This window comes from Lissotriton vulgaris, unplaced genomic scaffold (assembly GCF_964263255.1).
Source record: "Lissotriton vulgaris unplaced genomic scaffold, aLisVul1.2 SCAFFOLD_848, whole genome shotgun sequence".
Lineage (NCBI taxonomy): Eukaryota > Metazoa > Chordata > Amphibia > Caudata > Salamandridae > Lissotriton > Lissotriton vulgaris.
In genome coordinates, this window is record NW_028245995.1 from 754,721 (window position 1) to 887,029 (window position 132,309).

At 47.3% G+C, this 132,309-nt stretch overlaps 2 protein-coding genes across 2 annotated transcripts; one reads left to right on the forward strand and one right to left on the reverse strand.

The window, feature by feature from the left end:
* Positions 1–47,440: 47,440 nt before the first annotated feature.
* Positions 47,441–70,135, reverse strand: LOC147666180 (uncharacterized). Its single transcript, XM_086949246.1, has 2 exons — positions 67,148–70,135; positions 47,441–47,742 (listed from the first exon to the last, which is right to left on the reverse strand). The coding sequence occupies exons 1-2, from the start codon at positions 69,843–69,845 to the stop codon at positions 47,441–47,443; spliced, it is 3,000 nt and encodes a 999-aa protein (XP_086805372.1). The 5' UTR covers positions 69,846–70,135.
* A 5,467-nt stretch (positions 70,136–75,602) lies between these two features.
* On the forward strand, positions 75,603–120,596 carry LOC147666181 (trypsin-3-like; the record flags this gene model as incomplete). Its single annotated transcript, XM_086949247.1, has 4 exons — positions 75,603–75,645; positions 76,700–76,889; positions 90,109–90,368; positions 120,460–120,596. Coding segments are annotated over exons 1-4 (630 nt in total), but the record flags the coding sequence as incomplete, so codon positions are not given.
* Between the last annotated feature and the right edge of the window lie 11,713 nt (positions 120,597–132,309).

The window sequence follows — 132,309 nt, forward strand, 5'->3', positions numbered from 1 at the left end:
ACCACCACCACCAATACAACCACCACCACCAATGCCACCACCATCACCAATACCACCACCACCACCAATACCACCACCACCAATACCACCGCCACCCCCAATACCACCGCTACCACCATTACCACCACCACCAATCCAACACCACCACCAATCCAACACCACCACCACTACTACCACCAATACCAATACCACCACCACCAATGCCACCACCACCAATACTACCACCATCAATGCCACGACCAATACCACAACCAATACCACCACCACCAATACCACCAATGCCACCACCATCACCAATACCACTAAATTTGCCCCTTTGTATGCCAACCTCTTCATGGGGTGGGTAGAACACACACATGCATGGTCAGCAGCGGCCTCGGACTAGACTAGGCACATCCAGTTCTGGGGCTGTTACATAGACAACATCATCATCATCATTTGGGCAGGGACTGGGCCAGAACCACGGTAGTACTTGGGCTTTCTGAATGACAATACACCCAATGTCTCCTTGACACTTGAGATGTACGCAATCCACACACCACCACATTGGGCCTGAATACTGATAATGAGATTCTTTTTTGTGATTACCTTGTGCGATGCACCGTACGTCACCAGAATCCCTTCAGAGTAAAGGGCCCGTTGGACAGCTCAGATTCTTGTGCGACAGATTTGAGTAAACAACCGCCAATGATGCCGCACCCCTGGGGTACTGTAACCTCACTGCCCAGGTGTATACAACGTAAGGACCTATGTCACAATCTTAACCTGTTTTTCTGTAAGTTTACATTCAGGTTGGATGCATAGACGGGTGCATCATTGTCCTCTTACTCTTCCTTCTTCTTTACTTGTGACTTCTGCCACACGCTCCCTTTTTGACAGTAGTTGTCAACTGAAATTTTGTATAGAATAATTTTGTAACAATTGCTTTTTATGAAAAAATAATGTATATATTGCTCTAACCTCTCCACACTCTTGTTTTTGCGTCTTTGGATCAAACCGTATGTCGCATACTTTAGCGGCAACCCTCATCCGCCTCTCCTTACCTCACATCCCTCAATTGTGCAAAAATCAGACTGATACAGCATTAGGGATGTTTTACTCTGCTAACGCTCCGCAGCGTAATTTTTGTAACTTTTCACACAAATGCCACACTCTCTGGGGCATATTCTCAAGGATTTATTGCCGGATTATCTGCACTTTATCACAGCCAAAGTGGCGATAAATTTATCGCCCCATTCATAATCTGGTGCTAACAGCCCATATCACCAGTTTACCTGCGATAGCAGCCGCAAAAAACATCTCCACAGATGAACCGAGCAACTATCAGAAATGAGATGCAGAGTAGGCGTTCCCGTGCAAAAAGCTGCAACAACACCACTCTGCAACATTCTCAACAACCAGCCAGATCAGCGATACGACCACAAAACATGCGATAAGGTGCATTGGCAGCAGGGATTTAACACCGGCTTTTACCTGGTGTAAAGTCGGAGGACAACCTGCACCAGAAAAGGGAGCCCAGCCCAGAGCCACACCTGAAGAAAAACAGATACCATGGAGCCAACTATCATGCAGCTCGAAGCCCCAAGAGGGCCACAACACCCTCCCTCACCACCCCAAGAACCCCCCCCACCCCGGTCACCCTCCACCCCACCCCACCCCAGACAAAGATATGATACATCAACTTCACGAAATCATGGAAAAAACAATGCGCCTGATGTCGAACAATTACAACAAGTAACATGCATGTGTGTTCAGAAAAAGGAGAATCACTCATTCATCTTTGAATTACCAAACAAAGCATTTTATTCAAATAAACTAAAACAACTAATTTGAAGAGTCATGGCAGGTCTCCTCAGCGCAATATGTAGGTCACGACCAGCAAGACAAAATTCGAGATAAGAAGTTGCGTCATGCGCTCATCAAAGGACAGAGAGGCAGAGCGAAAGAGAGAGAAAGAGAGGGGGAGAGAGAGAAAGAGAGAAAGCAAGAGAGAGGTAGAGAGAGAGAAAGAAAGAGGGTAAGAGGGAGAGAGAGGGAGAGAGAGAAAGAGAGGGGGAGAGAGAGAAAGAGAGAAAGCAAGAGAGAGGTAGAGAGAGAGAAAGAAAGAGGGTAAGAGGGAGAGAGAGGGAGAGAGAGAACGAGAGGGAGAGAGAGAGAGAGAGAAAGAGGGAAAGCAAGAGAGAGAGAAAGAGAGGTAGAGAGAGAGAGAGAGAGAAAGAGAGAAAGAGAGGGAGAGAGAGCGAAAGAGGGAAAGCAATAGAGAGAGAAAGAGAGGGAGAGAGAAAGTAAGAAAGAGGGTAAGAGGGAGAGAGAGAGAGAGAGACAGAGAGAGAGAGAGAGAGGGAGAGAGAGAAAGAGGGAACGCGAGAGAGAGCAAAAGGGATGGAGAGAGAGGGAGGGAGAGAGAGAGAGAGAGAGACAGGGAGAGAGAGAGAGAGTGAAAAAGAGAGAGAGAAGAGAGAAAGAGAGGGGTAGAGAGTGAAAGAGGGAAATCAATAGAGAGAGAAAGAGAGGGAGAGAGAAAGTAAGAAAGAGGGTAAGAGGGAGAGAGAGAGAGAGAGAGACAGAGAGAGAGAGAGAGGGAGAGAGAGAAAGAGGGAACGCGAGAGAGCAAAAGGGATGGAGAGAGAGGGAGGGAGAGAGAGAGAGAGAGAGAGACAGGGAGAGAGAGAGAGAGCGAAAAAGAGAGAGAGAAGAGAGAAAGAGAGGGGTAGAGAGTGAAAGAGGGAAATCAATAGAGAGAGAAAGAGAGGGAGAGAGAAAGTAAGAAAGAGGGTAAGAGGGAGAGAGAGAGAGAGAGAGAGAGAGAGAGACAGGGAGAGAGAGAGAGAGAGAGACAGGGAGAGAGAGAGAGAGTGGGAGACAGAGCAACAGTGAAAAGGAGAGAGGAAAAGGGAGAGAGAGTGCCTCCACCTCGGACCCAGGCCTCACTGCTCACCTGCTGCCACCGGTGTGTCTCCAACCACGTGCCAGCATACACTGCAGTCCACCAAGTCCCTTATCTGAAACAGAGTCCAGATTTACGGATGGAAGAGTTTCTATCATTTCACACGCCATCATCGCTTGCCCGCCCCTGCGCACACATGTTGCTGCACCCCAGCCTCTCCCGCCGCCCAGCGGTGACTGCCCACCCCTGTGCACCCAGGCCTCACTGCTCACCTTCCGCCACCGGCGTGTCTCCAAGAGGGCTCACCACGTGCTGGTGCAAGCTTGGGGCACGCGAACACAGCACCCTATGAATCATGCTGCCCCGCACCGCGGGCCACCAGGTCGCACCCTTGACCCCAGGTCTTGATTTTGCCATGGCAGAGATCATATCAGTGCACACTGCATCATCCTCGGCTGCACACCCGCTCAGCCCTTTAGGTGCCATGTACTCTGTGACCCGTGAGGCCACGCCACGTGGCGGTAGGCCAGCACTACCCGCTGGCTCAGGCCTACACTGCAGTCCAGTGAGGCTCACAACAATCGTCACCTGTCCGGACTGCCAGGACGGGGCATCATCACAGACTGCACACCCGCTCAGCACTTAAGGTGCCCCTATCACAGTGAACCAAAAGTCACCGTCCCGTGGCGGTGTGCCTGTGCCAGACGCAGTGTATCTGGTGCCACCAAGTCTGTGCCCCGCAAGTCATGGACCCTCTATGATTGGGTATCGTGGTGTGGGCACCAGCATGTCACCTCCAGCCCTGGGGAATGTGATGTTGTGGGCCCTAGGTCCTCATGCATGACTCATAACCACGTGGATGCGCCCAGATAGAGAGTGGAAATGGCGTCCAGCACGTGCGCCTGGCCCTTTATATTGGCAGGGTCCCATGTACTGTGACACCTGTGCTGGATGGGTGTGGTGTGGGTGTAAACCAGCCGTGAGGGAGTGGCTGTGGCATGTTGACAACTAGACCCGTGATCAGCAGATCACAACAGGGAAGACCTGGGACATGTAGCCTTGTCGTCCCCCTGTGAACGTAAGCGGAGTGGGCTGGCCTGGTTTATACCAGTCCAGCGTAGGGGTGTGAACAATGACCATGGGGCTCTGGGCGCGGTATTGTCTTGGGCTGGACAAGGAAGTAACTAATGTGTGTGTCCCTGTTGTAGTGTCGGAGCCACCCGGACCGCAATCGGTAATGTTGCACCCTGTGACTCAAGTCCCACAACATGAGCAACATGGACGTAAGGGGGAATCACTGACCCTACATTCATCCATACTTCCACACATGAAAGACCATAGACTTGACACATCTGTGTGAATTTGAATGTTTAATGCACATTCAGTGGAGTGTTGTAGCTGGAGGAGTACAAGGCCATGCAAACCCCACTTCATATTGTTGGCCCGTGGAGGGCCAGCCAGAGTCCTTCTGGGAATGACAAGTTCATCGGAAGAGGAAGAGTTCAGTCCGCAGTCTGAATGCTGTGTCATTGGTGACCAAACAGAATATGGCAGCCATTGTTGAGGCCCAAGGTGAGTGTCGCAGAGTGTATTGGGGACAGTGGAAGGTGATGATGCAGAGGGCAGAACCAAGCGGAAACCGGCCATATGGCAGAGATGCATGCTATTGCGTCCTTTGTACAACGAAGGCAGATTCATCTGCATCTATGTCCTCTACTGTTTCATGTGCCTCACGTGTGGTTGGTGGTGTTCAGTTTCCAGCATGTGTGGCAGTGACACCTCAAGGGCCGAAGGTGGAATGTCTGCCTCACTCTGTGGCGCTGACACTTCAGTGGGCGGAGATGTGGATGGAGTGGTAGCAGCAGCATTCAGCAGTACCAGCCTTGTGGCAGCAATGCCATGAGGATGGTTTTGAGGTCATTGACCAACCCAGCTACCTCTCGCTAGTGTGCAACCATGGCAGCAACTCTTTCCGCCTGCGTCCGCTCCATGGTCTCCATTGACCTCCTCATGTGTCCCAACTCCGGGGGGACATCACTGAAGCCACTCTGACTAGACAGCGATGTCAGCCATGGTTCGTTGGAGAGCATGGAGTGGACTGTAGGTGTCCTTTAAGGACTGTGAGTGGTCCCTGATGGAATAAATAGAATATAAAGAATGTAAATAGCTGTATTGTATGACATATAAGACCTTTAGAGATTTATAAGGTAGCCCCCATGTGAAGATAACAGTTGATTGTGAATACTGAGGATTGTATACATGTAGAGTAATTAAAAATATTTTATTTACAGAACACTGCCCCTGAGGAAGGAACCAACGTTCCGAAATGCATTGGGCCTGAGATTTAATATGGTTCAGTAGTAACTATGGAATATAAATAATCTTGAAAAAATGTATGTATTGAGTTAGATTGATATGTTAAAGCGCCGAATAGGAATTATATGTGATGACATAACATATAAATCATTCATGAATATGTGTATGAATATGGAAGGTATATTTGAAACGATGACATAAGTAAATAATGAGAAGCAACATAAATATTGTGTGGTATAATAATTTTGTCTGATCACATTGAATATTGATATAAAATCTGTGAACGTTGAGTTCAATAGGCACAGTGCACACTAGAGGAGGGCCACCCTGTTCATGGTTAGACGTGTTGCGGTTTGTACCACATTGTTGTCATTGTTGATGTGCTCTGCATGTTATGTGTGTGTGCTGCATTTTGGGGGAGTGGCCCCTTCAACTCTGATTTTGAGGCCCCTTCTCCGTTTCATGCAGTGTGTCTTTGACTTCTGTGCTTGTACGGTGCTGAGATGTTGCATACTTAGGTACATTGGTCTCTTGGTGGGAGTTGGGGGTCTGGGGCATGGTTTGTCCGCAGGTGTGCTCTACTTGATTGTGCATGCGTGGCATTGTGCCCATCTCCCCCACCCCCCCATTCCCCGGTCGTTACTCACCCTGGTGCTGTTGTGTCCGGTCATGTTGAGCAGTGTCCGGTCCCCCAACTCCTGCCACCGTCTCCCCACTGATGACTGTGGACACCATTTCCTCCATCTCGTCCAGCTCCTCCCGTGGCCCTGGACTCCCACCTCCAGTCTGCATTGCTGCCTTCCAGTTGTTGGCGAGTTTCTGCTTGGTTTCGCGCTTCACATCATTCCAGCGCCTCTTGACCTCTTCCATTGTCCTCTTCAGCACTCTGACTGCATTCACCTTGTCCATGATGGTCTGCCATATTCCATTTTCTGTTGCCAATGGCACAGTGGAGGTGACGAACAGTAGTTGATGGTGTTCTACCACCTCTGTTATCAGGATCCTGTTTTCCTGCGGACTGAACCGCGTCTTCCTCTTCTTCTTGTCCTTTCCCTTCCCTGACCCCGAGGTCCCAGGCTGGTCCTCCGGAGGGCTTGTGGGTGTCTGGTTGTCCTCTGTACTTGCTCCGGCTACCTTCATTGTGCTTCGCTGTTGTTTGGCCCTTGTTTGTATGTTTTTTTTCTACAGTTATAGTGATTTTTCCCACCTAACGTGTGTGAAATGCAGGCCTGGGGAAGATTATCACTGATTTTTTTTAGAGCGGTTGGTCCCATCGCAACTTTTTTCGAATTGGGGTTTACTTTTTATTGCCATGCCAGTGACTTTATCGCGGACATTTGACGCGTTATAGTGTGACTATCGCATGGTACCGCCGTTTTGTGAATACAACATTAACACGCAGTTATTTTCCCACGATAGACTGCGATGTGCAGAGTTGCATTAAGCAATAATTATCACACATTCTTGAGAATATCCCCCTCTGTTTTCTACTTAGTGAGTTTACCACCACTCTCCTCTTAATTCCCAAATGATTTTATTGTGATGGGTAATGCATGGTGAGGGAGTCCCCTTTTACATTACTCAAAGTTTCCATGTCACCTGTATTTTGCATTTCTCTGCACCTTTCCGCGAATATATTTAACGCTATGACACCCCTCTTTCTGAACGTTTGTACGTAACTATACTCTGCCATTCAGATGCTTTAATTGTGATCTCTTTAGTGCCTGATTCTCACTTTATTGGAGTAAGTTTCATTAGCGAATAATACTGGTGACTTTTACACCGCTGGGGAGAGTTCTGTTAGTTTGTTATCTCCGCACTGCCTGAGAGGTCCTCTGAGCTGGGGCTCGCCCCCTGATTCGGCGGCTAGCCCCTCATCGCACTAGCTACCTTTAGGGAATTTAATTTGGCAAATTGACTCTACGGCATCGTTCAGAGATATTCTTTTCAAATCTATGAATTCTTCCCTACTGCACAGTCTGCATGGGATAATGGCTCTTGGCTGGGCAGGTCACTGCATATTTACCTGGTTTGAGCTTCTCTAAATGAAGACATAGAGGCGTTTCGGCTTCCATTAGGGCTCGCACGTTTCTTTTCCTACTGCATAGTTTGCCTGTGTTAATGGCATTTGACAAGTTAATACTCATATACTTTTTTTTGTAATGTAACGTGATGTAATGTAAACAGAATTTCTAAAACGCACCATCACCCCATGGGTATCCTGGCGCTGACTGACAGTGATTCCTCTACATGCACTTATTTACCGGCTGGCTGAAAAGAACCCACCCTACCTCCTAGGGAAAAGAAAAGTTTTAAGTTTGATCCTGAACTGAAGGTATTCTTCTACCTGTCTGATATCGGGCGGGGGATTATTCCAGAGGTGGGCAGCCGCCCAGCTGAAGGCTCTCCCCCCGAACCTGGAGGTTCTTATTCTGGTGGTACCAAGCAGGTGAGCCGTGGAAGAGCGAGGATTAAGTGATGGAGCGTGCCAGGAAAACTTTTCCGGCAATGGCAGAGGGCCTGATCCATGTAGGGCCTTAAAAACAATACACAGTGATTTAAACTGGACTCTCTGAGCTAGAGGGAGCCCGTGCAGATCGATACGGGCCGCAGAGGCAGAGTCGCCTCGGGTCCTCTTTAATGCCAGCTGGCAGCGATAGTCTGTATTCTTTGTAATTTCAGAATAAGGAAATAGGAAGTTGTCTGAACCGAGGAGCAGGGCGTTGCAGTAATCCAACGGCTTAAATAAAACTTCTGACAACAAGTCCTTAGCTGACAAAGGAACCTTTGCGATTTAGATTCCTTCTTCACTGATCTCAGCGGTCATACAATTAGTTTCACATTATCCTCCTTGGAACGAGTAATATTGCTTTCTTAGTCATATATTCCTTTTACTCTGCCTTTAAGTACTTGCCTGATTACACAGGAGGCTTAACGATTCCTTTAAGACCTCTCTCTTCGCCATCGTAGACGACGTCCATTCTTATTGGACTGAGCACACTTGGGTTCTCATCAGTGATTTTAGGTTTGCTCTACTTACTTTTCTCATCCACAATTTGGGTGACATTGGATATGGTTTATTACCCCTCTCAGCCTGTGCCACATACTTGATTCTTGGGACCACATTCTTTTTTAATGAGGTCAGCAGTGTGGATATTAGCTCTTGATAAACAACACTATCTTTTTGTATCTAGGCCTCGTGTGGACACAACGTCCACTAAACTGGGACATTCGCAATAACACCTACTGATGATTGTACAATCGGATACATGACTCTGGCCACCTTACCTTTGGTAAGCGGTTGTCCTTGAGTCTTCTCATTCCTCTTTTTTTCACTTAAGGTGTTTACACAAGTTTGGGGGTCCACGTTTACAGATTCTTTAGGCTCGGTCTTTCCTAATTCTCTCCGACGCGAAGGTCACTTATTGGTTTTTAACTTGCTCGCTTTTACTTCATGACCTTTTGTTGACTTTCCTGGAATCACAATCACAATGGTCGCTTTCTCCTCTGTCTTGACCTTTGCTCCCTGCTTTTGGATTTTGTCTGTCCAGACATACCATTCTTCTTCTTTTTTCTCAAAGGAATTTGTCTTTTTTACTAAACAGACTATCTTATTAGGTAGTGGTTCTAAATATTCCCTATATTGTATGATTTCACAGCCTTGAAGAAGCCCTTGTGTAGGGTGAAATGCGTTGGCTGTTTACTACATGTGTACAAAGGACTATCTGAAAATAAAGATTTACAACTAAACTCACAACGTCTGCGGAATGAACTTTGGTTTGGGTGCACTGTAACTTACTGATTGTATGTGTTGCCTCTCATTAATCCTTCTCACCACCATTAACCCTATCACCAATACCACAATCATTTCCACCACCAATACCACTGATACCACAATCATTTCCACCACCAATACCACCAATAACACAATCATTTCCACCACCAATACCACCAATACCACAATCATTTCCACCACCAATACCACTGATACCACAATCATTTCCACCACCAATACCACCAATAACACAATCATTTCCACCACCAATACCACCAATACCACAATCATTTCCACCACCAATACTACCAATACAACAATCATTTCCACCACCAATACAACCAATACCACAATCATTTCCACGACAAATACCACCAATATCACAATCATTTCCACTACCAATACCACAATCATTTCCACCACCAATACCACAATCATTTCCGCCACCAATACCACAACCATTTCCTCCACTAATACAACCCATACCACAATCATTTCCACCACCAATACTACCAATACAACAATCATTTCCACCACCAATACTACCAATACAACAAACATTTCCACCACCAATACAACCAATACCACAATCATTTCCACCACCAATACAACCAGTACCACAATCATTTCCACCACCAATACTGCCAATACCACAATCATTTCCACCACCAATACTACCAATACAACAATCATTTCCACCACCAATACAACCAATACCACAATCATTCCCACCACCAATACCACCACTACCACAATCATTTCCACCACCAATACTGCCAATACCACAATCATTTCCACCACAAATACCACCAATATCACAATCATTTCCACCACCAATACCACCAATAACACAATCATTTCCACCACCAATACCACAATCATTTCCGCCACCAATACCACAAACATTTCCACCACTAATACAACCAATACCACAATCATTTCCACCACCAATACTACCAATACAACAATCATTTCCACCACCAATACAACCAATACCACAATCATTTCCACCACCAATACCACCACTACCACAATCATTTCCACCACCAATACTGCCAATTCCACAATCATTTCCACCACAAATACCACCAATATCACAATAATTTCCACCACCTATACCACCAATACCACAATCATTTCTACCACCAATACCACAATCATTTCCACCACCAATACCACCATCACCAATACCACCAATACCACAATAATTTCCACCACCAATACCACCACCACCACCAATACCACCAATACCACAATAATTTCCACCACCAATACCACCCAACACCACAATCATTTCCACCACCAAATCCACCAATACCACAATCATTTCCACCACCAATACCACCACCATCACCAATACCACCACCACGAAACACCACCACCCCAATACCAATGTCACTACCGATGCCACTACCACCACCATTCCTAAATATATAATCATTTAAAGAGCATGTTGTTTTGACACTGTCAGTTACAGTTTCACTTTAACTAAGCAAAACCACTCTAGAAGGGCTACCTTATTACTTTATTTCGCTGAACACATTTGCCCACACAATGGTGCAGCAAAGTATGTAGAGCTGATATGCACCTAACGCTTTCTCTTGTATCACCACATAAAATAAGAACACCAATTAGGAGGTATAAATATGTATTTTCACTAAGTGGCACAGCATGGAAGTAGTGTGTTTTATGTGATTAATCATACAGGAGTGGTACCAAGGAACAAGTTTCACATCGTCCTGAAGAAGAGCCGTAGGGGTACAGCTCGAAACATGTTGACCTCTAGGACCGAAGACAAATTACCACCCTTGCTTTCCTAGACAACCCCTAAGTTTTTTAATCATAACGACTAGAGGTGGGAATAAAATAGCTGTACCTACTAGCCAGGTGTTTTTAAATTCTCCACTCCCTCCCCCTTTTCACCTATATACATCGGGCCCGATTCACAGAACTAACTTAAGAAAAATCCTAAACTTACTACCATTTTGGTATTCACAGAAGGCACTTACTTATTTTGGTATTCACAGAAGGCACTTACTCATTTCGGTATTCACAGAAGTTAGGAGTCCTAACTTTAGGACTCCTAAATGCCTTCTGTGAATACCGAAAGTCTTAAAGTTAGGATTTTTCTCAATTTAGTAGTAGTAAAGTTAGGACTCCTAACTTTAGGTCTCCTAAATGCCTTCTGTGAATACCGAAAATATTGAAATTAGGATTTTTCTCATTTTTACTACCACTAAACTGAGAAAAATCCTAATTTTAAGACTTTCGGTAATTACAGAAGGCATTTAGGAGTCCTAAAGTTAGGAGTCCCAACTTTCCTACTACTAAATTGAAAAAAATCCTAATTTTTAAGACTTTCTGTATTCACAGAAGGCATTTAGGAGTCCTAAAGTTAGGAGTCCTAACTTTACTACTCCTAAACTGAGAAAAAACCTAACTTTAGGACTTTCGGTATTCACAGAAGGCATTTAGGAGTCCTAAAGTTAGGAGTCCTAACTTCTGTGAATACCGAAATGAGTAAGTGTCTTCTGTGAATACCAAAATGGTAGTAAGTTTAGGATTTTGTCTTAAGTTATTTCTGTGAATCGGGCTCATCTTCTTTATATTTATATAAAGACCAACAAGAGCTCACACGTAGTTTGTTGGTCGCAGAACCTCCCGATCTGCAGCAGATCCGGATGGATCCGATGATGAAGCATCCCACCAAGGGGTAACTGGTGGGTGAGGATTTTAGAAGAAACACATTGTTTTTTCTGGCACAAGAGATTTATTGAGTATATATTTACTGGGTTCTCTGTTTTGATTTAATACTCTGTGCTAATGACCTCATGGCACAGGTATAACTCCCCCTGGGGTCTGCGGGTGTAAGAATGATCTCATGGAGAAGGTATAACTTCCCCCCGGGGTCTGTGAGTGGTCTAATGACCACATGATACAGGTATATCTGTGCTCCAGGGTCTGCTGGTGGAATAATGACCTCTAGGTACAGGTATAACCCTGCCCCAGAGTCTGTGGTTGTTAGAATGACCTCATGGCACAGGTATAACTCCCCCTGGGGTCTGCGGGTGTAAGAATGATCTCATGGAAAAGATATAACTTCCCCCGGGGTCTGTGAGTGGTCTAATGACCACATGATACAGGTATATCTGTGCTCCAGGGACGGCTGGTTGAATAATGACTTCAAAGTACAGGTATAAGTCTGCCCTAGAGTCTGTGGGTGTTAGAATGACCTTATGGTACAGGTATAACTCCACCCATGGTCTGAGGTTTTAATAATGACCTCATGGAAAACAAGTTTAACTCTGTCCCAGGTGCTGCGGATGGAATAAACATTTCAAGAGATAAGCGTAATTTCGCCCCAGGGTCGGTGGGTGTAATAATAACCTGATGGTACAAGTATACCTCCACCCTTGTTTCTGAGAATGTATCAATGACCTCATGTTATCGGTATAAATTGGCCCTAGGGTCTTCAGGTATAACAATGACCTCAAGGTACAGGTATAACTCCACCTCAGAGACTGCAGGAGTAGTAATACATTGAATGTGTAGGTTTACCTCTGCCCCTGGGCCTGCTGGTGTAATAGTGACCTCAAGGTAGATGAATAATTCCACACCAGGTGCTTCGGGTGCAATCATAAACTCCAGCTATAAGTGTAAGTTCACCCCTCGGTCTGTGGTTCTAATAATGGCCTCTTGGTACAGGAATAAATCCGCCCAAGGGTCTTCTGTTATAATAGTGACCTTATGGTACAGGTATAGCTCAGCTCAGGGGTATGTGGTTGTAATGATGACCCCAAGGTACAGGTGTAACTCATCCCAGGGGTCTGTGGGTGTGATAATGACCTCAAGGTATAATTCTGCCCCTAGGTCTATGGGTACAATAATTACTTCATGCAACAGGTATAACTCCGCCCCATGGTCTGTGGGTGTGATAATAACCTCAAAGTATACGTTTAACTTCACTCCAGGGTTAATGGGTGTAATAATGACCTCTAGGTACAGGTATATCTCTGCCCCAGGGAGATATAATGTCATTAGTGTACAGCTATATCATTCTCGACCGCAGGGTCTGCAGGTATAATAATGACCTCAAGGTATGAGAATAACTTTGCCCTAGGGTCTGAGGGTATAATAATGTTCATGGAACAGGTATAACTGTGCCCCAGGTTCTGTGGGTTAATGAAGGCCGCAGGCTACAGGCATGACTCCGCCTGGGTGATTCCTGGTCTAATAATGACCTCAAGGTATGAGTACATCTTTGCCCAAGGATCCGTGGGTGTAAGAATGACCTCATAGTGCACTTATAACTCAGTATCAGGGCCTGAAGCGTGATACTGACCTCATGCAACAGGTAGAACTCTGCCCCATGGTCTGTGGGTGTAATAATGACCTCTAAGTACAGGTATACCTTCGCCCCAGGGACTTCGGTGTAATAATGTCCTTAGTGTACAGCTATATCATTCTCGACCCCAGGGTGTGTTGGGGTAATGATGCCCTCTTAGTACAAGTATAAATCTGCCCTTGGGGCTCTGGGTGTAATAATGACCTCATGGTACAGGTATACGCCACACCCAGGACTATGGCTGTTATAATTACATTATGGTACAAGTATACTGCAGGTGTAATAATGACCTCAAGTTACGAGTATAAGTCTGCCCATGAGGACTGCAGGTGTAATAATTGTAGGAAGGTGGAATTTGACTGCATGGTTACCCCCACTTTTTTCCTGGTGTTTTGCTGGTTTTCGACTTAGTCTGACTGGGATCCTGCTAATCAGGACCCCAGCGTACCTGCTTTCTCCCTAAATTGGTTGTCTATGTACTTTAGGTACACTTCAGATTGGATTGTGGGGTACCCTTATAAGTCCCTAGTATATGGTACACTAGGTACCCAGGGCATAGGTACCCTTGGGGCCTCCCAGGGGCTGCAGCATGTATTATGCCACCCCTGGGAGACCACTCATACTGACACCACAGGTCTGCTACTGCAGCCCGTGTAAGGAGGTGCATGCACCCCTTACTTAGATATAGGTTCACTATATCTATCCATATCACTGCACATATAAACCTATCAGTCACCCCTATGGCAGGCCTTATCAATCCTGAAGGCAGGGTGCTGGGTTTTGTGTGAGAGGGTGCCCATGCATGAGTAGAGCCCCTCTGCAGCTTTCAGAACCTATATTCCAGGGTTGTTTGTGATGCAGCCAAACATATATACTTAAGTGCAATATAACCTTGTGGTAAATGCTAACTTTAAAACGGCTGCATTTAAACATGTCGTGTTTGGTATCAAACACCTTGGAATCATACCCTCCACCAGTAACTGGTGGGGGGAGGTATGATTCCACCCTCCTAGAGGGAGAAATATGACTACACCGGTACTCCCGGTACCAGCTTTACAGAACCATGGCATTACAAAATGGATGCTGCTAGCCACAGACACGAGTCTGCCCTCCTGATTCTGTACAAAACTCCAGCAGGGGAGGCCTGGACAACAAGTTTCCTGTCACAGGGAGGTGTGTCCACCTCCCAGACAGGCTTTAGTGTATTTGGGCTGGGTGGTTGCACTCCAAGAGTACTTTGAAGTCTGCACTGGGGGCACATTTGGTTTCCCTGTGCATAGCCCGGTTCAAACCGGTTGCAGGAGGTTTCTGCTCCTGCTCTGGTGCGAAAGTGGACAAAGGATATGGGTGTAGCCACCCCGCTGTGCTGAGCGTCCCATAGGTGGGTCCACAGAGTTTGTCCCAGCCCTTCCTTGGGTATAAGATAGGAACCCCTGGCTACAGGACTTAAGATATACCTGGATAAAACTCTGTTACCGAAACCAAGTACCTTCGATGATCTGCACTGCGTTAGATGACTGAAGAATCTCCCTTGGAATAAAGGAGTTACTCCCCTGCAAGGAGGCACCTAAACGCATCTGACCGGTTTACAACTCCCGAGCTCCTGAGGACTCGGAAGATTTCTGCAACACAGGAGGTGGGTTTCCATGTTCCCCCGAGGTCGACTGGTGCTCTTAGCAAACCGGAGACCTGTGTCTCTCGTGGGGACTGTGCAACCAGTATCCCTGTGCACTATGTCCATTTGCAGAAGCATGTGCTTTTTGGCGATCTCTAAGGCTATGCTTTGGGCTACTCCCGAGCAGTATTCCACCAAAGATTTTCCGGCCTACACTCCACAAGTGTTCCGTGGGCTGGTATTTTGTGATTCAGCTCTAAGTCCCTTTGGGATCCCTGATCCGTTGGCCTGTGGGTCCCTGTGAAGGGAACTTTAACTTTCCGTGGGCTGCACTGTTTGCTCCAGACATGCCCTGACTCTCCATTGCTTGGAGAGACCCCAGGACCTTGCTGGTCCTCACCAAAGCATCTTTCCTCTGCCTGCATGGGTTGCAGTTGCCAAGGCTTATTGGTGTTCAATCCGGACACTGACCCCCCCAGCACTCGACATCCTTCGTGAGACAGCTCAGATCTAGACTTTGGTTGTCGCTGACGTCTCCTGGTCCCCGTGGCTGCAGAAACAAGCATCACCTCTTCTCACCTGAATCACCCGATATTGGTGGGCATTTGTCTATCGTGTCCCTGGACACTGGCAAGTGACCCAGACTCTCTCCCCTCTGCTTTGAGGTTCTTCTCAGCTCTGATCCAGGCTTGGATTCCACTGGACACTTTTCATCTTCCCGGCAGCAGCACTTCTTTGCATCATGCCATTGAAATCAACGAGTGTTTCTGACACCACTTGACCCCTATGCACCCGGCTCCTCTGGGATAGGTAACACGGGTACCTCGGTACTCACAAGGGTGCTGGCCTTAGAACCTTCTATGTTCCGAAGGGTTTTCTTGAAATCCTCCCCGAAGTGTCCTTAATCTTTAAAATTCCAACTGTGACTTTCCAGTAGGATTGTACGGAGCTCGCGTCTGTGTTCTCACACTGCACGCATCTCCCATGGGTCCTCTGTGTCACTACCTTAGGTGGTTTCTAGTGGCCCCAGCGGTTCTACGTGCTCTAGACACTGTGTCTAGTCAAGTTGTGGGTGTTATACCACTTTCCTAGTATATGCTTTGGTCTCCCCCTGGAGCCCGCTGTGTATTGTGCTATTTACTGTCGTTCTAGGGATTTAATATTGTGTATCTTGTGCTCTAAACTCATAAAGAGATTAGTAGAGAGTGTTAAGTAATAAATACATATTTTTATAATAACACTGGTGTGGTTCTCCTTTCATTTGGTCATTCACGAGATTATAGACTGGTAAAACAAGCTGCTTTTCATTCCCTCGAGATTTAGCCTGAAGGCTGCTCTCCACAGCTACCACTAGGATAGCTTTCAAATAAAGGTTGTCTTTAAACTAATCATCAATAACGTCATTTGGACTGGTGCAAGGCGCCCCCTTAATTAGTGGACAGCATATACCAGGCCAACTTCTCACAATAATGACCTCATGTTAGGAGTCAAAGTCAGTCAAAAATCTTTATTTCGGCCACTAGGACCATAAAAGCACATAAAAAGAATGATACAATATATACAGTTTCTGGTAACATGCTTTAGGATAGCTAAAAAAATAATCAACACAATTTAATTTACTGGCCTAACAAAGATCGGAAGGTGGAAAGGTGCATCTCTTCAAAGAAATCCCAAACTTGATCCTAATTTATATGTGTATTCCTAAAGATGCTACTTGTCCCACTTTTGCGGAGCAATAAAAACCACGTGTGGGATCGAGGGGTCACTTTTAACAATAATATTGTTTCAATCAAATAAAAAATATATCTTAAAAGAGGCACATACATAGTGCACATAAATAAGAAAAGGTCGCCAAGAACAGTATTGATTTCCACTCTTGCTGGAAAATAAAGTGCCTGTGCTGTGTCAGGCAGTTAATTTTTGCCAGCAATTAATTAATTCAAAGAGGGTATCTTACAGGGACACAAGCATAGTACACTTAGTTAGCAGGGAGATTACCAGGTGCAATCTTTTGTGGGCAAACATATATTGCACCGGATAGCTGACAGGTGACAGACAATAGTATCAGATAAAACATGGGGTTCATACTAGGATGATCCTATAAAAGCTAATTATGTAAATAAAAAAAAAGGAATCAAGGCGGCCTTAACGGGCAAACGCGCCTGACCTCAAAAATCATTGGTAACTAGTAAAGGGCATTAGAATAGCCTATAACCTCATTAACTCATTTTTCGTGATAGACTACAAATATGCCATATAAAGTACAGAAAACGTGAGATGGAAAACACGATGAGCATTTGGGTATCGTACTTTAATATTCTAAGTCTCAGAACAATGTCTGAGGCCCATGTTCCTACACAGATGGACCAGCCAGCGGGACCTTGGCCTCCTATAAGCATGGCAAAAGAAAAGTACATGCACTTCGGTCTCCTCCACGTTCAGACACACGGGACAATCCCGACTGCGGTCGCCCAACCAGTTAGTGGTGAACGATCGGAGTGGAAGTGTCCTGTGTCTGAACTGGATGTATAACTTCTTTGCGAGTAGTGGTTGGATATTATCTAGTGCCAATTGAAGGCGATATTCCAGTTTTGTTTCCATAAACCTTTGTGATGGGTGCCCTGGGGAACTCCTCCATAGCTGGGTCTGTTTTAACTCTCTATAATTCTCAGTTAGTGCCTTTCTGGGAGTCACAGTGCGAAAATCTTCGGCCGAACGCCACAGATTTGTCCTCCCCAAGGCCTGGCATGCGTTCCTTATGTACACCAGCCAGGGAAATTTCCCCTCACCGTGCAAACTCATAACCTCCCTTAGTTAGTCTCTGTAAGGGGCAAGCTCTGGGGTGCTCCATAGACGTCGCCAGAATAAAAGTGGTCTTAAAGCTGTTTCATCTGCTATGGGGCTAATCCCAAGATCTAGCCTAAGGGGGATTAGAGGGGAGCTAACAGGAAGTCGCAAGAGCTGCCTGGTGAAAGATTTCTCTGTTGACGATAAAAGGGTGCTGGGGCAGTGACCCCATAATTCTGCCCCATAAAGAGTAGCTCCCCTAGCCTGAACCTTATAAAGTTCAACCGCAGGACCTATTACTTTTTGGGGACATTTATTGTAGACCTTTAGAAATGCCCCCCAATGCCTGGGCCAGTTTTAGGTTCGCTTTTTTCATTTGGGCCCCATAGTCCATTTTTTCACTTAGAGTGATCCCGAGATATTCGAAGATCGACACCCTCTCTAGGGCCATTCCGTCTAAACAGGGGTCCGGGCGAGTGTGTTTTTTCGGATTGAAAACCATGTTTTTGGTTTTCTGTAAGTCGATCTCCAAACCCCTGTTTTTACAGAAGGCGCTAAATGCATCAAGGACCCTTTGCATACCCTTGGGGGATTTTGAGAGTAAGAGGGTGTCGTCTGCGAACATCAGGGCAGGTATCTTACGGTTTGCTAGCCGGGGTGCATCAATATCTTTTCCTGCCAAAGGGGGGAAGAGAGTTGGGGCCAGGACGCAACCTTGGTGTATGCCTTTTTCGACTGGGAAAGGGGCTGAGCGCTCTCCCCTTTTGTCATATCTTATTCGAGCATAGTTGCCTTGATGGAAGCGTTTCATCTCGTGGCAAAGTTAATCTGAAGCACCTAATTCCATTCATATCTCCCACAATGTATCCCTCAGAACTAAATCAAAAGCGGATTTAAGGTCCACAAAAACGAGATAGAGGCTGCCACCCTCTATGGTCACACTTTTCCAAAACAAGAGCTGTAGTCTAAAAATGTGATCGATGGTGGAGATCTTGACCCTAAACCCAGCTTGGAGGGGTGTGAGTACATTATGTTCTTGTATCCAGGCCTGTAATCGGCCCAGGAGGGCACGTGCATAGATTTTCTGGCTTACGTCAATTAGGCTAATGGGACGGTCATTTGCTGGGCTCAGCGGGAGCCCTTTTTGTAAATGGAAATGATTTCTGCCCCGGCCCAGGTTGAGAGAATCGCCATACCCTAAAGGATGGCGTTAAACAAAGTCCACAAGTAAGGGGTCCAGACGGAGGATTCAGATCAAAAGGGGTCGCTGGGGATCTTGTCCAACCCTGGCACTTTAGCTGGAAGGATCTTCCCCAGAGCTTCCGCAATCTCCATAAGTTTAAACAGGTGGTACTCCCTTCTTAGTCATTTCATATAGGGATGTCTTGTGGGCTACCCAAACCTCCTCCCCTATGTTTGCTGATATCGCTGGTTTACCCTCAGTCGTTCCAGTGTTAATCAGGTTTCAAACTGCCCGCATATCATGGCCTTCCAGCGCGGTTCTTAGATTGACCCATTTTTCACACTCTCAGTTGCTTCTGGCTTTGGCCATAGGTAATTTTTTAATTGCCCTGGATTTCTTGATTTGTAATCTATTAATTGCCTTAACGGCAGCTAGAAGCTCTGACTTAGCCGTTCTACAGTGATTGTTGTACCATCGATGCTGTGAATTCATGTTTGACCTGGCCTTTCTACTAGTAGCAAAGAATGGAGCCATAGTAGATAGCATGTCTTGATTGTTATTGGAAACTATAGTCCGGGAGGTTGTAATACCAGTGGTTTCTGAGTGGAGGTGTGCTGCAGTGAGTAGGGGGATGATTTTTTGGTATAAAGAAGCAAGCTTAGTCTGTGATTGCAAATGTTCCTCTCAGCAAATCCTCCTGCTTCCATTAGCTTGTGTAGGTCCAAGGTTGGATTGTGTACTTCCGCCTAGAGTGCTTCTGTCACATGGAGGAGTTACATCTAGTTTGAGGGCGTTGTGGTCGCTGTCATGACGGGGTGTGATCTTAAAATCTAGACCCTATGCCACGATTTAATGTCCCCTAGGATGTAGTCTATGATTGATTCATGCCCTGGTCTGTTATATGTGGGCTTCCCTGGGCTATCCGATGTTAGATGGCCATTGCACGCCCTCAGTAAGGGACTTAGGCCCCGATGTAGGTAAAATTGATTTACCGATTTTAAATTACCGAATTTTACCGATTCGGTAATTTAAAATCGGTAAATCAATGGGTCCGATATGTAGGTATTCCAGATGTGCTGGAATACCGAATCGGATGAATTCGGTATTTACCGATTCGGTAAATACCGAATCGGTAATGTCCATTCATTCCTATGGGCTTTGAAGCCCATAGGAATGAATGGACATTACCGATTCGGTATTTACCGAATCGGTAAATACCGAATTTCTCAAGGGTGCAGGGGGTGTCACTTTGACACCCTCTGGCACCCCCAAAACAGGCACGGGTGCCATGTGGCAGGCATACCTGCCCTAAGGGCAGGTCTGCCTGTCACATGGCATAGGTGTGCATGCACACATGTGCATGCACACCGGAATCGTTATTTTACCATCAAATAGGATTTGATGGTAAAATACCGATTCGTTAAGGCTCCTGGGACTCTGAAGAGTCCCACCTACATATGGGTGGCTCCGAATCGGTAAAATTACCGAATCGGTATTTTACCGAATCGGTAACTTTACCGAATCGGTAAAGTTACCGATTCTGTATTTTACAGAATCGGTAACTTTACCGATTCGGTAAAGTTACCGATTCGGTAAAATAGTGCACCTACATGTCAAATCATGTATACCGATCGGTAACGGCCGAAAATACCGATTTTCGGCCGTTACCGACCGACCTACATCGGGCCCTTAATGTAAGTGCGTGCATCTGTAAAGACCACGGGGTCCAAGCCCGTATGGGCGGGATATTGGACTCTGGAATAGCCCAAACTGAATCCTCCTCACTTGAGATACTGTTGGGGAGACTGTTCAAGGGTTCGAATTGACAATTGAAGTCCCCTCCTATGCTTATCCAATAGCTGTCCGCTATTTTTTTAAGGAAAGTGGACAGTATGTCAAGAGTGTTTGAGGTTTGGCCATAGCTGACCGGGCGTGAATTGACATTAATCAGAGCAATTTTGATTTTTGAGGTGAAAGTTAGAGAAATACAGGGGATATCACGAGATGAGGTTTCTATCTGTTTGACCTCACAGCCAAGGTACCCACCAACCCAGATGGTTAGACCCCGAAGGGCCAACCCCTCTCCCCCTATCAGCTAGGATGCTATAGGACGCATATCCCGCTCTATGTGTTGCCGCTCTAGCCCAGGTTTCCTGGAACTTGCATAACCCATGTTTGTCAATGAACACCCCCCAATCTGGTAGATCCAGTATGAGGTGAGTCCTGCTATGGCCATAGTACAGAGGGTGCCCTCCTTGCGATGACTGAACATCTGCGTGCCGTGCTCGACTTCGGTCAAACGGCGGCACTGGTTCTTCTTGATCTCAGTGCCGCGTTTGACACGGTTTCGCACACGGTTCTTCTTCGTCCCTTGGAAGAGGCAAGGATCACCGGCCGGGCCCTAGAGTGGCTTAGATCATTTCTTACTGGTCGATCATTCCGGGTAGCCACCCCTCCGTTTCAATCCCAAGTCCATCCGATTGAGCAGGGAGTGCCTCAGGGGTCCTCACTGAGCCCCACGCTATTCAATCTTTACGTGCAGCCGCTAGCTGCCGTCGCTAAGCAGTGGGGCATGGTTATGGTATCCTATGCCGACGACACGCAGCTGGCGGTGGCACTCCCCAGGGACTCAGTCTCTGAGGCCTCCAGGTTCAGGGAGGGGCTGGCCGCAGTGGCTGGCTGGATGACAGCTAACTGCCTCCAGTTGAATGCCAGTAAAACGGAGGTGAGAATGACGAGCTGTGGGGCGATCAATGGTGGCCTACAGTTCTGGGCAAGACTCCCATCCCGGTGACAGAGGTAAAAAATCTAGGAGTCTGGCTAGATCCCACCCTCAGCTTCTCCAGCCACACCAAAAAAGTGGCAGCCACGTGCTTTGGCATTTTACGTGCAATCAGACCTATTCTGAAATTCTTCGATGCACCTGCCAGGCAACTCATAATCCAGGCTTCCATTGGGTCTCGGCTGGATTACGCCAGCTCCCTCTTATTAGGGGCAAATCATGCAGAAATCACCCAGATGCAGCGCATACAGAATGCTGCTGCCAGAGCTTTGGTTGGCCTACCTAGGTTTTGCTCAGTAAAGGAAACCATCCGGAAGCTCCACTGGCTTCCAATGGCCCAAAGGATACAGTTCAAGACATTATGCCTTTCCTTTAAAATTCTTAAACAGTCCACTCCCAAAATTCTGGAGAATTTGCTGACCCCTTATGTCCCTCTACGTTCCTTGAGGTCCAAAGGTCAAGGTCTGGGCTCGGTCCCACACTTTAAACGCTGCAGAGCCGGAGGGCGCTCCTTCCACTACTTAGCAGCGAAGCTCTGGAACTCTTTACCAGTCCACATCCGGGCTATTGACGACCTCCTTTTGTTCAGAAGTGTGCTTAAGTCGCACCCTTTTCCACCTAGGATCTAATATCTGCCCTAATCTCTGCTCTGTACCTGCCACTGCTACCCTCCACTCCACCTAGTAGCCGGCTTATTGGCTGTCTTAGCGCCGGGACGCCCCTTTGCTGGGGCAGCTGCGCGCGGTATAAATTATATTAACATAACATAACTATGTTCTAGGATAATAGTTGCAAACCAGCCAAATCCGTCTTGTTTGCTACATGGGTTGGGGCCGGTGAACTGGGACTTAAATGCGCCCGTTGTAGATTGTTTGTCCCCATCTTGTCCCGCACCCCCTGATCATAGCCTGAGTCGCTAATACTTGTTGCTGTCAAGGGATGCTTTGCAATGGGGAGTACTGTAGGATTGTTTGTCTTCAGGTTGTATTGGGGTCGGTCGGGGTTGGGTGACCCATGTGAATTCATTTCAGAGTTGGACTTGTTGCGTCCCTCGCTTCCCCCCACGTCCCTTCTCTAGTTCTCCCATGTGCTTCCTAGATCCTTCCTGGTGTAATAAAGCATCTACGTGCAATTTTTTTAGTTTATACTCTACTTGGCAGCTAGAACTTTGGAATAGGGGCCCAGTAAGAGCGAGTCGATCAATTGAGTCTAGGGGGATAAATCTGTTTGCAACAGGAATGTTATACAGGGGCGGTCAGTTAAGATCCCAATTCTGATTAAGCGGTGGCCTATCTTCAGTCCTTGCGGCCCTGTCATTAGCATTCTTTCTCATAATGTGAGGGTTTAATCCTGGGGGGTAAAAATATCTTAGGGGAGGGAGGCTATGCTCCCTGTCTCTGTCCGATGTCCCCACTCTCGAATAGATTGCACAGTCTGCGGGTTTCTAAAAGGTATCACTGTGCAGTCCCTAGGGACATCTTTTGGTCTCTAACCCACCCAACTGACCCTGCGGGTGAAAATTAATTAATTTGCGTCTTGATATGAGAATTGTCCATGTTTAACCAGCCAAAAGATACATTTGTTTTTAAGTTCATGATAGGACTCCCTACATCCCTTTCTCAGGTCTTGTAGTCCTACTAAAATAATAACATATGGAGGTGTGGCGCCGCGGCTAGGGCGACTGACTCCGGAATTTGGGGATCACGGTTCCATCCCCGACGTCGGTGGCAGGGGTCTGCCCAGCACCATGTGACTCTGGGTAATAGCTTGCTTAATCTTCCCGACGGCCCCCAGCAGTAATAATGATCTCAAGGTACAGGTATACTCGATGTCCGGGAATGTAGGTGCAATGATGACCTCATGGTACAGGAGCAAGACCTCTGACCTCACGGCCACAGACCTGCCCCCTCCCTCTGCAGCTCTGCTGCTCTGCCACTGCCATGTGCAGGACTGTATTGTGCCAGTTGTTTTGTTAAATTCTGTTGCCTTACTGTGCCCCTTAATTTTGACTGTTGCCTTATTGTGCCATTCTTGTTGTTATTGTACCTCTCTGTTTCTGCCTTGTTGGGCCATTCTTGGTGTTTATATCCTCTCTGCCTGTTTTTTGCTGCTTCTCTCTCCTGCTGCTGCTGCCCTCACTTACCCTCCCCGCTGCCACTTCTGCCTCCCAGCTGTGCCTCCCCCCCCCCCATTTAATGATGGCCGGGCGCAGCACGCACACCGCAGGCGTGCCTAAGGCAAACCCGTCTGCGACCCGACCGCAACCAGCACCAGATCCCCTGAATCTCCGACCATGCACCTCTACAACCCTGCTGCCCTCCTCGCACTCCACCCGGGGAGGAACAACAACTGCCAGCCGTCCACTCCCAACACCAGTTCTCCTGCTGCTGCTGCCACCAGACCTTTGCCTCCGACTATGCCCCCCACGGTCACCACCCGCATCGAACGCCAACACCTCATTAGCCCTAAACTGCAACCTCCTCAATTTGTGCTCCCTGCACAGGCACGCGTAGAGATCTGGAACCTCCTTGACGCCCTCTCACCAGATGTCGCCTTATTGACAGAAACCTGGACCAACATCTACTCCGCCCCCGACATCACGCCGCCATCCGTGACGGACACAAGATCCAGAGGAAGGACCGTGCCAACCGCCAAGGATTAGGACTCACCATCAAACACAAGAACTTCCTCTGACTCTCCGTCTCCACAACAAGCAACTCCTTCTCCACGACCAAACACCTTCACTTCCAGGTCGAGACCAGCCCTAGAACCACACTTCGTGGCACCTTTGCCTACTGACCCCCGGGACACCGCGCTTCGTTCGCCAGCACCATCGCCGACCTCATCGCACCCCACGCCATCACCTCCATGCACTACATACCCATCGGAGACCTGAACTTCCACCTCGACAACCCAAACTACACCAACTCCATCACCCTCCTAGATAACCCCACCAACATCGGAGTGAAACAACTCGTCACCACACCTACCCACAAGGCAGGACACACCCTCAACCCCATCTTCGCAGGAGGTAACAACATCCATTTCAGCCACACCACGCAACCCCCTTGGATGAACCACCTATGCGTACACTTCCACATCGACAAACCCAGGCCACCCAAACCTGTGCAACACTCTCCATGAAGGAACTGGAGCAAATTCACTGAGGAGCACTCAACTCCACCCTCAACCACGACACCCCCACCACCTGGACCGACTCCAGCCTCGCAACCAAAGAACGGCACAGATTGATCTCCAACTGCTCAGACAAGCTCGCACCCCTAGGCAACCCCGACAAACAATGCCCCAGGAAGGTCTCCTGGTTCACCGCCGACCTCCAAGAATCCAGATGCACCTGCAGCCATCTCGAGAAGAACTGGAGAAACAGCAAAACGTCAAAAGACTGCACCAACTACAAGAACGGCATGATAGAATACCACCAGGGCATCAGATCCACCAAAAGGGCCTTCATCCAAAATAAGATCCTTGCCAACTCTAGCAGCTCCAAGGAACTCTTCAGCATCATTCAGGAATTCACCAAGCCCCCCAGCGAAACCAAAGACATCACCCCATCCCAGGACTGCACATGAAAATCGAAGACCTTTATGACAACTTCAATGGCCAGACACCTGAATCTGAAACCATCTTTCCCTCCAGCAACGCCAGCCACCCCACCATCTCCTCCTGGACCCCACTCACCACCGAAGACACCACGTCAACCATGAAAGGCATCCACTTAAGGGCCCCCATGGACCCCTGCCCATCACACATTTTCCACAGAGCCATCACCACCATTTCCCCAGAAGTACGATGCGCAATCAAAACCGGCATCTTCCGGATGACTGGAAATGCACAGAAGTCAGACCCCTACCCAAGAAGCCCACATCAGATCCCTCCTATCTCAAGAACTACCGTCCCATCTCCCTCCTCCCCTTCGCGGCTAAAGTCACAGAGAAGACCGTAAATGCACAACTAAGAAAATTAATTGAAAAAAAACTCACCCTCAACCCCTCTCAATCCAGATTCCTCAGCAACCTCAGCACCGAGTCTGTGCTACTCGCTGCCACAAACGACAACTGCACCCTCGGCGACCAACGACACACCGCAGCCCTGATCCTACTTGACCTCTCCGCGACCTTCGTCACCATCTCCCACTGCACACTCACTGCCAGACTCCACGACGCCGGCATACAAGGGACCACCTTCTACTGGATCTGCTTATTCCTCACCGGCGAACCCAAAGATGGCCCCCATTTCTGAATACCAAGTTTTTGTTTTATTCATTGATTTCAAAGAATATAAGCTAGATTCCAAATAAAAAATATTGTAAAATGTTGCCGGCCACATTTCAAAAGAAGGAGCTTCCTGTTGCAACCACAGCGATGCTACACACAACCTGGCTGGCACCACTGCTACAAATATCAGGTATCTAAAAGGATAACACTCTTGCCCCAGTTTGAGGGATTCCCCAATTCCTGTCAGCATTATGTCCATCGTTATCTGTATATTAACCCCGTAATCTCTGATAGAAACCCCTCAATGTGTTTCTTCCATATATTTCGTTGCCCACACCCAAAACTTATATGGATAATATAAGCCCTCTCCATCGCACACCGAAAACATCTCCCATCATTTGTGGCTCCCCGTTTCATCAATTTTAAAGATGTGTGAAACAGATTAAATAGTGTCTTAAAGTGTTGAGCTTTCAAATTAGCTGACAGTAAAATTTTCCCTGCAACATCTATTGATTCCTGCATATAGAATCCATCTTGATGTAACCGGGAGCCCCAATACCTATTGTGCGTTTCCATATCATCTTGATGTTCATCCATCAATATTTGATACAGTGCCCCTATTCTAGCCGTCCTCTAATTGCCTCGACAAGTGGCAGCTTTTCATCCCTATCTGCTCTTTCGGCTTAAAAAAATTATCTCTTATTTGCAAATATTTGAAGAACTCATTTTTTGTAACGCAAATCTATCTGATACCATTTTAAATTTTACAAATACCTCATCCTCAAAAAAGTCACCTAGTTGCCTAATCCCATTTGCTCTCCATTTCTCCATTGTAAAATCCCAAAATACAGGGGGCGGCATTGTAGTGGTGCTTGTAGGAGAATTATAATAAATCCCTCTTACCCCTATTCTCTTTCTAAATAGCTTCCAAGCTTTATATGCCGCTATTACCATCTTGAATTGCGTTCTCTTGTAATAACGTAACTCCAAAAATGTAAACAAACAATAATTTCTTGCCTCTGATCCCTTCAGCAACTGATATATTGACAGTATTTCTGCCAATGTTCCCACTTCCTCCCCTGTCAACATAACCCTCATATTTTGAAAGAGACAAACATAATAATAAAAAGCGATGTTGGGTACAGCCCAGCCCAGCCACCTCGATCTCGTGCTAGCATCATATGTTTAAAAGCCCTCCTGGCTTTTCTTTTCCCCACAAAAACCTACCAGCAAAGCTTGTACTTTTCGAAGTTGTGAGCGAGTCAGCTCTAATGGCCCTGCTCTAAAATAATACATGAGCTTGGGTCATATCCACATCTTGAGGACATTGCATCTTCCCACTAATGTCAAATGAAGGCATTCCAACTGGTCCAACATCTGCTGAACCCCTGCAACTATACTTCCCCAATTAACATCTATTAGCTGCTGTAAATCCATCCTAATTTTTATACCCGAAATGTAGCCTCCATCAACACCCGGGGATGCCCCGGACTCCACCCTCTCTGTAGAGAGAATCTGAGTCTTTGCCAGATTTAATTTATATCCGGACAGTTCCTCAAATCCTTCGGCAAACTTTTCTATGTCCTCAATCGCCTGAAGTGGATCCGATGTTGCCACCGCAATATCATCTGCGTAGGCTAATACTCGAAATGAATATTGTCCACAGGTCAGAGATCTGATCCTATTGCTATTCTCAAGCATACATAAGAATGGGTTGATATATAATGCAAATAACAACGGGGAGCAGGGGCATCCCTGCCTTGTTCCCCTTGTTATAAACACCGGCTCCAATTCTTTACCCATTACACATATCCTAGCGTTAGGTGATACATTCATAATTACCCTCACCAACCTTGTTGCCAAAATGTGCGCATATATTTTGCCATCCGAGTTTAGCAGAGAAATGGGCCTGAGAGACCCAGGCAATTTCTTTGTAAATACCACTATGTTGGCCTCGTATCATGATGACGGCGATTTCCCAACCTCTGCTTCTTGCATGAGAGCCGACATATCCTCCTTTAACACCTGAAACAGCACTTGATACAACTTGAGTGGTAATTTATCTGGCCTGCTCCTTTTCCTCAGGCCAGCGAGCCCACTGCCTCCTCTAGCTCTTCCATTGTTTTCAAAGTGTCGAGTATTTTCTGCTCCTCTAATCCTAATTTTAATAGATCTACTTTCTGCAAGAAAGCCACAATAGCCTGCTCACTCCTTTCCTCATGAGAATATAGTTCTTTATAAAAAGCATGAACAATTCCCAATATAACCTCCATACTCTCTACCATATTCCCAGCTGAGTCCATCAATGCGCTTATTTTCGGCTGAGAGTGCTTGGACTGCAATCTCTGCGCCAGATACCGACCGGTGGCTTCCCCAAATTCATATCTCTCCGCTTTATATATGCCTTATTTTTATTTATTTTCATTTTAAAGGTTTTATATAGCGCTGGCTAGACCCGGAGGTATCAGAGCGCTTTACATGAGTATCGACCATAGTTGCAGGTTACATCGTTATAAAGGTTACACAGTTGTTAGAGCATGGCAAACATAGTTACATGTAAGGTCGAGATAGACAATAAGGACATATACGTAAGGGAAGAAGCAGGTAAGGGGAGAGATTCAGGGGAGGGGGTAGGAGCAGGGGAAGTAGACAGAGTGAAGCAGGGAAAGGGGAGGGGGAGAGACATAGCATGGAAAGAGGGGGAGGGTGACAGGGGCACAAACCGGTAGAGGAGTCAAAGCTGCGTCCAAGGTCCAGTAAGCTGTGATCCCAGGGGAAGTGGTATCGTTTCTCCATCTCTGTTGCGAGAGGCTCCCTTTAAGCAGTGGACTCTCTCAGAGGGATCTCTGAGACTCCAAGGCCTACAAACTGGATCCTTCCCCAAGAAGGGGAGAGGAAGTGCTTTGGCAAGCGGTGCCATACAGAGATAAAGGGAAGTATCCCAGACCTCCGCGAAGTGAAGAATCCCTTAACACTGTGGACTCTCTGAGGCGTATCTGAGATTCCAGGACAGGAATGCTAGGATCCTTCCCCAACAAGGGCAGAGGGAGTGCTTTGGAAGGGGCACAATCATGGAGGCCGATAATGGACAATTGGGCGGTGGGGGGGGGGGCTGTAAAGCGGACAGGGGGGTGGAGTGCTATACATAAGGTTCAACATGAATAACAACATTACATCAGTTACACGATTACATCAAATACTAGGAGAACATTTCAAGAGAATAGAAGATGAAATGAAAGGATGGAGAAGGGTAAGAGAGTATAGATAAACATATGCGACACATTGAAGAATGAGAAGGGGAGAGAAATAGAGCGGATAGGGGCAAAGGGGGATTGAGAAGGGAGAGGAAGAGAGGGTAGACGGTATGAAGAGATGAAGGGAAAATCTGATCACTGGTCGACTGGGTAGGTGACGGTCGCGGAGGGAATCACAGCCAGTCTCCCCTTTAGCTCACAGGGTAGCTCCATCAGGCATCAGTCAGATGGCTAGGACTCTAGGTTAAATCATGTATGGGTTACATTTATTTATAAAGTTTTATATAGCGCAAACTTGATCCCGAAGGATATCAGAGCGCTTTGCAAATTGAGGGAATGAGATAACATCAGTACGAGAGTCAAATAGGGAATATACATAGAAAATACAAAAATTGTGCACAGGAAAGGACCAATATAGGCCTTGGCTAGGCATATAATGTGCTAGGCACTGACCATCGCTCTTCTTATGAAGGTAGGAATTTGTTCATGAGGAATCTTTTTGCTTCCAGTTTGAAAGCAACCTTGGAGGAGATTCTCTAGATTTCCGGTGGAAGAGAGTTCCAAATTTTTCCCGAGAACGCTAGTTGACAAGTTCTCTTTTTGCAGAAGATCTGGGGTTTCAGGAGGAAGGAATTAGCACTCCTTGATGGTCTCCCCCCTCTGGATAGTTTTAACTTTTGCACCAGGTAATTGGGGGTTTTGAAGTGGAGGGCTTTATGCGATAAGCATGCAATCTTTAGTTGAATTCTAGGTTGTTTGACACATTTAACTAGCAAATAAGACATGATTAATGGTGCGAGGGAGAGTAAGGGTAAAAGGGGAACGAGGAGTGAGATACGGCGGGAGGCCGAAGGAAATTGACTGTCTAATGTCCAAGGGGTTAGGTGACGGTTGAGGGGGAGGTCCATAGTCCATCTCCTCTGCATCAATTGAGGTACCTCCATCCACCAAAGTGCTTGGTCTCCACTATCAGTGGCAAGTTCACATATGAAGTGGGGGCCCGAGCACAGCCTTGGTGTCAGGGTTTGTGATGAACAGCGCACGGTAGGGGCAGGCGGAGCGCTGAGAGGATTCGGGTCAAGGGGTCCAGATGTAGGATTATCCTCTCGGAGGTAGAGGCTCGATTGCCAAGCGTTCCAGAGTGGTTTATCGGGGGCCCGCTCCAGAGCTCGCCCTCTCAGTCACCAAGCACCATCTTGAGGCGCGATCACCTGGGGATAACAAAGCCGATAACATGGCAATGCAGAAGCCGGGTGCTATGGCGGCCACAGGGGCAGACGCGGCAGGATACATTTGTTTCCTGTAAAACATACAATACCAGGATTCATTACCCGCAGATCAGCTGCAATCTGTAATCTTTTACTTTTGTTGTTGAGACCACGAACAGACCCAGAATCTCTCATTTTATCCACCATCTCCTATACAGTATCCTAACAGTATATACATCATAAATTTAACCTCAATAGAGCTACTCACAAATGTCATGTTTTTATCATCATGGAATGGATTTTTCTCCCCCATACCCTCCCCACATTCCTTGTGTCCCAATCCTGACCCCCCCCACTCAATACCACCCCGTGTACCAAAGATCACCCTCCCTCCACCCTCTCCCCAAAAAAATAGGCAACAGGGCCAATGGCCCTTTGTGATGGAAATTGAGTTTGCGACCCTGTGTTCCCCTACCCTTCTAACATATTCCTGGCTAAACTATAATCTAAACCAAACATTTGCAACATCACAAGAAGACATCAAATACTTTCTTAACATATGTTACAGCAATCTAATAAAATATTCATATGTCCGCATTGGTCATTGCTTCAAAGCCAGAAAAAAACTCATTACATAGCCCACAGTCCCCTTAAATAGACATCAGATACTCTTTGGCATGCACCTCTGAGGTGAAGAAACTGGTTTGACACTTAAAAATTACTTAAAGTGCTGCAGGTTGTAACTGAAAAGCATGTACCCCCCTTTCCCTGAAAGGTAGTGATTAACTGAAGCAGCTGCCACCTTTTCTCCACCGTATGATGACAATAATCGGGTCTTACAAAAAATTGCATCCCCTTCCCCTCCCTCTTTCTATCAAGCCGTGAAAAATCATAGATGACCTGGGTGCCAAAAAATTGTTCAAGCAGATCAGAATCATCCGTGGTCTTAAAACAGATTGCCCAGCTTTCACTGCCTGCTATTTAAATGGGAATCGATATGCCCTCTGCACTTGATCAGCCGAGTTCCAACCTGTCAGTTCAAGAAAAGCCTCTACAAATAATTCTACCACAAACTTAAGGACATCCTGCCCCTCAGTCCCCTCAGGCACCCCTAAAATCCTAAGAATATTCATCTTAAGTCTGTTCTCCAAATCCACAAGCTTATTTTGTATGTCATTTCGGTGTAGCCTTATATCTCCTATAGCCGCCTTCGGTACCACCATTTCATTCTCCAGTGTAGAGATTCTTGCCTCTGCCTCGTTCATTCTCTCTGTAAAATTATTGCACATTTTGGCAATCCTTCTGACTGTATTTTGATGTTTGCGACATGCGTTATGAGTATTTGCATTCTCAGTGCGAGACTCCACTTTGTGTTCTGAAATGCATTGATAGATTGATTCCAGGGATATCTCTGCTGACCCAGCGGCTGTTAGGAAAGCAGATTTAACAGCTTGCGGGGTCATTTCTCCTAAGGAGGATAAATCCCAAAGTAGATTCTTAGTTGCTTCAGACCAATCCCCCTTCTCCTTATTTAAAACTCGCCTGAGCACCATGGTTGCCTCCAAATTTTCATCTTCCAGATTTGAGCCAATGCTCATTACTGATCCCTCCAATGATCCGGATTTGAGCCCAACTTCACCATCGTCGTTCAACAAATCCTAAGGGTCTAATAGGGGAAAAAAACTTTTCCCATGAATCACTCTCTCTACTCGTGGCTTCAGCAGTTAGTCCAGCCTCAACTTCCAAAGGCCTGCCATACATTTGCAGCCCCATTGTCGCTAGGTTTAATTCAGTCACTGCCCCTGGCATTTCCAGAACTGATCCAGTATCAGTGACACTTTGTTCAGACTCAATTTGTAGCTCTAGGCTCTCCTTTTCCATCAATTCCATTTGTTCTGAATCTGTTGCAGCCTTAGACACATGCGGGGTTAGTTGTTTTTTCTTGTTTTCTGCTAAGAATATCTGGGGGACTTTTTTGCTTGCTTCCTCTCGTTCACTTCCTTGCAGCAAATTCTCCATAACCCCTTCTGTTATCACCAGTGCCCCCGTAGCTTTGCGACCTGCAAATGCTGCTCTTATGCCTGTCATTGCCTCAGTAATACCGGTGATTTTCCACCCACGGGCCATTTTGGGAGGGATTTTTAGCGCACATTCAAATATTTATTTAAGACTGGACCCCCCACAGCCAAATTGCTAGCTTCCTCTTTTATTAAAGCCCGAGGTAAGCCCCCACTCAGCCGCTCTCACCGATTTTCACCTTCACTGGTCCGTCCGTTTTCAGACTCCAATGCCGGTTTTAGTGCCTTCTCTGCTCCACAAGCATATACAGCGTTTTCCCCCAAACAGCCCAGATGCCACCGCCGTTTACACCAAACCAGCCAGACCCCCAGCCTTACAACTTAGTGCTTACTGTTTCCAGATTCCAGATCCTCGCTGCCTCTTCTGCACATCTGCACTACCGTCCAACAGCCCAGCTCCCGCCGCTGGCTCTCCCAGTTTCCACAGGTGTGTACAGCAGCTGATCATGCCCTGGCGGGGAAAGCCTTCACAGGGCATTTCTGCTTAATTACTTTTGCCGCTTTCAATGCCTTGATTTGCTTTAGCAATAACTTCCTAATTTTTTTTTTTGGGCTACTTGTGTGTGCGCCTTTTATGTATTTTTATCCTCCGTTTATTCTGCACCGTTCACACCATTTTTCCTTGACCTCAAAAATCGAAGGTGGGGGAAAACGACTGGGAGCTCCTCAACCACACGCCCATCCAGTGGACACCATATTGCGCCACCAATGTGGGATTTAATGAAAAATGCACACAAAGGGAATCTTCGAGATGCCCCTGAAAAATAACCCACCACTAGTGTCAAGGCTGAGTGGCTGCATTCAGCTGCCACCACCAGACATGTTTCTGGATCACTGGGTCAAGAGACTGCTGCTCTCTGGGGCCTGAACAAAACACATCCCGGGACGAGGTGCCAAGCCTCTTCCCTCAGGATGGGCAGGGTACGCAAAGGGGAAGCTTCAAAAGCTTGCCGCCTTTGTGAGCCTCCCCAGGCCAATTGCTGCTCTCAGCAAATAGTCCTCACTGGTTCTGACCCCCACTTTGGGCGGGAGAACCAATGGGAAAAACAAGCATTGGAAATGCAATAGGTCTCGCACCATTAGAGTCAGTGCTTTTAGAATTGTTTATGGGTTTTTTTGTAAATGTTTAGCATTTTTGTTTCCTGTAGCCTATGCTAAAGAATTACAAATAAAAAAAGCCATAAACATTTCTAAAAGCTCTAACTGAAATGGTCTGAGACCTATTGCACTGTGTGAGGGTGAGGGGTTGAGGGTGAGTGAGGGTGAGGGTGAGGGTGGGTGAGGGTGAGTGAGGGTGAGGGGTTGAGGGTGAGTGAGGGTGAGGGGTTGAGGGTGAGTGAGAGTGAGGGTGGGTGAGGGTGAGTGTGGGTGAGTGAGGGTGAGGGTGAGTGAGGGTGAGGGGTTGAGGTTGAGGGTGAGGTGTTGAGGGTGAGGGTGAGTGAGGGTGAGGGTGAGTGAGGGGTTGAGGGTGAGTGAGGGTGAGGGTGAGTTAGGGTGAGGCGTTCAGGGTGAGTGAGGGTGAGGTGTTGAGGGTGAGTGAGGATGAGTGAGGGTGAGGGTGAGTGAGGGGTTGAGGTTGAGTGAGGGTGAGGGTGAGTGAGGGTTGAGGGTGAGGGGTTGAGGGTGAGTGAGGGGTTGAGGGTGAGTGAGGGTGAGGGTGAGTGAGGTGTTGAGGTTGAGTGAGGGTGAGGGTGAGTTAGGGTGAGGGGTTGAGGGTGAGTGAGGGTGAGGGTGAGTGAGGTGTTGAGGTTGAGTGAGGGCGAGGGTGAGTGAGGGTGAGGGTGAGTGAGGGTGAGTGAGGGTGAGGGTGAGTGAGGGTGAGGGTGAGGGGTTGAGGGTGGTGAGGGTGAGTGAGGGTGAGTGAGGGTGAGGGGTTGAGGGTGAGGTGTTGAGGGTGAGTGAGGGTGAGGGTGAGTGAGGGGTTGAGGGTGAGTGAGGGTGAGTTAGGGTGAGGCGTTGAGGGTGAGTGAGGGTGAGGTGTTTATAAATAAGTATATTTAAGACTTAACTTGCTATGATGGCCCATTCATTATTATAATCCGTTGTTGAAGTGTTGTAAACGTTTGCACTCGCCCTGCCATTGGAAATGCAATAGGTCTCGCACCATTAGAGTTAGTGCTTTTAGAATTGTTTATGGTTTTTTTTTGTAAATGTTTAGCATTTTTGTTTCCTGTAGCCTATGCTAAAGAATTACAAATAAAAAAAGCCATAAACATTTCTAAAAGCTCTAACTGAAATGGTCTGAGACCTATTGCACTGTGTGAGGGTGAGGGGTTGAGGGTGAGTGAGGGTGAGGGTGAGGGTGGGTGAGGGTGAGTGAGGGTGAGGGGTTGAGGGTGAGTGAGGGTGAGGGGTTGAGGGTGAGTGAGAGTGAGGGTGGGTGAGGGTGAGTGTGGGTGGGTGAGGGTGAGTGAGGGTGAGGGGTTGAGGTTGAGGGTGAGGTGTTGAGGGTGAGGGTGAGTGAGGGTGAGGGTGAGTGAGGGGTTGAGGGTGAGTGAGGGTGAGGGTGAGTTAGGGTGAGGCGTTCAGGGTGAGTGAGGGTGAGGTGTTGAGGGTGAGTGAGGATGAGTGAGGGTGAGGGTGAGTGAGGGGTTGAGGTTGAGTGAGGGTGAGGGTGAGTGAGGGTTGAGGGTGAGGGGTTGAGGGTGAGTGAGGGGTTGAGGGTGAGTGAGGGTGAGGGTGAGTGAGGTGTTGAGGTTGAGTGAGGGTGAGGGTGAGTTAGGGTGAGGGGTTGAGGGTGAGTGAGGGTGAGGGTGAGTGAGGTGTTGAGGTTGAGTGAGGGTGAGGGTGAGTGAGGGTGAGGGTGAGTGAGGGTGAGTGAGGGTGAGGGTGAGTGAGGGTGAGGGTGAGGGGTTGAGGGTGGTGAGGGTGAGGGTGAGTGAGGGTGAGTGAGGGTGAGGGGTTGAGGGTGAGGTGTTGAGGGTGAGTGAGGGTGAGGGTGAGTGAGGGGTTGAGGGTGAGTGAGGGTGAGGGTGAGTTAGGGTGAGGCGTTGAGGGTGAGTGAGGGTGAGGTGTTTATAAATAAGTATATTTAAGACTTAACTTGCTATGATGGCCCATTCATTATTATAATCCGTTGTTGAAGTGTTGTAAACGTTTGCACTCGCCCTGCCTCGTCCGGTTTATATGCAAGTCAGAATCCTTAGATATAGCTTGCATACGTAGGAAAGAAGCGTGTTTTAAAATAGCAAGCTGTTTGATGCGCTCTTAAACCCTGTGAGTTAGCTATTTACCCCAGGGGATAGAAACAACTACAAAATCGGCAACGGAACGTAAGGAGTACGGGTAATAGATTTAACATGGCCAAGTTAAAGCGCTATGAAGCATACTCACATACCCTGACGTGCTTCATGGTAAAGCAGCAGGAAGTGTGTGCAGATGGAGCGTGGTAAACAAAGATAGCAGGAATGGAATGTATGGAGTGCGGATAATAGATTTAACAGGCTAAGTTAAAACGCTATGAAGCATACTCGCATACATGGACACGCTTCACGGTAAAGCAGCAGGGAGTGTGCGCCATCATGTTGCCTTCCTTATCACGCTGCCCAGGAGTCAGAAGGTGGACAACATGGACAGCGAGAGGGGAGCATGGAATTTACAACTTGAACGGCTTGAGGAGGTGAGGGAAGGGCTAAAGGCAACAATGTCACCAGGTGAAAAAAAAGCGAAAGAGAAAGCAGGGTAACCTGACCCAGGAGGGGGGAGGAGGGAGGAGAAATGCATCTCGGCCGGAGCAGGGGGCGGAGCAGGGAGAGTGGGCTTTGAAATGCACTTCACACGGCCGGCCGGTCGTGAAACTGAAAGCATGGCCGGCCGGCCGTGAAAGCCTTTGATGCCGCAGGGGGTGGAGCGGCACCAGCTGGGAGAGTAGGCAAGGCAGGCGGCTGGGGGCATGTGCACGCGCTTTTAAGCTCAATGCGCATGCGCATTGAGCTTAAAAGTCACGGGCACTGCAAGGAATCGCCACGATTCCTTGCAAGTTGGACAAAGAGTGGATAAGCCCCCATAGTCTCGCTTGCTCGATGCGCATGCGCATCGACAGGCGAGACCTAACAAGTGAGGAAAGGAGGTGTTTACACCTCTGCCAACTCCACCCATCAGGTGGAGGGAGACGAGGTGAAGCACTAGTCTCAGTCCACACCATCTTGAAGATGGGGGAACTCAGCCAAACAGGGACAGGCACATGCCCCCCTCCCTCTGCAGGGTGGCATAATAGGGGGTGTACCCACCCCAGGGAAGGGATCCATTGGTCTCTGCCTTTTACCTACCTGTAACTCCCCTAAATCTAGTTTTTAGGGACATATCCCAGAATATTGCTTTCACAGATCCAGACAAGAAACAAGAAGAAAAGAAGAAGAAGGACCGAAAAGCTGTGCAGTTAGCTAACAAGAGGAAAATGCCCACTGACTTCGCCCCAGCCCCACCGGCCTGTCTCCCCCTCGAATCTGCTCCTGCGAAATCCTGGTGTGTCCTGCAGCCAGCAACCTCAAAACTCTGGAGAGTTTTACAAGAGGTCCTCATCCTCAGACCCACCCCCTCTGCATGGGACAACACCAGGTGGCCCTCCGCCCTCGGCAGCCCCCCCCACCCACGTACCACACCCGGAACCTCAGCATCATACTCGACTCCTCCCTCTCCATGACCCGACAGATCAACGCCGTCGCCTCAGAAAGACCTTCAAATGGATCCCCCCCAAATGAAGAAAGACCACCACCAACCTGCTCATAACCAGCAGACTCGACTACGGAAACGCTCTCTATGCCGGGATCAACAAATCTCTGCCCCTAAGCTTCAGACCATAAAGAACCCTTCAGCCAGGCTCGTACTCGGCATCACCTGACAAGAACACATCACCCAACACCTGCATCACCCATCACCCAACCTCCACTGGCTCCCCGAGAGTTACTTTCAAGATACTCCTCCATGCCTACAAATGCATCCACAACACTGGACCCCAATACCTCAGCGAAAAAATCTCCTTCCACCTACCCAAGAGAAACCTCTGATCCACCGACCTCGCCCTGGCCGAAACCCCATGCATCCGCAGAGCCAGAACAGGTGGAAGAACCTTCTCCTACATTGCAATCAAGACCTGGAAACAATCTCCCGATCGCAATCGGATGTGCCCCCTCCCAGAACATCTTCAGGAAGTGAAGGAAATGACCCGATTAGGGCCACCCGGGCCAATCCCGACCTCCTCTAGCCTTGCAAGAATGAAGAGTCAATAACACAGGAGAGAACATAAACAATCTAGGGGCATATTATCAAGGCAGGCGCAATTAAATTATCGCCGCTTTTGTGGCAGTTTTCGGCCGCTAGGTGGCGATAATTTCAACGCCCTATTAGCAAGCTGTCGCTAACATCAGTTAGCGACAGCTTTCAGGTGATAGCGAGCGGTTTGGGGCCCGCTTTGCATGTCAGCAATATTTATCGCTAATGACATGCAAAGTGGGTGGACCCAACCAGTTAGCGACTGAAAGCAGTCGCTAACATCGATATCGCCTATTAGCAAGTCAGGCGTAGCGATAAAAAAATTCGCACTAAGCGTGAATATCGCTGAAAACTAACACCTGCTCAGACCAGTTCTTAACCTGTATATCCAATGGGAGGTGGATATTCAGGTTAAGACCCTATTGCCGTTAATGCGTGAATATCGCTGGTTTTCCAGTGATGTTCACAAATTTCGCTGCTATCGCCGGATATTTTATTGCATTGGAGATAAACGTTGCTAATAGCACGTTATCTCTGCGAAAAAATCCGGCGATACGCGGCGATAAAAAAAATGTCGCTAAGCTTCTTTAGCTATAAATATCGTTAGTTGTTGATAATATGCCCCCTAGTTTATTCACTGTAGTGGAGTCCACTCAGCCAAACCTCCTTTAATGGCTGACGAGGGGACTGACTGTCACAAGCATAAGGTTACATTATGTATGCTGCAAAGCCTACAAAGACCCGCCTACCACGGGAAAATACTGGTAGGTGTTGTAATAAAATGGGGGTACAGAACTCTTGATCCTGCAGCCTGTTACAAGCTATCTACATTTCAAGGGTGTCGGGCCGATCCTCCCCTCTAGATAGGTGGGGGAAGGCACGCGCTAACGAGCTAACATGGGCATTGAAGAATCCAAACTTACCAAGAACCATTTCTCATAAACGAGCAAACTACAGTTTTCAGTACGCAAGTAACAGTTTTGATTACAGCAGAACATGGCGTACATCTAAAAAAAATGGCGGCACAGATGTCAACATTTACTGGGGCAACATTTGTATCAACTCATTATATCTTACACACAACACGGAAATATCATGTATTTAGCGACATAAATGGAACATAATATGGAGTAAAATACGAGTAAGAGATAAAACTGTTTCAGTTCGATGAGAAGAGCCTCAAGACCTGGCGCTTGGATTGAAAGGAGCTGCTTACCCTCCCCCCAGTGCCTTGAGACCCTCACGGGTGAGGAGTGTGCTTGCAATCCCCCTGATAGATTGATTGATTGATTGATTGATTGATACTCCACCCCGGGGGCTGCGGCTGTAATAATATTTATCATGAGGACATTTGAGCACATTTCAGGTTTGCAGGGAGACCCTCCTGGTTTAGGCAGAAGATTCACACTTTTGTAAGTTACACATAAAACAGTGTTGCCTTTTGTCAGAGTGAAGCTTCCTCGACCCATAGAGCTTTAGAAGAAAAAAAAGTGATATTACAATTATTACAGCGCCTCCTGGGCGGGCGGGGGGAGAAGCGCTGATATAAATGGTATTTGCTTTGTAACACCAACACATCTGATATTCTTAGAGCTGCATATCTTGTTAACAGGGACTGAACAAGTGGAAAGCTGCCTCTCTTAAGTGTGTGTGAAGTGCTAACAAGGTGTGAGCCTTTGCTTCCCCTCTGCTGCATTTGCTTCCGGGTGTGAGGCTCCGGACTGCTCCCAGCCACGAGGAGGCCTGAGGGCCCCTCAGGCTCGGCCTGTGTGAAGAGGCAGCTGGAGTTAGAAAGAAGAGAGCCCGTCCCCGCTGCACGTTTGTTGACGATGGAAAGCAAATAACAACGCGCAGGCGCTGCTTAAAGTGTCCCGGTGTTTGCGAATGACACCGGGACGAGTTCAGCATCTTCATCAGCGGGGCCCGACTTCATGGCAGGGTCATCCTGTGAAAGAAGTGGGGGGACGCCGTCCACTCGCGTGTACCCCCGACTCGTGCCGTGTATATTAAGGATTAAGGGAAAAGCCCCGAACAAGGTGCAAATAGAAATGGGGGATCTTAAGGGCTCCAGGGGCAGGGGCGAGCCAAGGCAGGGAGTCCTTCAGCGGTTTCACCATGGAGAGGGGCGGAGCTTGTTACGTCATCTGGAGGTACCTCCATGCTGCATGGTAACTATAAGGCACCCCGAGGACAAGGGTCACCCTCTTTTCTCTCCACCTCGCACCCTGTCCATGTGCCTCAGCGACCACCCACTCATCGCTGAATCCATCACTGCCACCCACCCACCCACCCATCGCTGACACCCATCCATCGCTGCCAAATTGCTGACACCCACCCATCCATCCATCACTGCCACCCACCCATCGCTGCCACCCACCCACCCATCCATTGCTGCCAAATCGCTGCCACCCATCCATCACTGCCACCCACCCACCCATCCATCACTGCCACCCACCCACCCAACGCTGCCAATCACTGCCACCCACCCTTGGCTTCCACCCATCACTGCCATCCAGACACCCACTGCTGGAGGAGGGAAGGAGGCATGGACGTGATTTCTTGAGGCAGAAAAGGGGGATCACCCGACACAAGGACTGACTAACTGAACTTGGGGCGGGCACTGGCATACATGCCAACATTTTAGCACAGGGACGTGGGAGTTTTAAAGTAAAAAGTCGGGAGAATAAAAATTCCCCATTGACTTTTATTGTAGAAAATGCAATTTCAGGCGGGAGACAGCTGAAAGAAAGCCATTTTTGACTTGAAAATCGGCAGTCTCCCGCCTGAATCGGGTCTATTGGCATGTATGCCCTGGGCAGGCCGGAGGGGGCTGACCCGCGGGGGGTCCTGGAGATGAACGTGTTGGGGGGGTTCACCTGGTAGCAGGTACCCCAGCAGGGCGGGGCCCTGGGGTGTGTGGAGCTGGGCATTGCCCCTCCCTCGGAGGTGTGATGACCAGGACAGATGAGGGGACAGGACACTAGGACCCTGTGGGTCACAGGGTGGTGACCAGGTCACCGGACACCACTTCCTGTCCAGGACAGGAAAGGACAGTATGCTGCAGGACGAGGACGAGGACAACGTGCCAGGACTGACTGATGGGCAATGATAATAAAGGAAGATACTTGCACCTACCTGGCCTGTGTCCCGAGTGATCATTACTACAACGATACGACATCTGGCGACGAAGACGAAGGATCGTGTCCCTGCGTGCAGGAGAAGAGGAGAAATAGCGATTTAAACCAGGAGCCCACCCTGGATCGCGCTGCAGCCAAGAAGAAGAGGGAAGAGTGAAGCGCCGTCCAGACATCATCGGCGACGTGGGAGCCCACCCCAACCGCCGCAAAAGAAAAGAACAGCTGAGCCGGTAAGCGCCAGCGCGACGAAGAGCGCGAAGTTTAAAGAACTAGAGGCCAACGCGAGATCTCGCGAGAGTCTCGGCGGCCATATTGGGATCAGGCGGGAGAGCCAATCAGGAGACGAATAAGCGCGGCGGCCATTTTGAAGTCAGGCGGCGCCCGGATTGGCCAGGAAGTCTCGCGAGAGTCTCGGCGGCCATCTTAAAGTCAGGCGCGAGGGCCAATAAGGAGGCAGGAAAGTCGGGCGGCCATTTTGAAGTCAGGAAGAGATCGAAAAACGAAAAAAAAAGCGCCGATCTCAAAGAAAACAGGGAAATAAAAGCACAAGCAAAGGCAAATAACAGAACTGAAGTGTACATTAAGAGAAAACACAAAAGAAAGGCTGAAAGAAACAAAATAAGGGGAGAAAGTGTCACAACAAAAGAAGGAAATAAAAGGGTCCAAAGAAATGGCAGACGCAAAATCGCAGAGTGCACAGTTCCGCAGACCGGTGCCTTTTGTCGTATCGGAGCCACAAGTGGGCATCCGGTGGGAAAAGTGGATCATAAAGTTTGAACGCTATCTAAAGGCAACTGACGTGGTAGCTGAGAAGAAACTGGATCTACTATTAAACCTAGTGGGGGATGAGGTGGAGGACCTCCTCATAACACTACCACAAAGTGAATTAGAAACATATGACAATTTAAAAAAGTGTCTGACAGCCAAGTTTGACCCGCAAAGAAACGTCGACTTTGAGAGATACTCGTTCCACATGGCATATCAGCAGCCAGAAGAGTCAATGGATGACTTTGCAACGAGGCTGAGGAAACTAGTAGCATATTGCGAATTTGAAAAGTATGACAACGAACAGGCCCTTCGTCTCAAACTAATAGAAGGCTGTCGAGAGACGGAATTTCGCACAAGACTACTAAAAGAACCGATCACCCTGGAGAAAATTCTTGACCTCGCGAGGGCAGAGGCAAGAGCGACGGTACAAGCGAAACAGATGGATCGAAAGGGAGAACAAATAAATAGAATGACAGACAGCGGCAAGAAAGGAAACTGGAAAGGAGGACACAAGGAACAAGCGACGAAAAAAGGAAAAACACAATGCTACAGATGCGGCCTAGATTTCCCTCACAGAGGACCATGCCCAGCATTCGGCCAAACATGCAGAAAATGCAACAGAAGCAACCATTTTGCCACTATGTGTCAAGGTGGACAATTGAAAGGCGAATATGGCAGGTCAGGAACAAGAAGAACAACGACAACAAAACATGTAAGGCACATGGAAGCGACAGAGAGGAGCTCGTCGGGGGAATCAGAAGAAGAAGAGGAAGATACAACAAGAAAAGTAGAACGCCTATATCTCATGACCACGGATGAAGGGCCGGAAGAAGAACACATCAGGTTAATAGACAGGAAGTCAATAAAGAAGACAGATTGGGTGACGATCGAAGTAGGGTCACACCAAACAAAATTCGTACTGGACAGCGGAGCGACGTGCAACATCATGTGTGCCAGTGAATACGACAAGATGAAAAAGAAGCCGCCGTTGCAACCATCCAGTGTAAGAGTATTTACATGGGGGGCACAAAATCCGGTAACTAACATGGGAAAATTCACGGACACCATGACGCACAATGGCAAAACTGTCGTAGAAGAAATACATGTGCTACGAGGAGACATTCCAGCACCATGTCTAATAAGTAACGTGACAGCAAAAGTAATGGGACTACTGAAAATGATGTATCACATGTCAGAAAAAGAAAGCATACTACAAGAATTCCCGAAGCTAACAGAAGGACTAGGAAAACTCAAAGGAAGACAAATAACACTACACATAAACGAGGCTGTCAGGCCAGTTGCACAGCATCACCGAAGGGTGCCAATACATCTGCAACCTCAAGTAGAGGAAGAAATAAAGGCGTTGCTGGCCCAGGACATCATTGAGCCTGCAGAAGGACCAACACCATGGGTGTCCCCAATAGTGGCCGTACCAAAAAAAGACACTACGCAGATAAGGATCTGTGTAGACATGAGAGTACCGAACACAGCCATTGAGAGAGAAAGACACCCAGGGCCACATCTGGACGACATGATAAGCTGCCTGACAGGAATGAGAAAATTCTCCAAATTAGACCTGTGCAAGGGATATCATCAACTGGAGCTAGATGAACAATCGAGATACATAACGACCTTCTCAACGCACCTTGGGCTATTTCGTTACAAAAGGCTGAGTTTTGGAATATCCTCAGCAGCAGAAATATTCCAAGAAACGATCAGGCAGATAATAAGGCCGATAACAAACAGCCTAAACTACAGCGATGACATCCTGGTTTTTGGAAAATCGGACGGGGAGCATGACACGGCACTGAGAGAAGTATGTTCACGACTAGTAGAGGTGGGCCTCACAGTAAACGAAAAGAAATGCGAGCTGGGGAGAGAAGAACTAGTGTTTTTTGGACACATATTCTCACGAAAAGGAATGAGGCCTGATAAGAGCAAGATAGACACGCTCGAAAAAGCGAGTGAGCCAAAAGACGTCGCAGACGTTCGCTCATTTCTCGGACTCGCCAGCTACTGTGCAAGGTACATAAAAGACTTCGCAACAGTGAGCACACCCTTGAGAGAACTAACAAAACAAGGGCAACCGTTTGAATGGACCACAGAGTGCACAAAGGCATTTGAAGAAATAAGAACCTCAGTGACCGCAGTAGACCACCTAGCATATTTTGACCCGAACCTATGCACAGAACTAACAGTAGACGCCAGCCCGGTAGGCCTGGGCGCAATACTAGCACAACACAAACCTGGGAAAGACTCACCTCGACAAATAGTAGCCTACGGAAGCAAAAGCCTATCAGATGTTGAGAGAGCCTACTCTCAACCAGAAAAGGAGAGCCTGGCGGTGGTATGGGCATGTGAGCACTACCACATGTTCATTTATGGAAAACCTTTCACAATAGTGACAGACCACCAAGCGCTAGTGACCATCTATGGCAACCCAAAGGCAAAAATACCACCGAGGATAGAAAGGTGGGGAATAAGGCTGATGGACTACAATTTCAAGATAATACACAAGCCAGGCAAAGATCAAAATCCAGCTGACTACATGTCGCGACACCCGCTCCCGCATCGGAGTAATAGTACCACAATGGCAGAAGAATATCTCAATTTCATTGTGAAACAAAACACTCCAGCGTCAATAACGAATGAAGAACTGGAGCAAGAGACAAAAAGTGACCCGACAATGAAGGCAGTAGGAACGATAGTGCGATTACAGAGATGGAGACACATCAATAACAACACTATCACAGAAGAAGGAGTTAACAAAGAAGAACTGTTGGCATTCAAAAAGATAGGCGAAGAATTGTCGGAGACAGAGCACTGAGTACTGATGAGAGGGTCAAGGATTGTGATACCACTTCGACTGCGGAAAAGAACCGTTAAGATAGCACATGAGTCGCACAGAGGGATAGTAGCGACGAAAAAGATGCTGAGAGAAAGAGTGTGGTTCCCAGGACTAGACAGCATGGTAGAGGAAGAAGTATCACAATGTCACACCTGTCAAGTAACTGGATCCTCCAGTAAGCCCGCACCGCTGAGGATGTCAGAACTGCCAGTGGCAGTATGGACTGAACTAGCGGCGGACTTCTACGGACCACTGGAGACTGGAAAAAATACCTGCTGGTAGTAATTGATGAATTCTCGAGATTCCCAGTAGTGAGAGAAGTGGCATCGACATCGGCGAACGCCACCTTGCCGGTGCTGGACGACATATTTGCTGCCTGGGGCTCACCACAGACACTGAAAACGGACAATGGCCCTCCCTTTTCAGGAGAAGAGTTCCGCAGGTTTATGGACTACCTGGGGATCAAACACAGAAAAATAACGCCACTATGGCCACAAGCAAACGGAATGGCAGAAAGGTTTATGGGGACCATCAAAAGGGCCATCCAGCGAGCAAAATTGACACAGATCTCCATTGGACAAGCGCTGTGTCAAGTACTACGAGACTACAGGAACACTCCTCACAGCACCACAGGCAAATGCCCAGCAGAACTGGTGTTAGGAAGAACAAGTAAGACGAGGCTACCACAGAGAGAAGCCACAGCAGAACCAAACAGACCAGAGATCGCAGAAAGAGACACCAAAGAGAAAAAGAAAATGAAAGAATATGCTGACAAAAAGAGACATGCGGCTGAACACCAATTAAAGGAAGGAGACATAGTAATAGTGAAGCAAACACAGCAAAGAAAGTCAGACAGCCCTTTCTCAAAGGAGCCACTGGTAATAACTGATGTAAAAGGGTCGATGGTAACCGCGGTCTCAGAGCATCGGAAGATAACAAGAAAAAGTTCACATTTCAAGGAGCTCAAAAGAGAAGAAGAAGAAAGAATGATAACAACAGCGGAAGCGGAGGAAAGAGAACAAGGAGCAAACGGAGAAGTGACAACACACAAAGAAGAAAATAGAGAACCAGAGCAGAGCGGAGAACAAAGACCAAGAAGAGAATGCAAAAAGACAAAGAGACTGCTAGAAGAAATGTAGAGACTATCTTTCTCTCTCTCTCTCTCTCTCTCTCTCTCTCTCTCTCTCTCTCTCTCTCTCTCTCTCTCTCTCTCTCTCTCTCTCTCTCTCTTTCTAAGGATTTGTGCATGGGGAAAGCATTTGTTGTAACAAAGGGGGAGATGTGATGACCAGGACAGATGAGGGGACAGGACACTAGGACCATGTGGGTCACAGGGTGGTGACCAGGTCACCGGACACCACTTCCTGTCCAGGACAGGAAAGGACAGTATGCTGCAGGACGAGGACGAGGACAGACGTGCCAGGACTGACTGATGGGCAATGATAATAAAGGAAGATACTTGCACCTACCTGGCCTGTGTCCCGAGTGATCATTACTACAACGATACGACAGGAGGGAGGGAGGGGACGGGGCCACTAACTCATGCCCCGGATGCCCGTGGTTGAGGGCGTGGGTGTTGGATGTGGAAGAGGGGCCTGCTGGCCCCTTTGCATTGTAAGTGTTGTGCTGTGGCGTGTGGAGACAGCCCTGGTGCCCCTACACACTCTGAGCTGGTTTGCTGATCTTACGTCCTGTGTTTCCATATCAGTGTCTCTGGCTGAGCTGGGCTTGTGGGCTCAGCCCAGTGATGTCCACCTAACCCTGGCTCCCCTTCCCCGCTGATGCGCCGGGTGAGCGTGAGCAAGAGGCTGCGCTCTTGGTTAGACCGCGCTCGTTGCATTTCTCTGTCTCTTGAGTCTTTTCAATGGGGGGGAGGGGGGCAGCGAGCTGCACGTGAGAGCGCACTATTCACAGGGGGCTTATTTATGAGGCCTTGCGTCAGTTTTGCGCTTCTGATGCTTCTCTTTTTGTGTCGTAAAACATGCCTCCTGTTGCGCACTATTTACAAAGTGATGCATCTAAGCAGATGCGTCACTTTGTAAACCCCTGCGCTACATTATACCTGCGCCAGGTATAAGGTATGTAGGGGGGCTTTCCCCCCGCAAGAAAGGGTCATAGGAGTGGCGCAGCGTAATCTATCACACTTTGCTGCGCCACTTCTAGGACGCCAATGCTTCAAAACCTTACGCAGGCCTCCTGGCAGGCGTGAGGGTCACGCAGGTCCTTTCACATGGGGCTTGCCCATGTGAAAGGACACATTACGGGAGTTGCGTCAGGCTTCCGACACAACTCCAGCAATGCGTCACTTTTTGCGCCTACAGATACTTCAGAATTACTGACGTATCTGTCCTTCCTTGCGACATGATGCGTCATACTGTAAATATGACGCATCATTGGTTTCGCAAGGAGTGCGCACTGAGAAGTGGCGCATCGCGGCTTTCACGCAGCGATGCGCCACTTCTCGAAAATGAGGCCAAGGGTGCGCTCTGGTGACAACCCATAGGGTTAAGCCTTAAGGTCACAGGTCACTTGGTATCCAGCGAGTGGAAGCCAAAGCTCCGCCTCTCGCGGGACTGCTTCTGTCGCGACAGAGGTGTCGGCCTGGGACAGGCTGCCCTGATCTTCAAACTTTGTTTGTTTGAAAAGTTTTATAGAGCGCGAGCAAGACCCAAAAGGGTACCGAGCGCTGTACATGGTTAGCACCAGCAGGTATACGAAACCTAAACCAGGGGAGGGAAGTTACAATCTGTGGGAAGCCTTCAGAATGAAAGAGTGCAGTGTTTCGGGGGTGCCACAGAGCGCTCCCTGTAAAGCATCACACAATAGAAATGACCAAGATGTGCCGCAAAGAGTTGAAGCAAAATAATGGACTAACAGAATCAAAAGTCCAAAGCAGCTAAAGAATCTATCTAGGACTTGGAAGAGAAGAGGGAAACACATGGAATGGAATATCAGTGAAAATAATTCAAAGTTTTTTGTACTTGACAAAACACACGAGCGCGATCAATGTGTCAACATTCGTTCATTAGTGGCCTTTTGACCAGTTTTTTGACGGAGGGCGTGGATGGATCTGATCTCGGGTGGCAGGGAGTTCCAGATTCTTGGAGCAGACCGATGAAAGCACGGTTGCATGATTTTTTCTTCTTGAATCGTGGAGGTTTCAAAAGAAGAGTGGACAGACTTCTGAGGCTCCGGCTGGTGCCCGGTAGCTCAAGTTTATTTGCAAGGTAGTATGGGGTATTGTGGTGAATGGCTTTATGCGTCAGACAAGCTACCTGGAGTCGCATTCTCTCTGAATGGATAACCAATTTAGCTGCAGCAAGTCAGGTGAAAAGCATCACCTTTAGAAGAAGGCAAGTGGTGACCTCACTGCGCCTAGAGGCGTCCCTTCCAAGGCACTACCTGCGGATTTTGAATTGTAAATTGATATTTGTATAGCGCACTACTCACCCGCAAGGGTCTCAAGGCGCTTGTACGAATACCGCTGTGGAACCCATCTTGGCTTTCCCTGTGAGGCCAGGCATCCTTAGCGTTGTGGGGACGTTGTGGAGATTAAGCAAGCTATTGCCCAGAGTTGCAGAGTGGGACTCCATGGTTGGAATAGGAACCAAGGCGAGAATTATCAGGTCCGTGGAATTTTGAGCCCAAGACCCGCCGAGGCGGGGAATTGAACCCTGGTCCCGAGCTAGACCTCTGCATCAGGGTCTGCCGCTCTAACCATTGAGCCACACTTCTCCACTTGTATGTTTGCTTCACGCTCGGCCTCTTCACGGCCTTGTTCCACCAGCTGTGGGCCCCGCCCCAGACTCCCAGGGGCCACAATCTGGGACTTCCTAAAATACTGCCCTTGGGTGGGAAGCGGGCAGCTGGCCAAGCCGGGGGGCCGGTCCTCCGGGTGGGAAGCGGGCAGCTGGCCAAGCCAGTGGGGGCGGGGCGGGGGCTATCAGCCAGACCACCGGCCCCAGATAAGCTCCGGAGATGGGGGTGTATATAAAGGGGTGCAGGGAGGCGGACTCCATCCCCTCTCCTCTCAGCAAGATGGAGCTGCTCCTGGTTCTCCTCTCGCTCTTGGGAGCTGCAGGTGAGACCTGAGCTGTAGCTTGGTTCTCAGACATGCTGAGCTGTAGCTTGGTTCTCAGTCATGCTGAGCTGTAGCTTGGTTCTCAGACACCCCGAGCTGTAGCTTGGTTCTCAGACACCCCGAGCTAGCTTGGTTCTCAGACATGCTGAGCTGTAGCTTGGTTCTCAGTCATGCTGAGCTGTTGCTTGGTTCTCAGTCATGCTGAGCTGTAGCTTGGTTCTCAGACACCCCGAGCTGTAGCTTGGTTCTCAGACATGCTGAGCTGTAGCTTGGTTCTCAGACACCCCGAGCTGTAGCTTGGTTCTCAGACACCCCGAGCTGTAGCTTGGTTCTCAGTCATGCTGAGCTGTAGCTTGGTTCTCAGACATGCTGAGCTGTAGCTTGGTTCTCAGACATACTGAGCTGTAGCTTGGTTCTCAGGCATGCTGAGCTGTAGCTTTGTTCTCAGACATACTGAGCTGTAGCTTGGCTCTCAGACATGCTGAGCTGTAGCTTTGTTCTCAGACATACTGAGCTGTAGCTTGGTTCTCAGACATACTGAGCTGTAGCTTGGTTCTCAGACATGCTGAGCTGTAGCTTGGTTCTCAGACATACTGAGCTGTAGCTTGGTTCTCAGACATGCTGAGCTGTAGCTTGGTTCTCAGACATACTGAGCTGTAGCTTGGTTCTCAGACACCCCGAGCTGTAGCTTGGTTCTCAGACATACTGAGCTGTAGCTTGGTTCTCAGACACCCCAAGCTAGCTTGGTTCTCAGACATGCTGAGCTGTAGCTTGGTTCTCAGTCATACTGAGCTGTAGCTGGGTTCTCAGTCATGCTGAGCTGTAGCTTGGTTCTCAGACACCCCGAGCTGTAGCTTGGTTCTCAGACACCCCGAGCTGTAGCTTGGTTCTCAGTCATGCTGAGCTGTAGCTTGGTTCTCAGACACCCCGAGCTGTAGCTTGGTTCTCAGACATGCTGAGCTGTAGCTTGGTTCTCAGACATCCCGAGCTGTAGCTTGGTTCTCAGACACCCCGAGCTGTAGCTTGGTTCTCAGTCATGCTGAGCTGTAGCTTGGTTCTCAGACATGCTGAGCTGTAGCTTGGTTCTCAGACATACTGAGCTGTAGCTTGGTTCTCAGGCATGCTGAGCTGTAGCTTTGTTCTCAGACATACTGAGCTGTAGCTTGGTTCTCAGACATGCTGAGCTGTAGCTTTGTTCTCAGACATACTGAGCTGTAGCTTGGTTCTCAGACATACTGAGCTGTAGCTTGGTTCTCAGACATGCTGAGCTGTAGCTTGGTTCTCAGACATACTGAGCTGTAGCTTGGTTCTCAGACATGCTGAGCTGTAGCTTGGTTCTCAGACATACTGAGCTGTAGCTTGGTTCTCAGACACCCCGAGCTGTAGCTTGGTTCTCAGACATACTGAGCTGTAGCTTGGTTCTCAGACACCCCAAGCTAGCTTGGTTCTCAGACATGCTGAGCTGTAGCTTGGTTCTCAGTCATACTGAGCTGTAGCTGGGTTCTCAGTCATGCTGAGCTGTAGCTTGGTTCTCAGACACCCCGAGCTGTAGCTTGGTTCTCAGACATGCTGAGCTGTAGCTTGGTTCTCAGACACCCCGAGCTGTAGCTTGGTTCTCAGACACCCCGAGCTGTAGCTTGGTTCTCAGTCATGCTGAGCTGTAGCTTGGTTCTCAGACACCCCGAGCTGTAGCTTGGTTCTCAGACACCCCGAGCTGTAGCTTGGTTCTCAGACACCCCGAGCTGTAGCTTGGTTCTCAGACATGCTGAGCTGTAGCTTGGTTCTCAGACATGCTGAGCTGTGGGTGGGTATCGAGACATACTGAGGTGTAGGTGGCTTTTCAGACACCCGGAGGTATAGGGGGGTAGATTGGTTATTAGATAGTGGGGGGAATAGTGAAAAATTGAAATCAACAACCACCCAGACGCTGCCAAAACAAGTCATGTAGAGTCACGGGTGGTGGTGTCGAGTCATGGGTGGGGGTGTCGAGTCACTGGGTGGTGGTGTAGAGTCACTGGGTGGTGGTGTCCAGTCATGGGTGGGGGTGTCGAGTCACTGGGTGGTGGTGTAGAGTCATGGGTGGTGGTGTAGAGTCATGGGTGGGGGTGTCGAGTCACTGGGTGGTGGTGTAGAGTCACTGGGTGGTGGTGTCGAGTCACTGGGTGGTGGTGTAGAGTCACTGGGTGGTGGTGTCGAGTCATGGGTGGTGGTGTCGAGTCACTGGGTGGTGGTGTAGAGTCATTGGATGGTGGTGTAGAGTCACTGGGTGGTGGTGTACAGTCATGAGTGGTGGTGTAGAGTCACAAGTGGTGGTGTAGAGTCACTGGGTGTTGATGTAGAGTCACTGGGGCGTGGTGTAGAGTCATGGGTGGTGGTGTAGAGTCACTGGGTGGTGGTGTAGAGTCATTGGATGGTAGTGTAGAGTCATGGGTGGTGGTGTAGAGTCATGAGTGGTGGTGTAGAGTCACGGGTGGTGGTGTAGAGTCATTGGGTGTTGATGTAGAGTCACTGGGTGTTGTTGTAGAGTCATTGGGTGGTGGTGTAGAGTCACTGGGTGGTGGTGTAGAGTCACTGGGTGTTGTTATAGAGTCACAGGTGGTGGTGTAGAGTCACGGGTGGTGGTGTAGAGTCATGGGTGGTGGTGTAGAGTCACTGGGTGGTGGCGTAGAGTCACTGGGTGGTGGTGTAGAGTCACTGGGTGTTGTTATAGAGTCACGGGTGGTGGTATAGAGTCACTGGGTGTTGTTATAGAGTCACGGGTGGTTGTGTGGAGACACTGGGTGTTGTTATAGAGTCACTGGGTGGTGGTGTAGAGTCATGGGTGGTGGTGTAGTCACTGGGTGGTGGTGTAGAGTCACTGGGTGGTGGTGTAGAGTCATGGGTGGTGGTGTAGTCACTGGGTGGTGGTGTAGAGTCACTGGGTGGTGGTGTAGAGTCATGAGTGGTGGTGTAGTCACTTGTGGTGGTGTAGAGTCACTGGGTGGTGGTGTAGAAACACTGGGTGTTGATGTAGAGTCCCTGTGTGGTGGTGTAGCGTCATGAGTGGTGGTCTAGAGTCGTGGTTCTTATACCACTTTATTGATATATGTTTGGTTCGCCCCTCGGGCCTTACATATATTGTGCTAATTTACTGTGTGTTATTAAGTGCAACCTATGTGCTTTGACCTCGAGCCTCATAAAGAGTCCAGTAGGGTGTGTTTAGAATAAATACATTACTTACTGGCCGTTGCCTGTAGGTAGTTACAGTTAGGTCCTAGTTTCCATCGGAAAGCGTTTTTTCTTTTCCCAATAACTTTGGCGTCGACTGACGAATCTTCGCGAAAATTTCAAAACTCATCGGGCGCACCAGTCAGCCCCTATCCTGAAAGTTACAGGTGATTCAGCAAGCGGGGGTCGAGTAAAAAGGGGTCATCCCAAAAGGTGTTTTCTCCATGCTAATTTCCATGGGAAACTTTAGACACAGCTGCAGCCCGAACTGCTGAACGGAATTACACCAAATTTGACAAAAAGGTAGCCCTTGGTTCAGAAAGAGACTTTTTTCTTAAATCGTTTAAATCTGTTTAGTAGTCGCTGAGAAAATCAAAAAATAAAAGTTTTGATATATAGAGGCGCTGTGGATCCGCGAACCCTCCCGACCACAAGCTTTATTCTAATTGGCTGTCAACACTCCAAACCAGGAAGTGTTAGCAGCCATCTTGTGACTCGGTAGAACCGAGTCACAAGAAAACAGAAAAAGAAACGTGAAAAAAAAAGAAAACGGGGCAGGGTAGAAACACCCTGACCCCCTAGGCCTTCTCAGGGGGTCCCAAAAGGAGCCCCAGGGCCCAAAAAAGCATTAAAAAAAATACAAATCGGTCTAATTTGCACTGGGTGTGCAAATCCGGCCAAGAAATTTTTAAAAAACAAAGCCCGCGCTTTGTTATTATGTAGCCCCTGGGTGGGCCAAGTCCCGGGGGCATGGTGAAATGCAAGCCCCGGGGGACAGCCACCCCCAGGGCTTTTCTTAAAAATGTGTGGGGACACACTGCCCCCCCCGCAGCCCTGGGGACCGCCACCCCCCGGGGCTTGTTTTTTAATGTTTGGGGGTCTCTTGGTTTGGATTTTGGAAGAGAGAGCAGGGAAACTTGCTCTCTCTTCCAAATACGAAAGCAGATTCCTTTTCCACATGGGGAGCTGCATGTCAGCAGCTCCCTGTGTGGAAAAGCGTTTCCAGCTCCCGCAGGAGGCGGGGAGCCGGTTGGGACCATGGGGGCATTGGGCCTCCCCCATGGTCCTCACTGAGTGGCCAGGCCCTGGGGGATGGGATCCTCGGGGCAAGGAGTGGCCCGGGAGGGGGACCACGCGGCCCCCCTTCCCCATAATATATGTTTTTAATTTAAAAAAAAGACAAAGTGGCTGGCCCCGGGAGATGGGGTCCCCAGGGGCCGAATATGGCCTGAGAAGGGGGCCACGCAGCCCCCTCCAAATATATATTAAAAAATAAACACTGGCCATGCCCCGGGGGGGGGGGGTGGCTGGGGTCCCTGGGGCCGAATATGGCTTCAGGAAGGGGGCCACGTGGCCCCCTTCCATTTAAAAATGTTTTTAAAAATAGGGGTCAGGCCCTGGGGGATTGGGTCTCCAGGGCCCATAAAATAGGAAAGGAAGTGGGGCCAGACAGTTCCCCCTCTTAAAAATAGAAATTTAAAAAAACAGCATCGCCGAGGCCTCGCCCCCTCCCAGCAACACTCTGCAAACGCGCCCTGTGGCGTGTTTTAAGTTGAAGAATTAAATCCTCTTCAATCCTGAGGGTCCCTGTGTGCCAACTAGCCCACCAGGTACCTCCAGTAAGCGCCACAGGGCTGCGTTGCAGAGAGGTGGTCCAGGCCACGCTCCTTTTTAATCCTCTGCAGCGCAGCTCTGTGGCGCTTACTGGAGGTACCTAGTGGGCAAGTTGGACCCAGGGACCCTCAGGATGCAAGGGGACTTTATCCCCCAACTTACAGCACACCAGGGGGCGCGTTTGTAAAGTGGTGGAGAAATGGGGCGTGGCCTTAGTCTACCTCTAACCAATTCCACTGTGTGGGGCTTACTGGAGGTAAAAGGTAGTCTAGTTGGCCCCTAAAGGACCCCCAGCAGTGAAGGGAACTTCAATCCCCATCCAAGAGCGTGCCAGGGAGTTCGTTTGTAGAGTGGTGGGCAAAGTGGGAATTGCCTGGTACGAGTACTTACCAATGCTTCTGTGTGGGACTGACTGGAGGTAATAGTTCGGGAAGTTGGCCCCCAAGGATGTCCTTGGGGGCCACCTGCCCCTCTTGTTACCTCCAGTAAGTCCCACACAGTGGGATTGCTAAGACGTCTTCGGAGGCCATGGCCCCCTTTCTCTACCACTCTGCAAATGTGCCTCATGGCAGACTACAGTATGGGGATGAAGTCCAATTTATTCCCAAGGGAGTTTGGGGGCCAAGAATCCCTCCTGGTACCTCCTGTAAGTCCTACGCAGTGGAATTCCTGAGCCTTGGTTGGACGCCCAGCACCTTTTATCCACCATTCTGCGAACGCGACTACTAGTTAAAGTAGCATATTTCTGCTCCTCTGGCTTAGAGGTAGTTTTAATCCCCTGCCCTATTATGTACTAGGGCCTTACAGAGGAGGTCATGCTAATCACAGGGGGACCCAACGCATTGTGTTCCCTAGTGTATGTAGGTGTTTTCACTGTATTCTAACAGCTAGATTCATCAAAGAGCCGTTTTGCGAGTCCTTAATAGCGATTATTAAGGAATCGCTATTAAGGACTTGCAAAACGGGATTCATGTAGGAATCGCTAAATAAATTGCGATTCCTACACATTCCTTATTTGCGATTAGCAAATTGCTAATCGCAAATAAGGAATAACTCCCCATTCATTCCTATGGGATAAAGGCCCATAGGAATGAATGGGGAGTAAGCATGAGCGAATTTTGCGGATCTCGCGTTCGCGAATTTGCGGATTTTTGAACTCGCAATCCGCAAAATCCGCGAATTCTTGCGAATTTGCGGATTTTTTTTTTTTTTTGTGTTCGCAAGGATTTCTGCCAGTTCGCGAGGGTTTCGTACCAGTTCGCAATTGCGAACTTACATTTCGTCGCGCAACGGTCGCGAATTATGTTGTTTCTACGTCTGGTTCATCATCACAGGTTCCCAGCACCCTCTGTTTCACCACTGCAACCCTCTGTTACATCAATGCCACCCTCTGGTTCATCATTACTGTAGATTATGGGGGGGAAAAGCAAGCACACCATCCCTGCTTCAACTCAGATGAATTAATTTGGGGTTAGTTTATTAATGTGTCACTGTTTTAAAATTCCAGTCTGGCACCTGCTTCCTTATCTGTAATTTTGCTTTCTGTTGCAGTGCATTTTTTTTCCCCAGGACCTTCTTTGTGGCCTACTTGTAGCTATTGTATGAGCCTGCTGTGAGGGTCAGAGCAGGGTCATACAATTGTTGCAACTAGCAACTGAATTCTGGAGGGGCCCCAGTCAGGAAGCACTACCGGGAATTGTTACTAATGATGAGTTTGAACTCTTGCCCCTGCCGAGTGCTTTCACTTTTGAAAAACTCGTTTTTCTGCAATTTCGCGGGGTTCGCGGGGTGCGAACACGCGCAAGATCGGATTCGGAAGCCGCAAATTCGTGCGAATATGCAATTTGTTTTTTTTGCAGCGTGTTAGTTGGCAAGGTTTTGTGCGTTTTTGCGAGCCGCTCGTAGCGCAAGACGCGAAGTTACCCTCGCGGTCGTGCAAGGGCGCAGCCATCTTGTTTGCCTGACGTATTTCCGTTTCCGGGCGCGAAGTGTAATCTCGCAAAGTCCGCGGTTTGCCAGTACAGTCTCGCGCGTGTTCGCAAGGAAAATCTCGCGCGAACTTACCCGCGCGGTCGTGAACGGGCGCGGCCATCTTGTTTCTCATTCATTGCTATGGTTCTGGGCATGGTCTTTGTATCCTCTGTCAATCTCTGCCATCCTTTGCTTGTTTGAAGTTTTTTTTTATCTATTTTACTTATTATCTATCCCTCTATTTTTCTAGCCCTATATTTTTGTGTTTACTGCTACTTTTGGTTAATTTTAAACTACTTTTGTAAACTCTTTTCTTTTCTTCTCTTCCCTATTCTATTTTCTTTATTCCTTTCCGCCCAGACCATGGTGAAGGGAGCCGGGAAGCATCCCGAGAAGGGGAAGGGTCCCGCACCCCGTGTCCGGCTCCCGTGCGGGCGTTTGAGGGGGGAGCTAGTGATGCCACGGGAGATCTTTACCCCGGAGGAGGTGGGCCAGCTCATTTTTTATGTTCAGCGCCGCCTCCCCAGGACCATCATGGGAGGCGGCAAGATCAGTGCCGGGTACGGGGCCTGGGAGCGCCGGAAGCGGTGGGAGAAGGTGTGCCAGGCCATTTACCACCACTCTCGGGTCTGGCGCACCTACAACCAGGCCACCCACCGCTGGACGGATGTCCTGACCCGTGAGCGAGATCTGCTCGACCTCCTTGGCCTTGAGATCCCCGGGCTTGGTGAGTAGTAGTAGCTATGTCTTTACTACTATGTTTTCTCCTGCTGTGTTATTATATTGCAAATTTTTGTTTTTTTTACAAGAGCAATAATGCTGCTCATTACATTGTAGGTACATTTTATTTCAAAATCTTCTGTGCATTTCAGGTACACTGCTCTCCTTCTCAGTAGTGTTGCTACTATGCTTATTTGTTTTAGATTTTGTGTTCATTTCATTGGCCTGTGAAATTATGTATGAGTGTAGTTGAAAGAACTGCGCAATGCTACACACTAAGGTTCAGATTTTTAATTACCGGCGCATCCCTGCAAAGTTGCAGGGATGCGCCAGTAATTGTGCGTCACGCCACCATCACCCATGGTGCGCCGTATTACAATGCGGCGCGCCATGGGCCCAAAACGTCACCAAAGCGTTACGCATCTGTGCCGTAAAGGTGGCGCATTGCTGGAGTTGCGTCGCAACGATGGTGCAGCTCCATCAATTCTCTGGGGTGCCCTATCTCCCCAATGCTGCGTCAAGCCGTACGTCTGCTTCAAGCAGGCGCAGGGTTTGAGTCACGCATCATTGTCCTCAAAGTGACTGATTGAAATCTTGTAGATTTCCCTCAGCCACTTTTAGGATGCGTTCCTGCGCAGGAACGCCCTCCCTTGTGCCGGAACACCCCTATTGGCGCAGGGCTTTACAACGTGATGCATCTCCCAGATGCGTCACGTTGTTAATATACGCCGCACCATTGCGCCTCTTATGTGCTGTCGCTGCGTCACAAAAGTCACGCAACAATGGAGCAAAAGAGCCGCAAGGGCCTTATAAATCAGCCCCTACAGACTCAAGTCCAGTCCTTCCTTTGTACACATGGCGATAAGAAGAAATAGTGGTGGTGGATTAATAGTTTGAGTATTTTAATGACTGGTGAATGTAGTAGGAAACTTTAGTGTTGTCGCTGATCTTCAATCACAATGGACTTTGGCTGTCACTTTGCGTGCTGCGGACTGCTGCCTGCCAATCCTAGGCAAACCTTTTTAGTACTTTGTTTAGTGAGTTACATAGGGTAGTTTCCAATTCGACGGTCCGCAAATCAAGCAATACTAAAGTAATGGCGTAGTCGACCACATGAGATTGGTCAATAATATATCCCGTGGAGTCGTTCCCTATTTGCTATTTCGCAAAAATATTTTGTTACTTTGTTAGTTCTTTTTTAAATGTTTGATTTGGTTGAGAAATAAATATCATCCATGTTTTCTGTTTTTCTTTCTTTCATGTTGTACATCAGCTTCCCCCAGGGGCAAGAGGAGGACACAGGAGGAGGAGGAGGAGGGTGCTGTTGTCGATGCAGGCCAGGACCGGGCAGTCGAGGGCTCCTTTGCTGGCCCCAGTAAGTTTTAATTTTAATATAGAGTACTTATTTTTTCCTAGCGTTCCTCATTCGATTTTTTCTAAATCGTCTTTGATCTTCTTGTAGACAGGATCTAAATTCTTATCCCTATGACTCCGTGTGGTATTACTAGATTATTCTTATTAGTCTGTCTGTGTAGCTAACTAAGATTGCACATTTGGCATTTCCATTGGACTCCCATTCTAGTCAGCAATAGCTCTATGCACTGAGTGTAGTCCTCTGGGATTGTCCATATTGTCTTTTCAAGTATTCTAAATGTTTATGCTTTGACCATTGCCAACAATAAAAAGGTGAATGACCACCACCAAGAAATAATAAGATACTACTTTACTTTTGGTTTGGATAGGACAATCCATTCTACTACTGTTGCAGGGACAAATCTGCACAAACAGAACTATGGACACTAAATAATGCATCGCTTAGCTTATCAATTATAATAGGTGCTGTAACTGTTAGACTTTCCACATACCTCAGTGATAACAGACTTTGTAGTTGAACCCCGGCCCCAATCTCCTTACTGACTAGATAGTGTGGCAGAGTCATTTAGCTCCCAAAGTCACCGATGGCAGAGGCACGGACTCATGCTTGCAAAAATTCGAAAACCTTTAGCTCATCCACTCTAGTCTGGAGGACCAAAAACCACAGACTCTATTTAAGTTTAAAAGCTTTATTAAAAGTAAACACATTTATTAAATTCAAGTTTGTCATAAAAGTGAACGTGTAACTGAAAATGGAAAAGTGCTTAGTGCTGACGATTAATTGGACACATTTCTTGTGGTCGAGCCGAGCTCTCACCTGGTTTGAACTTGATCCTGCTCGTGTTCTTAGAAGTCAAGGTTCTGTCTGTTAGGAGAAAAAGTGGTGCGTGTTAAAAAGTAAAAAGCAAACATTCATCAGTTGTGCCAAAAAGTGCAGCAAGACAACAGCCTTCCCTGGAAAAAGGGACCTTTTTACTCTAGAGTAGACAGTCAAAAATTATTAAATTGTACACTTTTTTTCACATTTCTTTCTTCCTCCTAGACCAAATATTATATAGTAGTGAGTGGTGTATTCTAACATTATTAAATGTACTTTGTAGGTGGAACATCTGGAGACGGGGCCAGCGCGGAGGTGGTGGCATTGGACGAGGAGGACAACTCTGGGGAGGAGGCGGTGCAAGTGCCGGAAAAGGACATGCCTGTGAGGGTTCACACGGTGGTGGCGGGCAGAGGTAAGCTATACATTCCTTAGTCATTGAGATTGAAGACTGCAGAGTGTGCTTTCTGCACGGGTGTATTATAAAAAAAGCAGGTAGTAGCCTCCTCTAAATGTACTTCGACTTAGCTGTGAAGTTTTTGGCGAGAAGAATCCCAATCAGATCTGAGGTGAACTTGATGGATGGGATGAACGAAAAGCGAAAGAAGGGTGTAAGTAAGTGTGGAAGCACGAGAAATGTAATGATGACTGGCAAAGAAGAATGATATGTGTTTGCTTGGTCCCCGAGGTGGCTGGGAAGGTAAGAAAATGGTATGGTGCATGGCTGGGTGAATGATGAAGCAAGGATGGGTGGAAGGAGAACAGCCTGGGTGGGTGAGACAGAAACTGTATGTGTGCAATATACTTTGAATGGATGGATGCCTGGTTCATTCATGGTACTATCTGACTCTTAGATAGCATATGTGAATCTAGAGAGAGTAGACGGTCACTGGATGAACTAAGTGTTACTTTGAAGAGCATGTAACACCGCACCCGCACGTCCGTTCCAGTGTAGGAAAGGCAAGGAAAAGAAGTTGTAACGTTGTCCAAAGACTACCATGAATAGTAGCAGTAGTTTGTATTGCAACTGCAAGCACAGCATATATCCAGTTATTACGGTGGGCACTCCCTACCTCCCTTAATAACTTTAGTTTAGTAGTAGTACGTCATTCATGTGTGGGGGTATCACTGTTCACTCAATAATAAGCAAAGCACCTAAAGTCATCCCATATGTCATCAAATACATCCCATGTGAAGTGATAGATAATCAGATAATTTAGCTTCTTCATTTTCCTTTTCTAATACTCATTTGCACTGTAGGGTGAAAGCTAAATTAATTAAGCAGTAGCCCTTTTAACAGAGTATTCTCAGTGCCACCCGTAATAGAAAAGTAAGAGCTTCACCACCTGCATGTACTGGACCGGTACAGTAACGCAAGTCTGTCTCACTCACCATGGTGTGCGTCTGTTTTTCTCGGGTGCAAGTTCACTGCGCTGGCATTATGCCGGCTTGCATAAGATAACGTACCAATTGTCCTAAACAAGAGAGAAGAAGAAGAATAAGAGTGGTGTACTGTCATAGTCGACTGTAATAGAAGTCCATAGTGCTCGTAGAATTTGTTCCTTAAACTCCCACTAATGTTAGAGCAAGGATGAAGAAGTCGGAGGTTACATAGATACTGTCCTCAATAGTTATGCACTGTGCTTTCAATTTGCTACTTGTACTGTGACAACTTTCTGCTCAATCATTTTGTGTTAATCTTAAGGAGCATTGGTTACAGACTATGTCTTTCTTTTTTCATGTAGTTGCTCCTTCCAAATCCAAGACACCATCAAGGAGGAAGGAGCAGGCTCGAATGGCCCGGCAACGGAGGCTGGATGCCACTGTTGCTGAATATCGGCGGCTGGTGGCCCTGGAGGAGGAGGAGACGCAGTCTGGAACAACAACAACGTCCACTGGGACAGCTGCCTCCTCCTCCGTGCGGGCTGCCAGCCAGCGCAGTGCTCCAGCGGTACGGAGCCGGGCTACCAAAGCCAAACGCCACCGCCCAGCAGCAAAGAAAGCAGCTGCCCCTCACAGGAATTGCAAGGCACACCGGCGCCGCTTATCCCTCAGACTGTCCTACCTGGAGCAGGAGGTCCATAATTATAAGAACGTGGTGGAGGGCCTCCGCTTCGAACTTGCCACCCTCCGCAAGGAGCATGATGCCCTGGCTGCTAATTCCAACAGCACCCTGCCATAGTGTCCCTTGCCCCTTTTTTAGAGACTTTTGGGGGGTGGGAATTGGGAGTTGTGATTTTTGGGGACTTTTGAAGGACAATCGTTGGGGTTAGGGAGGGTCTTGCGGGAGATTCTTTTGTTAGGGCTATAAAAATATACTTTTTGAAACTTTATCTGACCATACCTGTTTTTTACTGCTTTTGAGTCTGGTGGGTGGGGGTTTAACATAACAGTAAGTTTGTTTTCCTGAATAGTCCTAGGACTTTAGTAGTACTACCGTCAATCAAATCTCTCGTCTCTCCTAATACTCCATTATACTACCTCCAACCAAACGCCTATCTTACCTGTAATTTCTGTTTGCAAGTAGGGCTAGGCCCAGGGCTGGCTCCACGGGAAACAGCAAATAAGGTTGGCAATCCTGGGCGGATAAAATTTCCTCATAGCGGTGGTACTAGTGGTGTGACACAGTGGCAGTTGCTTGCCTATGAAAAAAAGAAAATGAAATCTGGTTTGTGCTCCTGAGCAATACAAAGGTACAATACAGAATATAGCAGGTGACAGAAGTACACTAGAACAGTGCCACGTTGTAGCCTAACAAATGTTAAAGTATAACTAATTCGGTTGAAGTTCTTTGACATTAGCCATGGGTCTTTGTCAAGCAGAGTAAGAATATATCATCGGATTTCTTCACCAGCCTGTTGCTATCACCTTATCCTCCCCAGCAAGTGTGTGGATTTATTGCTGTAATTTAGTCACACATCAATCAAAACCACACAGCCCGGGGGAAGAGGGTTAGGGTTTGAAAAATGGATGGGTACGGGGGTTTTTGGGAAAGGTTTTGGGAGACAAGAAAAAGTAGCACAGCATGGACGAACAATTGTGAACATAAACAAATCTTTGGGTACAAACCTATCCATCAATCTTTGAAAGTGCATACACTACTGTAACTGCATGCATGTCAGTTAAAAGTAATTAGTACTTTCGACAACTGTGGAAGAAAGAATGCGACAGTACAGGGCGTGGGTGGAAATATTGATAACTATATTCAACATAAGGTCTCTGTAGCCAGATACCTGAGAGCCTTGCTGGTCACTATAAATCCATTCACAACAACACTCAATGGGGTTGGTCTGGAAGGTGTCAGGTTTACTCCCCGTGATCCAGTCGATGCAAATATGGTTCCACTTCCAAATGTCACCAACACCCAGAAGTGTAAACACAGGGTGTTCGAGGCATTAGGCGGGGGAGAAAAATAACAAACTAAAATAAAAAATGTGGGATGGGTAAAGGTAGGGTCAGCAGGGAAAGGATACCTGTAACAGAAGACAAGACAGGCATCAGTGAAGTGCTGTCCTAACATACAAGGGTACTCTCATATAGTCTCACTAAATAGTCTGCAAGTCTCCCGCCTACTCATGGGAAATGTAGTTTCATAGTACGGTAGGCGCTTAGGGGCTGCGTAACCTGACAGAAGGTATAGTAGATAGAAAAGGAGAAATTGCTTTTTTTCTAGGTGTCCCCTCACTCACCAGGGTTGCCCCTTGGTGACATGCTTCATCATTGGGGCCATCCCAGTCCTCTACGGCCTGGGGCGTGCTGCGACTTGCAAATTACGTAGGAGCACTTACAAATGACTATGTGTGGTGCAGATGTGATAGTGGAGTGGACTAAGTGATGTGTTAAGGGATCAATGTAGAAGCAGAGAGAGAGCCAAGAAATGCAGTCACAGTCAGAGAAAAAGGCAAGGGATACTGTATCTATGTGGTTGTAGTGGTCCTGTTGGAAGTGGTAAGTAAGTTGCCCGCAGAAAAAAAATCCTCCTATTAGCGGCACTCCTCCATTGCAGCCGACGCTTCGTCCATCGATGTTGGTCACCAGAAGACACCCTGTCCACTGCCTGCCTGATGCTGAATTGTGGCTCGCTACTGTGAAGCCTGACTCCATCCTTTTTTCCCCATTGCAGAGACTGAAACCCGGCCTGTAATTATTCAACGAAAAACAGGAAGTGATATAATATTACAACACCACTGATAAATAAATATAAGGCATGTAGGCTGTGGAGTGCAAAAAGTCACAATTTGTTTTTCCTAGTAGACAGTACAATGTTTTTGAAAGTGCGTACTCTGAGTCACCTTTTGAAGGATGTATGGGCAAATTAATGTATCGGATCTTGCCCCTCAAGCTAGGTGTACTGTAAACTGTGTTTTAGAACAAAATTAGATCTTCCTAGCAGTGCTCCCACCCAGACCCTTACTAAAGCCAGTCGCAAAAATGTAGAAGACCCCCAATCAAATCTCAAAAAACGAGGCCTAGCAGAAAACTGGTGACAAAACTTACTTTGAAAGTAAAAGTAGGCCGAAGTACCCTAATTACCCATTACCCACCGTGGATTGCATTCAAACCACTTGCAAGCAACCAAGCAAAAGTAGCCATAGCCAGCATCGCTCCAAGACTCGAAATCCCCCCCACTCAAACACATGCAATAGAAATACTGCTAACCCTAACGAACCCTAAGTTAAGAATAGTGGCAAAGGCTTTCTTTAACTATGCCAAATCCCCCCTTTCCCACCATGGATTTTCTTCAAATGACTTGCAACCAAAATTACACATTCTCACGAGTGCTCTAAGACCCCAGAACTCAGTTTGAAAAATCTAGAACACCCCGAAACACATGCAATCCTGCTGCTAGGGCTAACCCTAACGAACCCTAAGTTACAAAAAGTGCCAAAACTAAAGGCTTTTCCGCGCGGATTTTGTCCCAACCACTTCTACCCGGTATTAGACCTTCCCAGGAATGCCCCAAGACCCGGCAACCCACCCGCCAAGAAGCGTAACACCCCCAAACAGGCCAAAAGCAAAATCTCATACTTGCAATATTTCTGGGCCTTCGGTCCAAACGCGCTGCGTAGCTAGGCCATAAGTCGGGGTTGGCACGACGGATTTCCTGAAAAGCAAATGCAATCAAGATTAGAGTGTCCCAGCAGTGCTCCCAGACCACGAAACTCACCCGCAAACAGACGGAACCCCCCCTAAGAGCACCTCAAAGGCAAGCAAGTCATCAAAAACACAAAAAAAATTCCGCCTGGGATTTGGTCCAAAACACTTTTATCCGGTATTAGAGCTTCCCAGCAATGGCCCCAGAGCCGTCAACCCAGGAGAAAACGAGTAGAAGACCCCCAAACAGCCAAAGAGCAAAAGTACAAAAATGGGGACTTAGTCACTTTTTCACAAATTTCCCAAATCACTCCGCGCGCGCTCTGCAGCTAGGCCCTAAGTCCCCTCAGCCACCATGGATTTGCTTCAAACCTCTTGCAAAGTAAAGTATATATAGCCAGCAGTGCTCCCACACCACGAAACTCACCCGCAAACACCAGGAAGCCCCCCAAACAGGCCCCCGAAAACGCTACATAGAGCAAAATGTCAGAAATAGCCCAAAAAAAAATCGGCCTGGATTTTGTCCCAACCACTTCTACCCGGTATTAGACCTTCCCAGGAATGCCCCAAGACCCGGCAACCCACCCGCCAAGAAGCATAACACCCCCAAACAGGCCAAAAGCAAAATCTCATACTTGCAATATTTCTGGGCCTTCGGTCCAAACGCGCTGCGTAGCTAGGCCATAAGTCGGGGTTGGCACGACGGATTTCCTGAAAAGCAAATGCAATCAAGATTAGAGTGTCCCAGCAGTGCTCCCAGACCACGAAACTCACCCGCAAACACCAGGAAGCCCCCCAAACAGGCCCCCGAAAACGCTACATAGAGCAAAATGTCAGAAATAGCCCAAAAAAAAATCGGCCTGGATTTAGTCCCAACCACTTCTACCCGGTATTAGACCTTCCCAGGAATGCCCCAAGACCCGGCAACCCACCCGCCAAGAAGCATAACACCCCCAAACAGGCCAAAAGCAAAATCTCATACTTGCAATATTTCTGGGCCTTCGGTCCAAACGCGCTGCGTAGCTAGGCCATAAGTCGGGGTTGGCACGACGGATTTCCTGAAAAGCAAATGCAATCAAGATTAGAGTGTCCCAGCAGTGCTCCCAGACCACGAAACTCACCCGCAAACACCAGGAAGCCCCCCAAACAGGCCCCCGAAAACGCTACATAGAGCAAAATGTCTGAAATAGCCCAAAAAAAATCGGCCTGGATTTTGTCCCAACCACTTCTACCCGGTATTAGACCTTCCCAGGAATGCCCCAAGACCCGGCAACCCACCCGCCAAGAAGCATAACACCCCCAAACAGGCCAAAAGCAAAATCTCATACTTGCAATATTTCTGGGCCTTCGGTCCAAACGCGCTGCGTAGCTAGGCCATAAGTCGGGGTTGGCACGACGGATTTCCTGAAAAGCAAATGCAATCAAGATTAGAGTGTCCCAGCAGTGCTCCCAGACCACGAAACTCACCCGCAAACACCAGGAAGCCCCCCAAACAGGCCCCCGAAAACGCTACATAGAGCAAAATGTCAGAAATAGCCCAAAAAAAAATCGGCCTGGATTTTGTCCCAACCACTTCTACCCGGTATTAGACCTTCCCAGGAATGCCCCAAGACCCGGCAACCCACCCGCCAAGAAGTATAACACCCCCAAACAGGCCAAAAGCAAACTCTCATACTTGCAATATTTCTGGGCCTTCGGTCCAAACGCGCTGCGTAGCTGGGCCATAAGTCGGGGTTGGCACGACGGATTTCCTGAAAAGCAAATGCAATCAAGATTAGAGTGTCCCAGCAGTGCTCCCAGACCACGAAACTCACCCGCAAACACCAGGAAGCCCCCCAAACAGGCCCCCGAAAACGCTACATAGAGCAAAATGTCAGAAATAGCCCAAAAAAAAATCGGCCTGGATTTAGTCCCAACCACTTCTACCCGGTATTAGACCTTCCCAGGAATGCCCCAAGACCTGGCAACCCACCCGCCAAGAAGTATAACACCCCCAAACAGGCCAAAAGCAAACTCTCATACTTGCAATATTTCTGGGCCTTCGGTCCAAACGCGCTGCGTAGCTGGGCCATAAGTCGGGGTTGGCACGACGGATTTCCTGAAAAGCAAATGCAATCAAGATTAGAGTGTCCCAGCAGTGCTCCCAGACCACGAAACTCACCCGCAAACACCAGGAAGCCCCCCAAACAGGCCCCCGAAAACGCTACATAGAGCAAAATGTCAGAAATAGCCCAAAAAAAAATCGGCCTGGATTTAGTCCCAACCACTTCTACCCGGTATTAGACCTTCCCAGGAATGCCCCAAGACCCGGCAACCCACCCGCCAAGAAGTATAACACCCCCAAACAGGCCAAAAGCAAACTCTCATACTTGCAATATTTCTGGGCCTTCGGTCCAAACGCGCTGCGTAGCTGGGCCATAAGTCGGGGTTGGCACGACGGATTTCCTGAAAAGCAAATGCAATCAAGATTAGAGTGTCCCAGCAATGCTCTCAGACCATGAAACTCACCCACAAACAGACGGAACCCCCCCTAAGAGCACCTCAAAGGCAAGCAAGTCATCAAAAACACAAAAAAATTTCCGCCTCGGATTTGGCACAAACCACTTTTAGTGCTTCCCAGCAATGGCCCCAGACCCGTCAACTCACCTGCAAAGAGGTAGAACAACACCCCCACAAGTGCTGAGTCTTTCTTCATTGGGCGTAAACCAGCCCTCTGCTTTGATGGAAATAGGAGTCTGGAGGAGGAGGATAGAGGAGCATGTTCTTCTGAACTTGTGAACCTGAGGAATGCAGACTGCGGCACCTTCAAATAAATTAGCAAACAAGTGAAGACAGTTCTGCTGATGGGCTTGTCTTTGTGATTATCTGATTAAAGTTTGAATTATATTAACTGTGCACAACAAAGAAAGACAGACACACAGGAATAAAAGTGAATAAGGATGAAAAAGAAAGTTATTGATTCGTTGTCTCATTTTCAGGGCTCGAAGTCGGAATCACGGTCCAGGAATAAGAATAAGGCTTCGTCATCATACTCTGCGAATTCAGCCCGGGTGAGGTCAGTGCCACCTGACAGAGTAGAAATTCCCTCATCTATGGTGCTGGCCACCTCCTCTTCATCCGGCACGCTCTCTCGTACTCTTATATCTGGTGGTATGAGGTGCTGATTCATCTTGATCATTGTTAACCTCTCCACATTTTTGGGCGAGAGGCGGCTCCGTTTGGGAGTTACAATCCCACCAGCCGCACTGAAAACCCGTTCAGAAGACACACTTGCGAGTGGGCAAGACAAGTAGTTTAAAGCCAGGTTGGTGAGCTGTGGCCACAATTCTTTTTTCCCATGCCAATACGCCAATGGGTCAGAATTAACATAGACCTCTGTGGAGTCATTCAGATAGTCCTTCACCATCGACTCAAGGTCCTCCTCCAAGGTTCCTCCACTTTGCGTAGCTCTTGCTGTGCCTCTGGCCTTTTGAGAACCAAACCCACGCAGAGCTAGCCAATCCTCTTCAGCCTCCAATGTTTCTGCTGCCTTTCGTGCAGATGATGCGGTTGCCGGTGTCTTTAACGGCTGAGAGGTCACTTGTGCCACAGCCACAGGTGCAGAAGTGGATTGTTTTGACTGGGGATGGCCTGCTGATGTACTGCCATTTCCTTCAATTTCCAGCCGTTCTGTTTCAAACTTCTTGGCTGACAAGGCTAGCCAACGTTTGTACTTTGTAACATCTTCATCAGCAAAAGGAAAGAATGCTCTGCCTGCCAGCGCCTTTTTGTAGCGTGGATCCAGAATAGTAGCACAAATGTAATGCTGTTCTGAGTGGATCTTTTGAAGACGTTCATCACCTTGTAGGAGCTCTAATAATGTCTCAGCCAGAAGCAAAGAGTCTTTCTTTTTGTCATCTTTTCGAAACACAGAACACACCTCCTTCAGTTGGTCCTCCAGCATGTACAACAATGGGATAGCTTTTCCCAAATTAGAGTCCTCCTTGCTGACTGCACGTGTGAAGACCTCAAAAGGACGAAGCATGCGTGTTAGGCTTTCAACTATGTTCCATTGCGGCCCACCCATCCTCAGCTCCTCTATACCCTCTTTCAAGAAAAATTGATCGAGTTGCGTATACTGCTCATACAGACGCTCAAGCATGTAGAAGGTTGAGTTCCAACGTGTTACCACCTCCTGGATGAGTGCTTTCACTGGCATTTGACTTTGATATAGCATGCTCCTCAGCTGCTTGCGGGCCTTAAAAGAATGCCTGAAATGCTTGCAAATTTTTCGGCAGTTCTCCAATACACTGTACGCTGCACTGCGTTTATTACCCAAGAATTTTTGGACAACCAGGTTTATACAGTGCGCCAAACACGGCACTCTGAAATAGTAACCGTCCCTCATGGCCTTAACTATATTGGAGCCATTGTCTGTGGAAACATAACCAACCTTGCGTTTTAGTGGGGACAGACAGTTAAGGACCTTTGTGTTAAAGACATCCAAAATGTTTTCTGCTGTGTGACGTTTCTCCAAACCAAACATGGCTAGTGTTGCATGTTTCCGAGCACCTTTAAAAACAATGTTAGTGTCAACACCTGAGTTTAGCTTTGCTTTAGCCCCTGAAAAAGAGACCCAGTGTGCAGTGATGCACATGTAATCAGCGCCTGCGCCACTGGTCCACATGTCTGTTGTCAGATGTATAGTGTGAACAGCACTCTTCTGCAAAGCTGCCCCAATCACCTTCAGAACATCTTCATGTAGTGCTGGAACCGCAACTCGGGCAAAATAGAACCGGCTAGGAACCTTCCATTTAGGGCAGAGCACTGTCACTAATTCTAGAAAACCAACCCCTTCTACAAAAGAAAAAGGGAGAAGGTCCAGAGCTAGCATTTTAGCCAGCTTAGTGTTATACAGACGGGTCATTGGGTGGTTGCGTTCATATTGCGCTTCTGTAAACAACATCTTTTTAATGTTGCCCTGGACCAATGATTTACGGGATGATGATGATCTCTTCGACCCAGTTACGCTCGCTGATGAACTTTTCCGCATTGATGTCTCACTCTCTCCCACACTCTTAGTGTGGCTCCCATGGGGTGTGCTGCTGACATGGGAACTGGGTGTAAGTGAAGTGTTTGAATCGTCTTCTACCTCCTCGTCATCAGCAGATGACAAATCAACGTTTTCATTACGTGCAATTCCGGCTTTCTTGACCGCCTCTAGGTGCGGAAACCATTCGACAGGGTGCCTTCTCTCAAGATGACCTCTCTGGCCTCCGGTACCATAGTTAGAACCAAGCTTACCACGACTAAATCGAAGCTTACAAAGGCTACAAATGGCTACGTTTTCCTTTTTTGGGCAAACACTAAAGAAGTCCCAAACTGGAGACTTGAAATGTCTTCGGGGGCCGGAGGAGGCGGCGATACTGGTGGTGGTGGTCCTGCTGCTAATGACAGATGAAGTGGAGGATGTGGATTGCCGAACTTCAGTACGTTTTGCACTTTCACCACCACGAATTGAGGTCGAGGACGAGGTGGGTACCTTCTTGCGAGGAAGAAATATGGAAGCGGTAGGTTTTGGTGTACTACTTAACTCCAAATCTAATGATTCCATTTCCATTGCCTCCTCGCCGACATCATCATCACGCTCAGCAGCTTCTCGGGATAGGGTCAAAATGTCTCTTTGCTGCATGCCCGGTGGGGCTGCAGTGACCTTTGTGATGACTGCCTCGTCGTCATCGTGAGAGGCTTCATCACCAGCAGTATCTGTCACTTCTTGTTGAGCCTCATCACACTCCATAGGTTTGAGTTTTTGGACGACCTTCCTTTTACGCTTAGGTACCGGTGGCAGATCATGGTGTGCCTCTGCCTCACTGTCAGACCGCAGTTGTCGTGGTTCCCAAGACAGATCACTTGCACCAGAACGAGGTGGGCTTGAAGAAGATGTAGACACCCCCCTTGATCTTTTCCTTGCTAGGGATGTGGAAGACAATGAATGATCATCAGGAGGAGTGGCTTCCAATGATACCTCAGCTTCATTGTCGATTTCCAAATGTGCCCCTACTTCGGGAGGAACAACTATTGTGGGCACTTGTGAACGTCCATGCACCTTTGCTTGCGCATCTCCTTTTGCTGCCTCTCCTTCCACATGTACTTGGGCGTGTACTTGCACATGGTGTTGTTGTTGCGGCTGTGGTTGTTCAACACTTGTCAGATGAGTTACAACAACCTGTGTTGATTCAGGGACATTGCTGCTACTTTCTTGCGATGAGCCAACATCACTGGTCGATGGTGATTGGAGAAGTACACTGACTGCCTCTGAAGCACTCAAGGGCTTTGACTTAAGTTGGCGTGGTGGTGGAGGCACTGAACCCAATGGAGCAGGGGTGCTGCTCTCAGGTTGGTCCCCAGCAGATCCTGCTGCTGCAGGCGTACTTTTTTTTTTGCTCCCAAAAAAAGTGGCGGGTGGCACACCAGCCTCCTTGGTAACTTGCTTCTTCTGCTCCTTACTAGCAACTTTCTTGCTAGAGGAGCTACGGAGAACTTTCTTTGGGGCCATCTTCTTCAGAGCAGGTCAGACAGCAGGCCGCAGTTGCACGAATTGTAGAGTTGTCTGAGGCCAGACGTGACGTCGCGTGACGTTATGCTGCACACACACACCGCTGCAGGACTTCTTCCTGGCACTGGTGGTTCTCTTGAGTCTTGTGCACCTAAAAAAAATGGAAGACAGAGGAACATCAGTTCAGTTATAGAGCACAAAAAAATCGAAAAACACTGCAAAATCAGCACAATCCCAATCCATCCATGCCCTCCATAATGTTTAAATTCAAGACAACCCACAGAAAGACTAGGCCCATGCAAGACTCACTACCCCTGGGCATAAATAAAGGTTGAAAAGTAGGCAAAATGGTTGGAGGCCTAACAACAAAGCCTGCATTCAAAATGGCCACTTGCCTGCCAAGCACATGGCCAGTGCCTGTAGCTGCACTCAAAATGGCCACCAGCCACATGGCATGTCCCTCCCCATGAACACCCCCAAAAATCGAAAAACACTGCAAAATCAGCACAATCCCATTCCATCCATGATGTTTAAATTCAAGACAGCCCACAGAAAGACTAGGCCCCATGCACCACTCACTACCCCTGGTCAAGGCCCCAACAACAGGTCAAAAATCGAAAAACACAAAATTTTACAAAAAAAAAAAATCGAAAAACACAGAAAAATCAGCACAATCCCAATTCATCTATGGCCTCCATGATGTTTAAATTCAAGACAACCCACAGAAATACTAGGCCCATGCAAGACTCACTACCCCTGGCATAAATAAAGGTTGAAAAGTAGGCAAAATGGTTGGAGGCCTAACAACAAAGCCTGCATTCAAAATGGCCACTTGCCTGCCAGCACATGGCCAGTGCCTGTAGCTGCACTCAAAATGGCCACCAGCCACATGGCATGTCCCTCCCCATGAACACCCCCAAAAATCGAAAAACACTGCAAAATCAGCACAATCCCATTCCATCCATGATGTTTAAATTCAAGACAGCCCACAGAAAGACTAGGCCCCATGCACCACTCACTACCCCTGGTCAAGGCCCCAACAACAGGTCAAAAATCGAAAAACACAAAATTTTACAAAAAAAAAAAATCGAAAAACACAGAAAAATCAGCACAATCCCAATTCATCTATGGCCTCCATGATGTTTAAATTCAAGACAACCCACAGAAATACTAGGCCCATGCAAGACTCACTACCCCTGGCATAAATAAAGGTTGAAAAGTAGGCAAAATGGTTGGAGGCCTAACAACAAAGCCTGCATTCAAAATGGCCACTTGCCTGCCAGCACATGGCAAGTGCCTGTAGCTGCACTCAAAATGGCCACCAGCCACATGGCATGTCCCTCCCCATGAACACCCCCAAAAATCGAAAAACACTGCAAAATCAGCACAATCCCATTCCATCCATGATGTTTAAATTCAAGACAGCCCACAGAAAGACTAGGCCCCATGCACCACTCACTACCCCTGGTCAAGGCCCCAACAACAGGTCAAAAATCGAAAAACACAAAATTTTACAAAAAAAAAAAATCGAAAAACACAGAAAAATCAGCACAATCCCATTCCATCCATGGCCTCCATGATGTTTAAATTCAAGACAACCCACAGAAATACTAGGCCCATGCAAGACTCACTACCCCTGGCATAAATAAAGGTTGAAAAGTAGGCAAAATGGTTGGAGGCCTAACAACAAAGCCTGCATTCAAAATGGCCACTTGCCTGCCAGCACATGGCAAGTGCCTGTAGCTGCACTCAAAATGGCCACCAGCCACATGGCATGTCCCTCCCCATGAACACCCCCAAAAATCGAAAAACACTGCAAAATCAGCACAATCCCATTCCATCCATGGCCTCCATGATGTTTAAATTCAAGACAACCCACAGAAATACTAGGCCCATGCAAGACTCACTACCCCTGGCATAAATAAAGGTTGAAAAGTAGGCAAAATGGTTGGAGGCCTAACAACAAAGCCTGCATTCAAAATGGCCACTTGCCTGCCAGCACATGGCCAGTGCCTGTAGCTGCACTCAAAATGGCCACCAGCCACATGGCATGTCCCTCCCCATGAACACCCCCAAAAATCGAAAAACACTGCAAAATCAGCACAATCCCATTCCATCCATGATGTTTAAATTCAAGACAGCCCACAGAAAGACTAGGCCCCATGCACCACTCACTACCCCTGGTCAAGGCCCCAACAACAGGTCAAAAATCGAAAAACACAAAATTTTACAAAAAAAAAAAATCGAAAAACACAGAAAAATCAGCACAATCCCAATTCATCTATGGCCTCCATGATGTTTAAATTCAAGACAACCCACAGAAAGAATCAGTCCACCCACCACTGAGTACCCCTGGGAAAAGGCCCCAAAACAGCCCAAAAATCGAAAATCCCAAAATTTTAGTTGCAGCAACTGTAATGCCCCAAACAAACTTACTTGTAAAATTTCTAATCCAACAGTGATCCAAAGAAAGTCAAAAAGGCCTCAAATCCAAAGATCCAGCAGCATCCACAAAAGGTAATCCTTCCAGGTCCACATCCGAATGAAAAGTGACCAGGAGATGGACAAAGCACTGGGAGGAGCCTGCTGAACAGGAACAGGAAGTTGAAGACTATGGGGCACTTCCTTCCTCCCACCCCCCTGCCCCCTCCCCAAAATGGACTCCTCGCTAAAAAAGTGCAGGCAAATGTCAAACTAAGGAGTTATTCACATAAAAATCATCATTTCTAGAAGGTTTATGCTGCTTGCTGGTGGATTTCTTGTGCAGAATTGCAAATTTATATTTTCGCTCGCCGCATCTCAAATCTCGCAAATTGCGAAGTACCGCGAGACGTGATCTCGCCGTACTCGCGTTGACAAACTATCGCTGGCAAGCCGCGATGACGTAATCGCGCTCGCCAATTCCCGCGGGATCACGCAGCAAGATCCAAAATGGCGCAGCACTCGCAAACTATCGAAAAAAACAACTCGGCAAACGATGATAAACGCCGCGCGCCGCAAAAATTGTATCACCAACGCCGCGCGCCGCCAAAAAAATCCGCTGCGTGCGAATTTGCGGATTTTGCGGGAAATCCGCAAATCTCGCGGATTGCGGATTTCCCGAAAATCCGCAAAATCCGCGAGCGGAACGGATTTTCCGCCCACGCTTAATGGGGAGTATTCCTTATTTGCGATTAGCAATTTGCTAATCGCAAATAAGATAGCGATTTCAAGGGTGCCAGGGGTGTCCAAAGGACACCCTGTAGCACCCCTGAAATGCAAATTTACACAGGTGTTGCGCACACACATGTCCAAAGGACATGTGTGTGTGTAACATGCAACAGAGAAAAATGCACTAAAGTGCATTTTTCAATTTTTTCACTATTTACCACAAAGTCAGACTTCGTGGTAAATAGCGGCCAAATATTGCGAATTCGCAATTTAAAATTGGTCAATGAATTGCATTTAAGGAATCTCTAATAGAGATTCCTTAAATGCAATTCCTCGCAAATAGCGATTTTTGCATTTGGGATGATGAATCCCAAATGCAATAATTGCGCCCGCAAAGGGCCAGATTCTCAGAATCTGGCCCTTTGCGAGCGCAATTTCCTTTCATGAATCTAGCTGTAAGTGTCTTTTAGCATAGCACTGGCTCTAGGCCTGGTTAGTCAGAGTCAGTTACCACCAGTACCCGTCTGAAAAAGTTGAGGGCACAGGATGATTTTGCAGCAAGGCCTCTTTCTGCTCCTCTGTTGGTTTTTTCTGCACATGTCTTGCTTCTTCCTACACGTTTCTTTGTCTTTGTGGACTTCTGTTGCTTCTTTCTGCATTTCTTTTGCTTCTTTATGTGCTTTCTTTCTTCTTTCTTCACATGTCCTACCTCTGTAGGCGTAGTTAGAAACTAGCATTTAAAAAACCTTAGAAATTCACTGAAAAAAACCATAGGTTTCAGGCATGTTATAGTTAGAAATTAGCATTTAGAAGACCTTAGAAATTCACTGAAAAAAAGTGAAAGTTATAGTTAGTTGGACATTTCACTGATACAAAACCAGTGAAATTCCCCCGTTATAGTTAACTCAGCTAACTTCAACTCGCGCTCCTGCAATGCTCTGCTGATGACATTATATATTACATCACTCAAGACATGGTCAGTGACATCACTGATGACATCTCAAATGACATCACTGATGACATCATCCATGTGATATTTTGATGCATCTTCTCACACCCTAATATAACCTTTGATACTCCCACTCTAAATCACAGACTGCCATTCTCAAAACCATAGACACTCCAACACCAATAACTACATACACACTCACTGATCCTTAGGTCTACACACACATCCACTCACTCACCCGTACAATCACTCATACTTACGGTCACTCAGTACAGGACTATCATATGCACTCATACACGTATGTAGACACTCTCACACCGTCACTCATACATAGAGGTACTCACACACCTAGTCAGTCATGCAAATAATTATTCACACTCCCATTTACTCACCTATACAGTTATACACACACCAGCCCAATCACTCATACAAATACTAGCACATTCTTATGCTCATATCCAATCACTGATACAAGCACACACTCATCCTTACAGCCACTCTCACAATCACACACTCTCACTTATAGCCATATATACTCCAACACACATATATACTGCCTTTCACATATGTAGTTACTCACACATGTACTACTGAGATATACATTTACTCACTAACACACCCATACACAGACTCACCCACCCATACAGCCCATCACAGATGCACTCTTGAAACCATGCACCCAGTGAATCACCCACTCACACATCTATGTTCCGAGTCACACACCTCCCACCCACAAGGACACTCAGGCACCCATACAGATACTCACTCATGTAGCTATTCGCAAACCCATGCAGCTATTTACACACCAACATCCAGACGGATACAGACATTCACACAGTTTACTCACTAACCCATGCATTCATTAAGATACGTTTCATCACTCACTTATAGAGTCAGTCACACACCTACTAAATCATCCATTCAGACACTTATACACCAACTCATTCTTCAATACATCTTTTCCTAGATATATTAAACAGATTTAAACTTTACAAAAACGCAGTCACTGGATGATGTCATCAGTGATATTATTTGAGATGACATCACTGATGTCATCAGTGATGTCACTGACCATGTCATGAGTGATGTCATATGTGATGTCATCAGCAGAGCATTGCTGGGGCGCGAGTTATAGTTAGCTGAACTAACTATAAAGGGGGAATTTCTCTGGTTTTGTACGAGTGAAATGTCCAACTAACTAGAACTTTCCCTAAAACCTATGTTTTTTTCTGTGAATTTCTAAGGTTTGTTAAATGCTAATTTCTAACTATAACGTGCCTGAAACCTGTGTTTTTTTCAGTGACTATATTTTCTATATATACCTGGTGTGGTTTTCCTTTCATTTAGACATTCACGAGGTTATAGACTGGTAAAACAAGCTGCTTTACAGTCCTCCAAGACTTAGCTTCAAGGCTGCTCTCCACAGCTACCACTAGGATAGCTTTCAAATAAGGTTGTCTTTAACCTATCACCTCTAAGGCGTTGTTTGGACCTGTGCAAGGTGCCCACTATCACTAGTGGACAGAATATACCAGGCCAACATCTCACAGACACCCTGAGCTGTAGGTGATTATTCACACACCTGAGGTACAGATGGTTTCTCAGAAACCTTGAACTGTATTTGGGTTTTCAGACGCGCAGAGCTGTAAGTAGGTTACATGACTCCCCAAGCTGTAAGTGGGGTTCATACACTCCTGAGCTGTAGGTGGGTTGTCCGACACCCCGAGCTGCAGGTGTGTTCTCAGACACCCCGAGCTCTAGGTGGGTTTTCAGACACCTCAAGCTGCAGGTGTGTTCTCAGACAACCCGAGCTGCAGGTGTGTTCTCAGGCACCCCGAGCTGTATATAGGTTTTTGGACACCTCGAGTTGTAGGTGGGTTCTCATACACACCGAGCTGTAGCTGGGTTCTCAGACACCCTGGAATGCATGTGGGTTCTCAAACACACTGAGCAGTAGGTGGGTTCTCAGACACACTAAGCTCTAGACGGGTTCTCAGACACCCAAAGCTGTAGGTGGGTTGTAAGACACCCCAAGCTGAATGTGGGTTCTCAGACACCCGAGCTGTAAGTGTGTTGCCAGACACCGTGAGCTGTAGGTGGGTTCTCAAACACTTCAAGCTGTAGGTGGATTCTCAGAAACAGAGAGCTGTAAGTGAGGTTTCAGACACGTCTAGCTATAGGTGAGTTCTCAGAACCACAGAACTATACATGGGTTCTCATGCACACAGAGATGTATGTGGGTTCTCAGACAACCTGAGCTGTAGCTAGGTTCTCCGATATCATTGGCTGCAGTGGGGTTCTCAGGCACCCCAAGCTGTAGGTGGGTTCTCAGACACACAGAAGTGTAGGTGGTTTTTCACACACCTGAGGTACACTTGGGTTCTCAGAAACCTCAACTTGCATTCAGGTTCTCAGACACCTTGACCTGTATTTGGATACCCAGACATCCCAAGCTATAGGGGTCTTCTCATACACCCTGAGAAGTATGTAGGTTCTCAGACACCTTGAGCTGTAGGTGGGTTCCCAGACTCCCCAAGCTGTAGGGGGGGGGGTTCTCTGGCACCCCAAGCTGTAGAGGGGGTTCTCAGACACCGAGCGCTAAAGGTGGGTTCTCAGACACCCGAGCTGTAATTAGATTCTCAGGTACCCCAAGCTGTCAAGGGGGTTCTTAGACAGCTGAAGGTGGGCTCTCGGACTGCAGGTTCCCAGACACCCTGTGCCTCTCTACCCTGTGATACTCATCCTGTTATCTCAGACACTAACCAGTGCTTTCTTCTTGCAGCGGCCGCACCATTGGAAGACGATGATAAGATTATTGGGGGCTACGAATGCAAACCACACTCCCAGCCCTGGCAGGTCTACTTCACTACCAGTGGGAACCGCTGGTGCGGGGGGTCTCTCATCAGCGAGTACTGGATCATATCTGCAGCTCATTGCTACGCACCGTAAGTAAATCCCTCCCTAGTTTAATCCAAGAGGGGTGAAGACATAAAGATAAGAAGGGCCTGAGGACATAAAGACAAGAGGGGGCTGAGGACATACAGCCAGAAGGGGGCTGAGGGCATAAAGTCAAGCAGGAGCGAGGACATAAAGTCAACAGGGGCTGAGGACATAACGTCAAGTGGGGGCTGAGGACATAAAGTCAAGTGGGGCCTGAGGACATAAAGTCAAGAGGGGCTGAGGGCATAAAGTCAAGTGGGGGCTGAGGACATAAAGACAAGAGGGGGCTGAGGACATAAAGCCAAGAGGGGGCTGAGGACATAAAGGCAAGAGGGGGCTGGGGACATAAAGCCAAGAGGTGGCTGAGGCCATAAAGTCAAGTGGGGGCTGAGGACATAAAGGCAAGAGGGGGCTGAGGACATAAAGCCAAGCGTGAGTTAAGGACATAAAGTCAAGACGGGGCTGAGAACATAAAGGCAAGAGGGGGCTGAGGACATAAAAGCAAGAGGGTTCTGAGGACATAAAGCCCAGAGGGGGCTGAGGACATAAAGCCAAGTAGGAGCTGAGGACATAAAGTCAAGTGGGGGCTGAGGACATAAAGTCAAGAAGGACTGAGGACATAAAGACAAGAGAGACTGAGGACATAAAGACAAGAGAGACTGAGGACATAAAGACAAGAGAGACTGAGGACATAGACAAGAGATACTGAGGACATAAAGACAAGAGGGTAGCTGACGACATAACACCAAGAGGGGGCTGAGAACATAAAGCCAAGAGAGAGAAAGAACATAAAGCCAAGAGGGAGCTGAGGACATAAAGCCAAGAGGGAGCTGAGGACATAAAGCCAAGAGGAAGCTGAGCACATAAAGACAAGAGGGAGCAAAGACATAAAGCCAAGAGGGAGCGAGCACATAACGCCAGGAGGGGTCTGAGGACATAAAGACAAGAGGGGGCTGAGGACATAAAGACAAGCGGGTTCTGAGGACATAAAGCCAAGAGGGGGCTGAGGACATAAAGTCAAGCGGGGGCTGAGGACATAAAGCCAAGAGGGGGCTGAAGACATAAAGTCAAGCGGGGACTGAAGACATAAAGCCAAGAGGTGGCTGAGGACATAAAGCCAAGTGGGTGCTGAGGACATAAAGTCAAGTGGAAGCTGAGGACATACAGTCAAGTGGGGGCTGAGGACATAAAGTCAAGTGGGGGCTGAGGACATAAAGCCAAGCGGGGGCTGAGGACATAAATCCAGGTGGGGTCTGAGGACATAAAGACAAGAGAGACTAAGGACATAAAGCTAAGAGGCGATGGTGATCTCTGTAGGTTCAGGCACCCGAAGATGTTGTCAGGAACGCTCACTGCAGAACAGAACCCTTGTTGTGAGATGCACAATGAATTTAGGAAGGATGTGAGTTGTACCAGACCTTCTCTTTGCCCCCACACCAGTGGTTAGATTCGGAATGGTGGACTTCAGGTGAGTAATGTGTTGTTTCTGAAAAACTTTCTGGAAAACTTCCATCCATGACGTACTCATCTTGTTTGTCAAGACATGTGATCTCTGCCTTGTAAAGGCGAGTAACAGTAAAAAATTTCTTACCCGTTCCTTTTGAGAAGGGTATCGGTTTACCCTCTCTTGTAACTGAAGGCTTGATCAAATTACGAGTGTGTAGCATGGTATTCGGTCAAAATATTGAGTTTTTAATATCGGAAAACAGATTGTGATATAAAAATTGTCTTGATGCAGAAATGTTGTTGTCAAGAGTATCTTTTCGTTAGAGAAGTAATATTGTTGTCAAGCATATTGTTATTTTTAATATTTTTATTAATAATCAAGTTGTTAGAAATATAGTTTTTTAAAATTATTTTAATGTGTTTTATGATATATTAATTTTATGTGTTGTTTGTATAATTGTTTACATTTTTTTAAATTAAGTTTGTAATTTTAATGATTTAGATTTTTTAATTTAATTGATAAAAGTCATTTATAGTGTTGTAGCAGGTTATTGGGCCTGTAGGGGGAATAAGGTGGGAATTTAACTAAGTAATAATTAATTATGAATTCATTGATAACTTACGTTTGTGATTCAGTCAATCAATCAGGACATTTATAGAGCGCGCTACTCACCCGCAAGGGTCTCAAGGCGATATCAATTGATATAAATTTTGTACATTATGTCATATTGATAGGTTTGTAAGGGTATAGAGTGAAAAGTTTAATAAGAAATAATTAACTACCAATTAATAATCAGTTAATTATTTCATTTAATATTCATAATGTAATTATGTAAATTGTGTTAATATGGATGTGTTTTAGTAATATTTTAGGTGTGTGCTGCTGGGTTTGTCGTGGTATAGGGTATGAACTTAATTAATAATTAAATGATAATTATTTTGTTGTTAAATATTTATGTAATTTGTTTAATTATTTTTCATTTTTTAATATATATATATATATATATATATATATATATATATATATATATTATTTTTTGTAAACAGGCTGACGAGGCAAAAGTACATAAAACATAAATACCTAAGTTTAACATATATGAATCATGTAAAGCATATAATAAAGCAGGTAAGTCAGAAGTTATTATGAAAAGGAAAAAAGGAGAGAAGAAGAAAAAGGGAGGCTAAGCCACCTGAAAGAATAAAAAAAAGTTATAACAATTTCTTTTTAGCAGTGATACAAAGTTTTATCCAACATCAATTCATAGTAATGTTTCCACTAAATCCAGAGAAAAATCAAAATATATCATTATCGCTCTATAAACGTTCCCCAATTTTTTAAATATTTTTTCAAAGAACGAATACCTCTAATATTTGCTAAAGCTAATTCCATAGAATGTATCTCGGTTACCAATGCCCACCAGTCCCAAACCTTAGGTGTTTCTGAGCTGGTCCAAGCTCTAGCCAGAGTTAGCTTGGCACAAGACATAAGTATCGTGGCCAGAGCAGCCTGTGGAAAGGAGACAGGGTAAGTGTCTAATAAAACCAAAGTGGCCGTTAACGTGGGTAACTGAGTCTGTTTTATTTTCAGGACATTTTCAATTTCACACCAAAAGGTCCTGAGATTGGGGCACGAGAATAACATATGAACCAAGTCAGCTGCTTCTGTAAGACATTTAGGACATTTTGTGCGGTCACTGTGGGTGTTGTTAGATGACCATTTAGAAATTCTTTCCGGGGTATAATATAGCATACAGGTTGTTCTAAACTGTTGAAGTCTTAAGCTAGATGATCGTACTCGTTTGTTGATGTTTGTCAGAGAACTCTCTATCTGTTTAGATGTTATGTTTGTGCCCAGTATTCTTCCCCATTTGCCGGCCAGTGTGATACAGTCGTTTGATTTATAGTTGTTGAGAGATCTATATGCTTCGCTTATTACAGATTTATTTTTTAGTGAATATAGACAAGTCCATATGTCACATTCAGTAGCCTCCAAAATGTGTTTTTTATTAATCAAATAATCTGGAATTTGTATATATTTGTACCTCATGTTTTCAGGCAGATCGTATAGTATTTTCAGAGTGTTATATTCCAGAAATCCTTGTGTGCCATATAGGTCCCCTAAAACAACTACACCTGATCTAAGCCAGCCGCGTGTAGTATTATCGTTAAATATGCTTGGAAGTCCTGGGTTGCCCCATAGTGGAAGTTTCGAGTGAAAAAAGCTAGTATTGCAGAATAAAAGTATATTGCCCCAGATCTTTATTATGTCTCTTGCGGTCTTAAATTTGACCCTTTTATAGTAATTAGGGTCGTTAGTTCTAAACAGAAACATATTCGATTCAGATTTTAACATAAAAGAGTGGAAGAACAAAGTCCTTTCTTCATTAAGTAGAGAGCCTCTCTGGTTTTCGCCAGTTGTTTTGCCCTAAATTTGTGCTTGTTTCTTTTGTGCCGTCTGATCGTCTATTTAGCTGTTTTTTTCCCTTGTTTTGCCCGTCATTTGTGCCTGTACTTTTTTGTGCCGTAACATCGTTTTCCTTCCTGTGTTGCCTTTTATTTTGCCCTCCATTTGTGCCTGTTTAACTTAATTCACCCTCTGTGCCGTGTTCAGTTTCCTTCCTGTTTGCCCGCCTACCTCGCCGCCCTCCGCTCTCCCTCCCCGCTTCCCGCCACAGCCATTTTCCCCGCCCCTTTTCTCTTCTGTTCCCTCCCCGCTCCCGCCTCCCAGCTGCTCTGCCCACCCGCGCACTTCGCCTTAAATGGCGACCGTGCGAACGCGCAGCGGGCGCGCCGATTGTGCGCCGAAGGCGCGCCAAAGGTAAGCCCGTCTGCGCCCGTCCGCGACCGGATCGCGACCAGCGCCAGGACCCCTGGCCCCCGAGGACCCCAACCGACCCGCCTGACGTACTCCGCCACCACCCTCATCGCACTCAACACCGGCCGACTCCCAGATTGCCATCAAGCCACTCCATGACGCACCCACGGACCTTTCAGCTGCCACGCCTGCAAATTCACCTGCATCCGGACCTGCCTCGCACCCGCCAAGTCGAACGCCAGCAGCACCCACCTCAAGTGCATTCTACTCAACACCCGCTCCGTCCACAGACACGCCATCGAACTCTGGAACCTTCTAGACGCCACAGCCCCTGACGTTGCCTTCCTCACGGAGACCTGGATGAACGCCTCTTCAGCTCCCGACATCGCCATAGCTATCCCAGAGGGCTACAAGATCGTCCGGAGGGACCGCAACGCCAACCAGATGGGAGGAGGCATCGCCATCATCCACAGGAACACCATCCGTCTCACGACCAGCACCGACAACACCTTGACCACCGCCGAACACCTGCATTTCCAGATCCACACCAACCCGAACACCACCCTCAGAGGCACCCTGATCTACCGACCCCCTGGACCACGCACACAATTCAGCGAGGACATCGCCGACTTCGTCAGCCCGCATGCCCTCCCCTCCGCTGACTACATCCTCCTGGGGGACCTCAACTTCCATCTGGAGAACAACAACGACCGCAACACCAGCACCCTGCTCGACAACCTCGCCAATCTTGGACTCAAGCAACTGGTGTCCACCCCCACCCACCTCGCCGGACAAACACTGGACGCAGTCTTCTCCTCCAGCACAGACATCGACTTCAGCCACGCCACAGAGCTTCAATGGACGGACCACAGCTGCGTCCACTTCACCTTCAAGAGAACGACGACCCACCACCACCAGCAACAGGCCGCCCGCAGAAGCTGGAACAAGATCACAGCAGACCAGCTCACCACCTCCCTGAGCCAGCACCCTCCTGCCAGCTCAGCGAACCCCAGCCAGGTCGCCATCAACCTCACGAAGTGGATCAGCATCTGCGCGGACGAGCTCGCCCCGCTGAGGACCCCGCCCAGCAGACCCGGCAGCAAGAAAGCCCCGTGGTTCACCGACGAACTCAAGAGCTCCAAGAAGAACTGCCGAGCCCTCAAGAAAATCTGGAGAAGGGAACCTACACCGGACAACAGGACCTCCCTCAAGCTTGCCACCCGGGAGCACCACCAGCTGATCCGCGCCGCCAAGAAAACAGCATTCAAGGACCGGTTGGACAACAACGCACACAACTGCAAGGAGCTCTTCAACATCGTGAAAGAGCTTTCCAACCCCAGCGCAGGAAACAACGACATCACCCCATCGCAAGACCTCTGCAACTCCCTCGCTTCATACTTCCACAACAAGATCGCGGACATACACAACAGCTTCAACAACCAACCAACGCACACCATGACCGAACAACCACCCCCCACCACCACCCTCCACGCCTGGACCCCGATCAGCACCGAAGACACCATCCGCACAATGAACTCCATCCACTCCAGATCACCGACCGACCCCTGCCCTCACCACGTCTTCAACAAGGCCGATGCTGTCATCGCACCCCACCTGCGGGACATCATCAACACCTCCTTCGACACCGCCACCTTCCCTGAGAGCTGGAAACACGCCGAACTCAGCGCTCTACTCAAGAAACCAACAGCGGACCCCACCGAACTCAAGAACTACCGCCCCATCTCGCTCCTCCCGTTTCCAGCCAAAGTCATCGAGAAGACCGTCAACAAACAGATGGCCGCCTTCCTCAAGACGAACAGATCCCTCGACCCCTCACAGTCCGGCTTCCGAGCCAATCACAGCACCGAGACCGCCCTCATCGCCGCCACCGATGACATCCGAGCCCTGATGGACAATGGAGAAACAGCGGCCCTCATCCTCCTAGACCTCTCCGCGGCATTCGACACTGTCTGCCACCGCACCCTAGTACAGCGCCTCAGCAACATCGGAATCCAGGACAAGGCGCTGGAATGGATCATCTCCTTCCTCGACGGAAGAACACAGAGAGTCCGCCTACCACCGTACAAGTCAGAGGCCACCGAAGTCATCTGCGGCGTCCCTCAAGGGTCATCTCTGAGCCCCACCCTCTTCAACGTCTACATGAGCCCCCTCGCGGCCATCGTACGCAAACACAACCTCAGCATAATCTCCTACGCCGACGACACCCAGCTGATCCTCTCCCTGACCAACGACCCCGCCTCCGCCAGAGCCAACCTGCACGAAGGGATGAAAGAGGTAGCCGAGTGGATGACGACCAGCCGCCTGAAACTGAACTCTGACAAGACGGAGGTCCTCATCCTGGGCTCTTCACCCTCTGCCTGGGACGACTCCTGGTGGCCTCCCGCCCTGGGCACCGCACCCAAACCGACAGACCATGCACGCAACCTGGGCTTCATCCTGGACTCCTCCCTCTCCATGACCAGGCAAGTCAACAACGTCTCCTCGGCGTGCTTCAACATCCTACGCATGCTACGGAAGATCTTCCGGTGGATCCCCACCGAGACCAGGAAGACCGTCACCCAGGCCCTCGTCACCAGCCGACTGGACTACGGCAACGCCCTCTACGCCGGTACCACCGCCAAGCTCCAGAAGAGACTCCAGCGGATCCAGAACGCCTCAGCCAGACTCATCCTCGACATCCCACGAACCAGCCACATCACCGGACATCTGAGAGACCTTCACTGGCTCCCCGTAAACAAAAGAATCACCTTCCGCCTCCTCACCCACGCACACAAAGCCCTACACGACCAAGGCCCGAGCTACCTCAACAGCCGAATCAACTACTACGCTCCCAAACGCCACCTCCGATCAGCCAACCACGCCCTCGCCGCCGTCCCCCGCATCCGAAGAGCGACTACGGGAGGAAGGTCCTTCTCCTACCTGGCCGCCAAGACCTGGAACTCCCTCCCGACCGACCTACGCCTGACCCAAGACCACCTCTCCTTCAGGAAGAAGCTGAAGACCTGGCTGTTCGAGCAGTAGCGCCCCCCCCCCCCCCCCCAGCGCCTTGAGACCCTACGGGTATGTAGCGCGCTATATAAGTGTCACTGATTGATTGATTGATTGAATAAAAAAAGCGGACCAAAAATATAGTTTAAAGTCTGGAAAATTGAGCCCTCCTTCATTCGTATTATTTTTCATATATTTCAATGATCTTCTTGCTTTTTTGTACCCCCAAATAAAGCTACTCAATATGCCATCAAGTTTCTTAAAAAATTGATTATTTAGCGCGAGTGGTATAGATCTTAAAAGATACACATATTTGGGCAATACCTTCATCTTGATCAGATTAATTCTACCGATCAAGTTTAAAGGTAGTCTATGCCATTTTTTTAGTAGTAGGCTGGTAGATTTAGTTAATTCGTTATAGTTTATATTATTAATTTCTTGTAGTTTAGCCGTTATTTTAACCCCAAGATATGTAGCAGTATGGCAAATCTCAGGTACAATCACAGTCGGAGTATAATTGGCTATTATCTGTGTTTTTTGTAGATTTAGTTTATATCCCGCCACTTTCCCATATTTCTCGGCCTCTGATACTATTCCCTTTAATGCCTCCACTATGTCTTCTGTATGGACCGCAATATCGTCTGCATATGCAGTTATTTTTAGTTCTTGTAGTCCTGATCTAAATGGTGTAATCTGAGTTTGTGATTGAAGGGCAAACAAAAAAGGTTCTAGTGAGAGAGCAAATAAAAGAGGAGTTAAAAGGGCAGCCCTGGCGGGTTCCTCGCTGGATCAAAAAATCTGAGGATGCCAACCCCCCAATGCTTGTATGCACCTCAAAAATTGTCCCCCGAACCCGATTTTGGACAGTATATATTTGTATGTAAATTAATATTGTTTATATTAAGATTTTTTAAAATAAATTATTAGGGTTATTCAACTATCTCATGTGTTTAACACAGACTGGAGTGGGAAGAGTAACTCTTAACCCTCTAAAGTCAAACACTTTCCATACTGTTGCACAGACTAAAGGGGGAATAGTAGCTTTTACCTCCACACAGTCCTTAGTTAAGATCCCATTAAGTCATTAGTGCGCCAATATTTTTGAGGCGCTGGTGGCGCAATGGCCGTGTCCATATTTACGCCCTGCGTGAGTTTCCATGGCATTGTAACTATGAGTCCCTTTCACACATTAACCATTGCTTTTGTGCAGGAAGCTCTCCCTTCCTGCACAATAACAATCATACCTGCAGTGCAGGCCCCCTTGTAAAATGACGCAAGGCTGCCTGTGCTGGCACACAGCAGCCATGGTGCGCCAGTGTCGGGGAAAGCACAGGAATGCGTTGTATATTAATCTTAATACAACTCACCCTATGCTTTGAAAATGATGCAGCACGGCGCTGCAAAACAGCTTGCAGTGACACGCTGCATTATTTTCTTGCAGATAAGGCACCAACTCTTTTCTTACTGACGCATAGACTCGAGTAGGAATAGTAAATTTAAATCCTCTAAAATCCAACAATTTCCCTGCTGTTGCACAGACTGGAGTGACAATAGTAAATGTAATCTTTTCGAAGTCCAGCACTTTCTCTTCTCTTTATAGTATTTTTAGTAAATGTGCTTTTTGGGGATTTAAAATAATAATCTTAAATTTATTGTCTCAGTTATATATCTTATTTATTTGTTTATATTATTATATATATATATTTATATATATATATATATTACCTACTGGCGGTCGCCAGTAGGTAGTTATAGTGTAGACCTAGTTTCCATAGGAAAAGCATTTTTTGTTTTCCCAATAACTTTCGGGCCGGTAGACGAATCTTCGTGAAATTTTCACACCTTGTGGGGACTCTGATCAGCTCCTGTCTTGAACGTTTTGGGGTGGTTCGTCAAGCAGGGGCTCAGAAAAAAAGCGTTTTCCCCATGTTATTTTCCATATCAAACTTTAGACACGGCTACAGCCTGAACTGCTGAACAGAATTACTCCAAATTTGGCAAAAAGGTAGCCCTTGGTTCATAAAGAGTCCTTATTGTTAAATGGTGTAAATGCGTTCAGTAGTTCCTGAAATATTTGAAAAATAAAAGTTTCAACATCTATGGCAGAGGTGGGTTTGCGAACCCTCCCGAGCACGAGCTTCACTGTGATTGGCTGCAACACTTCAAACCAGGAAGCATTGGCAGCCATCTTGTGACTCGGTAGAACTGAGTCACAAGAAAACAGTGCAAAAAATGTTTAAAAACAAGAAAAGGGAGCAGGGTAGAAACACACTGACCCCCTAGGCCCGCCCAGGGGGTCCCACAAGGACCACCAGGACCCCAAAAATCTTTTTTTTAAATAAATTCGGCAGAAATCGTGTTGGGGTCACGAATCCTACCGAAATTATAAAAAATAAAGTGCGGGATCCCGCGCTGCATTTATATTAGGCCCCCGGGTGGGCCAGGTCCTGGAGGCATTGCCAAATCAATAATAGCAGGGGCTGATGGGGTCCCCTGCAGCTCCGGGGAATGCCACCTCTGTGATAAAATGGGTGGGGGGGCCCTGTGGCACGTTTTAAGTTGAGGGATTAAGTCCCCTTGAATCCTGAGGGTCCCTGGGGGCCAACTAGCCTACCTGGTACCTCCAGTTAGCGCCACAGAGTTGCTTTGCAGGGAGGTGTAAAAAGGGGCTTGGCCTCAGACACCTCTCTGCAATGAGGCCCTGTGGCGCTTACTAAAGGTTCCTGGTGGGCTAGTTGGCCCCCAGGGACCCTCAGGATTCAAGGGGACTTAATCCCTAAACTTAAAACGTGCCACAGGCCGCGTTTGCACACTTATCACATCAGGCCCTACTCCCTCCCTTCACCACTGTGCAAACGGGCCCTCTGGCATGATGTAAGTTGGCGATTAAGTCCCCTTGAAACCTGAGGGTCCCTTGGGTCCAACTAGCCCACCAGGTACCTCCAGTAAGCACCCATGAGCTGCGTTGCGTAGAGGTGTAAAAAGGGTCTTGGCCTTGGACCACCTCTCTGCAAAGCAGCTCCGTGCCGCTTCTTGGAGGTACCTGGAGGGCTAGTTGGCCCCCAGGGACCCTCTGGGTTCAAGGGGACTTAATCGCCCAACTTACAACGTGCTAGGGGGCACCTTTGCACAGTGGGGCAGGGAGTGGGCTGGGCCTGATATAAGAAGTTAGCAATCCTGCTGTGTGGGACTTACTGGTGATAATAAAAGGGATAGTTGGCCACCTAGGTTGACGTTGGGGCTAACTACTCCTCCTGTTACCTCCAGTAAATATCACACAGTGGGATTGCTAAGAGGTGTTTCGGAGGCCACGCTCACCTTTCTCCACCACTCTGGAAACGCAACTGGTATGTTATAGTTAACAATTAGCATGTAAAAAACCTTTGAAATTCACTGAAAAAACCATAGCTTTCAGGGACGTTATAGTTAGAAATTACCATTTAAAAAACATTTGACATTCACTGAAAAAAACATAGGTTTCAGGCATGTTATAGTTAGAAAACAGCATTTTAAAAACATTAGAAATTCACTGAAAAAACATAGGTTTTAGGGACGTTATAGTTAGTTGGACATTTCTCTTGAAAAAACCCATAGAAAATTCCTCGTTATAGTTAGTTCAGCTAACTATAACTTGTGCACCCGCAATGCACTGCTGATGACGTCACCTATTACAACAATCATGACATGGTCAGTGACACATATATATATATATATAAATATTCACTGAATAAAGCAATTGTCACAGGGATGTTATAGATAGGAATCAGAATTTAAAAAATATGAAAATTCATTAAAAAACCATAGGTTACAGGGATGGTAAAGTTAGGCTGAGATTTCACTTATATAAAACCTTCAAATTTTAGCCGTTATAGTTAGGTTAGACTAATTACAACTGAAGCCCCCGCAATGCGCTGCTTATGACCTCACATATTACATCACTCATTACATCACTCATGACAAGGTCAGTGACATCATTGATGACATCACTGATGACATCTCAAAATACATCACTGATTACATCATATAGTGAGTATTTCCTAAATGTTTCTGAGTGTTAAAGGTATGTACTAAGATACTACAAAAATTAAATAAGTATGATTTGTGTACTACTAATGAGTGAAACTATTTTTAACACGTAATATGTAAGCGGCTGTGTGACTGAGGGTCCAATTCACAGAACTAACTTAAGACAAAATCCTAAACTTACTACTTTTGGTATTCACAGAAGGCATTTAGTAGTAATAAAGCTAGGATTTTGTCTTAAGTTTGACTTAAGACAAACTTAAGACAGACTTAAGACTCAACTAAGACAGACTTAAGACAGACTTAAGACAAACTTAAGACAGACTTAAGACAGACTTAAGACGGACTTAAGACGGACTTAAGACAAACTTAAGACAAAATCTTAACTTAAGTCTGTCTTAAGTCTGTCTTAGGTCTGTCTTAGGTCTGTCTTAAGTTTGTCTTAAGTTTGACTTAAGTCCAACTTAAGACACAATCCTAACTTTACTACTACTAAATGCCTTCTGTGAATACCAAAAGTAGTAAGTTTAGGATTTTGTCTTAAATTAGTTCTGTGAATCAGGCCCTATGTGTATCTATGTGTGAGTGTCTAAGTGGCTCTCTCGTGTGTGAGTGGTTGTATGGGAGAGTGAGTGGCTCTATTGGTGTACGAGTAGCTGTATGGGTGAGTGAGTACTGTTTGTGTGGCTGTGAGGGATGAGTGAGTGTGTCGGTGGTGCATGGGTGAGTGGGTATGTGAGATGCTATATATGTGAGTGATTGGGTATGTGAGTGGCTTTATGGGTGAGTGGGTACATAAGTGGTTTATGGGTGAATGAGTGGGTGTGTGAGTGGTTGTATGGGCGTGTGTGTGTGCCAGTGACTGTGTAGGTGAGTGAGTACATGTAAATGTGTTTCGATTTATATAGCGCACTTTAACCCAGGGGTCCCAAGGCGCTTGCTTAGGGAACCTGTCCTGGTATTCCCCTGTGAGATATCCCGGCCGGGTATCCACAAGGTGAAAGCCAGGCATCCCGCCGCGAGGGGCCGTAGTGGAGATTAAGCAAGCTATTGCCCAGAGTCGCAGAGTGTGACCCCGTGAGTCGAGTAGGCACCAGAGCGAGAATTGTCGACTCCGTGGAATTTTTGAGGCCGAGGCGGGGAATCGAACCCTGGTCCACGGCCGATCTCAGCTTCCGGGTCTGCCGCCTCTAACCACTGAGCCACACTTCTCCACATGTGTCAGTATCTGTTTGAGTAAGTGAGTGGGTATGTGAGTAACTGTATGGGTGAGTGAGTGACTCTCTGAGTGAATGTATAGGTGAGCGAGTAGCTGTATGGGTGACTGACTCAGTGTGTGAGTGGCTACATGACTGTATGAGTGGGTGTGTAAGTGTATGTATGCTAAGCCTTGAGACGTCAGTCCTTCATCGGACTTTCCTAGGTGTTTGGTGTAAGAGGCTTAAATGAGCGCCTCTTCCTGTGCCAAAAATTTCTAAATCTCATTGGGTTCACTCTTGGGAGTTCAGTCCTTTACTGGACTGTGAGTTGAGTCTTTTATCTGGTTCACTCTTGGGAGTTCAGTCCTTCACTGGACTGTGTGTTGATTCCTTCATTGGGTTGACTCTTAAAAGTGCAGGCCTTAATCGGACTGTGAGTTGACTCCTTCATCTGGTTCAGTCTTGGGAGTTCAGTCCTTCATCGGACTGTGAGTTGACTCCTTCATCGGGTTTAGTCTTGGGAATTCAGTCCTTCATTGGACTGTGAGTTGAGTCCTTCAATGGGTTGACTCTTGGGAGTTCAGTCCTTCATCGAACTGTGAGTTGATTCCTTCATTGGGTTCAGTCTTGAGGGTTCAATCCTACGGTGTACTATCTAAGGTGTTTGATGTAAGAGGCTGAACTGACTGCCTTATCCTGTGCCTCAAGTTTCCATACCTTTCTCTTCTTCAGAGCAGAGACGCTGGTGGCCCACCTGGGTGAACACGACACCGCATACGCAGAAGGTACCGAGCAGCACCTCCAGGTAGCCAAGGTCATCATGCACCCCAACTACAACAAAGTCAAAACCGACAACGACTTCATGCTGGTCAAACTAGCAACCCGTGCAAAGTTCAACTCATACGTGAAGCCCATCACGATGGCAACCAGCTGCCCCACTGCGGGAAGCCGATGCCTGGTCTCAGGCTGGGGCAACGTTCTCACCTCTGGAGGTAAGACACAAGCCAGTCCCTGAGCAGCGGCAGAGGTGGCTAGAAACACTCTCTTACAAAGGGCAAAAATAATCCTAAATGAGGAAACATACCGAAGGTGCCAGAACTGTAACAACATGTACAAGTGACCAGGCCAGGTGACATCCCCATTAAACCTCGTGATCCCCACACCTTGCTCTGGGGTCCAGAAAAGGATGGTCAGTTTGCATCAGTAGTTGCAGACAATTCTCAAGTGCATCTTCATGTGCAATACATCTGACTCACTGGTTGGAGTGCTGGGGGACGGGGGTAGGGTGCTCGTACGATGTATTTGGGGTGGTTGTATGATAGAAGTGGGGTGCTGGTGTGATGGGGTTAGGGCGCTCATGCAATGGGGTTAGGGTGCTCCTGTGATGTGTTTAGGGTGCTGTAGTGATGTGTTAAGGCACTTGTGTGATGGGGTTAGGGTGCACGTACAATGGTATTGGGGTGCTGACGTGTTGGGGATAGTCTGCTGGTGGGGTGCGGTTAGGGTTATGGTGTGATGGGGTTAGGATGCTGAAGTGATGGGGTTATAGGGATGGTGAGATGAGGTTTAGGTGCGGGAGGAATGAGGTTAGGATGCTGCTGTGATGGTGTTAGTCTGCTGGTGGGATGATGTTAGGGTGCTGCTGTGATGGTGTTAGTCTTCTGGAGGGATGGATTGCTGATGTGATGGGGTTAGGGTGCTTGCGCAATGGGGTTAGGGTGCTGGTGGGATGATGTTAGGGTGCTGCTGTGATGATGTTAGTCTGCTGGTGGGATAATGTTAGGGTGCTGCTGTGATGGGGTTAGTCTTCTGAAGCGATGGATTTTAGATGTGATGGGGTAAGGGTGCTTGCGCAATGGGGTTAGGGTGCTTGTGGGATAGGATTAGGTTAGTATCCTCATGAGATGGGTTTACTCTGGTAGTTGGATGGGCTTGGGGTGCTGATGTGATGGGATCAGGATGCTTGTTGGGAGAAGGTGGGTTGGTATACGCTGTCCACTATTTAAAGTGGGCACCTTGTACAAGTTCACACGACCCTTATGATGTCTGAGGTCAAAGATAACCTTATTGAAAGCTATCCTAGTGGTAGCTATGGAGAGCAGCCTTCAGGCTTAATCTTGAAGGAATCTGTTTTACCAGATTATCACCTCCTAAATGATTAAATGAAAGGAGAACCACACTGTGTTTATATAAATATATGTATTTATTAATAAAACGCTCTCTAGTAGTCTCCATGTGAGACTATGGCCCAAAGCACACAATATTTAATCAATAGAACATTCGTAATTGCGAAATACACAGCGGGCTCCAGAGGGAAACCGAACCATATAGTAACAAAATGGTATAACAACAACGGCTTCAATAGACACAGTGCCTAGAGCACGTAGAATTGCTGGGATCCCAAGGAACCACCCAGATGAGTGACACAGGGAGCCCACGGAGGACGGGTGCAGTGTGGTAACACAGACTCGTGCTCCGTACAACTCTATGGGAAAGTCGCGGTCGGAAATTTACAAGTTAAGGACACTTCTAAGAGGACTTCAAGCAAACCCTTAGGAACTTAGGAGGTTCTAAGGCCAATCCACCAGTGAGTACTGAAGTACCCGTGTTACCTATCCCAGAGGATAGGTAACACGGGTGCATTGGGGTCAAGTGGTGTCGGAAACCTTTGTGGTTTTCAATGGAGAACTGCAAAGAAGTCCTGCTCCAGGAGGGCAAAGAATGGCTGGTGGAATCCAAGCCTGGATTCGAGGTGAGAAGTGCATGCAAGCAGAGGGGACGGAGTCTGGGTCACTTCAGATGACCAGGGGCTCGGTAGACGAATGCCCACCGATGTCATGTGCTTCAGGTGAGTTGACACAATGCTTGACTCTGCATCCACGGAGACGTCGACAATGACCAAAGTCTGGAGGTGAGCTGTCCCATGAAGGTTGTCGAGAGCTGAGGGGTTGATGGCCGGCTGGAGCACCAACAAGCCTTGGCAACTGCAACCCTCTTTGTCAGAGGAAACAGGTTAAGGTGTGGACCAGCAAGGTCCAGGGGGACTCTCCAAGCAATGGAGAGTCAGGTCACATCTGGAGCAACCAGGTAAGCCCAAGAACTAACAAGGTGACCCTCACCAGGACCCACAGGCCAACGGACCAGGGATCGCAAGGAGACCTCAAGCAAGCTTGCAAAGGACCAGCCCACAGGACACTCGTGGAGTGGAGGCCGAAAATTTTCTATGCAAATACTGCTCGGGGTTGGGACTACACGGAGTCCAAAGCACAGGCTCAGGAATCGTCACTAAGCATATGCAACTGCAAAAGTACGCGGTGCACAGGGGTTCGGGTTGCACGGTCGCCACAAGGGATACTGGTCTCCGAATAGCTCAGAGGGCAGATCGACCTCAGAGACGCCTCCTGTGTTGCTGAAATCTTTTGAGTCCTCAGTCGCTTGGGAGAAGCAAACCGGTCAGATGCGTTTAGGTGCCTGTTGTGAGAAGTTAGCCTGGCATATGATGTCCACTAGTTCTAATGGGCACCTTGCACCAGTCTAATCGACCCTTATTGATGGTGGTTGTAAAGTCAACCTTATAGAAACTATCCTAGTGGTAGCATGGGCCAGCAGTCAATAGGCTAAGACTTCAGAGAGCATGTGAAACAAGCTATTTTACCAATTATAATCCCTTGAATACCAAATGAAAGGACACCACACAAGGTATATCTCAAATATATATGTATTTATTCTAAACACAGCCCCTCTGCACTCTTTATGAGGTCAGAGGTAAAAGCACAATACAAGTTACTTAATTAGCATACGATAAGTTGCACAAATACAGTTATGCACTAGGGGCCGCACAAACCATATACTAAAATAGTGGTATAAGAACCAAGACAGAAATAGAAAGTAGGCCTAGGGCCTAGGGAATCGCTGGGGCTACTCTGAACAACCAAAGGTTAGGAAGCAGGAGGCCCACGGGAGATGCGTGCAGTTTCTAAACACAGTCGTGAGTTACCATTGACTTTCTATGGGAAACGTAAAAGTTACAACGTTAATGTTTAAGGGGACTTCCGGATGGACTACGACAAAACCACTTTAGACTAGGACACTTCGAGAGTCAAAACCCACGGGAGCACCGGAGTACTCGTGTTACCTCACCCAGGGAAGCCGGGTGCATAGGTGCCTTCTGGTGTTGGGTTTCGTCGATGTTTTCTATGGAGATCTTCAAAGAAGTGCTGCAGGCGACCAGAGGACAAGTGTCCGGGTGGATCCAATGGTGGATCGAAGTTCTGAAGAACCTGAAAGCAGAAGGGACAGAGTCTGGGTCACTAGCCAGCAACCAGGAAGGAACCAGGAAGGAACCAGGCGATGTTGCGATGATCTCAGGTGAAGAGGTGAAGCTTGTCTCTGCAGCCACGAGGTCCAGGAGGTGTTGATGACAACCAAGAGCAGGATTCATGCTGACCCACAAAGGATCTAGTTGACTGCGGTGTCGGTATCTGGATTGGATGCAACAAGCCTTGGCAAATGCAATCCACGCAGGAAGTGAAGATTGGCTTTGGTGCAGACCAGCAAGGTCTGTGGCACTTCTCCTTTACAGGGAAGCTGGAGCAAGACTGGGGCAACTAGGAAAGCAGTTTAAGTTCAAAGGAAAGTCTTCAGGGGGCTCACTAGCCAATGGACTAGGAACTGGGAAGACACATCAGGCTGAAATGCAAGAGCAGGTCCCACGCAGCACTCGTGGAGTGTGGAGAGCTGAGCTTTGGTGCAAATGGTGGTCGGGTCTGGGGCTTCTTATACCCCAATGCACAACTGCGAGTTACCTCAGGAGTCGATGCAGTTAGCAAAATGCAGGATGTCTAGGAGTTCCGGTCCCACATCTCTCGTGTCCACCACGGGTCTCAGCTTTGCTGTGGGTGTGGGTTGGTGTCAGAGATGTCTGGAAGTTCATGTCCTGAGTTGCTGAGTCTTCGGGTTCTGGCAGGAGCATTGACAAAGCAGACTGGCAAGTTACTGGTGGTGCCTGTTTGCACAGGGTGGTCATTCCTTGACCACAAGGGCGATGTCTTCCATCTTCTAGTCAGGATGGAATGTTGAAGGTCCAAGAGTTCTGTATCAAAGTTTTGTTCCAGGATAATCTAAAGTCCTAGGGACACAGCTCCTATACTTATACTAAGTTAAGGGGTTGGATTACCTGCTAGGTCCCTCCTATGGGTGGACCTGGTAAGGGGGTGGTTACACACCTTTCCCTTCGTCCAGTTTCATGCCAGAGTGGGGCTGAAGTGCCCCAGCAACTGGTTTGAACCGGGCTATGCATGGAGCACCTTGTGTGCCCCAGGCCGTGTCTGGAAAAGCATCTGCTGATGCAGCCCTCTCTGCCCCAATACACATCAGCCTGTCTGGGGAGGTGCTGGCACCTCCCCGGACAGGAAACCTATTGTCCAGGCCTCCCCTGCCGGAGTTTTGTCCAGCAGCAGGTGGTCAGACTTGTGTCTGTGGCAGCAGCATCCATTTTGTGATGCTGAGGCTCTGTTTTACTTTAACCAGGGTTAGCAGTAACTACATGTCTTCTCCCTCTAGAAGGGTGGAATGCTACCCCCACCACCAGAACTGGTGGGGGGGGGGTGGTATTCCGAAGTGTTTGACACCCTACACAACATGTTTTGATAAAGCCAAACCAAAGTTAGCATTAACCGCAAGGATTATAATGCACTTAAGAGTATATGGTGTGGCTATATCATAGAACAGCTATAAGGAGATGGTTCCGAAAGCTGAAGGGGGACTCAGCTCATGATAGGGCACCCTCTCACATAAAAGCAAGCACTCTGCCTCCAGGATTGATAAGAGAACAGGAAGCAACCGGGTTGCACTCGATAAGCTCAATAATCAGAAATTCATTACAATATATGGTAATTCAAATATTATATACAGTTGTGTGCAACAGGAAAATGCCCTGCAAGCCTATGTTAATACTATATAGAAATTAGCCAGATGATTATCTGGAAGACCTGATGCACTGCTCAGTGCATCAGGTCTTCCAGATAATCATCTGGCTAATTTCTTGTCAGGATTGATAAGACCTGCCATAGGAGTGACTTATAGGTAACTATGTGTCTATATATAAGGTAGATATAGGTATACTATATCTAAGTGGGGTGAATGCACCACCTTACCCAGGCTGGGTGAAAAGCCTGTGGTGTCAGTTTGGAGGGCTAGCCAGGGGGGGTGCTGCAGCCCCTGGTAGGCCTTGGATGCACCTATGCCCTGGGTACCTATGATACACTATACAGGGGCTCACAGAGGTGACCCAATACCCAATCTGGTATGTACCTAAAGTACATGGAGTCCATTTTATAGAGAGAGAGCAGATAGCCTGGGGCCCTGAATAGCAGGATCCCAGGCCAACTAATTCGAAAACCAGCAAAACACTAGGAAAAAAGTTGGGGTAACCATACAGTCAAATATCCACCTTCCTACACCTGTTGCTGCAGGGGAGTAACTCCTTTACTCCAAGGGAGGAGATTCTTCAGTTGTCCAGCATCGTGCAGGCGGATGTATGACGTTACAACGCGTTATTTTACAACGCAGACCGTTACATCGCAATTTTTACAACGCAGGATCCATTACAATGCATGTCTTTACAACGCATGTCATTACATAGCAGATACTATTACAACGCATGCCATTACAACGTAAGTATAGGTAAGTATATCTTTTAAAAAAAATGTAATTAATTTAATTTAATTAATTTAATTTAATTAATTTAATTTAATTAATTTTAAAATAGTAATTAATTTAATTTAATAAATTTAATTCTATTAATTTAATTTAATTAATTTAAAAATTGTAATTAATTTAATTTAATTATTTTAATTTAATTAATGTAATTTAATTAATTTTAAAATTGTAATAAAATTAATTAAATTATTTAAATTAATTTAATTTAATTTAATTAAAAAATGGAATTAATATAATTTAATTAATTTAATTTAATTAAATTAATTTAATGTAATTAATTTTAAAATTTTAATTAATTTAATTTAATTAATGTAATTTAATTAATTTATAAATTGTAGATTATATGATTTAATTAATTTAATTTAATTTAATTTATTTAATTATTTAATTTATTTAAAGTCGTTTTTTTAAAAACACTGAACCCTAAAAATACCCCTGTACCCCAAAACCCAAACCCAGCCATAAAACCTAAAAATACCCCTGTACCCCAAAACCCAAACCCAGCCCTGAAACCTAAAAATACCCCTGTACCCCAAAACTCAAACCCAGCCCTAAAACCTAAAAATACCCCTGTACCCCAAAACCCAAACCCAGGCCTAAAACCTAAAAATATCCCTGTACCCCAAACCCCAAACCCAGCCCTGAAACCTAAAAATACCCCTGTACCCCAAAACCCTAACCCAGCCCTGAAACCTAAAAATACCCCTGTACCCCAAAACCCAAACCGAGCCCATAAACCTAAAAATACCCCTGTACCCCAAAACCCAAACCCAGCCCTAAAACCTAAAAATACCCCTGTACCCCAAAACCCAAACCCAGCCCTGAAACCTAAAAATACCCCTGTACCCCAAAACCCAAACCCAGCCCTAAAACCTAAAAATACCCCTGTACCCCAAAACACAAACCCAGCCCTGAAACCTAAAAATACCCCTTTACCCCAAAACACTAACCCAGCCCTGAAACCTAAAAATACCCGTGTACCCCAAAACCCAAACCCAGCCCTGAAACCTAAAAATACCCAAACACCCCAAAACATATACCTCAGTACCCCAAAACATATACTCCTATACTCATACTTATTTTTAAAATTAATTAAATTAATATATTTAATTTATAATATAAAAAAACATAAATAAATATATTTATTTATAATTAATATTAATTAAATTAATTAAATAATATTAAATAAAATAAAAATAAAATTATATACTTACCTATACTTATGTTGTAATGGCATGCGTTGTAATAGCATCTGCTATGTAATGTCATGCGTTGTAAAGGCATGCGATGTAATGGATCCAGCGTTGTAAAAGTTGCAATGTAATAGAAGTCTGTTGTAAAAGTTGCGATGTAATGGTGCAATACCCGTGCAGGCAGTCGAAGTACTTGGTTTCTTCTTAGCAGCATTTTGTCCAGGTAAAATCGAAAGTCCTGTAATCAGGCTACCCAGTTTATACCCCTGGGAAGGGGTTGGAAAGATTCTGTGGACCCTCCTAGGGGAGGGGCAGGACAGAGGGGTGGTTACACCCATGTCCTTTGTACAGTTTTGCGCAGGAGCAGGAGCCAATGGCTCCTGGAACTGGTTAGAGCTGGACTATGCACCTGGACACCAAATGTGCCCCCAGTGCAGACTATCTCGCACTCTAAGAGTGCACCCACCCAGCCCCAATACACCAAATCCTGTCTGGGAGGTGGTTAAACCTCCCTGCGACAGGATGCCTATTGTTATGCCTTCCTCGGCGCAAGCTTGGCTCAGCAGCAGGAGAGCAGAATTGTGTCTGTGGCTGGCAGCATCCATTTTGTGCTGCCCAGGTCGAGAAAGCTATTACTGGGTGTACCAGTGACCCACATATGTCCGTTTAGAACAGTGGAATCATACCTGTTGGACTTGGCCCTCTTGGTAGGGTCATCCCTGAACTTTTTGCCTTCCTCCAATTTTCTCTCTGACCTGTTTTTGTTGGTTTAATGACTCTGGGCACTTTACCACTGCTGACCAATGCTAAAGTGCATATCCTCTCCCAATGTAAAATGTAACTGTGATTGATTTCCATGATTGGTTCATTGGATTTATTATCAGTCCCAAGTAAAGTGCACCAGGAGTGCCAGGGCTTGTAAATGCCAACACTGCTAGTGGGCCTGCAGCGCTGGTTGCGCCACCCACAGAAGCAGCCTTTTAAAATGTATCTAGGGTCTGCCATTGCAGATCCTGCGGGCAGTCTGGTACTGTCATGCTGGCTGGGCAACTGCACCTACTTGCCAGCCCTAAAACCTTCCCTTTGCTTCATATTAGTCACCCCTATGGTAGGCCCAAGGCCAGGATGCATTGTAAGTGTAAGGTAGGACAAGCCCTGATGTGTGTGGCATGTCCTAATAGTGAATTACAGCCAATTTCGTTTTTCACTATTGTAAGGCTACCTGTTCTCTTAGGCCAGATGGGCTGCTGGAATTATTACACTCTATAATCCCAGCAGGCTCAGGGAACATGGTAGAAATTAAAGTTGAGTATGCCTGAACTTAGAATAATAAAATACTTCTTTTAGTAAAGTTTATTTTAATATCCTGTGTTTGCAAATGCTACTTTTAGAAAGTTAGCATTTGCTTGCCTAACCATTTCAGCTCGCCAAAAATCCACGAGGTGGTAACTATGCTAAAGTCCTTAGCACCAGAGAATGCTGCTGGATGCACCTATTTGACACCATAAACCGCGGCCTTAACGATCGCGAGGAAGTACTCAGACAAATGGTGGCAATTCGTAATGGTTGACCACTTTACCCAGTTACCAAACCCTTGATCCTTCATCTATATGGTCCTGTATCCTAGATCTGAATGAATATAATGTTAACACACTTAGTATGATACTGGACATATCAGATGTTATGTTCTACCAAGTTACATGTATCACTAGCTAACCATGTATCACCTCACACATCACATGAATGAGCAGTATATACATGTCCTTTTTTCATATAATGTATTAACTTCGAGTAGCCATCAGATAATTGTCTGTTGTTATTTATTGCTTATTTTAACTGTTGTTGTATATCTGTTTATTTTTCCAAATGTATGCATTAATCACTGATTGTATGTAGTTACTGAGGCTTCCACATACCCAGAATGAATAGAACACTGTGGGTTCATAAGCCACATCACTATTGTTTGTAGCCCAGAATACTGCCAACCATAAGGTGCAATAACATGCACAATCAGTGTCAACTAATATGTATGAGCCAACACAATTAGAGAACCATTGGAGCGTGACCCAGACTTCATAAATGGAGATGTGTCCTCCATCCCGTTAGCTAATAAAGATTCATTCTGAGTAAAAACTCTTCCCTTCGACTAGCGTCTTTCACTAGATTCGATCTGAATAACTCTTCCGTCTGACTAGCGTCTTTCACCTAAGGAGAGTCCTTCCTCAATTTCGAACGATGATCGATCCTGATAGGCCGACTCACGTTCACGTGACCATCCCAACACGGAAGTATCCCGTGCGGCCAACAAACGGTGCTCACTTTCGGACGAATGCCGATAGAGACCAACACGCCGGACTGGCTTTACTTTGTTTCTTTGAATCACCCGGTGGAACTAAGACAAACCGGAGGATTGCCTTGGCGGTACCAGGCTTCACAAAAACGGATGCTTAAGGTAGGCACTCGGCGACAGCTGTGCCCCAGTATTAAGTTGTCAGTCAATTGTAAATTCACCAATTGAATTCCTTCCTAATTATGTTCCATCCGATCTCATTCACCAGGTGATAATCGGATTTGAAAATAACACAAAACCGGAGCACCACCACGGAACGCCCAAGGGGGCACCGGTAGGACTGCGCTATTTTTACACGCTGCGGTAAGCCCGCTTTCAATTCATTTAATAGACATTGCACTGTCTGTATGTAACAGGGAGCTTACTATCTTTAACTCCTCCACAGGCTCCACATTGAACCTTTGCCTGATCTAAAGCCCTTCACATTTCTTGACCACCAACAGCTACTAGGTGAGTCTATTTTCAGGCGGAATACAGAGATACTAGGAGTCACTTACCCTTGGGAGAGGGGGTTTTTGACCCGGTTTTCTTTTGCCGCCCATTAGGTGATTCACTCATCCTGAAGTATAGACGGAGGTCTATAACTCTGCCACTGCATCGGTAATGTACCCAATACCTAAACTGTTCCACACATTCAAATTAGTTGTACCCAGTTACTAAAATTGGTCTCATTCATGTACCCTAGGTGTTTTATCCAGACGAACCCGTTGGATAACGGCCCAGCAAACCTACTGCTGAAACTACAACCCCTTCCCCCCCCCTCCCTTCCCATGTCCTGAAGAAGACCCGCAGCCGAGGTCCCCAATTTCCCATGAGCATCAGGGTCGAAACGTCGACGCCCACCCATTGACCTGCCTGTATCCCTCCCATTGTCCGTATCCCATATCCCCCAACCAACAACTATAGGGGACAGGCATATGAAATAGCGGAAGCTATCCCGCTTTGCTTTGTGTAAATAATACAATTGTATATTCACTTTGGTTCTTTCTCTTTAATTTTCTCTCTGACTATACACTTGATAGTCTATTGCGCCGTTCAGATAACTGATTTGTTTTATATAACTGTAAATAAAACTTTGAATTTTTGATATAACGAATATACATTGTGTGGGTACACTTTGATTGCAATAACAATTGTTTTGGGTTCTTCATTAATAATGTGCAATAACATCTGCTTTGATTTATGACTGAATATATCTCTCCCACTGTTTCTTGATATGATCAATATATGCGAATGTAATTGCATTAATGAGAAACAAATGAAACTCATTTAAGTGTTTATTTAAACTGTAGTCAAGGACCAGTTTTCTTTATACACTATTAGGACATGCCACACACATCAGAGCATGTCCTACCTTACACTTACAATGCACCCTGCCCTTGGGCCTACCATAGGGGTGACTAATATGAAGTTAAGGGAAGGTTTAGGGGCTGGCAAGTGTGTGCACTTGCCCAGCCAGCATGACAGTACCAGACTGCATGCAGGTTCTGCAATGGCAGACCTTAGACACATTTTAAAAGGCCGCTTCTGTGGGTGGCGCAACCAGCGCTGCAGGCCCACTAGCAGTATTGGCATTTACAAGCCCTGGCACTCCTGGTGCACTTTACTGGGGACTGACAGTAAATCCAATGAACCAATCATGGAAATGAATCACAGTTACATTTTACATTGGGAGAGCATATGCACTTTAGCACTGGTCAGCAGTGGTAAAGTGCCCAGAGTCATCAAACCAACAAAAACAGGTCAGAGAGAATATTGGAGGAAGGCAAAAAGTTCAGGGATGACCCTGCCAAGAGGGCCAAGTCCAACACAACCCCCTTCCAGCCAAAACACAGGGTAGACCAATCACCACTGTGATGGGCTTCCCTGCTTTGGGCGATAAAACATGGACCTGGCCCGCAACAGCAGGGGCACATACCAGTTCTACGCCAATCTGAACCTATTTCAAATCCTCTGTACATACTCTCAGGGTCCACCCAGCTACTCCATGGGGCACACTTCTCTTCCTCTGTGGACACCACCTGTGCAGCATCTAACCTTAACTTGCTCACAGGTGTGTCCCAACAGACAATCATCAAATCACAGTGGCCACTGACAGTAGTCAGGGCTGCGACCCAGGCCTTATGCCTTTCAAGGCTCTCAAACCTCTGTGGCCTCAGAGAGCGGGGGGCAGTAGCCCCAGGTGCTTGGCACCCTTTGCCCACTCTCCCTCCTGTCAGGTCAGGTATGTCATCCTGGCACTGACCCACCAGCCCCAGGCCTGTACCTGGCAGCTGGACCAAAGACTGGGGTGGGCTCTCCCACACCCGGTCCTCCTCCTTGGGGCTCTGTACCCTCCCACCTGGAGTGGTACCTCCTTCCAGAATTGTCAGGGCACCTGTGGCAGGTGACCTGCACAATTCGCCCACCAGTTCAGGGGTGCTATCCTGCAACTGGGACACCAGGTCAGGGGGGACACCCTGTGCCTTGCCCTCTATCCCAGGGTCTAAACCCTCAAACTGCACCGGGGTCAGAGGCAAGGACTCCCTCCCTCTGTACCCCCTTCCAGAGTACTGCCCACTCCCCACTGGAGTGATACCCCCAGAAGTGACATGGGTCAGGACACTGATTACAGTGGTCCCACCCTCCAAGTCAGACAACACCTGAACCTGGCTCTCCAACTCAGGGACCCAACCCTGCAGTTGAACACTTGCCTGGCGCACCAGGACTTCCCAGGGAGCACGCATGCCCCCCCCTGAGGGTGGCACATAGCTTCTGTGTCGTGCGACAGTCTGCCTGGCACAGATCTCCCAACCCCTGTCCATCTGACAGTGCGCAAAGATCCCCCAGGACAGAAGTGGTGTCCCCATGGTCATTCACTGGGGACGCAGCCCTGCTGGCTGGCCCCTGACCCACTGGTTCTTCCAATGGGGACTCTTTCCCCCTCTCGCCCCTCCTTCTGGACTTCTGCACCCTCTCAACTGGAGCGGTACTGCCAGACCCCAGAACTACTGGACCTCTGTTTACAGAGGCTCCACGTTCTCTAGCCACTGGGGGATCCCCCTCAGTGGGTGACTCCTCCGGACAGCCTAGGCTCCCCACCTGGTGTTCCCTTAAAGAACCATCCAGGCTCTGAGACTGAGGTTGGGCACTACCGGGACAAAACCCATTCTCACTCTTTCCCCTCAAGGACAGGACGTGAGGCCCTACACCCATCTCACTACTACAGGACCTAGCTGGGCTACTCTGCGCCACTTCCACCACTCTGGGCTGGAAGATACCTGAGCCACTCCCCACAGGATCACACCCCAATGCCTCTCCAGACCCTCTGGAATCCACCACAAGGTCTGCCTCCAATGTGAGCTCCCTGGGGTCAGAGAACTCACTCTCAAACAGGTGTTGGCATAGCTCTGGAAAACTGGGACTTAAAGTATGCTCTCCCACAATTGGATTACACAGCCCCCTAGCAGGGTTAACCAAACTATCCTCCACCTCTCCATCCAGCGCCTCACACACATACTCCACACCATCCTTCTGAGACTGGCCAGACAGTAGCGGACTGTCTCTGTCACACAACCCACACTCTTCTAGGCGGTCTTTACACTCACCCACCAGGGCCTCAACCATGGGGGAATCCCTCCCACCACTAGGACCATGAACTCCTACGCCAGCTACCCTATTCCCTTCAGGGACGCTGCGCACTACTGGAGCTACCTCATGCCCTTGAACCTCCTGGTGTAAGTTAACCCCCTCCAAGTCAGGTGCCATATCTCTAGGTGCGCGCACTATGCTGTCTGCACTAGATACCTGAATGTTGCTGCCACCAGCTGAGCTGGACTCCACCGCCAACTCAGCAAAGCTCAATCTGTGAGCTACACAAATCTCTGGATGTTGGGCTGAAGCCCTCCTGGCTTCAAGCTCCAAATCAAGTTCTCTCATCCTCAAGTAGTGGGCTCTTTGGCGTTTTTGCGCTTCCATTGCCAATTTTTGCTTTTCCAATTCTATTTGTCCAGCTAACTTTGCCATCTCCATTGCATGTGCCCTGTCTGCTGCCCTGTCTGCCAACTCCTCTGGCGACAGGCATCTGGTTGCTGCTTTTTCCATCCTCACTGAACCAGGCATGACGTTTTCAAAAACACATGGAGATCTCCCAGCAAAATTACAGAAATGGAAATCTGTGGCTGCGTTATAGGTCTGCTCTCACTATGTGGTGATCAGCAATTCACTGTATGTCAACTACAAATGCACATTCGCAAATCCTCACCGCTGCGTCCAATGTTAGAATTGGGGGTCTCTGGTTGGTGCAAGTATTCACTTGTGACAATAGAACAGCAATGCCCCTGCACTACACAATAGTGTAACACTTTACAGTAATGACATTTGTGGCGAAAGATGATCAGTGAGTACACATCCACATTTTCAGAGTGGCTGTAAAAGGATCAGTTACTCCAGGTTCAGATACAAGAGTTCCGTAAAAGAAAGAGAAATGTTCAGTTCTTGGTGTAAAGTAAAAGGTTTATTGTTCCTTTGTTAATGCCAACACGTGTTTCATCGCAGGGAACCTACTGCGAATCTTCAGGGCTGGACGGAAAACATAAAAAAGGTGCATTTGCAAACGGTTCTTATTGTAAAAGCAGATGGTTGGTGACATGCCAAAGTGAGAAAGTGGTCAAGCATGTAGTGACTCTGTGCATTTGTGACATGTTTGATATAACAGTGAATTCGTGATGGTATAAACGGTGCGAGTGGTTGAGTGGTTCTACAGTGACATCCTTTATTATTTTTAGTGCCATTGTCTGTCTGAACACTGGATTTAGGAACATTGCGTTGGTGATGGTAGGTCTAAACATTTGCCGTAGAGAAAGTGTGGTGGTATGGTGAAGAGAGTGCGACTGTGGTTGAAAGGGCGATAATCCCAAGTGACATAGGTAAATATGTGGGTAAAATCAAAGATACGTTTAAAGCAAAACACACGTTTATCAGCATATAGTCCTAGTTGAACGCTTAACAAGTACTGCCTCCCTAAGGCCTAGCATCATAGTTACTTCACTATGCATAGACTGTGGGTAAGTTAAAGAATTCGCCTGGCTGGCTAGTTCAGATATCATTATGGCCGGTTAAGGTTTAATCGAGATAAATTAAGAAAGCCTTGATAAGTAAGCGTTATGTGTTTTTGCAGGTATGTGTTGTTGGTTGGAAAAGACCTACATGTAACGTGTTGAAGGTAGCACTGACTAACGTTGGTGATAGAATGGGATACCTCTTAATGGTTGCAAAATAGGAAAAAGGAGGAACTGGTCTAATAAGGTGAAGGAAAATGGATATTAATGGTGATGTAATTTAAAAGAACGTAGTTGTTTCTGTCGGGCTCCAAGGTCTAGCTATCGGGTTCGAGTTTCGAACAGAGTGTCCCGCTTACCTTCATAAGAAAGTATGCCAAATTGTATCAGAATGATGCGCAACGTCCGTGTCAGGACGAAATTCTAGTTAGTAGAACCGTGTAGAAAAGAGGAATGTAGCACGCTGCCCGCGTGTTCGCGGAATCTGGGTGGGAACAAACTATATTTAAATTCCCGATAGTTCCCTCATGGTGAATACGTACAATCGACAGAGGAACTTGTAAAATGTAAAACACACTCATACCTTGTTCGGTTTTTATGTGTATCTATAACCGGGAGGAGTTGACGATAATAAGCAAGGTCTCTTGATTAAGGACATGCATTTCATGAAGGCGGGTACACCTAAAAAAGAATGATTAGGTGAAGGTTGGTGCGCAAAGAGAAATACTCTTATGTCACGTTCGGATGAACGCTGGATATATAATCCACTCTAAATGGGGGAGAGCTGGCTTACCTTCTTGGTCTTGAACTCCCTCTTGTGTTTCCCGGTGCCGTTTTCCGATGACGGTCACGTGACGGGAAGTGTGGGCCGGTTATATACCGGAAATACGTCTTCTACTCCCTGAATAGACTAGAGCGTGTCTGTCTTTTCCGAGGGGGATCAATTAGAGTCCCTGAAAAGAAGAGTTACTTCAAATAGATGGTGATAAGTGTTTGGAGAGGTGGCATGTCGTTCGGGCAGCGTAATTTTTCGAAAAGCTCAGTGCATTTAAATGCAAGTAGAGCTGTAGGAGCCTATGTTAAAAGAGGTCTTATTTAAAATATCTAGGAGCCATAAATAATAGTTCGTGATATGAGAGTATTATTCATAAGTCGGCGGGTTATGAACAAAATTTAATTTAAATAATAGAGTAATGTACAGAATTTCCTAGTTGAATTCTTTTATATGGGGCTGATGTGTCCCATAGGGACACTTACTAGTAGGGCACAGTGTGCATAGTGGTGTACAAATGCATTAATGTTAGCATAAGGATTATGCTATTTATGTAAATAGAGAAAGAGAGAACTGATCATAGTGTGTCTGTGAGTAGATGTTACTAGATGGGTTTCACTCTTCATACACATTAAAAAGGGAGACAAGCATTGGTCAAAGAGTTTTATCACAGTCTGTTAGCCTAGGAAGTACTGGAGCTCGGGATCATAGTTAAGCCCGAATTCAATACTCCGAAGACGCATAATCCAGGTGGCTTCTTTCCGTCTTAAAGTCAATTCACGGTTACCCCCTCTAATATGGACGGGCACCGTTTCGATTCCGTAGAAAGACACACTAAAGTCCTCCGTGTTTGCCTGACACTTGGCTACATGGAGGGCTACAGGATATCTCGGATCTTGTTTTTGGATGGCTCTCATGTGTTCCGATATTCTGTCTTTCAGCATCCTGATGGTGCTTCCTACGTATTTTTTACCACATCGACATTCTATTATGTAGATCACATACTTTGTGGTACAGTTGATGTTGACTCTGATGTCATAGTTTTCTAGTTTGGGTCCTTGAAAGTGCTTGGTTTTGTGCTTCGCCCATTTGCACATCGTGCAGAAGCCACATTTGAAAAACCCATTGCTGCGTTGGGTCAGCCAATTAGGGGCCACATCCGCCTGTGGGACGGTGGGGCTCAGTCTATTTCTCAGCGTTCTCCCTTTGCGAAAGGTGATTTGTGGAGTGATAGGGATCAGTTCTTTCAATATCGTGTCTTCCTTAAGCAGATCCCAATGTTTGGTGATGCTTCTTCTGACTGAATGGTGTAAACCATTGTACTCGGTGATCATTCTAATAGTAGAGTCTTTAGGTTGTTTGGGGTTCGTCATTTTGAGAATATCTGGTCTTTTGATTTTGGCGAGTCTTTTGCTCGCTGACGTTAGTGTGGTTTTAGGATAACCACGTTTCAAAAATCTGGACTCCATATCTAGGACAGTTGATTCAAGATCTGTGTCATCACTGCAGTTGCGTCTTGCTCGCAGAAATTCTCCGTAAGGTATTGCCTTGATCTGGTGAGGAGGATGGAAGCTGTCTGCACGGAGTATAGCGTTGCAGGATGTTGGTTTCCTGTAGAGTTTACTTTCCAGCTTGTCATTCTTTATATAGAGTTCCAGGTCTAGGAATTCTATGTTGGTTTTGCTGGATTTCATGGTGAAACTGAGTTCCCAGTTGTTTTGATTAAGGTGGTTGGCAAATTGTTGTAGTAGGTCATCTGTTCCTGTCCATAATAGAATACAGTCATCTATGTAGCGACCCCAAAACAGAATAGAGTCTGTGTATCTGCTTCCATGGGTGCCCCAAATATGGTCGGCTTCAAATGCACCCATGAAGAGGTTGGCGAAAGAGGGGGAGAATTTAGAACCCATGGCTACTCCACGTTTTCGTTGGAACCATTGTTTATGGAAAATAAAGTAGTTGTTTTCAAGGATTAAGGTCATCATGGAGATAAGCATTTGAGTATGTGCCCATAAGGATGCCGGTCTGTTCGATAGTACGCGAGTAATTTCTTTTAGGCCTAGAGTTGGATTGATACTAGTGTAGAGTGCTACAACATCCATGGTCACTAAGGTAGTGTTGGGTTGCCACTCCAGGTCACTCAAAAGGCTCAATATATGTTTCGAGTCCTGTATGTAGGAGGGAAGATTTCTCACTAATGGACCCAGAAACACGTCCACATATTCCGCCAGTCTTTCAGTGGGACCCCCTATTCCAGAGACGATAGGTCTGCCTGGTGGGAAAGGGAGATCTTTGTGGATTTTTGGGAGAGTATATAGCCAAGGGTACGTGGGTTTATTAACTTTAAGGTAGAGATATTCGTCATCATTTAGTAAACCATCCTCTTTCCATTTTCGTAAGTGGTCGTTGATGGTCACAGTTAGTGGACCCATAGGGTTGAATGCCAGTGGTTCGTAGCAAGTGGGATCTGCTAATTGGCTTAATATTTCATTATTGTAGTCATCAGTGTTCATAACCACGATGTTTCCTCCTTTATCTGCCTCACGAATAACAATGGTGGGAATTTGTATGAGTGTTTTAAGTGCATAACGTTCTCCTTTAGTTAAGTTATCCTTAAATGTAAATGTTTCATTCAGTTTGTTAGTGTTAATTTTGTTCAAGTCTTCCAGAACCCGTTTATGAAAGTTATCAATGGTGTTTCCACCCGGTAAGGTGGGTATCCAGGTGGATTTGCTCTTAAGACCACTCACAGTCCCAAGTTCTGTGTCTATATTAAGGTCCTGCAAAAGTTGCTCCATTTCTATGGGACTATCTTCTCGTTCAGTAATAGACAACAGTAGATGAGTGGCTTGTACATCCTTTATTGTAAGCTCATCATGCAATACAAAGTCAGGAATATTCAACACATTTTTGTTAGTGCAAGTTTTACCGGCAAAATGTTTTTTAATTTTAAGATTGCGGACAAATTTGAAGAGATCTATCTTGGTTTGGCAGATGTCTCCTGTGGAGTAAGGATTAAAGTTTAGACCTTTAGAGAGGAGTTTATTCATGTCGGGAGTTAGAGAGAAAGACGAAAGGTTTATTACTTGAACATCGTTGTTAACACTTTCTATTTCCTCATTGTCCCTGATCTTAATTTTTTGCGGTAATCTTCGCTTACCTCCTCTACTACCTCTGTGGGTTTTTGGTTTAGTACGACCCTTTGGGGTTGAGTCCTGCTCCCTTTGCGGATACGTTTCATTTCCACTAAAAAAGGAAGATTATTAGCATCTGAAAGTCCACCCAGATCTTGGTCAGGTGCACTCGTTCCCGCACTGTTCAAAGAAGTGTTACTAGATGAAACAGAGCTGGGGGCAGATACATTGTCTCCGGATTTTTTGGAGTTGTCAGGCCGGATCATCGCATCGTATTTGCGATCATAGGTGAAAATTCTACCGTTGCGGTAGTCTGCGTCGTCTCTCTTAATTTGCCTCGCTTTTCTAGTTTTAATTTCTTCCTGGTGTTTAAGTAGGACATCGTCTAGAATAGTATAATTTTTACAAGTGGGTTCCGGTAGGTTAAGATCCTTGATCTCTTGTTCTAGTATAGCAATTTCCCCTAGTAGTTGGTTGGATTTGCGATCTGCGCTTTCTATCAGGATATCCATTAGGCAGAAAGAATTGTTGGTTACAGAATCTTCCCATTTTTTCTGGAGATCTATGTCAAGATCATCATACGTAGGGAAGATGTTGGAGCGCAAACCTCTAGGAATTTGTTTGACCTGCATATATTGTTTTAAGGTCCTAGCATCCCACCATCGAGAGTTCTCTTGTTTTTTTAGTTTTTCTAGTCTTTTGAATTTGTCTTTAAGTCCCTCTGTTCTAGGGGGACCAGAGTTGGCCGTGGCTGTATGTGTTGGTACGCCTTTGGCAAGATTCTCAAAAAGGTCCGTTGCTACCTTGTCTCTATCCATGATTGTGGTAGAGAACGTGTGGGTGTATAAATACAGGTGGATGTTAAGGAGTTATTTCGGGAGGAAAAAAGAAAAAGTTGTCTTAAGCGGGGGGCAGCCTTCTCTGGAATACAGTATATGTAAACAACAAGGAGATTTTCAATTTTAACCAGGGAAATTGGGCGCGCACCAGTGTGTCCGCACGGTAGAGAGCACTATCAAGTGATGGGTGTAGGCAAAAGGGCGAGCGGTAATCTCACAAGACCGCCCAAAGTTGGACCCAGGGGATCCACACAAACAATAGAACAGCAATGCCCCTGCACTACACAATAGTGTAACACTTTACAGTAATGACATTTGTGGCGAAAGATGATCAGTGAGTACACATCCACATTTCCAAAGTGACTGTAGAGGATCAGTTACTCCAGGTTCAGATACAAGAGTTCCGTAAAAGAAAGAGAAATGTTCAGTTCTTGGTGTAAAGTAAAAGGTTTATTGTTCCTTTGTTAATGCCAACACGTGTTTCATCGCAGGGAACCTACTGCGAATCTTCAGGGCTGGACGGAAAACATAAAAAAGGTGCATTTGCAAACGGTTCTTATTGTAAAAGCAGATGGTTGGTGACTTGCCAAAGTGAGAAAGTGGTCAAGCATGTAGTGACTCTGTGCATTTGTGACATGTTTGATATAACAGTGAATTCGTGATGGTATAAACGGTGCGAGTGGTTGAGTGGTTCTACAGTGACATCCTTTATTATTTTTAGTGCCATTGTCTGTCTGAACACTGGATTTAGGAACATTGCGTTGGTGATGGTAGGTCTAAACATTTGCCGTAGAGAAAGTGTGGTGGTATGGTGAAGAGAGTGCGACTGTGGTTGAAAGGGCGATAATCCCAAGTGACATAGGTAAATATGTGGGTAAAATCAAAGATACGTTTAAAGCAAAACACACGTTTATCAGCATATAGTCCTAGTTGAACGCTTAACAAGTACTGCCTCCCTAAGGCCTAGCATCATAGTTACTTCACTATGCATAGACTGTGGGTAAGTTAAAGAATTCGCCTGGCTGGCTAGTTCAGATATCATTATGGCCGGTTAAGGTTTAATCGAGATAAATTAAGAAAGCCTTGATAAGTAAGCGTTATGTGTTTTTGCAGGTGTGTGTTGTTGGTTGGAAAAGACCTACATGTAACGTGTTGAAGGTAGCACTGACTAACGTTGGTGATAGAATGGGATACCTCTTAATGGTTGCAAAATAGGAAAAAGGAGGAACTGGTCTAATAAGGTGAAGGAAAATGGATATTAATGGTGATGTAATTTAAAAGAACGTAGTTGTTTCTGTCGGGCTCCAAGGTCTAGCTATCGGGTTCGAGTTTCGAACAGAGTGTCCCGCTTACCTTCATAAGAAAGTATGCCAAATTGTATCAGAATGATGCGCAACGTCCGTGTCAGGACGAAATTCTAGTTAGTAGAACCGTGTAGAAAAGAGGAATGTAGCACGCTGCCCGCGTGTTCGCGGAATCTGGGTGGGAACAAACTATATTTAAATTCCCGATAGTTCCCTCATGGTGAATACGTACAATCGACAGAGGAACTTGTAAAATGTAAAACACACTCATACCTTGTTCGGTTTTTATGTGTATCTATAACCGGGAGGAGTTGACGATAATAAGCAAGGTCTCTTGATTAAGGACATGCATTTCATGAAGGCGGGTACACCTAAAAAAGAATGATTAGGTGAAGGTTGGTGCGCAAAGAGAAATACTCTTATGTCACGTTCGGATGAACGCTGGATATATAATCCACTCTAAATGGGGGAGAGCTGGCTTACCTTCTTGGTCTTGAACTCCCTCTTGTGTTTCCCGGTGCCGTTTTCCGATGACGGTCACGTGACGGGAAGTGTGGGCCGGTTATATACCGGAAATACGTCTTCTACTCCCTGAATAGACTAGAGCGTGTCTGTCTTTTCCGAGGGGGATCAATTAGAGTCCCTGAAAAGAAGAGTTACTTCAAATAGATGGTGATAAGTGTTTGGAGAGGTGGCATGTCGTTCGGGCAGCGTAATTTTTCGAAAAGCTCAGTGCATTTAAATGCGAGTAGAGCTGTAGGAGCCTATGTTAAAAGAGGTCTTATTTAAAATATCTAGGAGCCATAAATAATAGTTCGTGATATGAGAGTATTATTCATAAGTCGGCGGGTTATGAACAAAATTTAATTTAAATAATAGAGTAATGTACAGAATTTCCTAGTTGAATTCTTTTATATGGGGCTGATGTGTCCCATAGGGACACTTACTAGTAGGGCACAGTGTGCATAGTGGTGTACAAATGCATTAATGTTAGCATAAGGATTATGCTATTTATGTAAATAGAGAAAGAGAGAACTGATCTGTGATGCAGCCAGACATATATGTTTAAGTGCATTATAACCTTGCGGTAAATGCTAACTTTAAAACGGCTGCTCACAAACATGTTGCGTTTGGTGTCAAACACCTTGGAATCATACTCCGGGGGCGGTATTGTTAGAATTGGGGGTCTCTGGTTGGCGCAAGTATTCACTTGTGACAAGCAGGGACCCTCTCCTCTAAGTCAGGGCGAAGGATGGCCCCTTAGAATTACCCTTGCTCACCCTCTAGGTGTGTCGCGTGAGCAGCCAAGGCTATTCTTCAGGTGTTATGGAGTTAGGCACTTGGCTGCTCACGCCACGCACCTAGAGGGTGAGCAAGGATAATTCTAAGGGGTCATCCTTCGCCCTGACTTAGAGGAGAGGGTCCCTGCTTGTCACAAGTGAATACTTGCGCCAACCAGAGACCCCCAATTCTAACAATACCGCCCCCGGAGTATGATTCCAAGGTGTTTGACACCAAACGCAACATGTTTGTGAGCAGCCGTTTTAAAGTTAGCATTTACCGCAAGGTTATAATGCACTTAAACATATATGTCTGGCTGCATCACAGACAACCCTGGAGAATGGTCTCCGAAGGCTGCAGAGGGGCTCTGCTCATGCAGGGGCACCCTCTCACACAAAACCAGGCACCCTGCCTTCAGGATTGATAAGGCCTGCCATGGGGGTGACTGATAGGTATTTAAGTGTAGTAATTTAAATAGATATAGTGAACCTATCTCTTAAGTAAGTGGTGCAAGTACCAGCTTACACAGTCTGCTGTTGCAGGCTGGATGTGTCAATTTGGATGGCCTCTCAGGGGTGGCATAAAACATGCTTCAGCCCTTGGGAGGCCTCTGTGGTCCCTATGTCCTGGGTACAGGTGGACCATATACTAGGGACTGATACGGGTACCCCAGAATCCAATCTGGAGTGTACCTAAAGTACATACATATCAGTTTACAAGGAGAAAGCAGATAGACCGGGGTCCTGGATAGCAGGATCCCAGTCAGTCTATGTCATAAACAGCTTGACATCAGCAAAATGTGGGGGTAACCATAAGAAGCAGATACTACTTTCCTACACCTGTGCGATGGGGTTAGAGTGCTTGTGTGATGAGGTTAGGGTGCTGAAGTGATTGGGTTATAGTGTTGGTGGGATGGGTTTAGGGTGCTGGTGGGATGAAGTTGGGGTGCTGAAGTGATTGTGTTAGTGTGCTGCTGCGATGAGGTCAGGGTGCTGGTGCAATGAGATTAGAGTGCTGGTGAAATGGGTTGAGGGTGATGGTGGGAAAGGATTAGGTCAGCGTGTGCATGTGATGGTTTATGGTGCTAGCGGGATGGGGTTAGGGTGCTGGTTGGATGTGCTTCAAGTCCTGTTGTGATGATGCTAGACTGCCTCTGTGATGAGTTTAGGGTGCTGGTGGGACAGGATTAGGGTGCTGGTGGGATAGGGTTAGGTTGCAAGTTGGGTGGGATTGAATGCTCGTGGAATGGACCTGTGGTTCTGGTTGGGGTGGTGTTATACTACTGTTGGGATGGTTTAAGCTGCTGATGGGTTGAGACTGCGCTGTTGGTAGGATGGGTTACACTGCTGGTGGGATGGGTTATGCTGCTGGTAGGATGGGTTACGCTGCTGGTAGGATGGGTTACGCTGCTGGTAGGATGGGTTGAGACTGCACTGCTGGTAAGATGGGTTACGCTGCTGGTAGGATGGGTTACGCTGCTGGTAGGATGGGTTGAGACTGCACTGCTGGTAGGATGGGTTGAGACTGCGCTGCTGGTAGGATGGGTTACGCTGCTGGTAGGATGGGTTAAGCTGCTGGTAGGATGGGTTACGCTGCTGGTAGGATGGGTTACGCTGCTGGTAGGATGGGTTGAGACTACGCTGCTGGTAGGATGGGTTATGCTGCTGGTAGGATGGGTTGAGACTGCGCTGCTGGTAGGATGGGTTACGCTGCTGGTAGGATGGGTTAAGCTGCTGGTACTTTACTTTACTTTAAAAAACATTTATAACGCGCACTATCACCATCGGTTTCTTGGCGCTCATTGACAGGTGGCGTGACCCAGAAGCAGGAGGTTTAGTCGTATGCGGCTTGGAAGAGCAGGGTTTTTAGGAGTCTGCGGAAACAGTCATACTTAGGGCAGAGACGGAGCGAAAGTGGAAGGGAGTTCCACGTAGAAGGGGCCAGGACGGAAAAGCTCAAGCCACCGTGCTTTTTCCTTTTGAATCTAGGGACCTCAAGGAAGTTTAATGAAGCTGAGCGAAGAGCTCTTGTGGGGATATGACGGGACAAGGCCGAAGAGATAAAAACGGGAGCTGCGTCTGATAGGGCCTTAAAGGTGGTGCATGCCAGTTTGAAAGTGCAGCGTTTGGATACCGGGAGCCAGTGTAGACTGCGAAGAAGGGGAGTGACATGCTGATGCTTGGGCTGGTGGAAAATCAGGCGAGCAGCCTGGTTCTGCACCAGCTGCAGTCGTTGAAGATGGCATGCAGGAATGCCAGCATAGAGAATGTTCGCATAATCAAGTCTAGAGGAGATTAGCGCAATGACAACTTGGGTCAAGGCTTCTTTATTGAAATACCTGCTGATCTTACGGATCCGCCTGAGATGGAAGAAACAGGCAGATGTGACCGCGTTGATGTGGGGTCGCATTGATAGGTCTTCAGAGATGATCACCCCCAGGCTTTTGACTGATCTCACGGGAGAGGGAGCCAGCCCCAAGGAAGTAGGCCAAAACGTGGCATTCCATGGATGATTGGGGCCTCCTACCAAAACGAGCTCGGTTTTTGTAGGGTTCAGCTTTAAATGGCTGTGATGCATCCACTCCGCGATGGTCAGCATGATACTCTGGAAATTGGTACGGGAGGAAGGGAGGGAGTCTATGGGGAAAATTAACTGAAGATCGTCCGCGTAATTGTATATTGTGACCGGAGAGTTGCGGAGGGAGGCTAAAAGAGGTTGGAGGTACAAATTAAAAAGGAGAGGAGAAAGTGCGGAGCCCTGTGGAACACCGCAGGGAAGGGAAGTGTAAGAGGCGGAGAAGGTGGAGAGATGAACAGACTGCAAACGTTGATGGAGAAAAGATCTAAGCCAGTCAAGGGCCACTCCCTGGATGCCGGCGTTGTGGACACGGTCGATCAGAAGAGCATGATCGACCGTGTCGAAAGCCGCCGAAAGATCTAATAGGACGAGGGCTTGAGAAGTGTTTTTGTCCGCCCCTTTCCTAAGGGTGTCCATGACAGCCACTATGACCGCCTCGGTGGAGTGGAGGGGTCTAAATCCAGCTTGTTGGGGGTCTAAGAAGGACGATTTCTCTATAAAAGAGCTCAAGCAGCGAGTAACAAAGGTCTCCAAAATCTTTCCCAGGTAAGGTAGGAGAGAAATGGGCCTATAGTTGCAGAGTATTGAAGGATCTGCATTAGGTTTCTTCAATATAGGGAGAACTGCAGCTTGCTTGAATGAAGAAGGAACCTTCCCGATGGCAAGGGAGTTATTAAGTAGTGCCAGAGGGGGACCTGGGCAAGCAAGGAAGGCTTCTTTTAAGACCTGCGGGGGGCAGCAATCATTGGGGGAGCCCGAACTGACTTTATTAAGAAGAGTGATGAACTCTTCTAGAGATATAGATGGAAACTCTGTCAGAATACTGGTATTTATGGGGGGAAGAGGAGGAGAATTGGGGGATGCCGGGGAAGGAATATTATTTTTTATAGTGATGATTTTATCTGTAAAGTAGGAGTTGAGTGAATCGCAGAGGATCTGGGTAGGCTGCGGTTGAAGGGTGACTCTGTCTGGCAAGGAGAGTTCATTAACAACTGAAAATATGTCTTTAGTTTTGTTATTGGAGTTCAAGATTTTTTGCGAGAAATATGCCGTCTTGGCTGTCGAGATTGATTGTTTGTAGGATTTCAAATTCTCGATGTAGGCAAGTTTAAGCAGAGGTTCATAATGGCGACGCCAGCGGCGTTCAGATTGCCGCAGCGCAAGTTTTTCCGCTTCCAGCAGCGTAACCCTGGTAGGATGGGTTACGCTGCTGGTAGGATGGGTTACGCTGCTGGTAGGATGGGTTATGCTGCTGGTAGGATGGGTTGAGACTGCGCTGCTGGTAGGATGGGTTATGCTGCTGGTAGGATGGGTTGAGACTGCGCTGCTGGTAGGATGGGTTATGCTGCTGGTAGGATGGGTTACGCTGCTGGTAGGATGGGTTATGCTGCTGGTAGGATGGGTTATGCTCCTGGTAGGATGGGGTACGCTGCTAGTAGCATCTGTTACCCCAATGGTGGAATGGATTTTGCTGCCAGTGCTGTGAGCTACGGTGCTGGTGGGATGCAGTCATGCTGCTGGTGAGATGGGCTCAGATGCTGAAGGTATGGGTTACCCATGGTGGTATGGGAAATGCTGCTATTGGTATGGGTTACACTAGCAGGAGATAGGGGTTCGGCTGCTAATGGTGTGAGTTTCCCTGTTGCTGGTATGCATGGCGCTGCTGATGGGATGTGTTAAATTGCTGCTGCTAAAATAGGTTAGGATTCTGCTGGGATGGATTAAGATGCTGCTGAGATGGAGAAGAATGCTGGTGGGATGGAATAAGCTGCTGCCGGGATGGAGTAGGATGCTGCTGGGATGAAGTAGGATGCTGCTGGGATGGAGTAGAATGCTGCTGGGATGGAGTAGAATGCTGCTGGGATGGAGAAGAATGCTGGTGGGATGGATTAAGCTGCTGCCTGGATGGAGTAGGATGCTGGTGGGATGGAGTAGGATGCTGCTGGGATGGAGTAGAATGCTGCTGGGATGGAGTAGGATGCTGCTGGGATGGAGTAGGATGCTGCTGGGATGGAGTAGGATGCTGCTGGGATGAAGAAGAATGCTGGTGGGATGGATTAAGCTGCTGCCGGGATGGAGTAGGATGCTGCTGGGATGGAGTAGGATGCTGCTGGGATGGAGTAGGATGCTGCTGGGATGGAGAAGAATGCTGGTGGGATGGATTAAGCTGCTGCCGGGATGGAGTAGGATGCTGGTGGGATGGAGTAGGACGCTGCTGGGATGGAGTAGGATGCTGCTTGGATGGAGTAGGACGCTGCTGGGATGGAGTAGGATGCTGCTGGGATGGAGTAGGATGCTGCTGGGATGGAGTAGGATGCTGGTGGGATGGAGTAGGATGCTGCTTGGATTATTATTATTATTTATTATTATGTTTCTTATATAGCGCCAGAATCGACCCCCGAAGGGGTATCTCCGCGCTTGCCTTGGGAACCCGTCCTGGCTTTTCCCTGTGAGATAGCCCCTACAGGGCATCCCCAAGGTGAAAGCCAGGCATCCCGCCGCGGGGGGCCGTTGTGGAGATTAAGCAAGCTTAATGCCCAGAGTTGCAGAGTGTGAACCCATGATTAGGTCAGGCACCGAAGCAAGAATTATCGAGTCCATGGACATTTGAGCTCAAGACCCTGCCGCGTCGGGAATTGAACCCTGATCCCGGGTCTGACCTCTGCTTCAGGGTCTGCCTGCTCTAACCAGTGAGCCACACTTCTCCACTCTGGATGGAGTAGGATGCTGCTGGGATGGAGTAGGATGCTGCTGGGATGGAGTAGGATGCTGGTGGGATGGAGTAGGATGCTGCTTGGATGGAGTAGGATGCTGCTTGGATGGAGTAGGATGCTGCTGGGATGGAGTAGGATGCTGCTGGGATGGAGTAGAATGCTGGTGCAATAACACTTGATACATCTGAGGCCCATGAGCCAGTCTTCAGCATGACTCTTCTTTGCCCTCTAGATCAGTGGTCTTCAAAGTTGTCAATGCCCCACCCCTCCATGTAAAACAATCAGCACCATCCTACTCCATCCCAGCCGCATCCTACTCAGAAAATCAAATCAAATCAGGTGTTTGTTAAGCGTGACTACTCACCTGTAAGGGTGTCAAGGCGCTGGGGGTGTGGAGGGGGGGGGGTCGCAGATTCCAGTCCATCAAGGAGGGGGTCTGTTGAAGAGCCAGGTTTTGAGGTTTCTTGTGCAGATGGGGAGCAATGTTATCTGTCTGAGGTGAAGCGGAAGGTCGTTCCAGGCACTGGACGCGCAGAAGTAGAAGGAGCGGCCGCCCGATCTGATTTTTCTGGCGTGGTAGACCACGGCGTAGAAGAGTTGGACTGATCGTAGGGTCCTCTGGGGTGTGTGGCATTTGAGCCGGCTGTTCAGGTATGCTGGTCCGGTGTCGTGGAGTGCCTTGTGAGTGTGGATGAGCATCTTGAAGGTGACTCTTGATTCGATGCAGAGCCAGTGGAGTGTGCGCAGGGGCTGGGAGATGTGGCTGTGCCTTGGCAGGTTACGGAACAGTCTTGCGGGGCGTTTTGGATGTGCTGTACCTTGCGTATGAGGTTCTAGCTTATTCCAGCATAGAGTGAGTTGCAGTTGGTGAGAAAGACTGAGCGAGCTCGCTTCACTCTTGCAGTTAGTGGCAAACTCCAAGTGAGCTCGCTTCCCTCCTGCAGTTGGTGGTATACCCTGAGTGAGCTTGCTTCCCTCTTGCAGTTGGTGGTAAACCCTGAGTAAGCTTGCTTCCCTCTTGCAGTTGGTAGTAAACCCTGAGCTCGCTTCCCTCTTGCAGTTGGTGGTAAACCCTGAGTAAGCTCGCTTCCCTCTTGCAGCTGGTGGTAAACCCTGAGTGAGCTCGCTTCCCTCTTGCAGTTGCTTGTAAACTCTGAGTTAGCTCGATTCTCTCTTACAGTTGGTGGTAAACTCTGAGTGAGCTCGCTTCTCTCTTACAGTTGGTGGTAAACTCTGAGTGAGCTCGCTTCTCTCTTACAGTTGGTGGTAAACTCTGAGTGAGCTCGTTTCCCTTTTGCAGTTGGTGGTGAACCCTGAGTAAGCTCGCTTCCCTCTTGCAGTTGGTAGTATACCCTGAGCTCGCTTCCCTCTTGCAGTTGGTGGTAAACCCTGAGTGAGCTCGCTTCCCTCTTGCAGTTGGTGGTAAACCCTGAGTGAGCTCGCTTCCCTCTTGAAGTTGCTTGTAAACTCTGAGTGAGCTCGCTTCCCTCTTGCAGTTGGTGGTAAACTCCAAGTGAGCTCGCTTCCCTCTTGCAGTTGGTGGTAAACCCTAGGCTCGCTCGCTTCCCTCTTGCAGTTGGTGGTAAACCCTGAGTGAGGTTGCTTCCCTTTTGCTGTTGGTGGTAAACCCTGACTAAGCTCGCTTCCCTCTTGCAGTTGGTGGTAAACCCTGAGCTCGTTCCTCTCTTGCAGTTGGTGGTAAACCCTGAGTAAGCTCGCCTCCCTCTTGCAGTTGGTAGTGAACCCTGAGTGAGCTCGCTTCCCTCTTGCAGTTGGTGGTAATCCTGAGTGAGCTCGCTTCCCTCTTGCAGTTGGTGGTAAACCCTGAGTGAGCACGCTTCCCTCTTGCAGTTGCTTGTAAACTCTGAGTTAGCTCGCTTCTCTCTTACAGTTGGTGGTAAACCCTGAGTGAGATCGCTTCCCTCTTGCAGTTGCTTGTAAACTCTGAGTTAGCTCGCTTCTCTCTTACAGTTGGTGGTAAACTCTGAATGAGCTTGCTTCTCTCTTACAATTGGTGGTAACTCTGAGTGAGCTCACTTCCCTTTTGCAGTTGGTGGTAAACCCTGAGTAAGCTCGCTTCCCTCGTGTAGTTGGTGGTAATCCTGAGTGAGCTCGCTTCCCTCTTGCAGTTGGTGGTAAACCCTGAGTGAGCTCGCTTCCCTCTTGCAGTTGCTTGTAAACTCTGAGTTAGCTCGCTTCTCTCTTACAGTTGGTGGTAAACCCTGAGTAAGCTCGCCTCCCTCTTGCAGTTGGTAGTATACCCTGAGCTCGCTTCCCTCTTGCAGTTGGTGGTGAACCCTGAGTGAGCTCGCTTCCCTCTTGCAGTTGGTGGTAATCCTGAGTGAGCTCGCTTCCCTCTTGCAGTTGGTGGTAAACCCTGAGTGAGCTCGCTTCGCTCTTGCAGTTGCTTGTAAACTCTGAGTTAGCTCGCTTCTCTCTTACAGTTGGTGGTAAACCCTGAGTGAGATCGCTTCCCTCTTGCAGTTGCTTGTAAACTCTGAGTTAGCTCGCTTCTCTCTTACAGTTGGTGGTAAACTCTGAATGAGCTTGCTTCTCTCTTACAATTGGTGGTAACTCTGAGTGAGCTCACTTCCCTTTTGCAGTTGGTGGTAAACCCTGAGTAAGCTCGCTTCCCTCGTGTAGTTGGTGGTAATCCTGAGTGAGCTCGCTTCCCTCTTGCAGTTGGTGGTAAACCCTGAGTGAGCTCGCTTCCCTCTTGCAGTTGCTTGTAAACTCTGAGTTAGCTCGCTTCTCTCTTACAGTTGGTGGTAAACCCTGAGTGAGATCGCTTCCCTCTTGCAGTTGCTTGTAAACTCTGAGTTAGCTCGCTTCTCTCTTACAGTTGGTGGTAAACTCTGAGAGAGCTCGCTTCCCTCTTGCAGTTGCTTGTAAACTCTGAGTTAGCTCGCTTCTCTCTTACAGTTGGTGGTAAACTCTGAGTGAGCTTGCTTCTCTCTTACAATTGGTGGTAACTCTGAGTGAGCTCGCTTCCCTTTTGCAGTTGGTGGTAAACCCTGAGTAAGCTTGCTTCCCTCGTGTAGTTGGTGGTAAACCCTGAGTGAGCTCGCTTCTCTCTTACAGTTGGTGGTAAACTCTGAGTGAGCTCGCTTCCCTCTTGCAGTTGACGGTAAACGCTCACCAGCCTTTCTTCTCTTTGCAGTCGGCTACCCTGTCCTCCTCCAGTGTCTGGCTGTCCCAGTTCTGTCCAGAACCACCTGCACCAACGCCTACCCTGGCAGGATCACCAAGAACATGTTCTGCGCCGGGTACATGGAAGGCGGGAAAGACTCCTGCAAGGTAAGGCCGCTCGCTACTTTCTGGACCAGGTCACGCCTAGTATTCCATATTTGGGAGCTCACGTTCCATTCCTGGCTCCCATACCGGTCAGAATCTGTGATCCTGGGCAAGTATTGAGTACTTCTGTCTTCTGTTTATGACTTAAATGTGTATGAATGTAAGAACAGTATTTGTTTATCCTTGGGAAACAATGGAGGGTGCGCACCATCGGACACTATTTAAGGGCACTGCAGTGCCCAAAAGATAGCCGAAGCCTCACTCAAATGTGCTCTTTCCAACAAGCATCGGCAAAACCAATGGAACAATAGTCTCTCATGTTTTTTAATTGTTTGATTGTTTTATTCATTTAATTTATAAAGCACCTGAATCACCTCCGAACGGGTGTCTATGCGCTATAGGAAACATAGCAGTCTGTACAGAGCAGAGGACAAGGACTCAGAAGAGCTCTGCTTTAAGACGTTTTCTAAAAAGAAGATATTCTGAGCATTTTTGAAGATGGACTGGGAGTTGATTCCAATAAAAGAAGGCTTTGCCACCTGTAAGGCTCTTCTATAACGGGGAGTCACAGGCGGTATCTTTTTCCTGATCATAGGCATCTATTTGGCTGGTTTGAGACCGGGACTCCGGGACTCGGCCACTCGACGCTTCGTGCGCTCTGCAGCAGATCTTGAATGTGACTCTCTTGCGTGTCAGTGGCCAATGAAGTTGTCATAAAAGGGGAAGGGAGGCTGTTCTGGCTGGTAGGCTCCTGACACGGCGGGCAGCCGTATTTTGCACCACCTGGAGACTATTTTAAAAAAAAATAATTCTCGAGTTTTATATAGCACAAACTTAACCTGAGGGTATCGGGTATCAGAGCACTAGTTGCGTTACATAAGGACACATTCATTTTTGTTAGGCATGGGGAGATTAAGTGATTTGCCCAGAATCTCAGGATGTTCAGCGTCTTTGCCGAGACTCGAACCTGGATCCCCAGATTCGAAGTCGACGGCCTTGCTGATAGGTCAACTTCTCTGCCCAAGTGAGGAATCGCTTGCCACAATGAGAAGGCCATTATAGTCATCCAGGCCGCTCATCCCTAGTGCCTGAACGAGCGTTTTCGCAGACAGTAAGGAAAGGAAAAACTCTCCGCAGAAGGCTCAACATGTGAAAGCAGGAACCAGCGGTGGCCACCACCTGATCTTTCCTTTCATAGTAAGTTTCTGATCTAGATTAACGGCCAAGCTCTTAACTACTGTCATAGGGGCGGGGAAATGCCCAACTCAGGCGGCCACTATGCTGGAGACCAAAGCGAAAGGGCGTCCCCGAAGAGCATGGTCTGTTTTCCCAGCATTCAGCTGGAGAAAATTCTTCGTCATCCAGGAAGTGATTGGTGTCATACCATCTGAGAAACGAGACTGGATGTTCGAGGTATAGCTGTCAAATGAAAGTAGGAGGTGAGCCTCATCAGCATGTGAGAGTAGGATGAAGTCGAATTCTCTGAGTATTTCAGCCTCATGGCCTTCATCACCTCCGGCATCTTCATTGGCTCCCTGTCATCAAGAGGATGCAGTTTAAGGCTCTCACCTCTGCTTCCAGAGCCTTCATTCACAAAGCTCCCCTTTCTCTCAGGTTTAGATTGAAGCCCTATTCCTTCGGCTGGAATAAGCTGAAACTGCTCCAAGCCCCTCCCGTTTACGAAACCCAAAGAGGGGGGGTTCTTTTTCACATCCCGCCCCCAGACCCTGGAATGCGCCACCTCTGAGCTTGCGGGGCAGCTCTTCTGAACCCTGCTTCAGACAAATTCTTAGGCCCCTCAATTTTAGGTCTCGCCTGGCGTTGCAGCACAAAGCGCTACTTGCTTGCTCGGCGAGAGATATTGTGGATAAGGGGTTTTCAGAAGGGGACTCGAAACCCCGGCCCTCATTTTCATTGCCTTGCATCACCGTTTATGCTAAACGTTGGCCAGCCATTGGAAATGGGGTATTTTTGTTGCCGCCCTTTCACCTTTTCGTGCGACCCATCCGGACTGGATTGTCTGCTTTGCAGCTGTCGCAAAGCATTTCTTATCTTTATTAGGGGGCCATCTGTTTAGAATCATCAGCATCACTGCATTATCGCGCTTTCACTGGAAGTGAAAGCGCAATGCAAAGACACACAAGAGGCTGCAAGCGCTTGTTCTACTCGTTGCTATATTTGATTGACTAGTATAGTAGTTTGTGGGAAATATATTGTGTTCTGGCACCACCTAGCGGCTATCTTGTTTACAGTCAGATACGTATTGTTTCCTAATGTGTGACCCTTCCCGTTTTTTTTGCCGAAGGGCACAGTGCCGTGAACACGGGCATAGTATGAGATAGTATGAGATATTTACATTTTGCATGGCGTAGCTCCTCTAACTGCAACTACTATATATATGCGTAAATGAAATACAAATGCCCGTTTAAAGTTTTATCCACTCTCAGAGTTTTCAAAATACTTCTCAACGTGGAAGATAACACACACCTGCGATGCGCGTTAGGTACATTAGTACAGCATTTTTTTTCTATTTTTGTTTTGTGGGATCTTTTTGTCCCGATGTTTTATATAATTCACTGTTCGAACAGTTTCATGCTTTAGTTGTGCCTGGGTTTTTTGTGTTTGAGACGCGGGCGGCGAGAGAAATGGGTTGAAACCTGAGTGTTGTGGTGGGAGATGTGGCTAGTGGGGACTGGTGTGATCGTGAGGCTGTTTTGGTTCCACTGGAGGGACACATTACAACAACCTAACACAACTGCTATAGTGTGTGCTAAAGTCTGGACTGCATTGCAGATCTTCGATCAGACTGGTGCCTTCTGTTGACACATCGGGTGGGCGGTCCACAGAAGTGGGCAAATCATTGGCCCCACCTCTGGTAAGTAACATGAACTCATGAATATTGCCATCAAAAGATCCCACGTCGTGAGGGCGCTTCTGTCGGCGCTATTGTATTTTCAGTCCGCATTCAAGCATGCTGGGACTTTTAGCCCCACACCGAAAAGGTGACTTAAAATCTAGCCAATTAACTTTACAGATGCTGTCCTGGTTTCCAAACTCCGCGTATAACTCACTGCTCTAGTTTATGATTTTTCTTTGCATTCTGGGACTCGTAGTCCCGGGATGCTGAGGTCTAACCCACGTAGAGGCCAAATTCAGCCTTCAGACTGTCGGCCTAATTGCCTCAAGTGCTCTCTGGGACCTCTTCACAAAGGCAGAAGCTGTGTGTGAGTGCGCGTGTGTGGGGGGGGTTAGAGGTATAGAGTTTATGGATAAAGCATCTCTTACATTTTGCCCCCAGGAGCAGTCGTGTTACGTTGCCTCCAGCGACTTGCGCATGCATAGTGGCTGGTACTAACTGACCAGGATTACACATTGTGGGGGCGTTAATGGTCGCCTGTTTCCACATCTCGAGCACATGCATCCAAACCCCTCTCACGTTTGCCAGCAGCACCGTGGGGCGTTTTCACAGGATTGCTTCCTTTTTAGGTCTCGTCTACACAGCGCGCATGCGCTACATAGGAGACCTTTAGCCGTTGCTCCGCTCTTTTTGGAAGCACATGCTCATGCTAGTGGAGGCATCCAACTTGCCAGAGCAAGCAGGGGCGTGCCACAAGCACGAGTATGTGCTTCAAAAAAGAGCAGACTGCTCCCCCAGCGCACGCGCACCACTCACGGGCTCACCTCCTGCTCCCCCTCTCTCTCACAATTAACTTTCATGGCCGCGGGGCCGCACTTGTGTTTCAGTGCTTGTTTCAATTACGGCAGAATATCGGTGATTTGAAATAGAAAAATGGCTCCGATCAGACTGAAGTCACAGAAATAACGGACTTCAACACCATTGTGGCATAAGCCCAATAACCATGACAACCATCCTTTAAGGGACTGCTACGCCTGACCTGTGTTAACTTCGTTTGTCACGCAGCGTGTTCTTGAATGTTCCAGCGTTCGGATTCATTTGCTCTTCCCTCCCCAGTGTTGCACCTCCGGCTCATTCTCTGGACCCCTTGGCATGTCCTTCTGAGAATCTGAGGTTCGCCTGTTTACTCCCGGGCTCTCTGTGGTGAAGCACCATTTAGATATGGCGGCTGAGTTGTATGCTGTGGAGAAGTGTGGCTCACTGGTTAGAGGAGGCAGACCTGGAAGCACAGATCAGCCCGGGACCAGGGTTTGATTCCCGGCTCGGCGGGGTCTTGAGTCCTAAAAATGTCCATGGACTCGACAATTCTCGCTCTGGTGCCTACTCGATTCATGGGTTCACACTCTGCGACTCTGGGCAATAGCTTGCTTAATCTCCACAACGGCCCCTCGTGGCGGGATGCCTGGCTTTCACCTTGTGGATACCCTGCTGGGGTTATCTCACAGGGGAATACCAGGACGGGTTCCCTAGGCAAGCGCTTAGAAACCGCTTGGTGATTTGCGCTATATAAATTCCTGTACATTTACATTTACATGCTCCTACTACTCTGTATGTGGAGTGACCCGGATTTTCGCTTTCAAACACTATTCACCCGAAATAAACGCTAAGGACTTGACCTCGGCTTTCCTGCGTACATGAGGTCCTCTCTGTGCTCATCAGCAATGTACACTTTGGTGTCTTCTGTGTGACTTATAACACCTGCATTGAAAGCTTGCAGCCCTTTTTGAGCTCTTTCCCACTCTTCTTATGACCCCCAGTGAAGGCCGGGCTTCATCTACCCCTTTATCTAAACCACTTGTACCAAGCTCCCCTTCTTAGTGCCTGACTTACTCTTCTTAGTAGCCCACTTCCCTAAAATATACCTATGCCAGTTATCACTGTCCTGGATATGTACTGCCCCCTTTATAGGTCGGGCCTGGGCAGCGCTTTCACTATTCTTCAAGGCATGCTGTATTCGAGTAAGGACTTTAAGCTCCGCCCACATTTTTCATTGGTCGGTGTCATTGTCCTTTATTAATGCTGGCTTCTGATTCGTTAATAGGCGTGTTAGTTTCTCCTTAGTACCGCCTCATCTTCATTTGTTACATCCCATGAGGACTGGCCCTTTTACTTCTGTTATACGGCATGTCTTATTTTAGTCTGTAAGCACTATTTTCTTTAATGAGTTTCTCCTGCTGCAGGCCCGACATGCTATCCTGCAACACTCGGCGCGCCATGCGCGCTTTCACTTCCCAAGCAGCCCGGGACAATGGCGGCCGCTTGTTTGAAATGCAATAGGTCTCTCATTTACAAGAGTTTGAGCTATTGGCATTGTAAATGACACTGCCTTTTATTTATGTGTTAATTATGAACACAGATGAATGAAAGGCATTGTCATTTACATTTAGCTCAGGCAAAGGGCGTCCGTCGGGTGGGCTACAAATCTGGATAAAAACTGCCCTCAATTGGATGGTCACTCCACATACTGGAGACTCCCTCGATTTATTACATCTGACCATCAAAGGACAAGGCAAGGGTTTGGCACTTGAGGTGTTTAATGTCTATGCCAGAGGGTCACCTGGTGCCCAAACTTCTGTTATTTCCACCCTCGAGAGAAGCTTGGAATTCATAATACCACCAACAAACATAATCGTAGCTGGGGACTTTAATGTTACCTTTGAACCTTTGAGTTCGGGTGACTAAACAGGTATCACCGAAGAGGATGGTAAATGGGCCATCCCACCCCTTAACCTAGAGCCAATCAAGAAATGGTCACAGCGAGCGATACAAATAACGCCCTCAGTCTGAAATATGACGTGAGAGCTGTTAACGGTAGATCGCGCTCTGACCAAAATGGAGCATTTACCTTTAACAGATTGGGGTCCCCCTCCAGGATAGATTATATCTTCCTGGATGTTCGGTTATGGCGGGATCTGATTGACATGGAAGTGGTGCCCACACTTGATAGTGACCATAACCCACTCTGCCTTCAGCTGAACAATATTTTGCAGCGAGGAGGGTTTAAGAGACTTAATCGCCCTGCCCTGGCAAGTAGAGAGGTAATACCATCAAACTGCAAGAGACGCCTCAAGTGGAACAATGTTTCCCATCAGGAAGGCTTATTAGCAAGCGTGAGGGATGAAGTTGTTGCCAAAAGTAGTGAGTTGATGGCACTGTATAATGGTCTGGGGGAATATTCCGACTTTAATTTTAAAAGTTTTTATCAAACGGCAATAGATATGCTGAGTTTTTTTTTATTTTGGAAGGCAAGCCCGCCAGAAAACCTAACCATCAAAAGTCTTGCAACCCCTGGTATACTAAGGATTGCAGGGATAAGAGGGGAGCCATAGCACTTAGTATTAGGTCGAAGGACCCATCTGCTGTCAGAATTGCTAGGAAAGAGTATGCTAGGGCATTGGTGGAGGCCAAAAGGGGTTGGGAGGAGGCGCACTGGCAGGAACTGAAGGTAGCTGCAGTGCAGAGAGACCCCATAGTATTCTGGGATCTAATTAATCGTAAAGATAGGACATCAATGGACCCCATGCCCAACCATATTACTTGCTCACAATGGCAGAATCATTTTGCCAATTTATACACGGGGGAGGCGCTATCTGAGCCTCTCCCAATAGAATCCACTTTGGTCTCACAGGAAGCCAACGGAACATCGGATAGGTTTGACCTTCTGGAAGTGGAGCAAGCAATTTATAGCATCTCTCCAGGGAAGGCAGCAGGCCCAGATGGATTGCCTGGTGACCTGCTCCTACATGACCCCATGCCTTGGGCCCAACTCATTCTCCATATCATGAATCTGATAGTGAGAGGGTTTGCCATCCCGGACTCCTGGAAAGGAGCCGAGGTGGTCCCAATATTTAAAAAGGGGAATAGAGAGGACCCTGCCAACTTCCGGCCAATCAGTCTTATAGACGTGATTCAGAAGGTTGTTGGCAGGGTCCTTCTGTTGATGATAAGAACATGGCTGGAGGATGGCAACATCCTATCACACTTCCAAGCAGGGTTCCGGCAAAAAGGTGGGAACAATGGACCAAGTCCTCAGATTCTTTATGTTCTATTGGAAGTCAGTCCTTTTGGGCAAAGTGAGTCTGTATCTGGCTTTCATAGATCTGAAGACTGCTTTCGACCTGGTCCCCCGGGGCAAGCTTTGGCAGGTTCTTGGACATCTGGGTATGCCACCTTATATCTTAGATTTTATCCAAAGGATGCACATTGGCAATTATGCCAGAATCAGGTGTGGGGCCAAAGGGGAGATAACAGAGAGGATCGCGGTAGGGAGGGGGGTACGCCAGGGCTGCGTGTTGGCCCACCTCAACAAGGAGCCATCTGACGCCCCTGTGTGGGCAGGGGAGAAGATACCCACCCTCCTCTTTGCCGACGATACTCCCCTAATCTCCAAATCCCCAGCTGACCTAAAGAAATTGTTGAAGAGCTTCGACTCTTTCTGCAAAGAGCAGGGGCTAATCATCAACACTAGTAAAACCAAGCAGATGACTATTAACCCCTCCAAACGTTTTAGGAATAACATTCCCCTAGACGAAGTTGCATTAGATATGGTCGAGTCCTTTGACTACCTGGGGATTAGAGTTTCAAGAAACATGAAGTGCTCCTTATAGCTAGATAAAATGCTTTTAAACCACAAGCGGGTGTCTGGTGCAATTGTCAGAGAACAACATCTTTCGGTTAGTAGACCGGTTGCACCTGCACTCACAATTTATGATGGGAAAGCTCAACCCTCGACTCTTTATGGAGCGGAGCTCTGGGGCATGGAGAACATCACCGAATTATCTAGGTCATAAAATAGATTCTTAAGAAACCTGGTATCACTTCCCACCTCCACCCCCTTGAAGCCTCCGTTCTATGACACTGGCAGGAGACACATTCAGGACATCGCCAGACTCCGCCCTCTGCTCTTTTGGGCTCGGCTCAAGAGAACGGAGGAGCTTTCTAAGTACGCCGCGGGGTTTGATGAACTACTGGCAGCAGACAGGGGATGCAGGATAAAATGGCTGGCAGATTTGAACGCACCTTATGGGTCTCATCGGTCTAAGCGAGGCATGGGCAACCCAGACTCCGCCCCTCCAAGCCCGATTTAAAGCGGGCATATTTGGACTGGGTGTTGAAATGCGAGTTATCGTGCCAGCAGGCAGGGAAACTCACAGAGGGATTCTTCGAATTCAAAAGCATATGTAGTTTAGAGCCCTATCTCGACTTTATTCAGGTCCCTCGGGATAGGACCTTGTACATGAAGCTGAGATTCGGCACCGTGCAGGTCAATTCAGTGACATCCTCATGGAAGGGGTCGAATCCGGTTGCTGCACCTTGTCCCAGCTGTGGCCACCCCGATGAGTCCATCGCCCACTTTTTCCTGGCATGTCCTGTCTATATAAAGGCCAGAGAAAAGTGGCTTAAGCCAGTTTGTAGAGCGCTACGCTTCATGAGCTATGCGGCTGCCCTACGCATTATGAAAACAGACACCTCTTCTCTAACACTGATTTGCGGTGTAGCCCAATACCTGGGGTGTGCTTGGCTATTAAGACTACAAGCAGTAGGCAAGAATTTTCAGTTTCCAATTCGAAGGATCTGGGATGAATGACTGACCTGATTAAACAGCGAAGTTAGTGGGCACCAAGTGGTTGCCGTCTCCTGTATATATGAATTGGTGATGAAGTCCCATGAATGCAATCATTTTAAATTGAATATTTTATGTTGATTTTATTGGATCTAATGGATTAATCCTTTTTTATTTGTATTGTGCTCTTTTTAAATTCTGGTTAAATTTTTGTATTTCTGCAATGCTTTTATGATAAATCTTTTATCGAATAAAGCTTATCAAACTTATTTACAATGCCAGTAGCTTAAACTCTCACAAATGTGAGACTTACTGCATGGCAAATGCTTGTTTTATATATAGGACCTTTGTGCCCTAAATCTGCTCCCTGGTTATTTTGGAATGTTTGGCCACTTTTTCATTAGGAGAAAGTCCGGAGCTTGAAGCAGCGCTTCTGTTTCAGACCTGTCGTTTCCTACTGGAGACAACTCTACTTACACATGACTCTCTGGAACTTTTGGTTTGCCTTTGCCTTAGCTTTTTTACACGCCACGGTTGTAGAAACAACGAGGAAAAATAATGACGGTGTCCCCTCTCCGAATAGTTAATTGTGTGTCTTTAACTGCATTCCCTTAGATAGCAGACCGTGTATCAACGCAGCCCCTGCGAGAGTATTTATTTCCCCCCCCCCCCCCCCCTCGTCGTTCATGGTAGGCTCGTGTGTGTCTGGATACTTTAAGTTTTTTATTTATTTATTTTATTTATTTATGCAATTTTATATAGCGCGGACTTTACCCGAAGGTGTCAGAGCGCTTCACAATAGGAACAGAAAAGATACAAACTGAGAACGTTACACGAGCAACAGATTGCAGAGGCATACGTTACGTTACATGCGGTAAAGTGATAATTGTGAGCAACCAAGAATACATGAGGTAGTAAAAATTGTGAGAAACCAAAAATACATGAGGTAGACAAGGTAATTGTGACACTTGTGAGCAAACAAAATACATGAGGTAGTAAAAATGTGGGCTACCAAAAATACATGAGGTAGTAAAAAGTGCTCAGGAGGGAAAAGTGACAAGTGTGCAGGCTACAAGAGAAAATAGAGTATAATTTGTGGTATAATACTGCAATATATGTTACACACTCAAGCACAAGAACAAACGATTACGTAGGCAAAAGTGGCACTTGTGCAAGTATCAAAGGTAAAAAACCTGTGAGAGGAAGCAAACCGTGTGTTACAGGGGCAAAGTGGTGAGTGCAAGTTGCAAGAGGGTACCAAACACAAGTACATGGATAATACTGCAATAAAAGGCAAACACTCTAACCGCAAGAACACACTGGGAAGGCACTCCATGGACATGAGAAGTAGAAATTATCAGTAGTGGGAGATCTTCCTTCAGACAGAAGAGAGTTACTTTTGGAGGTGTCTCTGGAGGAGGAGAGCTTTGAGGTCACTTTTAAAGGCCTGGGAGGAGGCGGTGGTCCGGAGCTGAGGCGGCAATGAGTTCCAGATTCTCACTGCGTTGCCTGAAAATGATTGGGCCATCGTTCTTTCCTTCTTGAAAGTGGGAGGTTCAAGCAGTAGATTCTCCGCATTGCGTGAAGGTCTAGAACATCCAGAGAGTTTCAGTTTATTCGCCAGGTAGCGAGGAGAAGAGGAGTGCAAGGCTTTGTGGGTGATACAAGCGGTCTTGTAGATAGCTCTAGCCTCAAAGGGAAGCCAGCGGAGGGTAGATAACATCGGTGTGATGTGATCGCTTCTTTTGGCCCCATAGATGAAACGAGCTGCTGAGTGGAAAACAGACTTAAGTGGGGACACGTGGGATTTGGGGAGGCCAGTGAGAAGAGAATTGCAGTAATCAAGTCTGGAGAGGACCAGCGATTGCACCAGGGTTATAAGGTCCCGCTCCGCGAAGAAGCAACGGATTCCCCAAAGAAGGCGCAGTTGGTATCGAGCTGATTTCGCAATGGAATTGATGTGGGGAATTAGATTAAGTTTTTTGTCTAGTATGACACCAAGGGATTTGGCGCTGTCGACAATGATGGGTTTATTGTTTAGTAGATTCATCTGATCCATCCATGATTGAACCGGGGAGGAGAGAGTGAGGAGGAGAAGAGGAGGAATTCAGTTTTGGAGGGATTCAGAATCAGTTGATGAGTTGACATCCAGTTTTGAATGGAGTCGAGAGTGGAGCTTAGGATGGAAAGATCGTGAGTAGAGGCAATCTTGAGGTAGAGTTGAGTGTCGTCAGCATAAAGATGATAGTGAATCCCGGATTTACTTAGGAGATTTCCCAGTGGTTCTAAATAGAGATTGAACAGTGTGGGAGCAAGTATCGAGCCTTGGGGAAGACCTTGACCTACCGCCACAGGAGGTGAAAGACTGTTCGCTATTTTGATCATTTGGGATCTGCCAGAAAGGAAGGATGCAAACCATTTAAGCACAGTGCCCTCCATGCCCATTCTCTGTTGAAGAATATTGAGGAGGGTGTTGTGATTGACAGTGTCAAAGGCTGCGGAAAGGTCAAGGAGAATTAGCAGACAGGACCCCCCTGAATCGAGTATCCTCAACGCGTCATCAACCACTTGCAGTAGGGCTGTTTCAGTCCTGCAGTTTTGGATGAAGCCGGACTGACAGTGGTCTAGAAGGTCATTGTCCTTGATATGACAGGAGAGTTGTTTTGCTACACATCTTTCTGTGATCTTCGCCAGAAAGGGTAGGTTAGTGATGGGGCGGAAGTTGTTGAGGTCATTCGCATCAGCAGTGGGTTTTTTCAGAAGAGGGGTGACCTGCCCAGTTTTGAACGAGGCAGGAAGGGAGCCTTGCCAGAGGGAGAGGTTGATCAGAGTGGTCCAATAGGAGAGGGAATGGGTATAGAAGTCAATGGCAATGGCACTGGGGATAGGGTCAAGAGAATGGTTGGATGGCTTCGTTTCTTGTATGCACTTGAGAAGGGCATGTAAATGTAAATGTATTGGCATTTATATAGCGCACTACTTACCCGTAGGGTCCCAAGGCGCTTCGACCGCTGCGAAACCCTTCCTGGCTTCCCTGAGAGATGGTCCCTTAATGGGTATCTCCAGGGTGAGACCAGGCATCCCCGGCGGTCTGGTGGGGCCGTTAGTGAAGATGAGGCAAGCTAATGCCCAGAGTTGCCGAGTGTGATCGCTGATCAGAGTGGGCACCGAGGCGAGAGAATTATCGAGTCCGCTGACCCTGGTCCAGAAACCTGCCGCGCCGGGAATCGAACCCT

What these genes read in the sequence shown, in the direction of transcription:
- LOC147666180 (XM_086949246.1), bottom strand. Translation starts at nt 69,845, where the DNA reads ATGGCCCCAAAGAAAGTTCTCCGTAGCTCCTCTAGCAAGAAAGTTGCT. An exon ending in ATTATTAGAGCTCCTACAAG is followed by an intron (nt 47,743 to 67,147) that starts GTGATGAACGTC and finishes GACTTGCTGCAG; the next exon opens with CTAAATTGGTTATCCATTCA.